Below are 128,332 nucleotides of genomic sequence, written 5' to 3' on the forward strand. Positions count from 1 at the left end.
CTTACACGGAGATGATCCCCGCCGTCCGCAAATCTACACATGCGTACGTGACTAAAAATGTACCATTGATTCGAGGAGAGACACATACTTTTTATCATCTTTGCATCGAGAAATTCTACTAAGGTAATAGGTTGACCTGACCTTTTATCACTTTACCTCGCAAGTGCTCAGCGTACTTAAAGCTATTTCATCACGAAATGAATCTTCATTCAGTACAAGGGCCCGGATCCAGTGGCTTGGGTCATGCAGAGTGAACAGGCTGTTTTCTGTTATTAAAACCAAAGAGCTGATTTTTAATTGTAATTGTGCACATAGTTGATGGTGTTCGAGGGGAATTATGTCATTTTTTTTAAACATCTACTAAGACTACAAGTTGGAAGAGGGCAGAAATCTTCAAAATTGAAATGAGTAACATTACATCCGCCCGTGGGTAGAGAAAACAGTTTCCCTAATCTAGAGGTAGTATCTGCTTTAGTGTCGAACGAGGTGTTTCCCCAAGAGAGTCCAACAACACGCTGAAGACAATTGGCTACGACTCTGCCTGTTGTTTTAATCATTCTTATTAAGTTCTGATGGATTTGGATCTCCCAAGAAAATCAATATTTTTTGTGGATACTCATGATTGTTTGAGCCTCTCCTCCTCCAGAAGCATTCACCCTTGCTAGAATAAAGAGCTAACGCAGGCAAATGAGATACATCACGGATGAATTCAGAACTGATGCTGTGATACAACAAAATTATAGATGCTCACTTAAATGAGTACAAAATGGACTCTCTGAGAGTGCACATCCTTCGTGAGGGTGATCATATGCCCCAGTTTGCTAGGCTAGTCCCAGTTTCCATCTCCACACTCAAAAATGACATGATTTGAATGAAGAAAATAATATAGATCTATGGTCCCCCCCAGCCATGCTTATCCATATGGCACTGACAAGTCACGTAAATATGGACGGTGAGTAATCCCTTTAGGAAACTTAAGTCTCCTTTCCCAGAAGAGTTTAAAATAGTTCTCCTTATTTCTAGGATAGTTTTAGTTGGCATTGAAAGAGATGCCCTTTTTGTCTGTGGATACGTATTTATTGTGAATTGGTGCCATATTGCTTCTGCGTTGCAGAATATCAATCTTGGTCACAAGAATAAATGGTTTGTTTAACTTGGAGTTTCTGTGTATGGACCTAAGTGGCGTATGATTAAACGCCCGCACTTTCAGTTCTAAACATGCCAAATTGCATGAAAGTTTTCCCACTCCAGATTCTTTACTCAGCATTGTCATATTTCTATAACTTGTAAAGTTATTAATAGTTTATGTTTTTCTCTTCAATAGTTTACTCTGTTATGTACGGTGGAAAATTTTAAGCATAAAGGAATGTGGAACCATATGCAGTACGGATATTAAAGGATAATACAACGTATTTGCCTCAGAATTTTCAACACCTTTGAGAAAGTAGCAGATCCTACACGGGGCTTTGAGGAATTAGTATCTACAGTCTCATCCTGCCATCTAGTGTTGAGCATTCTCAAATTGCAAAAAGCTGCTCCCTAGCTGAAAAATGAAATTCTTTTTTTTTTTTCCTCTTTGATTAAAAAAATAAATCCCAACAACTAGGGAAGATTACTAAGAAAATATTCTGGTGCACATACTAACTAGAGTTACACTGGGGAGGGACTTCCTGTGCACTATACATTTAAAGTATCAATTTATAAATAGTGACAAAAGACATCATAAAATAGATGCAAAGGCAAAATCATAATTAAATGTGAAAACATAGTATAAATTTTAAAATATAAATTAAAAAGACCTACCATCAGGACATCTGGGGGGCTCAGCGGTTGAACATCTGCCTTGGGCTCAGGTCATGACCCCTGGGGTCCTGAGATCGAGTCCTACATCAGGCTCCCTGCATGGAGCCTACTTCTCCCTCTGCCTGTGTCTCTGCCTCTCTCTCTCTGTGTTTCCCATGAATAAATAAATAAAATCTTAAAAACAAGCAGGAAAAACGTTGGTCTTGACGATGATTTAAAACAAAAGAGACCTACCATCTTTTGTCTTCCAATGAACATACGTCTCATGTACACATGTAATGTGTATATTTATTTATTTATTTTTTAATGTGTATATTTAAATATCTGAAGTGATCTAAAGCTAGACATCTCTGAGGCCCATGGCTAGGCTACAGGGAATTACCTCCCATGTACCTGACCAGGAATCCAAACCAGACCTTCAAGAGCTTACAACAGAGTGAAGGTGTCTCTGGCCTGTGCTAAATCAGTCCCACAGTGTATCCAAGCATAAAAAACATATATTCCATCACTATCTGTCACACACAAAAAAATCAATCACTAATTGGCCATGATCCTGTTTGGCTTAATACAACTGACATTTGAAGGAGACATTATTTGAGGGCATAATTATTTCCTCTAAGATGTATCTCTATAAACATTTGCATCATAAGAAAGCAAGGTTTCTGAACAATAATCGTCTATTAAACATATATTAATTGATCACCTACCATGTGCCAAACATTTGGAAAGATATTGCAAGTACGAGGTCTGGTGTAGAGACGTGGTCCTTGATCTCAAGGAGTTTACTTTCTATCCCTAGGTAGACATTAAGAAATATACACTTATTTTTTTTGCTTATATTGCTTAGATGCTCTGCTTGCTAAAAAAAAAAAAAAAGAAAGAAAAAAAAGAAAGAAAGAAAAAAAGAAAAAGGCAGAGAGTTCGATGACTGACACAAATCAGGCTGAGTAGGTGGGAGGACAGGGTGGAGGGAGAACACATCTCCTGCAGAAAACCACTGACTCTGAAGGTAATAATGACCCTGGAACCTAGAAGGGAAGAAATACGAGACAGTCCATATATTAGAAAGAAGGATTTGGATGCCAGTGGTTTGCTCCAAGAGTGATCTTCAGGCTTTAGGCAAAAGCATTAGGGGAACAGAGCAGATTTGGGAAAAGGATGAGGTGAGCAAACCTGTGGTCTCGAGTAAAATCTGGATCTGACCCAAACTATCAATTGCTGGACCAGGGGAGGGCTCTGGAGTGGAATTTGCTTGGCAGAATGGGCCTCCCTTGGTGCCAGGGAATCCGTCTTCCGTGTGTGAGGCCCTCGGGGAGTGGGGGACGTGATTTCTAGACGAAGAGTTAGCATCCGCTGAGGACAATTTGGAGAAGGACGCAGCTGAGGGCTCTTAGCAGCCCATTCCCCCAGCAACTGCGGGATGAGGGCGCTTGCTCAGTAAAGGGGGGGTGGAAGGGGGAGCCACACAGGGTTTGCCGGAAAACGATTGTGAGTGAAGGAGATCTGTCCAGGTGCCACGTCTAGACCGTCAGTAGGGTCTGGGCCACAGGCAGAAAGAAGAGAGACCCACGTGGATGCATCAGAACGTAAGCTGTGGGACCAGGTAGATGATGGTGAGGAATTGGGATTTCATCCTGTATGTGACGGGTCTCCCCATCCAGGTCAGGCCCTACGCTTTGTCTCCGTGGGGTTGGGTCTGGCTGCGGTGCTGGGGCTGCTGGGAGGAGGCAAGTACAAAAACTTCTTCTCTCAAGTGTTTCCATGTCTTTCTGCAAAGTTATTCACCGAAGTCAACGTCCACAGTGTTAACCATGGTTCCTTATATATGTGGGATCCTTAAAATTCCCTTCTCATGGTATTTGTGGATATTCAGAAAATAAAAACACTGTAATTGGAAAGGACTCTCTTATTCTGGGTTGATTGTAAAGCACAAAGACAAATTCAATAACGAATAGTGATTAATTAGTATTATCTTTACGTTCTTGACATCCAGTAGTGCCTGTTCTGTTTTAGGGGAACTCGAGGAAGAAAACTAACGTTGATAGCTGGCGTTTTTCCAGAATTATGCTATGGGCTTTAGCTACTTTCTTTGACTCTGTGAGGGTTTTATTCTCACCCTTCAGATGAGGGAATGGAATCTTGGTGAATTTATACAACTGGAAATTGGTAGAACTGGAACTTGAAACCTATGTGATTTAGTTTTTAATCCCGTCCTTCTTTATAACATTATTAGCAAAATATTTTATCTGGCGAACTACTTCAGAAACTTTTGGAAGAAATTTGTATGGAATATAAGTCAACTGATACTGGTTCCTGGGGCTTCAGTTAGATAATTCCGCATAGAAAAAAGGAAAGTGAGTATTTGCAAGATAGGAAAGCATAGCACAGTGTCCAGCAAATTTACATCAAAGCTACTCCACTAGCTTAGCTATTTTCCCATTTAAAACATTTGTATTCCGGTTTCTCTCCAGATCATGCATTTTTCAATATTATTCATATTATGAATGCTGGTGCATTTGAGAGGATGACACCAGGAATAAGGGTGGTCATTTTTTAAACTCAAAATTTCTTAGAAATGTAAGACGTATTTAAATTTTGTGAGGTAAATTTTACATGGGTTCAGTAGAGAAATAAAAAAGAACACTCGCTGATTTATTTTTACCCCCTTTTTACCCACATTATGCAACTTTCCATGTTAAAAATATTTTCATCACCTTGGGCAATTATCTCAGAAGCAGGTTACTAAAAATATTGAATAATGAACAAATTGTGGTATGAGTAGTTGACCATTTTACTAAAGGCTAACAGCTGGCAGACACTGCGCTGAGTACTTTCCACGCGTGCTCTCACCCTCATGGTCCTTTCGCAATAAAGAGACCATTAGGGAAACCAAGGCCTAATAAGTTCGAATCTAAGTTGATTTGGATCCAAATTCTATACTCTTCATTATTTGATTTGATTTTTTTTTTTGCTTTTTTTTTCTTCCATACTCCTTAAAATATTACACAAATATTAAAATATTTGTGTCTGACAGTTTATTGAAACTCTGAAGATTTACTATATTTTAAAGAACTCCCTCCCTGTTTGATTGTGTGCATGTATCATTTGTGAGGGAGAAAAAGAGAGTATACAGAGTAAAATAAAAATTTTCCTAATGTACTTATCTTGACAATTCCAAAGACTTTCTCATTGAATAACATCAGATATTTTGAGTAAAAAAAAAAAAAAAAAAAAAAAGAAAATTGACAGTTGTTTGTTTCTTCTCCAGAGTGGCAATTTCTTGGCGAGATGGATCATTTGGGTAGCTCACAGCTGTTCACATTTAGAAACTCTAGAAATTACCCTAGAGTGATTTGCAAACGTTGCGGATTGTTTGTGGAGAGTAGGGAATATGTCTAAAAAATAGACTCTTGGAAAGTAAAACCTCTTGTTTTTTAATTCCAAAAATTGATGAAGGAAGAAGGAAGTAGCAGATTCCCCTGGCTTCTAACTTGAGAGTATTTGCAGCTTAAGGTATCAGTATGTTGAAGTGACAACCTGTGTGAAAATGCAGATTAAATATAGATCAAGACCCCAACAACGGTCAGGTTCATAATTGATTTAGGTCGATGGTATCTCATAATGAGGAGAACAGCACATCATCAGCAATGTTGACAGAATGAATTAATTTTGGCTACAAACGGCTTTGCTTAAATCTTGTTAGAATAGATTTTAGTGCCAAACTTAGAGATAATTTATTTTCGCTAGTTTTTGCTAGTTCCTTTAAGAACGATTTTTAAAATACGGGGCGCCTCTGTGGCTCCATCAGTGAGGCATCCGACTCTTGGTTTGGGCTCAGGCCGTGATCTCGTGGGTCCGAAGGTGGAACCCTGCACGGAGCGCTGTGCTCAGCTGCAGTCTGCTTGAATATCCTCTCCCTGTGCCCTCCCCAGCTTGTGAGTGTGCACACACATACACACACACACTTTGTGTGTGTGTAAAATAAATATTTTAAAAGAATGATTTAAGAAAGATCAAATTATTTATCATTATTTCAGAACTTTCATGAGCTTGAAATGCCTTGATGGTACGGTGCAAATCAGAAGCACATGTTTTATTTTTCCTAGAATGCATATAATCTTGAGAGAGGAAAAAAAGTGTTTCAGAATTTTTTTAAAAATCTAAGCAAAGCCAAAATGTCCAGGCACTCAGCATCTCCCAAAGTGAATGGAACCCCTGCAGGGCAATACACTGGAAGCGTCTCATAAAAATCTGATGTCTGGAAATCAATCAGGCACTGAAAAGGAAAATCCGCTAGAGACGTGGTCAGCTTGGGTTTGGCAAGCTGCATCAGCACAGGCCGCTCTTGAAGGAATCTAGCCGACCCCTGAAAATGGACCACTTTGGCTTGAGGAGACGTGGTTACTACCAAGAGAAGGGCCTGGCCAGTTGTGGTTTTTTTGTTTTTCCATCTTCCTACCTGGATAGAAGTGCAAACCCTTCTCACTGTAGCTTTCCAGCTGTTCTGTCTTTAAATCTCAGACTGAATTAGTAGGTTTTCAGAATGATTTGAAAGTTTTCTAGGTAAGCTGGTGGGGACAGGTGATTTGGGGACCCTACTCTTCCGCCATCTTGCCCCGCCTCTCCTAGTTGTGGTTTTTGTTTGTCTTTTTGATCGCAGAGCATCTTTGCACTTTTTGGCATGCTGGGTATTGGTTTTGAATGCTTTTAAATAGAGGACATCCCCATAAAAACCCAAGATGGCAAAATTGGAAGAGTTCTTATAGGCCGTCTGGTTCATTTGTTTAAGTATGAGTAAATGTGAGTGAGGCTAAAGAGATTAGGTGACAAAGTCACCGCCAAGTAGTGTCAGCACTGGTGCAAGACACGGTACCTTAGGTCGCACTCCAGATCTTCTCCCCCAAGCCTCTGATGGAAGGTGACAGCATTAAACAACTGTATTTTAATTAACTTTTATTTTCTGGGAAGGCATTCCAGGCACCTAATTGAAAGATCAATTAGCATTAAAGCCTTTTAACGAGTGAACAGCTGTTATCCTCCCTCACACTTGCACATCCAACTTTATTCTGGCTCCCTTCATTCTTGCAATTGAGAGGCACAATTCCACTCTGTTTCCACTTCTCCCTGATTATTCCCCCACATTCTTCTCTGTCCTTTAGGAATTTTCTCTTCATCACTAGTATTTGAAATGTCACGTGTGTATAGGGGGTGTGTGTGCTGGGTGGGTTTTCCTTGGTTGGTTAGGGGACACCACTTCCATAAAGGAAACCTACGCTGTTCACGTCTTTAAAATCTCTCTCCCCACGCTTTTAGCTATTCCATTTTTCTGAACCTTGTTTACTTCAAGGTTGGACTCCTCAACTGATTTCCTAATTTGCTTATTTTTTATTATCCATTTTTCATTTTGTATGTCTTTGGAGCTTAGAGATCTCCCTCATCTATTTCTTAATTTAAAAAACTGCTTGTGTAGGGTGGCGCCTGGATGGCTCATTGCTTAGGCAATCAACTCTTGATTTCAGCTCAGGTCACGAGCTCAGAGCTGTGAGATGGGCCCCCACACGGGGCTCCGCACTTGAGATTCTCTCCCTCTCCCTTTACCCCTCCTCGAGTGCTCCTTCTCTCTCAAAAGCATCAAAAGATGCTTATGTATTTTAACATTTTTTCCTTCATAATCTCATGTCCTCGTGACCTTTTTCTGCACATACTAAGGGCTACAATAAAGACAAGCATATTTAGCTCTTATGTTCCCCAACATATTTGATTTTTCTCTGAAGGATTTAAAAAAATTATGTATACATCTTTTATGGGATTTATTGTTATGTGTATTAGGGTTCTTATTCTGTTGTGGCTGGTACTTATTATTTATTTATTTATTTATTTATTTATTTATTTATTTATTTTGGTAGTAAACAGTGATGTAGTTTTACTGTTAACATTTAGTCATTAACAATGTCGGAAACATGACAGCAGCAATCTTTAAGAGCTCAAATTAATGTAAAAGACAGGACAACAAAACAGTCTGAGTTTTCAGTTGGTGACTAAAGTGCTCCTTTTCTCATGGTAAGTAAAAAGGAAATGAAAGTCATCATCAGTCACTGACAACAATCATGATAAGGGGCCTTTTAGGGCAAAATTTAATAGTACGAAGAAGTTTACAAAAATAGATCGATGCTATTTGGGGGAGTAATACTGGAATTTTTTCTCGATTCAGTTTGATGTACTGTACCTGGTCATACAAAAATTACTTCAAATTCAAACTTGACTCTATAAAAAAGGGAGAGATGAAATGAACTCATCTAGACGACAGATCTGGCAAAATATAGGAATGAAAAAATTCTACCTAGGGCATTTATTTCATGTCCAGATGTCCACACCATTCTCAGTTGGTGGCACAGCTTGTACTCTTCCCATAAGCAATCACAGGTTTGGAGTCAGTCATGCAGTACAAAGTCACATAGTCAGAGTCTTCTTTCTGATGCAACACGACAAAGTTGTTTCTATTTCCTTATTGAAATGCCAACTGGTTGTCTATTTTTCTTTATCTCATTTATCCATATCACAAATTAACGAATAGCGTCAACAATTATTGTAGGTGAAGGAGGGTATTGCTGGATCAAAGGCTCTATAAGACGTCTTTACTGTTGAATCAGAAGGCTTATTGAGTTCAACCCTCACACCTTTTTCACCTGTTAGATATTTTACTTTAGCTCGTGCTCTCTCATCTGCATCAAAATACCAAACAGTTATTGCGTACCTTGTAGACTATGCTGGTTGTACTTCATGAGGGTTGCGACAGTCAGACCAGAAAAACAGCAGTCTATCAAATTTGGGTTCAATGTCAGCAAACTGGGCTTTGCCTTCTGGAAAAATTCCAAGTATACCTCCACTTACCTTGGCATCCCAGTCTTTATTAAAATAATATATTCATGTCACACATCTTCCATCTCCGTTTGGATTATCAACATGACGTACATAACCTGCTCCATTGCCTGGATAACAAGCAACCATGGCTTTCGTCCGGCCATTGATTTTGTAGTTGCCCAGCTTTCCGTTACAGTGGCGGGTCAGGTCGTCCATGCTGCTCATGAGCAGCCCAATGGTTTCGCAGCTCCTTGCCCTCGATCCAGGTGATCTTGTCGCCCCGGATGTCCTTGGAGGAGTTGCTCTTCTGGCTGACCAGCTGGCCGTCCGTGAACTTCTCTCTTTCTATTTAGTGTACAAAAATGCTGTTGATTTCAGGTGTTGAACTTCATTGTAACAATCGTGCTATACTCATATTATTTCTGTTTATGATTTTCCTGGATTTTCACTTACGATAAGCATATGATGCGAAAATAACTGTGATATAATTCGTGCCAAATTTCAGTTTCTCTTTGTTTTGGTGTAAAATGAAGACTACCTGGAAAACCTGTCCCTGAATTTAATGGGAATGTTTCTGAAACTTTACCACGACATATCCTCTTGTATGCTTTAGATAGACATGCTTCATTAGGTAAGGAAGATCTCTATTTGCTCAAAGTTTTAAATCATGAAACAGGTGTTGAATATGGCCAAGTGAACTTTATCTATTAAATGATAATTTGGGTTATTTTTTCTGTCTGTACCTTTTATTACACAAAAAATGGCCAAATGTGGACCATCTTTATATTATTTTTTTCCAGCTTTATATTCTTAACCATCATTGGTATTATTGGTTTTCTCTTCCTTTTGCCTCAGATTCCAATATGGCTATTACTGAACCTGTCCTTTTAATAATTTTGATATTTTCATCATGAATTGCTCTAGTTTTTAAAAATACTGCATTGCAATGTTATTTATCTTGGTTACTGCTTTTTTTTTAATGTCTTCTCGAATTTTGTGCTTGAGGCCTCAGTTTCGACCCAACTCTTCTGGCAGTCAGATCACAAATTTCAGAGAGTACTTATGCCAGTTGGATACCTGGAGTAGCCTTGTGACTCAAACCTGGTTAATCAGAAAGTCACATTTCTCTAAGCATGATATTTGGGTCAAGGCTGGCCATAAGATATTTGGGTCAAAAAGAGTATGGCCAGGATCTTTTTTTCAATAAGAAAAAAAATTTTTAGTTCTATATTCACAGCAAAATTGAAGGAAAGGTCCAGAGTTTTCCTGTGTATCTTCTGTCATGACACATGCATGGCCTCCCCCATTGTCACCACCCCCAGCGCAGTGGTACTTTTCTTACAGTTGATGAACCTGCACTGACACATAATGATCATCCAAAGCCCATAGTTTACACAGGTTCATCCCTGGTGCACAATCTATGGATTTGGACAAATACGCAATGACGTATTTCCATCCTTATGGTACCGGGTATTTTTACTGTTCTGAAAATCCCATGCTCCATCTACTCATCCTTCATTTCCTACTTACCCCCAGTAACCACTGATCTTTTTACCATTTCCATAGTTTTGTCTTTTCCAGGACATCATATTCTGGGGAATCCTACAGCATGTAGACTTTCCAGATTGGCTTTTTTCACTTAGTAACATTCCTTAAAACTCTTCCATGTCTTTTCATGGTTTTGTAGCTCGTTTGTTTTTGATATTGTATAATATTGCCTAGTCTGAATATAACACAGTTTATCCATCCATCTGCTGACATCTTAGTTGCTTCCAAGTTATGGCCATTATGAACCAAGTTGCTACAGATATGTGTGCAGGCTTTTGTGTGGACAAACATTTTCATCTTATTTGGGTAAATAGCAAGGAGTATGATGGCTAAATGGTACATAAGAATATGTTTACTTTTGTAAGAAACTGCCAAATTGTTTTCCAAAGTGGCTATAACCATTTTGCATCCCTACCAATAAAAAACGAATTGCTCTTGCTCTGTCCACATGTTTGCCAGCATCTGGCCATGTCCATGTACCTGATTTTAGCTCTTCTAATAGATGTGTAGTAGGAGCTCACTGTTGTAATGTGTATCTCACTGATGACCTGTGATGTGGGGCACCTTTAATATGCTTATGTCATCTGTAGATCTTCTTTGGTGAGGTGTCTGTTAAGGTCTTTGGCCCACTTTTTAATAAGGTTATTTTTTAATTTTAAATGTTCTTTATATATTTTGAACACACAATCTCTTATCAGATGTATCTTTTGAAATATTTTCTCCCCGTTCATGGCTTGTCTTCTAGTCTCTTGATATTATCTTTTGCAGAACAGAAGTTTTTAATTTTAGTGAAGTCCAGCTTATCAGTTATTTCTTTCATGCTTTGTGACTGAGGCCAGGACTTCAATTCTTTGAGATAAGAGCGTCTAAACTTTTCTAGAAAACATTATCTGAGAGAATGTGGGCCTTAAATTCTAGAAGTCTTCTTGAAACACTGTGAGATTAAAAAATAAAGGCAAAAGATGTTGGGCAGCAGAATCAGGAATAAAGGTTGAGTTTCCTTGACAATATGATGCTGTGAGTCCATCTATACTGAAGTAAGATACCTTTGGCCTTTCTAATTTTGACCAGAATTTTTGGATGAGGAAATCCTATTCATTGCCGTAATGCTCTATTTTATTAGATGACCAAATGCCTGCACATCTCTCTCTTCTCTTTGATGAAATGAATTACCATGTATCACTACTCCCCTAAAAAGTGGTCTGTATACTTCTTGCCAAGACACCAGCTATGTGGTTGTAGTTCAGAGATTGATCCTAAGGGAATAACAAGATCTTCTCTATTCCATAGAGCAGGAAAAGCAATTCAGGTATGTTTATGCTAAAGTTCTTGGCAAAGAACCGAAAGTCAAAAGTTGGAAACTAAATTCAAATAATTCATAAAAGGGAGACAAAAATAGGAGCAGTTGATAAAAGAACTCAAGATTTCTCCTAAGTAGTTGATTAATGTCATTTCCTTCCTTCTGGTACGGCAGTGGGCCAGGACACCTTCAATAGTCAAGATTGGAAGTCACTTATAAAATCTATAGTTACATGATATATAATTATATAAGATGATTAGTAGAAATATGTATGGAATGGAGTATGGATTGTAAAGCATAGTGTATCAATTTTTCGACAAATAAGTCGTATGAATTCACATTTGTAATTGAAAGGAAATCATTAGCAATTTCCAATAAAGGAGGTAAAAGTCAGCTTATGGAACAATTTTTCTCTTTGTCTTAGGACTCAATCTTTGTAATAACTGAAGAGCACTATATTTTTTGAGGTATAAAAAACTTCCCGAGTATAAGTTATACTTTGTTAATCAAGATAATATTTTATTTCTTATAATGTAAAAACTGAAATCATTTGAGCAGTTTTCAACACGGTCTGTTAATTTTGAACATAGAATAAACAAAGTAGGTAAATATACATAAATGTTGTATAATGTAATTCTGTATAAAATTCACAGTTAGATGTATTTGATTATGTAAAACAAGGCAAGACAATACCATCAGAGGGCTTCTTATTTAAAAACACAGTAAAAATAATACTCGTGCATTAAACATTGCAAACTATCTCAATGTGAGTCTTTCTTGATTAAGTAATGAACCCATGAATGGTTGTTGGAGAAAACATTCAACTCAGTAATGTGTTATTTATATGTCATTGGTGTCAACTTATCACTTGACCTAAGGACATGTTACCCTTTATTTAAACGTATTGCTATCCGTGTATAAATGACAACAAACCATATGTCACCGGGATTTGGGTATCTAAAAGTCTCAAATTCCATAGCAAAGATCCAGTTTAAGGCAACTACTTATATATATATATATATATATATATATATATATATATATATATAGTGTATATTTGTATTATACACATACATTATATATATGTATTATATAATCAGGATATAAAATTTCTAAGTGAACAAATTGACACTATTTTATAATGATATAATTTTTAAGCCACAGGATGAAAGTGATTTGTAATGATATCTGAGGACTTCATATTTAGCCTCAAAACAGTGATTTTTATAGCTCACATCAGCTGGACCCTGAATTCATGTAGATAGTCGGGAGGAGATCATATTTTTAGGTTGGAAATCAGCATGAACAAGCTGAGTAATTAAAGATGTATTCAGTGAACAATGTATATACCCTTTTAATTAAATTGAAATAGTCAAGAAAGAAAACAGTAGTTAAGTCAAAATATATATATATCAAAGTGAAATTGTGTGGGATGGGGTAGGGGTAAGTACCAATTAGTGAGTCCTTGGTGAATTTTGAGAGGTGGAGAAATATATTGAATTGATTCTTAGGAATTAAATCAATACTGATGTGAAGAATGCAATAGGGACAAAAGGCCTGGAGCTGAAGCTTATGAAAAAGGAAGCAGCAATGTTGAGAGACTGATCAAATATGTGTCTGAAGAAAACTGAGAAGTCAAGATTGGGTTCAAACTTTCAAGGCTAAGGAACAAGCGGAATTCTAATACTATTGCTAGAGAGAAGTCAGCTAAACTAAGTGCATGAAGTAGTTGTTTCTAGATGAAAAGTTCAAATTTAAATACAAAGTTGGAGATGAACATTATCGAACAGAAATTTCTAGGAGGCTGTTGAAATGCCAGAGGGTACGTGGCTCAGCAGAGAAAGGAAGGAATACAGGAAGGGAAGGTTGGCTCACTGACAGTGAATAAGTACATAGACTTTCTAGTAGAATCTTCCTCTTTTACAGAAATAAAATACCTTTTTATTCCCCCGCCTTACACATGAGTTACTGGGTTATACTATGTGCAAAGCCTAATGATAAATGAATAAGTTTCATTAGATTTAAACATTCTTACTATTTGGCATAAGAGAGATTTTTGTTAAACAATAAAATTAGGAAGTACATGAACAATTTTCTTTTGATTGCCATTAAAAATTTCCCTTCCTACCAAGCTTCCCTTCGCCCCATGATCGGTACTTAACACCCAACTGTTCAACCATTTTTTACTAATATCGTGGATCATAAGCAAGTCAAAAAATAGTTAAATCAATCAAAATCAGGCAGGCACATAATAAAGTTGACTCTTTGTTCTGATAGTAGTTTGGCTCAAGATTGATTTGAGGTACTGGTTTATGCCAAAGGAGACAAAGTATGTGTAGGGAGGGAAGCACATGATGGAATTGTATTAGTATCAGCTCTAGTTAAATGCGTAATAGAGTGATATCCTTACAGAAGGAAGTGGTTGGCAGCACTTTAGATGTGAAATCCAAAACGTGCTTGATCTTCAATAGCTGTATTTTTAAATCTGTGCATAGGTTATAAAGGAGATCATCATATACACGACCATATTCTCAAACGGCTGGTCACCAAAGGAAAAAGTGGACTGATCTGATGTGGCCAGTAATATGATAATTTATAGCCAATGGGAAATAGAAAAGGATTGAGAGAATAAGTAAATTCATAGTAGTCAGCCCTTTATGCACTTTGAATAGACGAAGAAATGACTTCTGATACAAATGTATTAATAGCAGTTAATATGTACATAGAAAACTCATGGAAATATTCAGTAAAAGGATTTCACGAAAGAAAAAAAAATATAGTGAAAAGCTTCATCCAAAATATTTAGAGCTGATGTAATAGTGTAACAAATCTATAGTTTTTTAACAAAATTTTTTTCATATACTATTTTCACGGTCTGCTTCTTTCTTTTTCTTTTGGTCTTAATTAATCCTCCTTTTGATATTCTTTGCATGAAACCTGCAGAAGGAAGAGAAACAATTATGCATAATAAAGTAATAGAGTGATACAATAAAACATTTTATCTAAAATGTTCTCAAATTTATCTTTTAATATTTAAAACAAAAAACTTGGCTTAAAAGCCTTTAATTCGTCTTTGTGCAGAACAACGTATTTCTAAGGAAGTCACTTCACATATATAAGAATTAGCAAAAATGGATAAGCATGTTACTGATTTTTATTATTCATCTTCAGTTAGAAATTCATGCTCATTTTATTAAACCAAACATATGGTTGATGGAATTATAGGGGGTTTCTATTTATATATATTAAGACTCTATAAACATGCATTGTTTTTATATTCAGAAAAAAGTTAGTAACTACATTAATGTTGTGCATTATAAGATAGCCTAAACACATTTTGATATCATCACTTAAAATGAAAGCTTAGTATGTAAATATTAAAAGAATAAAATGTTTTGTTTTAAATAGATTTTTCTGTGAAAGACACATTACAAGGAATTGTAGTTAACATCTGCAGCAATAGCCTCTAAATGTAGTTGAAAGGGGGACATATAGTAGTTAAATTATAATATTTGGTTTCTTATTATAAATAGAATGAATTTCATAATATTTTCTTAAACTTTGTTCATAATTTCCATGCAGTTTGTTATCTTAGACGCTAGTGAATTAATAGGAAAGATGCCCTTGATACCTTTTTTGCAAGCTGTAAGGCATGCTCTTTTAGAAGTGAAATTATTTTCATTCCCTCCACATCCACTGTACTTAAAAGGGCGGCATTTCCCAATGACTGAATTATAGTAGAATCGGCTCTCGTTGGCGTGACACAGCCCTCTGTCTGCTGGGGTCAGACACCAGGAAGGACCGTAGAACTCTAAAAACATCAAGAAAACATGGTAAATCCTACATGGTGGTTACTCTAACACTTTCATATTATTTATGTATTGATTACTGTTGTACATACACCTACTATAAGACAATAAATAATCTGAATGAGTAAAAGTAGGACTCCGTGAAATTCCTGTATTTCAACTCTAGGAGAAGGCTTTCGTGTCCTCCAACTGTCCACCACAGTAAGACCTTTCTCTAGTAAATAAAAAAGTAGGTATATTTGTTAAAGGGCAGTGCTATGGTTTCTCTTGATAATGAAAAATCTAGTTGTACGTAATAAGGGAACCCACTATGCAAAAGTGTACAAAAATGTGTTAACCATATTCACTTTAACAAGTTATCAATGTTTGCCATATCATTTTTGTTCATGACTGTTCAATGGGAGGAAAAAGTCCTGCTGAGGAACCCTTATTCATTGTAGGACGTACACACTGATGCTGAGGAAGAGCTTGGGTTGGGTTGGGTTGGGTTGGGTTGGGTTGGGTTGGGTTTTCTAGATGATGTAACACAATCCCGGTTTCAAACACAGGAATTCAGGTGCAGCAAATTCTAACTTTCTGCTTCAGAGAAGGATCCCTGGAGAGTTGGTTTGATTTAGCAAGAAGGTTTTCTTGTGAATTGAAGCATCAGGTCTCCCTGAGTTAGATATTTTTGCAAAGGAAGGAACACTGCCAAAGCCAGTAAGATGGAACATTTACAGGTTTACTGGGACCAGCCACTTTACAAAAAGAGGAAAGAAAATGCAACCCGGGTGATTAGAAGGATCGCTCATTTTCTGAAGGCAAAGCAGAGAAATAGTTTCCGTACAAGGGGAATTTTCAGCTCTTTCGGGAACTCCTGTCAACGAGGGGAAGCTGGTGCCCTCGCCACAGACCTAAACCACTTGATATTAGTGAACCCAAACTGCAGGCAAGTTGCCCGATGGTGAGAAATCAATATAAGAAGACCTTGGTGGCTTTGCCAACTAGCGGGTGTGGCACAGCAGATGCAGACAAAGAGGGACACTAAGTGTAAAAAACTGGCCGGAAACAGACCTTTGAGGAAGCCGGCGATGAAGACAATGGGCTGGGCAGGAGGCGGTAAGTGCTTTGAGGGCAAGCAAACCCCAGATGAAAAGACTGACAAAGAAGTAGACTGAAACAATTTGAGGGGAAAATTCAGGAATTATTTGATCTGATATGACTTAATGAACAGTAGTATAATCCCAATTAGACTTGGAAAAAAAATAAGAATCTGGATTTACCTCCTTTCTTGATAATTTAAATAGAGATTAGAGTGTCTTGATATAATGGCTCATGTCATAGAGAAATTCCGGAAAAAGGAGTGGGAATACCATAGAAAGAATATAGAAGACATTGTAGAGAGATGAAAAGAAAATTCTGCGTCAAAATTCAAGAACTGTAATCACATAAAGAATACTGTATTATTTAGGTATTTGATTAGGTCTATAAACACTACTTTTAAAAATAAAACCTCCGGATCTGTAAAACTAAAGCATTCAAAATCCTATAGTCTAATTTATCTTTTATGTCCTTTTATTTGGGGGTTATAGTGCATGATCTTCGGCATCATAAATCAAAAGTTGAACACTCTTGGGGGGAAGGCGGGCCTCACTCAGTAGAGGCCGTTGAAGTCCCTGCCCACCCTAACGGCGTCTGTAGGATGGGTTTTCTGACAGTGAGTAGAGCTCTACTGTAGGTGAGCCCTGCTATTGCGCAGACTTTTCCAGTGTCTGGGCTCTGGATTCTCATGAATCCAGAACCTAGAATGTGAGATGGTTATCGGTTGCTACCACTTCTGTCTCCATGAGCTTCCAAAGTCATCACCTGTATCCAGAAACAAAAGAAACACTCCTCAAGCAACTAGCCTAACCCCAGAAGGAGAGAAAGGTGCTATTTTTAAAACTCTCAGCAAGTCCCCACAGATGCTTCCTGGCTGATGATGGGACTTCTACAGCAGTTTCATTTTGCATTTTGTACACACGATTTCTCGGGCCACAGTAAGTTGAAGCTGGAATACATGGAGGCTCCTGCGGGTTGTGCACGTCCTCTTCACAGATGTTGATTATCATGTCTTAATAGCAATGTTCTACCTAAAGTTTCTTATTCCAGGACAGAGAGAAATTTCTGACGACGCAAAGTAAATTCCTCCTTTTTTTCCCTCGACCTGTAGTACACCTGGCCGCACAACAAATCAAGGCTGTTTCAAAATGAGAGCAAGCTAGGCTGGAGCAAGCAATGCCTGGACTGAGGGCAACCGTGGAGGCGGCTCCGAGGCTGCGGAGGCTACACCACAGGTTTGCTGGGGAGAGGTACCCTCGCTTCTGTCTGCTTTGGGTCCCTGAGTCTCCCACCGAGCGTCTGCTGCTCACCAAGTCTACTCAAAAGCCGAGGCAGAGGGTACAATGGAGGTACTGGACAAGCAAGGAGAAGGCTGTTTGAAAGCAGACAGAGAGTTGACCAGCACAGGTGCCATTCGAGAGTGTCACTACCTGTTCATTTGTCCCTGGCATCAAGTCTCCTCTACCTGACACTCTTGGCTTCTGCCCCAGAGGATGTCTGCTACGCGGCTTCCAACTCCTGGGAACCAGTGTATAGACTTGAGCTGTTCCTCTTACCAGATACCGGCTCCTACTCAAAAAGCATCTGTCCATGACCGACCCGATGACAGGTGTTCATCTACCTCACTTTGCCCTGATTTTAATTACCACCTGCACAGATCATCGAATGCAACTCTCCTTTGACCCAGATCAATATTGGGGTTCCTAACACTAAAAATACAGTGGGTTAAAATTTGAAATTAATTGCAAAGAATGTTGTGATATATATATATATATATATATATATATGACACACACACACATATATATATATATAACTTCTAAGTTATAACAAATTAATTACAAAGAATGTGTTTTATCTTTCTATATATTCATATATATTTATATATTTATAAGGCCATTATTCTTCAGAACATGAATTAGACTTCCTGTGTCAACTAATTCATTTCTCTAAAAATCATTTTAAGTCTAAGTAGCTATGATAGTCATTGGATTGGGGCACCTGAGTGGCCCAGTCAGGTAAGCATCTGACTCTGGATTTTGGCTCAGGTCGTGATCTCGGGGCCTTGAGTTTGAGCCCGGTGTTGGGTGCTGCGCTGGGCATGGAGCCTGCTTGCGATTCTCTCTCTTCCTCTCCCTCTCTGCCCCTCCCCACTCCTCTCTAAAAAAGAGAATATCATAAGATTACTTTAGCATAGGCAGTAATATCATTAAAATAATGAAGCAGCTGGTTTCTCAAGGACATTTTAGCCCCAAGCTTTTTTGGGTCCTTGATCATCATCCGTTTTGATCTCCAAAGGTGAGGAAATTGAGGTTCTTGCTCCTTATGAGGAGATACGCTCGACTGTTTTCAATGAACATATTTATCCTAGATAAATACAGACACTCACCTAGTCAAAATCCAAACATGAATATCTAGAATGAAAGAAAATATAAAGGTTTTGAAGTAGTTGCACAATGTAATTTTGGGGTCTAGATTATATTCATTCACAGGTATTTACGATAGAATAAAAAGACACTAACCTGACTTCTCTGTTCATTTTCCAAGGGGGATTTAATGCCCAAACGCATTCTGTCTTGATCTCGCCACTAATAACGAGTTGAATAGCTTCCACTTAGAGGACCTATGATGGGCTTCAGAATTCAGGGTCCACTGCCATGATCTAGTAAGGCTGCTAACCTGTAAGGTGGTGCTCCAAAATCCGTTTTATATTTAAAGTGGCTTATGTGAACTTTCTCTGAAACGTATACTGTGAACTTCATGTGTTACAGTCACTTTGAACCTTTTCCATGGTGTCTTTCTGTCCCCGTTTTACATGCCTAATATTTAGGCTTTCATTTTACCAAACCAATGTAGGATTTATGAATTACTCCATGACTTGCTGACAATTTTTTTTTTGTCTTCTGACATTGTTTTAGGGAATTGAATAATAAATCTTCCCTTTGAATAACACATTTTCCCCATGATTTTCTAGCAAAGAAAAATATAAAGATTTTAGCTTTGCAATTATAATTTACCATTGTAAGACACTGAATTAATACAAAAGTATGTAACAAGTATAAAACAAAGTTTCTCTATAATTTGACTCCTGTCACTTAACCATTATCAGTATTTGGTGTGTATTTTCCTCCAAATTATTTGCATAGGCAAACATAGATTAGCATTCTACTCTGTGCCTTTTTACTTGATAATATTTTGTGAATGTTACCATATTTGTTCATGTATATCTCAGTCTTTTTAATATGAAGAGTGTTCATTTAAAGTATATTTAGTCAACCCATTACTCATGAGGATGTAGGTTGTTTTTTTCAATTCCAGAAATAATGGCTCATGATCATCCTTGTACACTGGTCCAGATATTTCTAAAGTTCTTTCTAAAATTAGAATCGTGCAAAAGCTATACTCAGTTTGTAATCTGGTACATGCCGCTGAATTTTATTATAAATAAATGTTTATATAAATTTATACTTCCACGGTGATGTTTAGAAGACCCTAAACAAACCTGTCACCTGTAAATTTATCATTTACAGATAGTAAATCTATGCTATGGGAAAAGCAGTATCTCCACTCACTACCAAGGGAGGATTGGTGTGAGATGGACAGAGACTGACATTCTGTCTCGAAGACAAAAACGTAGGGAATGGGGAAACGAGTACTGTGGAGCTTTCCCCCCCTGCCTTTTTTTCTTTTGTCTACACGTACAGTAACTTAGCTGAGAGTAAAATGTAAAAAGCAGGCTGCTAGGGCACATGAAACTGAAAGGTCAAGAGGGATAGAGTGTAAGACACCTGCCCCAGGAGGGAAGCTTCCACAGGTTAACAAAGAAAAGTCGTGTAGATATTTATTGGGTTGGATTTCTTTACCTGGATGACTGTCTAATCCCTGTGCAGAGTTCCCGAAGTTATCTTTATCCATGGATTTTTCTAAATAAAGCCATAAAGCAAGCAAACCATGGTAAAATTACAAGTTATGAGGCTGTTATGAATATAATTTATCCTGAGATAATTATGACTTGTAATTAAAGAAATTTTTCCTTAAGACATCTGGAAAATTGAAAACCCTGTAACATTTTAGTAAAGGGTGAAAATACTTTATTTAGTCCCTTGATCAGCTTGTAAGGAAGAATGAAATTTTAACAAGTGGAAGAGATGGGGAGGGGATGGGCGAAGGAAAGCACACAAGTCAGAATGTTCCTAGTTTGGAGTATTTTGTAAACTCCAGGCTTTCTGAAGAAAAGAGTGCATAGAGAGGAGAGCAGGGTGTAGGGCTGGAAGGGTTGATTTAGATCCAATTAAGGTTTTTGATTACTCATATACTTGGAATTTATGATATAAACATTAATGAACAACTGAAAGTACTGAAGGATGAAAAAGACAGTTCTGCTCTTTCTTGATACATCTTCCCTAGACACGCGTAGGTAGAGTCCTGCAGGAGACTTGCAATAAAGGGGAATATAAGACGGGCCTAACTGAAGCAGGGGTAGTGGAAATGAATAACATTAAGCTCCACATTGACTGTGGGTAGGGAGAGAGCTACAGGGAAAACAATTCTGGTATGTTTAGACTGATTGACTTAGAAGATGGAATTTTTAAAATATATGAAATGCAATTATAATATGAAACATAGTCCTAACAGTGTTATGATGTATAATTTTATCATGACTTTCTTTCATTGTAGCTTTACTCAGAAAAATCCCCGGATAAATATAGAATTGTGAGCTATGCCCATGGATTCGCCAGCATCTACACAAATGAATCCAAGATTTTAGGTAGAAGGCAGGACCCAGGTCTAGAAAAAGACAAAATTTTAATTTTGACACCCTTCGATGGAAGCACAAGATCCTGATTCTGTCCCCCACAGCACAGGTGCAGCCTCTGTCTTAGCATAGAGTGTAGGCGTTGAAGTCACCTCTGTTATCTCTCCCCCACCCCATTTCATAGGCATACCTGTAAAAAACAAAACCACCTTTCTGACATGTTATTCACAGACTCCCAGTCCCTGTGACAATCCCCATCCTATAGGGGCCACTCAGTATTGGTTGAGCTGACATTAACAAGTATAATGGATGTGTACCTCAGGTCATAAGATACAGTTGGAAACACAGGTTTACAAGTCCTCTGATTAGAGAATATGATCCAAAGACATAAATATGTGTTGGTGTTTTATTTTGAAATTTTGATTTGCTTTATTTCAGATAATCATAGTATTATGTATATTGAATGAAGATACTTCAGATCAAGGTTACAGGCTTTAGTTATGTCAAAAAAAAAGTATCACTAATAAAATGCATACAAATAACACCCCTGATTATTTTTTCCTGCTATAAATGTTCACTGACCCTAGGTAATTGCCATCAAAACCTTCAAATATTTATACTTTTGAGCCCTTATTGTGTGCTAAACATGGGAATAAGAATTTTATATGTCATCATTAAATCACAAAAATTTATGAGTTTATTACTCTCCACATATAACAAACGAGGAACATGAGGCCAAGAGTTGTGTAATTTGTTCAAGGCCACAAAAAGGAGCTGGCAAATAGCGGGATTAGAATACAAACCCATGTCTTTCTGCCCAATAAAGCCAATCCTCTTAACTACTATGATACATCCTCTGAAAACTGACTAGAAAATAAAAAGAACTGAGCAAAGATAATTTAATAGTTAGCAGATAAAGAGAAAGCTGTCACAACTTGCCCTTTATATCCAATTTCCAAATCGTCTCTGCTTTGAAGCTCAGGTTCAGAATGTCTTACATATTTCCTACCGTAAGTTACATGCGTAAAGTTGAAGTCTTTCAAGTTTGAACAGGAAAAAGATAGTTAATCATAATAGGTCATCAAGTGAAGAAACTGGAAACAAGTCTTACAAGTAACAGAGCTGAGCCAAACAGTGTTCAAAGAGCTCAAATATTTACAGGCAGTTAATTGTCATGTTTGCATATTCAACCTGGACTAATTCTAGAAATAACAAAACAAAGTTCCAGGGTTGTGTGTACTCTGTAATCATATTTGCATTGGCCAGTCAGCTATCCATTTAATAGCAATAAGATGAAACAGAAGACTAGAAACCACATGCCATCATGGCCTAGAAAAGACAGAGTGGGGTTTTCCCAATTAATACCTCTTACAATAATGTTTTTTAAACTTATTCCTTCAAAGATTGGTCATTATTCAAATAGAAGTAGGGTAGTTGGAGAATTACAACATAGAGTAGCACAGGCTTTTCTAACCTTATTCCTCATTCCTAACCTGCTCTGTAGCAGTAAATACCAAAGTCATATAATTATAGGGATGTGCCGTCTAAAGTCAGATACATGTGCCACCTAAAATAGACCACAGAGATCAATAGAATAAAAGAGCCCAGAAATAAACCCAAGCTTATATGGGCAATTTATCTATGACAAAGAAGGCAAGAATATACAGTGAGGAAGAAGACAAGTCTTTTCAATAAATAGTTTTGGGAAAACTGGTCAGCTATACGCAATAGAATAAAACTGGACCACTTCCTTTACTTAAAAATAAACTCAAAATGGATTAAAGACTTAAAGACCTGAAACTATAAACTCCTGAAAGAAAACGTAGACAGTAAACCCATGAACATTGGTCTTACCAATATTGTAGGAATCTGTCTCCTCAGGCAAAAGCATCAAAAGCAAAACTAAACAAGTGGGACGACATCAAATTAAAAAGCTTCTGCGCGGTGAAGGAAGCAATCAACAAAACTAAAAGGCGACATACTGAATGGGAGGAGCTATTGGCAAATGATATATCTGAAAAGTGGTTAATATCCAAAATGTATACAGAGCTTGTACAATTCAACACCCAAATGACAACCATTTGATTAGAAAATGAGCAGATGACCTGAACAGACATGACATGACATGACATGACATGACATGACCTGAACAGACATTTTTCCAGAGAAGAGCGACAGATGGCTAACAAATACACGACAAGAGGCTCAACATGACTAATCCTCCAGGAAATGCAAATCAGAACCCCAATGAGCTATCACCTTATACCTGTGAGACTAGCTAGTAACAAAAAGATAAGAAATAACCAGTGTTCTCAAGAATGTGAAGGAAAAGGAGCCCTCCTGTGCTGTTGATGGGAGTGTATATTGATGCGGCCACTGCAGAAAATAGCATGGAGCCCCCTCAAGAAACTAAAAATAGAAATACCATGTGATCCGATAATTCCACTGCTGGGTTTTCAGAGAAAGCAAACCCACTATTTCGAAAAGAATGTAGGCATCTCTACATTGTCTGCAGTGTTTTTTATCATAGCCAAGAAGTGGAAGCAGCCCAGATGTCCATCAATAGATGAACGGATAAAGATGTGTGTGTAGATACACACACGATGGAATATCATTCAACCATAAAAAAAGAACGAGATCTCTCCATTTGAACCTAGAAGGTATTATGCCGAATGAAGTAAGTCAGAAAAAGTCCAGTCCCATGTGATTTCACTTACACTGGGATCTAAAAAACAAGACAAACTTATAAATACAGAGAACAAACTTGTGGTTGCAAGAGGGCAAGGGGCTAGAGGAGTACTCAAAATACTCAAGAGGGACAAAGTTCCACTTATAGAGTAAGTCATGGGTGTATGATCAATATTGTCATGACTTTGTATGGTGACAGATGGTAACTAGATTTATGGGGATTGTTTTATAATGTAAGTGTCAAATCACCACGAATGTACCCCTAAATCACCACGAATGTACCCCTAAAACTTATATAATATTGTACGTGAACTATACTTCAATGAAAAAGTGCTATCACCGTAGTATTATTAATTCATTCTTGTGTCACTTATATTCACGTGTGAACGAGTTTTGACTTGGAGCTGTAGGACGGTCGGACATATAATGAGACATTTTACTTGTTCGTATACGATTAGTGTCGTACAAGGCAATTTCATTTACGCATTAGAAGTCTGTGTTTCTTTTTCTTTTAAAGGTATCTGTATTCAAATTTCAGAAACACTTCTCTGGAGGAGAAGGGGGTGAAATCTATTCTTGTTAAAAGCAGAGAAGGTCCAGGAAGAAAAGGATTAGCAGCAGTAGTCAGTGGTCACCTAGGGTGACCGTGTCCGGGTGGCAGCGTCTTGGCAGAGGGGAAGCGCTACATTTTTGTTTCTGGCCAGCTGGGCTGCGGGGAAGTAGAAGGTCTTACGGATCCTCTCCATAGGTCACCTATTTTTAGAAAGCTGGTTTGTCAGAAAATCAGCATAAGAGGCATCAGACATAAGTGAGGAGGAAAGTTTCTGTGCGTCTGGGTCTGAGAACACATTATGAAAAACAGGATGCTTATGGGGGGGGTGTCTATTTAAGTGGGTTTTTGATGAAGTGGGGTTTTCAGAGTCATTGACAGTGCTGGTGATTAACCACGACGTGCAACTACACGGGGGCCTCTGTAGATTATACATGGTCATGATGTGTGAGCAAATCTTCAACAAGAGGCCAAATAGGCAAGAGTATTTTCTTGCAAATCTGTAAATTGATTGCATCAGTGATGGTGTCTGACTTTCATTCAGGCAGTTTGTATGACATCTCTTCCAAAAGGCCAATGATAACCAAAAAAATTTTAAAAGGTGTCTGTGTGTGTCTGTATATGTTTATGTTTTATATTTATGTTCTTTTCTCTTGATTTTTTAAATATGTATATGGAATCCGGCCAGTAGGTTATACATCGAATACCATCAGGGGAGACAGAGAGAGAGAGCCTGAGGTACCCAAATGGTTTGCAGAATGATAATCATTTTCCCTTGACCTAGAGGCTGCCATGAAGCAGTAAGGACTAAGTCAAATACCAAGTGTGAGGCTGAGTTGACAGCAGGCTTTTAAGGTCGATCAGAAGATTTTTCCAAAATACCATAGAGCTGATGCAGTCCCAAGGCAGCTATTAAGACTTGATATACAGAAGTAAAGGGCTATGAGAACCATGAAAATAAATCACTTTTTTTTTTTTAAAGATTCATTTATTTTAAAGAGACAGCATAAGAGAGTGAGAGCAGGGGCGGCGGCAGGGGGTGTGGGAGAGAATCTCAAGCAGCGTCCTCACTGAGCCTCATGTGGGGCTCAATCTCACGACCCTGAGATCGTGACCTGAGCAGAAATCAGGAGTTGGATACTTAACCGACTGGGCCACCCAGGTGCCCCAAATCACTTTTTTAATCAATGGGTCAAGTTCCACTCAAAAAGTCCAGAATCATATGCAACTGATGAATCACAAAATTAACCCCTGAAATTAATAATACAGTATATGTTAACTAAATTGAATTTAAATCAAAATTCTAAAAAAAAATCTTAGAATAAAATAAATAATTCCTTTTAAAAAAAGCCCAGAATTGGTATGAACACTTGAGAACATTAATTTTTCTTTTATAAGCATTTACCAATGAGCTCTATTGAGAGGACTCTATTAACTATGTGCACAGAAATATTAAAACTTTATTAATGGTATGCTATCAATGGCATCACACATACAGTATAAATATTAAAGAAATCTCGAAAGCAGAAATACAAATATAAACAAAAGAATGGGAAATAAATACTCCTAGAAAAAGAAGAAAAGGAGTCAACTGGCTAGAGGAATTTAGGTTTTGAGGCAAATATATACAATAAAACAATAAGATAATTCTCTAGACAAAGAAAGGAGGAAGATTTTCCCTAATTTTAAATGCAATTAGTATGAAGAATTAAATGTCTATAGTTTAATTTTTTTAAAAGATTTTATTTCCTTGTGAGACAAGAGTAAGAGAATGAAACAGAGAGAGAAGCAGAGTCCCCACTGAGCAGGGAGCCCAATGCGGGGCTCGAACCCAGGACCCTGGGATCATGACCTGAGCTGAATGTGACACTTAACTGACTGAGCCACCCAGGGGCCCCATAAATGTCTATCATTTTAAATAAAAATCCTCATAATATTATTAATGCTATTAATATTGTTTTCATTTAAATTCATATTGTGAATTTTTACCGTTTCCTTAGTTGATAATCTACTGTTATAACCATTAATTTGATTTTTATACTTCTTCTTGTACAGCTACATAAAAACCTGGGACATTTATCAGACAGTGTTGCAAGTTCATTTTCTTTCTCACCCTTATTTTGTCTCCTCCTTTCTCTTCTGGCAGTGTGCTTGCCCAAAATCACAATTTCTATACTTCACGAAACGTTAAGGCAAAACCATCATCCCCTAACTTACTCCGTTCATTATAATGATAAACGAATGAAGATCTCTACTTGAAATAGTGAAGCAATCCAAGCAAAAAATACCGAAACATACTGAAAACTGATTTCATGCATTTATTTTATTAGTAGATATACTGCATCGCACGTCTCTTTAAGCCCATTACGTCCGTTATTCTAAACTTGCACATATTTCACACAGTGAGATTTTGCGCGCTTTTCAACATGTGATACTGAACTGGATAAAACAAAATGTCATTGAAAGACACAGGGCTGGAAGGACACAAAAAAACAATGCAATGAAATTACTTAATTTTACAGATAACACATCAGAAACTACAAAGATATGTACCGTTATCATTATACACAAACTAAGTAGCGCTTAAAAATTAGACTCCCATTCACCCAGCGTTGACTTCACTGCTCTAATGAAAGAATCTAATCTAAGGACCTAAAGGCATTTGCATATACTGTCTTCAAGCTCTCTCTGAAATTTTACATGCCTTTTGTGACCTCTCCAGGGCTATTGGAACGCACGCGGCTTGAGGGCCTACAACTTGGGGAATTTAATTCATTTGGCGCCCACTTATTTTTTAAGACTTCACCTTAAAAAGTAAACACTTTACAGAAAGAGACTTATACTTTAGATTTCATGAATGAATCCTGGTTCTTAGGCTGGGTTGAGGGAAATGAGGAAGGATGGGGATGTGGGGAGAGGCCTGGGGGAGGCATGTGGGGTTGCCTTCCATAGGATGGTGCTGCAAGTCCTGAGGGCACAGATATATAGCGTTCCCTCCTTAGATCCCCCATCTCCTTACACCTCCCAGCTTTCCTGTAGCCACGTTTCCGTCCTCCTGGTGGCTCCTAAGATCTGGCATTTCAGGCCTGGCGCCAACCCCACAGCCGTGATGGAGGCAGGGGGGCCATGGCCTGGATACTTGATCCCTCAGCTAGGCAGGGAATGGCCAACACCAGCAGCGCGCGTGCACCTGGGCACACGTTCTGTTTGCCGTTGGCTTGCTTGCTGGTGTGTTGGTTGTGAAGACAGTTCCTCAAACACTTCCCAGTGCTGATTCCCATCGGATTCGGATACAGGGCTGGGATGGAGAAGGCCCGCTCCGCTCCGGACGCTTTCTCTTTTTTACCCTAGGGCTGCGATTCTAACAGCTACAGAACTTGGTCAACTCTTGTCAACCTCACATTTGAAATGTTCACACGGTCTGCTTCTAAGGGAAATCTCTGATTCATGAATTGAGCACACGTGGTTTTTGAAGTTTAGGAGGACCTTGTGTTCATCGTGTTAACTTTCAGCTCTCTCTGTTGTTTTTCACTGCCCCGGTATTTGTGGTTTCTGGCTACGTTTTTGCATATTTTTTACTATTGCCCAGCTCTGAATTTTCTGTGAGCATATTTCCTGTATGTTTGTTTACATTTGATAAATATGTTGAGAGGGTATAGCCCAGAAAAGAATTTTGCGGAAATCCAAAAGATAATTCCCCGTGGAGTGGCGTAACCTTTTGGTGATGGTTATTCAACAATTTCCTAATCTGTCCTGTGACTGAACACCTGAGGCCTTGACAGTAGTGCCATGCTCAAAGAGAACTCTATTGCCATGAGGATAATTTACCATCAGACGTTGATGCTGATAATTCCAGCATTAGTTTATAAGATCACTTTGGCATAGAATTAAATATTGTAGGAAAATGTTCATATGATATGTAATCAAAAGCTTCCTTCAAAGCATACCCTAAAATAGAGGAGAATTATCACCCCTATGGGATTGAAAAACAAACATTTTGAATCTCGGTGTTTCAACACACCTATTATTAGATAACAAGACCTATTTTTTTTAAAAGCTAAATTCTAATCTACACTCCACTTCTATTGTTACCATAATATTTTTCTGGGAGGAATTTAAAAAAAAGAGAGACTCTTACCTAAAAAGCTGGAAACCGTGGGAGGCCGGGGAGTGAAAGAGTCATTATTCACAGAAACAAGAGGTGATGTATTATCCCCAGAATCGTGTTGTAATCCACTACTCTCAGAATTGTGATGTAATCCACCACTCTCAGAATCGTGATGTAATCCACCACTCTCAGAATCGTGTTGTGATCCACCACTCTCAGAATCGTGTTGTGATCCACCACTCTCAGAATCGTGTTGTGATCCACCACTCTCAGAATCGTGTTGTGATCCACCACTCTCAGAATCATGTTGTGATCCACCAGTCTCAGAATCAGGTGGCATGCTATCCCCAGAATCAGGTGGTAATAGGCTATCCTCAGAATCAGGTGGTAATAGGCTATCCCCAGAATTAAACAGGGATGTATTATTCATAGACCCAAGCAATCCTGTATTATTCACTGTTTCATCCATCTGCAAATCACTGCCTGAGAAAAAAAAAAAAAAACAGCCAATCAAAATACAACTTGCCTTCAGTTCACAGTTATACGCATAAAGCAGAGCACAGCAGTTGTGTCAAGAAGAGTAGACATCCAGGGCCATGTGGGTGGCCCAGTCGGTGGAGCGGCTGACTCTCCCTTTCCCTGAGGTCAGATGTCATGGGTCATGAGGTCGAGCGCCCTGGGCTCTGTGCTCAACGGGGAGTCCCCCCCGCCCCCCAGCTAACGTGGGCACACATGTGGTCTACCTTGAATAAATCTGAAAGACTAGACTTCTAGAACTTTTATTCGCATGTACGTTAAATTCAGGAACAGTGAATTTTTATATATTAAAGGATTCCTTAAACTTTGTTACCTTTTTTTTTGACCAAGAACTACTATATTTGTAAGATCATATTTCTTGGGTAACTGTAGTTCTTGGTCAAAAAAAAGGTAACAAAGTTTAAGGCAATCCTTTAATAAACGTTATGGTCAGGTAAAGCTGATTTGAGATGATAGGTTCCCAAGAACGATTTGCCGTCAAATCATTATAAACCTAAGGGATTTCAGCAGCCCTCTTCTTATGCTTATGTTACACCAAAATATTCTCAGGAAAGAAAATTAAATAATGTAACCTAAAAAAAATCTATGGAAATAAATTCCCTTAGACATTTCTTAATTTTCTGTTCCTTTTTTTTTTTTAAGTTAACATAGTGACTAATTTATATCAGATTTAGTGGGTGCTAATATATCTTTATCCGTATGGCTGAAACGAAATCTGGGTAAATGTGAGCATCCTTTAAGATGCCTTATTTTTGAGAGAATGCCTCTAAATGAAGTAAAATGAGATGGGAGATAAACTTACTGCCCTCGCAGGTGTCCTTGCATTGTTCCAGCGTTTCAAAGTTGTTTAGATTGCCAAGGCACCCACCGTACTTGAAGCCTTCGCATTTACTTGACACGTTGTTATAATAATACCTAGTGACAAAACCTCGACAGAGTCCGCTGTCTTCGTTCATATGGCAGTAATCTGGCTTTTCTGGAACTGATAAGAACGTCAGAAAGCAATATTCCTTTTTGTGAATGACTTCATCATGCTAAGTGTCTAAAATAACTAAAATGAAGTTATTTAAGGAGTATACATGAAACGTTCAAGTTACAAGGTAGAAATGGAACTTTATCCCCAACCGCACAATATTGCAATTGTCCACTAGGTCTACGATGACATTTAGAATAAGGAAGACGTTATCTGTCGTCACACGTTGTTGCCGCTGGAATTTCAAGTTCTAAATTCCTCATAGTAAATTAATAGGGCAACAGCTATCCACTATTTCATGAATCGAAAGAGTAAGAGAGATTGTTATTTTACCCTTGGTTTGGAAGACATATTCAAAAATTCATAATATTATAAAATATGATGGTAAAATTTCAGTTCAGTTATTCTTTTTTTTTCGGTTCACTTATTCTTACTAGGCTTCATGCATTGGCATTTAGGAAAGATACAGGAATATTTCCTATTTTTTCAGGGGTAGGCTCTCGTTAGGAAAGGGAGTGTAACGTATTGCTTCACTACAATGGTTTCAATTTTTTAAAAAATATTGGAGTAGAAGCCTTAGGCAGATGGAAGCTTTCACGGCTATTCCTGGAGTTTCCTGAATTCTTACACCGGAACCTGTACCAGGTTAGGCATGACATCCTCCACCACTGTGTCTCTTATTTTTCTTCTTCCCAGCATTGGAGTGACTCCAACAGTGCAAAGGCAGAAAGGAAATACATGTGCAGGGATTAGAGAGGCTTTTGAAAAAACCTAATGCCCCTTCTTTGACAGTGCTCCAAACCAGACTGGACATGGCTGTCATGACAGGTGCGTCCCCGTGATCCACGTTACAGGCCTTCTACATAATCCTCCACAAAGAAGAGGATTAACTTCTCAAAATCATGGTCGCAAGAAATATGGGGCTTGAACTTTTTTACAGTAAAGCTCCAATTTCCCCATTTTTCCCCCTGTGACTAAATCATCACAGCGTGACAACGATGAACTATGGTATTCTTTCACATTTTAAAGCAACTGGTTCTTCTATCTCAAGGAAGGAAGCAAGAACTCAGGAGTGTTTTACTGTAAAAAGAGCATATATGTAATCCTGTTAACGATTTCTGCAACAATTGCAAATCTCTGAAACACTGATCTTCTAGGAGGGCGTTGCTTTATTAAGTAAAACATCCTATTGTCATGTAATGTAAACTCTCTGTCTTCTGGAACTTCTCAAGGTATACCAATTTGAAAGTTATTTTGTTTGTTGTTTATTGCCTCTTGTTTCTCAAGGTGAATGTTACTGTTATCCCTATAGTATGAATTTTTGAGGTTAAGTGTAATTTATGGGACAAGGGAAAAACAATTCTTTAGATTTTTATAATACTTTTTTTATAAGAGAATGAGGAAAAATATATTCAATTGTTATCATTTTGATTGGCTTTGGCCTTAGTATGTACTTCTTATGAAATTTCACTTATTTTATTTTTAAAGATTTTATTTATTTTTTTCATGAGAGTCACAGAGAGAGAGGCAGAGACACAGGCAGAGGGAGAAGCAGGCTCCCTGCGGGGAGCCCAATGTGGGACTCGATCCCAGGACCTGGGGTCATGGCCTGACTGAAGGCAGACGCTCAACTGCTGAGTGAGCCAGTTGCCTCTTAGGAAATTTTAAATCATCTTAACAGAGAATATAAGAATTCTATGTTTAAGGAAACGGAGTGGGTAAAATATATTGCATCTAAAGAATAGAAAACAATAAGAAATTAGGCTGAGAAGTATAGCTAAGAAATTACACTACTAGAAGTTGCTATTTATGAGCCCCCGTTCTAGGATATAAATTTATTTTAAGACAGAGTTGAAATTGCACACCTGTGAAATGATTCTCTTGGGCCTACAGTTTAAGGTTACAAATCAAGAAATCCATGCCCCATATTCCTCAGATAAAGAAACATTCTTACAAACCTGCAAATACAATCCTTGCTCTAGACCTAACGCTCAGTTAAAACACAGAGTACAGACTAGCTACAGACGAGCTTCCGCCCACCACCTTGTTTTCACTACTAACTTTTGTCTGAGGCTGCCTACTGGACAATTGTCTTAAGCCAAATTATTTAAAAAAAAGAGGTCGTCTTCATACCTGTCCCAGTGTTGATGCCAGGAAGCATGTCACAAAGTTAGAAGTCCAAATGCACAGAGGTCTTTATTATGGATTGGTTTTGGCATCTGCACCCTTTTTAACACATGTGAATGGTGTTGATAGCTGGGCTTTATTCTCTGGTTTCCACGTATAATATCAATTAAGAATTAAGGGAAGAGGAACTCCTAACTAGGAACCTAAGCACATATCTACCTCACTGCCCTCTGACCGCCTGCTAAGCCAAGCAGCTCTCCAACCTACCTCCCTGACTCTGGACGAACGTATTCATTCAAGTTGCTTCTTCATCTTTGCTCCTCCTTTGACACAGCAAGTCTCTCATCCTTGGGTCTCCTACTTACTGTCGTATTTCCTGTAAATGCTGAAGTCGAACTCTACAGGCTGGGGATCTGGGGGCTTGGTGATCTCACTGAGCAAAGCAGTGTAGTGAACTGAGTGGGATTATACTCAAAATCGAGGAGGCCTTATTTTGCTCTTTTACTACCACCCTTCTAGGATGATCAAGAAATCCATAAACCTACACAGAAAGGGGGACGCTTTTACCTTGTATCTAAGGAAATGTTACATTTTTTTCTTCATCAAGTTAATGCCAATCTGACAAAACTCACAAAAAAAATGTAGATTCAGACTTGCTAAAGGTAAAAGAGCTTTATTTTTCCCTTAACGTGCTCATTTTATAGTCAAGGAAATAGGGGTTCAAACTGCAGAGGTGATTCCTTCAGTTCATAGCAGAGGCATGCTTCTTTGCATATCAGATTCTTTTTCCTTGCTCCTAATAATTTATACTGTGCTTTGTGATTTACGAGGTTGTTTTTCATCCACTTTCAAACACTTTTCATATAGTGGTTTCAGACACTGTGATTTTCAAATCACACAATTTTTGACTGTTTGGGACCAACTGACTTTGGTAAAAATATAATACTACATTTTGGGGAAAATGTCATTAAATATGAATCAGTAAAAAAAAAGAATGAATTCTAAATCATTAAGTATATGTGAAATAACATAATTTTATAAAAGTATATTTTATCTGCGTATCACTTTTTCCTAATTTCACATTTTTGAAAAAAAATACCCTGGTGTGTTGGTATTTCCTTTCACGAAGATATCATCTTTTGCTTGGCGGACAAAACCCTCTATTTGTATATATCCTGTATTCTTTGATACTACAGATAATGAGTCTCATTTAATTGAAACACTGAACATTTCTGTAAGTTCAGTATTTATAGAAAGCTATTTCAAAATTTGTAAATAAGTACATCCATGATGGTGTTTGTATAAATTTTGCCACTGAATTTATTTTATAAATTTTGATTCAAAGTCTAATAAGTCTTAAGTTTATCAGTCACAAAAGTTTTCAGTTCTTTCTCACACAATTAAATCAAAATCAGATAAATTAAAATACACTTTGAATTTTGTAACTCTTTCATGTCCTGAGTTAAATTGATTTCTTTGTTCAATATTTTCCTCATTCAAATTTAAATGACATACAAGGTAATTGGACCAAGTCAGTTTCTAGATCTTTACTGAAAGGAGTGTCTTCCCTGATCTATTGATATATTTTTTCATGTGCTAATATATAAACATGGGGCACATATAATATATTATATATATAAGTAATATATATATAATATATTCATCAGAAGATTATTTTTAGTTAAAACCAATAAATAATTTGAATCATAAAATAAAAAGTATGTACACACGGTAAATAATATTGACAAAAGCAATCACATATTGTTAAATATCTCCATTTACTTCTGCATATAGACTGTTGACAACTCAAAGACACATACGAATTCAGCAAAATACTGGATAAAACTTACTAAAGATACACAGTGCTGAGATTATCGAGGAATTAGAGATCTGAGAACTGCAGTCATGTTAGCAGCATTCTGAATTACTGTTCCGGAGATGTTAAAGTAGCATATGCGTGGCTACGGAATTCAACTGCTTTATTATTAAATATCATATAACATTAGAATGAGAGTAAAAATAGTGTTTGAAGACTTCCCTACCAAATATCATATATGTCATTTTTAATTTTTCACTATATCCACTGAAATAAAACACCATTTCAAAGATCATATGGATTTAAGATGAACTCCGCATCAAAGAGAACTAAGAACTCAATTTCTTAGTGTCTTACCTAAATTCTAATTAGCATATAAGTGAATATTTACCTTTTTCTAATGTCTCCGTCTTAGTCTTTGGAAAAACTGCAAGAAAAATAATATGTGCATCAATCATCACAATTTATATGGGTAAATTATATATAAATTTCAACTTAACAAACTAGGATGATGTATTTATTACCATTAAAATTATTCTTAAACATAATGTCAATAAATACCTTAAATTTCTTATTTTCTCTAAAAATGAAATAATTTTAATTTTTATAAATATGAAGCCATCTACATTTTAATATACTGTCTGAAAACCGGTGTTGAAAGTTTCTAACACATCAGCAAAAATAAGAATTCATGGTGAACTACATTTGCTATTTGAAACACCTCTGATTAAAAATCATTAAGATAATGTGAAATATGAAAGTAATTCAAGCAGCACACTTTGCATGTGAAAACATAATTTCTATAGAAAGTTGACAGTAGAGGTAGGAGAAACCAGAATTATCTCCTTTCCTGATTCCCTCCCCTACTGCATTGTTTCAACCCAATTATAAGTTTTATTATCATTTCCAAGTACAGAAGAGAAATAGAGCAAAACGTATCTGTGACTTTTTTTTTTTTTTGGTTTATCCTCAAAGAATTAATGGAATCAGTCCTCTTAAAAACTAGAATCCTACTTGCCTTTGATCCACTATATTCAAGTATGGATTCTAAGTTTTAATTTAAGTGATAAATTATGAAATTCAAATTGATATACTATGTGAAGTTTTAATTTGCCCATGTAAACATCAGGAAGGCTGAATGGTGTTTGTTGTATGATCACTTGTTTTACAGAGAAAAGCTTTGATCAAGGCAGTTTATAATTAGTTATATGGCCAGAGAAACAGAGGGGGTGTGGGGGAATGAGTTGGCTTATATGCCCTTTTCAGCCAAAAATCAGCAGTTAGGTTATTCTTTAGAGAATAAAACATATTTGAAAGAGAAGTTAATGAGGCCTCTTTTTAAATTTTCCTATGTTTTATTTAATAGTCATTAATATATATATAGTAAAATATATATTTACATATTTTAATATATATTTTTTTCCTAATTGTATTTTAAATATTAAGGAAACCTCAGGAGTCTTTCTTATTGTAAATAACCAACTGTCAATGTGTTTCAATTAGATAGTGGATTGTCGTAATAAGCTTATACTGAAATATTTTAATGTACAATTAACTTGTTACAGTTTTAATTCATGAGAACAAGGAAAGAATACATACAGATAAATATTACGTCAGACTAGATTGCTAATTAATCGTTTTCATGTTTTGCCTGCTGACAATAGCCATTGGATGGGAACATAGAAATGCTTGATTTCAGTGTTCATGCAATATTAAAAGAGATAACTTGTTTGTTTTCTGATTCCATTCCAAGTTGATTAATTTAGCTGGCATACATGTGAACTAACTTAAATGTATGTTTTGGCACACACTACAATTCACATGTATTTGTAATACCACTGATTATCTTTGAGGATTCTGAAAATAACGTGGACACCCTATTTAGCTGATGTTTATGCCAGTTACAATCTGAAGAAACAGTTAAGTTTTACAGCAAATTATCATCTTTTCCTAGATTTATTTAGAACATAACATTTATTAATGTCTTCAGGAGTAATGAGAGTATGTTTTACTAATTCTCATTTTAGTGGTTCCTTGAACCCCAACATATGTGAATTCATACATTAAATATTTTATTATGAATATCATAATATAATTAACATCCAACAAATGAGTTCATAATTACATGACACATCTTAGTCATTGTAATTTCACCCCCATCCTTCATCTTTTTCTCTTGTGTGGGGGCGTAGAGGGTGGGACCCTAAGACGAACTTTTAATGATTCTCATTTGTTGAAATCAGCCTCAAAAATATTCTAACCAGGAGGGAGAATGATTGTAGGGGCAGAAGATTCTCAGAACTAAATAGGTCTTCATGTTTCCAAACAAAACATGAAATGACAAAGTTAAAAATAAAGAGAATGGAAAAAGTATTTACATTCTCTTTAATTCCCTATGGAGAAAATTCTCATCTGAATCTCCATGAAAAGCCGCACATCACAACTAGCTGAACCAGTAAAATAGTAATGAATATAAACAGCATATTCTAGAACCTTTAAACCTGTTTCAGGAATTGATGCAATTCTATGAAATTGAATGTAGATCACTTTTAACCATGTAGATCTCTTTCATCTAATTCTTTCATGTCCCACTTATATTACACCTATTTTTCAAAGTGATAACAACCTAAGATAACGTCATTTAGGCTACAGGGAAAAAAGCAAATAACCCAAAAGGCAAACATTTTGAAAGCCACGTATGTGAAGCTATTTTATAAACTTAATTGTTATTTTTTTTAAAAAAAATTTATTAGCTTTGCTTCCATGTCTCTATTATTATATAGGTAAATACACCAAACAAAATTATACATTGGAAAAAATGAATCAAACAACTTTACATGCAAAAGGAGAGCTGTGCATACATAGCAAACTAAACTCAGTCATAGTTCCTCTTCCCTGAACTATTTGGCTTGCTTTTATCTCAAGCGTGGTAGTTTACAAGAGAGAATTCTCACTGGTTTCCCCCAATCATACAAAACTTCAGCTTTCAAGCCTTAATATATAAAATGTAAATCACATTTTGATTTTCTGTCTCCTATATTTATACTATCTTCCCTTTACTGGGAAAAGCACTTAACAAGTGATATGAATTGCAATAATGAAGCTTTCATAACATTCTGTTCACAATTTACACTGAAGTAATCAACACACATTAAAGCAACCAAAAATCTCTCTAAATAATCACCTTGATCTTTTGGTTAACTCTAAAATAATTAGGTTTTCGGCATAAAGAGGACCACTTTTGAGAGATTTCACTGGCTGCTCCTGTAATAATATTCCTACCTTGTCATGGCAACTAAGCAGCATTTTACCCATGCATAAAGACGTGAACTACAATGAACATAATGATAAAATATATAATTTAGCAGGTAGAGACAAATATTTTATTTGCATGCAGTTTTGCTATTCTGGGACAAACTCAAAGGGACTCTTTTGCAGACTTCTTCACTTTTTCTCTACATATGTCCACTTTCTCTTGCAAATTATGCCTCCAAACCCAGTGACCTCAGTATCCTAATGTCCAATCTCCATATTCTCTACCGGGGAGACCCACGACCCCATGCTTGGGCTCCTCTCCTCTGGCTGTGGTTCTCTGCCTCCATGCAGAGAGCTGTTGAGATTGCTGGGCTCACCTAATAGGTCTCCTTTCCCTCCAAGGCCTCGGTCCTGCGCCACCTCTTGACTAATGTCTGCAAACAGTTGCCTCATATATATTTTGTCCAATTTTCCAGTCGTTTATATTATGTGAGGAAGTTCAGTTCCAGCTACTCTATTAGCTGAAGATGACATTTCCTCCTTAGGTGATTTTTTGAAAGCCTAGCAATACCTTTCCTATATGCCAATTATACTGAGCAGCAGCTCACTACACAAACACCCAGATACTCAAACAATAAGCGGCTGTTGAAAATGTGATAAGGAGGTGGAAGCAAGAGACTCCCATTTATATGCTACGTGGTAACTATGTGTTAGGAGATACTGTAAGCAAAGGGGTCACTGAAGAACCGAATAATTATATTCGATTGATTTCTAAAGTAAAGGGTAACTTTTGAACGATGGTGAAATGAAAGATTTGTGATTTGTACAAAAGAAACAAGCATGTATTTGAGGACAGAGGCCAGTTGATGAAAATGTGTAGGCTGCTAACCGAAAACGTGAGAATTACAGAGAGCGAGGCAGCCAGGCCTCTAGCCAAGGTGCTGAACCTCAGTGCTATCCAACCCAACACAAAAGGGTACTTGGCCCAGTAGGGACGAGAACGAGATACAATGAGTGGAAAATGACCGGGCAATCACCCAAACCGAGGCCCCGCAGAGGCCCCTGAACTGCTTCCTCTGTGTTCACAATATGTCCAGCACTTCCAAAGAGAAGAAAGAAGAGGAAATAGGTGCTCAAGGTCAAAGAAACATATTAACATTGAAATTATCAAATCTATACTTAGATCTAATAACCCTACATTTCTTTTTTAAAGTTAAAGGAGCCTAAAGGCTCGTGGGTGATAAGCGTCCCCAGAAACCTACCTCTTACACATTTTTCTTCGCACTCTTTCAGACTTTCAAATCGATTTTGATTTCCTTCACATCCCCCATATATAAATTCTTCGCACTGTTGAGTGTGAATGTTGAAAAAATAATTCCTAATCATTGCTCTGCATGGGCCATTATCCGCTTTCAAAGCACAAAACGAATGTAAAAGTCTCAGTGGTGGCAACTCATCTACAAGGCAAAAATAGGAGGTAGATAGCACTCACCAACACGGTGATACTGTTCTGTATTTCCTCTTCGTTTCCTCATCAGTACTCTTTTTGTCTTATAAAGTACAAGCGAAATAAGATAGGCCGAAGACACCAGGACAAATTATCCGAAATTTTCAAGAAGGTAAGTAAAGTTTATAAACTTTATTGATAAACGTAGAGAAAAACAGGTTTTATCAACAGTGATAGTATCAACTCTTAAAAGAAGATGTCAAATAATTTTTTCTAGACTCTTGTTAGGGATTTGGCTTAAACATACACTAATTGACCAACATGGAACTGAATAGTCGTTGTGAAGTAACCAGTGTGTTGCCACTGCAAGTATGTAGACACATCGTTTCAAACTCAGCAGTTTCTAAGGACAGACGTTAAGGGACAGCTCTTTGACTTGCTCTCCCTAATCCGTGGTTGTGTCATGTTGTTACACATAAACAACTTTTTAAAAGCAACAGTATATCCATAATCATATATATATATGCACATATCACACTATATTAATCCATTCCCTAATCATGAAAATGTTAGTGTTTGGTATTACAAATACATACACATCATGGTCCATTCTTCTACTTACCAGGGTTGGTTTTTTTAACAATAGTGGGAAAACTTAATGCTGTCCACGGGACGCCTGCGGGCCTCAGTGGTTGACCGTCTGCCTTCGGCCCAGGGCGTGACCCTGGGGTCCTGGGATCGAGTCCCACATCGGGGCCCCCGCAGGGAGCCTGCTTCTCCCTCTGCCTGTGTCTTTGCCCCTCTCTCTCATGAATAAATAAATAAAATCTTTAAAACAAAAACAGTGCTGTCCACATTTTAAAATAGAATGAGGCAATTCTTTTGATCTTGAGTTAGATTTTTTTTTTCCCTCGGTATCCAGTCACTTATTTTAGTCACAGAGGAATTTCATATCTTGGGAAGACACTTGAGAAAACTAAATTTTTAAAATTTTATAGAGTCTAATAATATTGAGAGGCCTAATTTTAAATAAGTTGCATTTGCTTATAGAATCTATCAGTAAGACAGACCCTGAAAATTGTAGTTGCTACTACCAAAATAATAAGACCAATAATGCCATTAATACTCCTTGATTATTGTCTATGATATATTTTCTAAGACTTTCAGTATTTACTATGATCACTTCCGAGAGACTTTGAAACCTTAAAATGACCTAAGCCAGTTTGCCCTTTAGAGGGCAGCAGTATTCTACCAATTAAAACGGAGTTAAATCTAGGTTATCTTCCCAAAGAGGGTTTTATTTAATGCACTATAAAATAATATACTTTGAAAAATATGAATGGATGTCATCATTTAAAATTACATAAAAATTTTTAAAACCATTAAATAAAAGAACAAGTTTGTGAATATATAATCATCTAGAAGGATCATTTTTGATTGTCCTATAGTTTCAAAACTTTTCTGAATATTTTGAAAGAGAAGATACACCCATCATAAAAGGTGGATTAGATCATTTTATCAAATCTTTCCTACCCTCCAGCTATTGTTATCTTAATGATCCATATCAAATTAATGTCCCGTATTAGCCACATTTCAGTAATGTTAAAACTTTATGATAAAATAATTGGAATGTTATTTTATATTTTCTATATAGGTCATAAAACAATAAGTAAGCCCTGAAATCTTAGAAGGATTAAAAACATATCCTTCTACACACAAGTTATTATGAAGTTGTTTCACACTCATTTGACAGTAATTATTTATGAACATGTGAGTTTTATCTCAATCACTCATGCAACTTTTAAACATAAAAAAAAAATCCAAGTTTAGTTTACAAAATACCAGATCACAGTTTTGATTTCTTTGATAACTGAATTGATATTTTTTTCGATTGAAATAATAGAACCGACAAAAATGATAGAATGGTAAATTTTCAGACCCCAAATCTGATAAGGTGGAGCAACATAAAACAGAGATTTATTACGACACATAGACCTTCATCTACAAAAGACATGGGTATTTTCAGCACCAAACACAATTTTCATGAATTGATTAATTAGCAAGTTATCTAGTTAATACTGGTCAAATCTTTAAGTAACGTTGAGTTGTATGCACCTGTGCACTTGACTGTTTTCAGCTTCCTGCGAGGTTGTGTGCAATCGAAAATGTAAAATTTGGGTGTTTATATAATTTTTTAAAAATAATTTTCACACCAACTATATAGTACCCATAAATCCAATCTCTAAAATACATATGTAAACAGTTTACCAAAATGAGTAAATAACTATTGATTGACGTATATAAATTTTTTGTTATTTTTCTTTTAAATGATGTACCTAATATTTTCTGCCAATTAACTTATTTGAATGCGATCGACTTTATTTATTTATTTATTTATTTATTTATTTATTTATTTATTTATTTTTAAAGATTTCATTTATTTTTTCATGAGAGGCACAGAGAGAGAGGCAGAGACACAAGCAGAGGGAGAAGCAGGCTCCATGCAGGGAGCCCAACAGGGGACTTGATCCTGGGACCTCAGGCTCATGCCCTGGGTCAAAGACGTTGCTAAACCTCTGAGCCACCCTGACTGCCCAGTTGGGGTTTTTTTTTGACAAATTGCATCTAAGACATTTCCCAAGAAAAATGTCACTTCCATAAGTGACTATTTTTTCCACACAATGGAGAAAAATATATTAAATTTTTGGATTAAAATTGAGAGCTTTCAATAGCTGAAGAAGATGAATGTTTCTAACGCTTTACCTGTAATGCCGGGGTATTCTTCACTTTCATCAAGGACGGCATTAAGAGGGGCAGAGGCACAATTAAGCAGCAGATATGCAGACACCCAAAAAATCTGTTCTTTCTTCATTGTATAAATCATCTCTGAAATACAGAACCCAGATATATTTAATGAAGAGTTAATGTCGAGTTATCTGTAGACCACCAGGAGCCTTATGCACACCTCCAGATGTGAATTTTTATGATACTTAACACGTATTGTCATACACCTCTGTCCACAAATTCCATGAGTCATAAGTAAAACATGTATATGTAGCATTTAATATTGTAGACATGCCTATGTTCAGTGCATATGTCTAACATGTCTAATTTCAAGTATGCAACTCCTACTTCACCCTCGAAAATAAAATTAAAATGGCAATAATTGAGAGACATCCGTTAATACCGATCAACGTGGCTAAATATGGACTAAGATCCATTTGCAATTCTATTTGCCATATCTTTCTCACGGCTCTTCTTCTTTCTCTGTCAGAATTAATTATCTTTTAATATTTCTGGCATTTTTCTGTTATTTCATTAGTACAACTTTGAATTCCTGATTTCTCTTTCCCTTGACTTCAGTCTTTCTCTTCAAAAAGAAAAGACGTTTTCCAAATTTTTGTCTTTGTTCCCTTTGAAATATATGTATGCTTTTACAACCAAGTTCCCAGCCAGATTTTCCATGAGATGGCAGACAGAGCTGCTGAAAACAGAAACGTTTAGCATTCTAGCAAGTCCTTTACCCCAGTCTTGCACCCTCGATTTAGGCAGTTAACTGATTCAAAAGAGTTTCACAGAAAAGCGACTTTAAGTGATAAACCAACACATTTGCACTCTAAGGGAAACAGATTTCATCAGGAAAGTGAGACTTCCTCCTTCAAAATGATCTAGAGATCCACGGTGAAAAATAATGGAAAACCACAGTGAAATTTTGTTAAGGCTCTTTCTACTTTGGATTCAGGGGTGGAAGGAAATGTGCTCATATAGCGTAGGAAGCGAAAACCAAGGGATGTATGCACAGGTTCAGCCACTGATGTTATCAGAGTCAGGAAGGAAAGAGAAATGTTATCAGTAAAGCTCTCAGGAGTCTCTGTTTACTCTTCGAGCGAATGGCAGTGAGTAAGGGACAGGCAGGCTTAGGTAGGGACACACGGGCAGGGGCCACGGGAGCCGCCTCACACAGCGGTCCCCAAAATGCTGAGATGGAAGGAAACCAGAGATAAGGGAGCAGACCCCACCTGGTCCCAGACCTTCGGGAGTCTTTTTCTTTCGTGGCTGCGGTGCAATCGCAGAAGATGACCAGGCCGCAAGGAAGTCAGTCGCGAAGGTGTTACCAATAGGCCTTGCTCCAAGGAAAGGGGCACAGCAACATCAAGGCCAAGGCTCCCTGGTCAAGTGTCCAGTAAAACCTCCAGTGGCCACCGGGTCGGGAGCCCTCTCACCCCCAGAGCCTCAATCAACGTCCATCCCTTTGCTCACTGTCCTGTGTCCCCAAGATTCATTCTTCGGCTCCGGGAGACAAGAACCCTGCTCTCACGCTTCAATAGCTGCAGTGTCCACCGTGAAGGTGTCTGTAGCTTTATAATGAATAATAAGGTAATGCCGTTTCGGTTTAAGCTTCATGAAAATCGCTAGTGAATGTACAACCTATCCTTTCACCCACTTTGTGCATATTAACATATATTTGATTTCCAGTCAGTAGCCACGTTGTGTACCTTCCATGTCACAACCTATTTGAATCCACAGATATACATGTGTCTATGCGTGCATATAGACACACACACACACATATATATAATTTTGGAGAGTCTATCAGCTTAACTTCTAGCTTTTATCTTATTTCTGAAAATGCATTTTTTCAAGGACTCTTCTATTTCCAGAGCTATACAACCCTATTCGATTTTGAGTGTAAAATATAGCACGTTTTTCTATCCCTTAGCTTGGGGAGCAGGCCACGGTTGCGTGCCTGAAGACCTTGATGAGAATTTGGGTTCTAAGCCCAAGTGGCTTTCTTTAAAACTATCAGCCTTGAACGTTGCCTAATTGTAGACATTTTAGACTTTCCTCGGTTGCAAGGATCAGAAGCCAGGTCCAACAGGTTGGGTCAAAAGGCCACCAGCTCATTCATTCTAGAGAAGGTGGGACAATCTAGGAGTAGAAAGGAAAGTTTGGGGTTGGAGCCGAGGGTCAGGGAGCCGAATGCCTCCAGGAGTCTCTCCGAGCACTTGCATTCCTTAGATGAGCCTTAGTCTGGTTCAGCATAGCCCAGCGTGCCCTAGGTAGAGGGGTGCACAGCCCCGATATTTCCAGGGTCTTAAACCTTGAAAGTCTTCCATTCAAAGAGTGTGACTGTGTGACTGCTTCTTTTGACGGACGTGTGTCAAACAGCTTGAGTACAGCACTGATGGTTTCAGTTTGGAGGAAGTGCCCCCTCACCTCTGGCCAGGTGTGTCTAAGGTGAAAAGCTGTCAGGAGACTAGCATAGATCTGGAGGAGCCGAAAAGGACTTGCTCTGGGGTTGCGGAGTAGGATGGGGTAACATTGCAAATCCCAGCCCAAGTATGCAGTTTGAGGATGGAACGGACAAGGGCAGCCCCGGGAGGAGTGGACTGCTGCTTCCAGGAGAAGGGAAGGGAGGCGGACAGATAACCCTGAGAGCGTGCACCGTAGCAAGCCGGAGCTGACTCCGGGCTGATCCAGAAGTTGAATTCAATTAGCCGAGCGCCAGTTCAGTGCTCTTTCTTCTCCACAATGTTGCCTCTGAAGAGTGACCAAGAGCACTGAGTAGCTCAGCCTCCCGGGGCAAAAGATTGACTTGGGCACACCACTGGAAAAACCAGTACAGCTTCTTCTGACCCTGATAAAACTATAATTTGTAGAGATCAATTAGAGTGAGCCGACCTCATTACAGATCGTTGTATTTAATTTCCTTTCTAAAATTTCCAAGTACATCACTAAGTTACGTTGCAAAGTGGCAAACAAGACAGCAGACCACCGAGCCTTTCTGCCCTCTACTTTCCCGAATAGCTGGCGCCATTAAAAATAGCTACTCCCCTACCTGGTATCATACAGAAAAACTGAAGCAAAGGAGTTCAAAGATCGGAATGGGAAAGATAAAACATTAAACCTCATAAAAGAAACATAGGGGAATATGTTCGTGATGAGGTTGGTGAAGATTCCTGAATCAGGATACAGACAGCACCAATTATAAAGTAAAATACCGCTAATTGGATTTCATTAAAATCAAAAACTTCTGCTCATCAAGATGAGCACCACTAAGACACCAAAAAGGCAAGTTGTAAGAAAGTGTTTGAAATCATGTATCTGGAGATTATGCATTAAAAAATCTACAAGGAATTACAAATAAACATCCAATTAAAATGGGGTAAAGATTGGCCGGGCACTTCTCAGATGATAGGCCAATGGCAAATAAGCATATTAAAAGATACTCAACATAATCAGTCATCATGAAAACTAAGATTAACACTACTGTGAGATAGTACAACGGAAATTAATAAAAATTGACCTCCTAAAGTGTTGATGATTTGAGCCTTCACCATTGCTGGTGGGATTATGCTATCACCTGAATTATTTTGTGTTCCCCAAATTCTTATATGGAATCCCAACTCCCAACTATGCTGGTGTTAGGAGGTAGGGCCTTTCAGAGATGATTAGGTCTTAGGGGGGAAGATTCCTGTTCTTATAAAAAAGACCCCACAAAGATCCCTCATCCCTTCCACTATGTGAGGACACGAGCCAGGAGGAGGACTCTCCCTCTTGCTAATCCCCTTTAAATTCGAATTCAATATCAGAAGTTTTTTAAGCAAGAAAATATTATAAAAATGTGTTATGTTGGTGACTAGTTGTGTATAATAATACGTTAGACGCTAAGAGAGATTTAAAAATCGAGAGAAACCCTTGGCCCTTAGGAAAGTACACGTAACCAAGTGTGTTAAGTAAAAATGCAATGTTAAATGCCTAAATTCTCAGGATGTCTTTGTATACACCAGGCACATAGTAGTGGACAATAAATACGTGTTCAATTATTTACCTTGAATAAGAATAGTATTTACATTTTGGGGCAACAAACTAGCTGCTCTGCCAGCAGCCTGTTAAGTAATCTTTGGAAATAAATTTAAATTTCTAAACCTGATTTATAAAACTCATGACTTTGGCTACATTGTCCTTAAGTTCCATCCCAGTTCTAAAAATCTATTCATCTTAATTAACATATTTTATACACTCTACAGAATAATTTATGATTCTGTTGTATAACTTACATTTTCTATTCACTTTAATGCTAATCTGCAGTGTCAGTTTTATCCTTTTAGGTCAAGATGTGTTCTCAGAATACAAGTTCAGCAAGATGTTATTAGCTGTTACATTAAAAGAGTGTTCTCATAAATTACTAAATAAAATCTTTATAAAAAAAGTGTTGATACGTTAATATATATGTATATCTGATTTAAAAACATATAGGTTTCTCAACTGTAGGACTTTTATAGGATCTTTATTATGGTAACATGCAACTGTATCTTCTATGGGAGAATATAGTTAATGTATTTCCAAACTTATATGACAAAGGGCTATTTGCCCACAAAACATTTTTGGAAAATACCTTGGCAAATAATGTGACATTTAAGGAGAAGTCAGTAGATTTTTCTGAACCAGAAAAATGTTAGAAAGTGTGATGTGATCTGTGCTTCAATAAAATCCAGCATGCATGGAAAGATGTTGGGAGGGCAAAATTTAAGTGGGATTGACCGCTCGAATGATGCAGAGGATCAGATTGAAATTATGAACAGGGACTATCCGTGGAACTACAGAGAGACAGCAGGTCTGAGACACTTTTTGAATTAAGTATTGATAAAATTGAGTAATTGATTAAATACAAGATATGAAGGACAGAGAATTCAAGTATATCCTGAGAGAATTGTTGTGCTAGCCATACAAATAGGGAAATTAATGTTACTGTTTTATTGATTGGGGTGCACATTAGTGATGAATTTAATCTGGACAGATTGTATTTGAGGTCATGTTTTCTAAGCGGACCCATAGAAAAGCAGTTACAGATGTGAGGTAGGAGCTGGGAAATGTTTTGTTGTATCATCAGCATCATGAAGCAGGGCCATTTCGCCAAGGGAAGGGGCGCCCAGAAGTCATTTCCTGCTGCCTCTTCCCTTTATTTCCTCTCCATCTTTCTTGTAATTACTTGGCTTTGTGGATACTGCCTACTAATCCCTTGGTTTCAATGAAACTACTAATTATTGAACAAAAGGTTTAGTACTTTGAACTTACTACTTCTTGTCATGGGAATACTCTTCTATAAAATACTGGAACAGCAGTGTCCTTCTATTAGTTAGGACCCTTTGCAGATATCCTTTCCTTGGATCCTTGGAGCACCATATTTAAAAAGTAACCACCACCAGTTCCTCATCATTCTCTATCTCAGTAAACCGTTTTTTTTTTTTTTTAAGATTCTCTGCCTCTTTATTACTGAATTACAGAAATTCTTTGTCGATTAATGGATATAAATTCTTTGCCAAACATATACATTATTTTATCTCGGTTTATGGCTTATTTTTTTCATTTTCATCTACGTGTCTTGATGAGCACAAATTTTTACTTTAAGTAAATTTGATTTTTCAAAACAATTCTGTAGTTCAGTAGCTACTCATATATCTTCAGAATTGTACAAACATTGCCCCAGTTTTAGAATATTTTCATTATCCTATAAGGAAACTCCTTACCCTTTAGCCATTACCTCCTTGCTTCCCAATTTCTCCATTCTACACCCCTAGGTGACCATTAATCTAATTTCTGTCTCTAAATATCACGTAATTCTAGATATTTCATATGAAATAATCCACTATATGGCTTTTTGTATCTGGCTTCTTTCATTTGGCATAATGTTTTCAAGGTTCATCCGTGCTATAGCATATATCAGGATGTCATTTATTTTTCTTGCTGAAAATATTCCATTGTGTAGAGCTACATGATTCATCCACTTATCAGTTAATGGGCATTTGTGCTTCTTCCACTTTTGGGGTATTATGAATCATGTTATGAACATTTGTGCACAAGTTTTTGAGCAGCCATATGTTTTCATTTCTCTTGGGCATATAACTAAGAGTGGAATTATTGGATCACATGGCAATTCCGCTTAATCTTTTAAGGAGCTGCAAGATTGTTTTTCAGAGCAGCTGCACCATATCCCATTCCTACTAGTAATGTTTTGCTTTGTTTTCAGAACAGCACTTATCACCACTTACATATTTATTTGTGTACATGTTCACTGTCTCCATCACTAAAGCATTTTCCATTCTTAACATAGACACTTTATATAACATTCACGATTCTATGTTCAGTACCCAAAATGATGACTAAGTAGTACTTGATGAATAAATGAATTAATTAGGATATACTTTGTGAGCTAAAATTAGGTTACGGTATGAATCTTCGGATACAGCCATGCAGTTTTATTTATTTCTTCCAATATCGTCAAAAAATAAAGAGATTAGGAACAGTTGTGATGGAGTCCATCACATGGTCATCCATCCATATTTCTTTTTCAAGCTGTGGGGTTTTTTTTTTATGTTGCTTATTTCATCTTTCTGGTAGTATGAAATAATTCAATTAAAAATTTTGTTTAAAGGGAAACTTTTAAAAGAAAAGGTAAATAGAGTAGACTTTATGTTTATTAAATTTTGCTTAAGTGGTATTTTCCAAATCAAAAGAGGAGCAAGAGCAATTGCTAAAATCCAATGCATTGAGATGGCAGTTGCCAAAAGGTATACTTAGAAAAGAGGTAATTAGGTGAAAGAGAAATGTATTATCTGTTATTTCACTATTTATTTATTTATGATATTAATATTCTTGAGAGAGTATGTGAAAGGAAGGGAAGTGGTATGTATGAATCTAGGAAGAGAGGAGCCAAAAATGGAAAGGAAAAGGGAAGAACCTTGAGATTTTTTTTTTACTTATTAAGCATATAAGCTTATCTATGTACTTCACATCAACAATAATCCTCTTAAAAATCTTATCCTATATGAAATATTATACCCATATTAAGAAAACTGAGGGACGTCTGGGTGGCTCGGTGGTTGAGCGTCTGCCTTCAGCCCAGGGCATGATCCAGGAGTCCTGGGATCGAGTCCCACATCGGGCTCCCTGCATGGAGCCTGCTTCTCCCTCTGCCTGTGACTCTGCCTCTCTCTCTCTCTGTCTCTCTCTGTCTCTCTCTGTGTGTCTCTCATGAATAAATAAATAAAATCTTAAAAAAATAAAATAAAATTGAGGCTCAGAAAAAGAATATAACTTTCCCAAATAGAATGAGCCAGAGCTAAGGTTGCACTCACATCTCTGTAACTCCAGAGCCCGTGGTCATATCACCATACGAGGCTGCCTTCCCGAGAACTGGCCAATCGGTCCTCAGCAATGTCTACAAAGTCCCCAGCCTCTAGCTGCCTACAAGGTTACTCTGGTTTGCTTGGCAAGTATATCACCACAGTAGAAATAGCTTTGTTCCTTATGGAAACCAAGAACCACCAAATGCATCCAAGTAATGTTCCATTGCTGTAATCCTAAGTAATTATCTCTCCTTTTTCCTTTCCTCCTTTTTTTTCTTTCTCTTCTGTTTTTCCTTCCTTCCTTTCTTCCTTGTCCCCTCCCCACACTGTCCCCATTCCCTCCCTTCTTTTCTCTTTTTTAGGTTTGTTTAGTGGTTAACAGAAGGAGTCTGGAGTGAGACTGTGTTATGGGCTCAGTTGTGTCCCCCTACAAATTCCTATGTTGAAATCTTAACCCCCGGTACTCCAGATTGTGCTGTATTTGGTGATAAGGGCTTTAAAGAGAATTGCTGGGCTACAAGTTATAAGGTGAATAGTAAAGGTCTTAAGATAAAGGGAATAGTTTTCTAAGGATCACAGTCAGTTGGAGCTAGAAATATGTTGGCAATTTGGCTTTGGTGACAGGAAGAGCACTCAAGGGAGTGGCGGTGGATATCGATGTGGACGGGAACTTATGACCAGATTCAAAGGGCAAAAAGCCCACGGAGAGTGGAAGACACCAATAGTAGGCTGGAATTACAGCATTAAATTTCTAGTACATCGTTTTGGGGAAGACATAAAACGGCTCAGACGGTCACTGATCTATCATTAATAACACCTGTTATTTTACCATCTTTAAGTGAATCTGGAAAAATTACATATTGTGTTTACTTATATATCATCAGCATTGTGCTTCCTAGTTGAAATTTGAGCTTCCTAGTTAAAATTTTCTTTTTCACAGATTGTTGAACTTTTTTTTTTTAAGTCATACTATTAATTTCTGAGATCAATGCATACTTTGCCATGTCTAAAAGAAAGAAATTTCATTTTGGCTGCTTCTTTGTGGTGCACCAATGAAAGAACAGGAGAGACAAAACCCAACAACCAGAAAAGAGGGGAAAAATAGCTTAAAGAATAATTCCAATTTTCTGCTCAGCAGTGGCTAATGTTGTTATCCTCTTGGTGTTTATTACTGCCATCCACTCAATTTGGCTGATCCCTGGGGGAGCTACGCATCTGCCCACTAAAACCTGGAGTCTGTTTTTATCTTTAACCTATGTGCTTGCTTCCTTGGCTGCTTCTCATCTTGGCTGAGTTTGCTGCACAATAACACCAAGGATAATGAATGAAGAAGGAAAAAATTAGAATAAAACTTATAGTAGGAGAGGGGAAAGATAAAAACCCTCCAGGGATTCTAATAGTGTTCTTTTTTCTCTTTATGTTTTGAAGTTCATTTTTTTTATAAGTAGTATTTTCAATGGAAAATTTCCAAATATTCATAATGACTAGAGACCAGAAATGGATTTTTCTTAAAAACTCTCCTTAATCGGTTTCCAACTCTTGCTACTGATTGCAGAATTTCTGAACTTGCATAATCTTGGTGAGAAGTTTGAGAGCCGGACTTTCTTCAGGAAAAGAGTATTTTTTGAATAAATACATTGTGAGAATGCAAATGTGTGAGCAGTTTCCCAAGAGAGGTCTCAGGCACTTTTGCCACATACCAAATTCTAACAAGTCCATACAGAGCCTTCTTTATCTCTTTTTTACCTTCCCCTTAAGGCCCACATTCTTGGGACACTGAGTCATCATTATAAGCATTATTTTGGCATCAGGATTATTTATCTATGAAATAAGATTGAGATTAAGATAAAATGTCATGAGGCTCTGACTATATGGAATACATACCACATTTATTTTAAGAAACGATATTAAAAGTACAGAGATACATCATTATAAAACGTCACTTTTTGTAAATGTTTTAACATTTTTTGGTTTCTTCTTTTTAGGATTTTTTAAAGTATATTTGTGTGAGAGAGAGTGGAAGAGAGAGAGCATGCACGGAGGGAGAGGGAGAAGCAGACTCCCCACTGAGCCTAATGCGGGGCTCCAACACCAGGTCCTGATGACCTGAGGTGAAGGCACTTGCTTAACTGACTGAGCCACCCAGGGGCCCCAAAATGGTTTCTTATCTATTAGATTACTGTATCTTGACAATAATGCTGTACAGCCAATAGGTATATTGAATTTGTGTTAGAGATACTGATCTATTTTCCAACATCATATGGCTAAGATGTCTAGTAAGCAACAGAGGCAAGACTTGGTCCTGGACTTCCCCACAGCTTCCTTAAAATAAGCAAGACTTATGGTATAGAGACTAAATCCACTTCAGGAAAATATAATTCAATATATTTTAATTACTTAACATCTGTCTGTATTTATTTGTCTTTGAAATATTACCTTATTGTGAATTCAAGACCATAAGTAGACTGTATCACCAAAGGAACTACAGGATAAAAGTCGATTTCTCTGGTTTGTTAATCCTACAAGTACAATTCATTAACCCAAATAAGTTTTTACTGTGGTCATTATTATAATTATTATAATTTTTGATTTAGTGAGTTGCCTAAATGCCTTCTGTTCCTGGTTTAAAGTCTATACTTCATTAGCGGTTATATTTATTATTGTATAAATATTTCTACATCACTCTATCCAAATATATGGGAAGTTGGTTTTTGACCCAAGCCTTAGCTAATCACATTTGAGAGGGGCATAGATCAAAGCCTTAAAAAACCCGGGGTGGGTGGGGGGTTGTCGCTTACACTTGAGAAAAAGACACAGAAGTTCACTCAGCAAAGACTGAATGAATAGATTAGAACAAGTCTACACAAAGGAACATCTAGAAAAGGTGCCTTTTTTCTCCAAATTTTAGTGGAAATAGAAGCCATATCTACAAACATTAAAAAAATTTTTTTGATTAAAGAACAAAGTTGAAGGAGCACATGGATGGCTCAGTCAGTTGAGCATTTGTCTCTTGGTTTTGGCTCAAGTCGTGATCCCATGCTGGGCTCTGTTGCTCAAGGAGGAATCTACTTGTCCCTCTCCCTCTGTTCCCCTACATCTCCGGTCTCTCTCTCTCTCTCTCTTAAATAAATAAATAAAAACTTAAAAAGAGAGGTGTGTGTGATATATAATACTATTAGAAGGGGAGGTGGGGAGAAGTGTCCTGATTTGTGAGGAAATTAAAAAATAAATTCAAGATAATTTGATAATTTAAATGACATGGAAGGTGAGAAAGAGAGAAGAATCAAGGACAGCTACAGTTCCCGATTTAGCAAAGGGATCAACAGAGAGTTCCAGGCAATGAGTTGAGAAGCCTAAGGCAAGGAGCTTGTTACCTTAGGAGGGTGATGAATTCAATGTGAGGTGGTTTGAAGTATTTGTAAGACTTTCATTGGAGCCATAACATAAGAAGCTCAACATGTAGATGTGGAGCTCAGAGCAGACATCTCTACTAGAGTAAGAAATATGAGAATCCAACTAGAAATGATAATTACATGTGTAAAGTGGATGAAATTGATTTGACAAGTACTTGCATAGCGTTTGCTAGGGAACAGGCATTCTTTTAAGTGTTTTTACAAACTTAAGGTTATGTAACCTGTGACTGTGTGAGGTGAGTGTGAAGATTAGAAAGGAACACCCCAGAACTAAAGTCCCAAGAATGAGGATGAGGAAAAGAGATCTGAGAAGACAACTAAGAAATAGCCCAGGGAAGCGGGAGGAAACGTAAAACTGCAGTGGCACGAACGATAAGGGAAGTGGGCACTCCGAGAAATTGTTGCAAGTTGACAACGTCTAAAGCACAGAGCGTTCAAAGTAAAACAGGAGCTTAAAAAAAAAAAAAAAAAAAAAGAGCATGGGGTTTAGTGACATTGTCCACATCCTGCAAAATTACAAAGGATTTGGCCCAGTGGTGTGGGCAGCAGCGGGGGAGCTACCGAAGGAAGTGGAACAGAAGCTGTGACAACAGCGAGTGAGGCTATCATTGTATAGGTGCACCCTGAAATATAAGAGAGCATTTTAGGGGAAATTTTTGTGGAGGGAATAGTTTTATATGTTACTGCCATTAAAGAGAGGGAGACAAAAGCTGAAACAAACAAAAAATAAAATGAATAGAGGAGTGGTTGGGTGGCTCAGTGGGTTGAGCACCCGACTCTTGATTTCAGCTCAGGCCCTGATCTCACAGCCCTGGGGTTAAGCCTCTACTCAGGCTCCCTGCTCCTCGGGGAGTCTGCTTGGGATTCTCTCTCTCCCTCTCCCTCTACCGCCCCCCCACATGCATTCTCTGTCTTTCTAAAATAAATAAATAAATAGATTTTTTTTAAAAAACTAAAATGAATAGATGATCCTCTAAAATGAATAGAGGATCCCAGGCAACAGGTGAAGAGGGTCTAACTTTGCCCTGAAGAAAAGAATATATTTCATAAAACAAGAGATTTTCTTACTTTAGGCAGTAGGGAAATACGATACATTTTCAGGTATAGTCATATGCATGTGTGTTTTGCGAGGGAGGTGTTGAAGAGAAAAATAGAAAGTAGATTTTCCTGCTGTGATTCAATTCTCTACGTGAATAAGAGGTTGAGATTGTTCAAAATTTTGAGAAGTAGTGGACTTTTAAAAATGTGAGGGTTTGATATTTTCTCTAGATGAAATGAAGGGAGATACTAAAAATATTCTTATTAATTTATGGGCTCCTGGGATTCGAAATTATAAATTCATAATAATTTGTGCCTTCAAAAATCAGTGCTCCTTCTCTCCAGATATAAAAATTGAACTTCTGAAGGATCCAGAGTTGGATTTTAACAATTGGACAGACATAAAAGACAAAGAGAGCAAGACTATGAGGAGTGTTGGCAAGAGCAAGAGGAAATATATAAGTAACATTATTTAATAATCAATTTTTCCTGCATGTGTACATTCTTTGTTCAAAATTATAGATGATATCTTAAGCTAGCAATATCACACACTTGTAAATTTAAATATATGAAAATGGCTAAATGCAAACCCATGTTTATTTTATCATAAAAATGTTTTGCTTTTAATATAGATATGCAACCTTATGACAACTATTGGGGCAGCACATCCATCCACCGAATGTAATATTACACAAAGTTAAATTGTTAATGAGTAAAAGATAAAGTAGGGAATAATCATGGAAATATGAATTTTAAAACCTGAATACAAAAATATATGCCTTTTTAAAGATAATCTAAGGAAAATTGATGTCCATGCAGAAAAGTATGTTTTTATAAGGGAATATACATTAGACCAGTGCAGTTATTTTGAATTTTGAACTTTTTAATAAGATTTATTTATTTTAGAGACAGAGAGAGAGAGAGAGAGAACTCTCATGAGCAGGGGGAGGGTCAGTGGGAGAGGGAGTAAAGCAGACAGAGCCCTACTCGGGGCTGGATCTCACGACCCCCAGAATCATGACCTGAGTTGAAGAGTGGGATGCTCAACCAACTGAGCCACCCAGGTCCCCCTCTATTCATTTTATTTTTTATTTCAGCTGTATTTTTTAACTTATTAAACTGTTGTTTCAGTTATCTTGTTTATTGAACCACCATTCTTTACCACTTTTTGTTGATATTAGTGAGCTGAATATGTTCATAAATCCAGTTCTCAGAGAAAGGTAGATAGCCTATGTCTGCTCCAGAAGCAAATTTATAAATAATAAACTCTTCATTGATCCACATTAATCGGGGATTCCACTTCTCTCACAGTGAATGGTTTAATTGTTTCTCTATGATAAATCTGTGGCCAATGATATGAGCACAGTGTGCTATTTTCCAGGGCTGAGAATGGGGTACTTTTGAAAAAGGTCCTTGCTCTAAATGGAGCCACATGGGCAAGGCCACATGACGACTCTGCTCACTTGTCTTTATGCAATGCCTGAGGCTGAAGCAACCATCTGTGAAAGTGAGATTCTCGGGGATAACACCTACTTGCTAGGGGTTCCTGGGGGGCTCAGGGGTTGAGCGTCTGCCTTCAGCTCAGGTCACGATCCCGGGGTCCTGGGATGGAGCCCCACATCAGGCTCCCTGCTCACTGTCCACCCCCAGCCCCAGCGTGTGCCCTCTTTCTCTCTCTCTCTTTCTCAAATAAATAAAATCTTAAAAAAAAAAAACCTCTACCTGCTATAAATAATGGAAATAAAATGACAGATTTGCTAACCAGTCTTGAAGCATATCACCTCTGTGCTCTGTATAATAAGACAATATAATGAGGTAAGTAGCCTCATGATTTAAGCTGGTGGTGCTGTGACTTTGTCTCAGCAGCAGACACATAACCTAACCGGCAATCATTCTGCTGTTTTTACTCTCACAAACTGGTTATTAATCAATTTGTTTCAACTGTTTTTGATTGGAAAGTGCTTGGAGGAGGGGAAAATAATATCAGTACTACCAAGCCCAGGTCAGAATCCTCTTTTTTTTTTTTCTTTTTTTATCATTACAGCTGTGTTGACATTAAAATAATGCCTGATCTTTTGGCTATAATAGAGTCAAATTTTAAAAGTTTTTTAAAAAACTATTTTAGTGTGTTTTATTTATTTTTTTAAAGTAATCTCTCCACCCAATATGGGACTTGAACTCACCACTGTGAGATGGAGAATTGCATGGTCTCCTCAGTCTCCTGACTAAACCAACCAGGCATCTCTAAAAGAGCCGAATATTTAGATTGTTCTAGAAGTATACAGAGAGTAAAGATAAAATATGGAAAATAAGCAAAACATTCTGATTTGGTAAGTAAATTAATACTAGAAACACAGAGTGGTTCAAAAATAAAACAAAATCAGAACAACAAAAGAAACCTCTTGAAATAATTGCAAACTGTTGACTCTACCTATGTTTACTTAAAGATTGGCCAATCCACTAGGAAAATGCCTCTTGGGTCTGGCTCTTATTACAGGAAGTCATGTTTCTGGAGAATTGTGTAATGTGAAATTCCCTGATGTTCATTCATCAGTCAAATCGTGACACGTATCTGTATTTTAGATTGTGACAATCTCACTGATAGAAAGTTTTGTTATTCTTTCTTTCCGACAACAAGCAGTTGTCGGATGTGATTTTATAAAGTTTCTTCTAAGAGCGATACATTAAAAGCTGTTCACTGTGGAGGCCTAACTTCTTGTCATTTATAATGTAAGAAGAAGAAAAAAAAAAGTAAAGGAAAATCCCGTAGAAAGGAAGTGGTGACACCAGGGAGAAAGAGTGAATATCTCCATGTTATAAACAAATAGCATACATGTGTAAACTATTTATTTTTTAAAAAATCAACAAAAACAGAAGTGGAGAGCATGGTGATACAATTATATACACTTAGAGATGAAAGAAACCATAGGGATAAGCATTTTTTAATGAGAACACAGAATCCCAGAAACAGATTTTTCCCCCCAAAGTCTAACATTTGCAAATTGGCAGAACTTCAATTCAAACATGGGAATTGTGACCATTCAAGGAAAAGGCAACTGCACTTCCTATTCTCTCAAGAAAAATCCACTATTCTTGGAAACACCTTCCTCTTTTTTTTCCCCTAAAGTGAATTTCAGATTTTTTATCATCTCTTAAAACTAAATTTCGTCAAATTGTAACTAGGGGATTTTTATTCTGTTTTGAGCCTAAGTCCTATAAGCAAAACAAGTCAAGAGGAATTTCATCAATTAAAACAATTTAAAGAAATAATTTGTATGTATATTTTTAAAAAGGAAAAACAATCTAAACAATAATAAGAAATATTAATTCTTATTTCTAGTTAAGAGAGAACAGAGACCTGTGAAGTAGAGAAGGAAAATTGAGAAGTGATGGGAGGGAAGGAGAGAATAAAGAGATAATTGTAAGTCATGAATAGGGAAAATGTAAATATGTAAAAATATTTCTAAAATTCTTTAAGTCTGAAGTGAATGTGATACAGATCTGTTAGTACTAAAACTACAATGGACAAAGGGAAGCCAAGTAGAAATGCATAATAAAAGAAATAATGCCAAAGATCAAAGATTCTTCATGACATATTTAGCCATAATAACTAAAAGTTTTTTAGAAAAATATGTGTGGAATTATTTTCTCTAGGTTTTACAGTTAAATCTGTAAGACTTCTTTTTTTTTTTTTTTTCAAAAAAGAGGTGGCATTCATTTTTTTTGAGCTCACTTTTCCTCATTATAGTGACTCTGATTCCTATACCAACCCAGTTTAGTTAAAAGCAAAACTTGTCATAGCATACTGCCCCCATTTTTATTCTTTAAGGGGGAAAAAACAAATAAAAGTTGGTATTCTATATCTAAGCCAAAATGGAGGTTTCTGAGAATTCAATTCTGTTCATCTACTAATTCTAATAGCTCCAAATAAAAGTAGATGGAAAAAATACAAATGAATACAGTAAATTTAGGTGTGAGGAGAAAGAAAAGAACTAAATATATTAAATGTGGCTTTCTTTTTTGAAATTACTTAAATTCAATTAATTAACATATAATGCATTATTGAGTTCAGAGGCAGAGGTCAGTGATGCATCCGCCTTATATAACACTCAGTGCTCATCACATCACGTGCCCTCCTTAACATCCATCCCCCAGTTACCCCATCCTCCCACTCCCTCAGCAACGCTCCATTTGTTTCCTATGATTAAGTCCTATGATTTGTCTTCCTCTCTGATTTTATCTTGTCTTATTTTTTTCCTCTTTTCCTCTATGATCCTGTTTTGTTTTTTAAATTCCACATATGAGTGAGATCATACTATAATTGTCTTTCTCTGACTGACTTATTTTGCTTTGCATAATACCTTTTAGTTTCATCCATGTCATTGCAAATGGCAAGATTTCTTTTTTTTTTCTTTTTTTTTTTTTTTTGATTGCTGAAAAGGAACAGAGAGCCCCAGCAGATCTGAGTCATGAACCTCCAGGAACCCTTAGCACGTTGGTCTACAGCTACTTCCATTTAAGACTGTAAATAAAATGCCAGACCCATAAAAGAATGAGAACTATGAGCCCAAAGAATGAAAGGCAATGGTGTCACTTCCTTTTTCATTCAGAGCATCCAACAAATAGTTTTATTTTTCTCTTGGTTCCTTACAATAAATGCTCATTATTTTACATTTTTATAAAGATGAGTTAGTTTGTCCAAATTGTCATCTTTTTCTCCTATCCAAATTTAATCTAATACATACTCATATAATTAGGAATTGGATAACATCTTCTCGTAAAATGCCCTACTTAATTCCTTTGATTTTAATTTTCTGAGGATGGAGAACAGAGTTTTGATTTTTTGGTAAGCTACTTTAAATCTTAATAATTAAGTTAACTTATACATTATTAAAATGTATGACATTGCATACTTTTTGTATCATGCAAAGGATCTAATGTATAAAAAGCAAATAGGTAATGTTCAGCTTTGAAGATATTAAAAACTGAATCTGCTTATTCAATTGTAATGAAAGAACTGAAAGTGATCTTAAAATGACTTATTCTCTTCTTTGGCTTCTCAAAAACATCTTTTCTCAAAGATTTTATTTTTCATGGATAACTTTATGGCTTACCTCACACCAAAGACTTTATAAAGAGGGGGCACCTGGCTGTCTCCGTTGGTAGTACATGCCAATCTTGATATCAGGGTTTTGAGTTTGACCCCATGTTGGGTGTAGAGATTGATTAAAATTTTTTTAAAAAATTAAATATTTTATTTACTTGAGAGAGAGAGCAAGCGAGAGAGAACATGAGTAAAGAGGAGGGGCAGAGGGAGCGGGAGAAGAAGACCCCTACCCCTGCTGAGCAGGGAGTTGGACTGGGGATAGATCCCAGGACCCCAGGATCATAGCCTGAGCTGAAGGTAGATGCTTAAGCCTCTGAGCCACCCAGGCACTCCTAAAAATCTTAAAAAAAAATCTTTATAAAGATAACTTCCTTATCTTGCCTTCTCCAGACATATTACTACTTGATACTCTTTTTGATCCTAACTCTATATACTGTTTTCTTTAAATATTTAAACATGTCTCTGATATATCCTTAACGGTGATATGGACGCTCCTGAGAGATCTGAGGGAAACAACAGACACTTTTCTAAAATGCGGATACACATATGCACAGATATTTTTTTTCATACACATTTCTGAAGACCTCATGGATGCCCACTCATTTATGTGTTTTTAAGTGAGGCATCCTATTACAAGGATAGATGGCCACTTCTATCTCTCTGGCTTCTGAATATGAAGATAATAATATGGAAGTAAGTGGCAGTAAGTGGCAGTAGGAAAAGTAAAGTTGGTATGACAATGTAATGGCAAACAATGGTGTCTCAAGAACCTTTACTTTTTTAGGGACTTTATTTAAATGATGAATGCAAATCTAAAATGGCTTTAAAGGAGCTGACCACATACAGGAAAAAAAAAAAAATCTCTCCTGCCATGTGAATTGAGGCTAATCTAAAATTCTCCTTAATTAAACATCTTTCCTCAGTTGATATTCATCGGGATTTTCTTAAGAGAAAAAACACACAACATACAAAAAGAAGTTAATCCTGGGAAGTTTGGAATCAGATGGAATAAAATTATTAGCACCAAAAGAAGAACCTAGGCATTTCTAGGATAAATTGTTTATCTCACAATTTTTTGATAAACCACATTAACATTAGGATGTAGATGTAAAATGATTTCTCATTGTGTACCTGTTTCCTTTCCTCATACACTGAACAACTATGCTAAATGTGATTAAAACCACAGAACTCAACTAAGATGTGTAGAAACTTGAATAATGTGCACAGTCTCGTACATGATTATAAAATCAAATTCTAATACTAAATATAAATTTTGTCTACAATATTTATCATTTGGGATTATGTTTGCTTCAACTGATATAAATAATTGAGCGGTGAGGTAAACATCCCAATTAATATACATGTAACTGCAGTCCTGGAAAGAGAGGAGTGTGCCTACCAAGGAAAATGGCATCAGATGGAAATATGGATCTATACAAAGTGAAGATGCCACAGCACGTAACTACATGGTCAAATATAAAAGATTTTTTTTAACATTTAAATCTGTTTGAAAGATAATTAGCTCATCAATTTTGACAAATGTGTCATACCAATATACGACGTTAGTAAAAGGAGTTGGGAGCATATGGCTACTCCTTCTAGCTTCATAAGTTTTCTGTAAGTCTAAAGGTCTTTAATTAAGTTTATTTTAACCAACTGAAACCAGAATAATGACATTGTAGTATGTTACTAATAACGTATATGGAAACAAATTGTGTGACAGCCAGAGCACAAAGGCCAGGGAAGGAAAAGTAGAAAAATACTGTTTGAAGTTTCTTATACTAGAAGAGAAATGGCTTAATATCTCTTGAAAGTAAAACTGGGATAAATCAAAGCTGTATATTCTAAGCCCCAAAACAACCACTAAAATAAAAAGAATGATGGCAAATAAACCAACATAGGAGATAAAACATTATCATACATGATACTAAATTTAAAAGAAGACCCCCAAATAAGTAAAAAAGAAAACAAAAATAGATAGGACCAGTAAAACAATAGCTTAAAGAGGGACTTAAATTCAAACCTATCAATTATCACATCAAATGTAAATGTTCTAATTTAAAGGCAAATATTGTCTGGGGTGCCTGGGTAACTCAGTCAGTTAAACATCCAACTCTTGATTTTGACTCAGTTCAGTCAGTCTCAGGGTCATGAGATTGAGCCCTGCCCTGGGCTCTACACTGGGGGAGTCTACTTCTCTCCCTTTCTCTCCCTCTACCCTTCCCCACACTCCAGTGGATGTACACACACACACACACACTCAAATAAAATCTTTAAAAAATAAAAGGCAAATATTGCCTGATTGAACAAAACATCAAGACCAAATTATATGTTGCCTAAAAGCCCATTTTGTTTTTTTGAATTAAATTCAATTAGCCAACATATAGTACATCATTAGTTTCAGATGTAGAGTCCAATAATTCATCAAGTTGTGAATAATACCCAGTGCCCTCCTTAATGCTCATCAGCCAATTACCATTTTATAAACAAACACACAAGTTAAAAGTGCAAAGACCTTGTTATAGACTGATAAAAGAAGAGAGAAGGTACAAATTACTAATGTCAGGAAGTAGAGGTTTCACATCATTATAGATTCTAGTATAAGGAAATATTATAAACGATTTTATGCCTATAAATTTGACAACTTAGGTAAATAGACCAATTTCTTGAAAGACAGAAACTACCAAGGCTCACTCAAGAAGAAATAGAGAACCTGAATAGTCCTATAATTATTTTTTTTTAATTGAATTTTGTAATTACATACCTTTCCACAAAGAAAATTTCAGTCCCAGATGGTTTCACTGGCAAATTCCACCAAACATTTAAAGAAAAAAAAAATGCTACAAATTTTATATTAACCACTCCAGAAAATTTACCGAAAGGGACGTAACACTTGCCAACTCATTCTGTGAGGCCTGAATTACCCTGGTATCAAAACCAAAGAAGACAATATGACTGAAAAACATTAGCCTCCAGTACAGCAATATTAGGTAAAAATATGTTCCAATTTTCATCAGGAAACAAAACAGGAAGACCTGTTTTGATTTTTAAAAATTCAGGTATCTAACATTATAATATTTGTACTTCGAGTCTATTAATTGAGAAAATGTAAAGGGAATATCATTAGGAATCTAGAATTCTTCAAACTGAAGTCTTATTAATAGTTTTACTATTTTTATTGTAGTGAAGTAGATACACCATGAAATATGCTATTTTAACCATTTTTAAGTGCACAACCCTGTGTCATTAATTATATTCACAATGCTGTACAATCATCACCACTATCAATGTCTGAAATTTCTCATCACCTCAAACAGAAACTCTGTATGCAGTAAGCAATAACTCACCATTCATCCCATCCTCTAGAGGTGGTAACCTCTGATCTACTCTCTGGCTCTGTGACTTTGTCTATTCTGGATATACACATGGAATTATACACTAAATCTTCTACTGTGTCTGGTTTATTTTACTTAGCATAATGTTCTCAGGGTTCATTCATATCGCATGAATCAGAAATGCATTCATTCTGTATTCATGCGTATTTGAAAATAGTTGGTACAAAAAGAGCAAGAGTAGGCATATGACAGTTCGAAATAATCATTTTGATTCATTTTCTGAGATACTTTGAAGTTTCCTAAATGAGCCTTAAAAAACATGATCAAAATTTTACAACAAACACTATTATTCTTAAGACTCAACCAATTACTGAGATTCACTCCATTATTAAGCCTTGTGGAATGAGGTGATGCTTAGAGATGGGTTATTATGGGATTCAAGGATAGGTTAGCATTGATAAGAATCATGAATAGAGAGAGAAACTGAGCCTGGCAGCAGAGTGGTGGTGGTGGTGCTGAAGCTGTGTTACAGCTGAAGGGTGTCCATGGCACATTATGCTTGGTGATAAAAACACTACATTTTATTAGTGCCGTATTGACTGATACTTTCACATTTCTGATGTCAAAATAGCCTAATCAACAACATATAATATGTATTCAATCTAGAGAGAATGCTACCATTACATTTTGATTTGGGAATTCCTTGCAATAAGTCCATGATACCTCAGGAAACTGTGGCCCAGCAGATGAAACTATTGGGATAGAAGTATTGCATCACTGGGACTTCATTATGGACCATAGTGTCCCTTTACTCTTTTGTTTTTAAAATAAATTTCAAATGTGTTTGAAAACACACTTGTTCCAAGTGAGAGAGAACATAGAATTCCAAAGAAGGTGGGATCTCCGGGTGGCTCAGTGGTTTGGCATCTGCCTTCGGCCCAGGGTCTGACCCCAGAGTCCCGGGATTGGGGATCGATTCCCACGTCGGGCTCCCTGCATGGAGCCTGCTTCTCCCTCTCTCTCTCTCTCTCTCTCTCTCTCTGTCTCTGTCTCTCTCTCTGTGTGTGTGTGTCTCTCATGAATAAATAAAAGGAATCTTTAATTAAAAAGAAAAAAAAAGAACGAATCCCAAAGGAGGGCCTGAAGAGAGATGAACAGAGCAGATTAGACATGGGTCCAGTGTTTTTTGTCATCGGTTCTGGAGAAGAGATGTGGAAAAGACTAAATCGCCCTCAACCTTTTGGTAGTTGAATCTTAAGCTCTGATTCTAGGAGATAACTGCCACTTAGAGAAGAAGTGAAAACAAGGAGAGAGGAGTAATGAGAAGACTGGGCTCCTGGAAATGACACATCACACCCAGAAACCAGTCATTGAAGATCCCAGAGACCCAGTAGAGATGGTCTAGCATGAAAGAACTTTTTGAAAGAACTTGCACCCTTTCTTCATTTTGGTGAGATTTGATATTCAGAAACAAGGACTTCAATAGTTACTCTTGAATTCAGATTTCTCCAAAGGACAAAAAAATCAGAAAGAATTATAGTATTGTATATTTCTATAAAAGGTATAAATGTTTTTAAGAAGACAGCTCTGTAAATTAATTTCCCACGTTAAATATTTTAGATGGAAAACAAAAAAGGGAGGGGGCTGGAGATAACCTCAATTGAAATAGGTGAATTACATTATAGTATATTTCCTTAATCACGTCTACATAGCAAAAATAAATTGGCAATACAATTAACTTATTTTAACCAATATCAACATTCAACTTCTCTAAAGTATACTAATAAATATTTTTCAGAATCCTAGTCTAATATTCCCTTCCCTTTTCATCTTGCCTTTCCTGCCCTTTACTTTTTTTTTTTTTTTTTTGCAAGAATGTTTACTTGGCTTGCTTTATTTATTTATTTATTTACTTACTTACTTTTTGCTAAAAGGGTAATGACATGAGGTGAAATCTCATAAATTAAAAGTTTGTACACACTGAATTTAAACCAACCATTTCCAAAGGATAAATAACACATTTACTATTTGGTTAGTTGCTATGTATTCTGGGAATAAGTTAAGCCCTTTGAACTTGGTCTTTTCTTCCCGTAGTTAGCCGTCTTGTCCAATTATTTGAATTTGAATAATATAGATAACAAAGATCAGGAAATTAATTCTGAAGAAAAGAGTAAGTTAATATCACGAAAACTATGAATTAATTCAAAACCAATTTCCCACTTCATAGATTATTTTATTTTTAAATTTGGCAGAAATGTTTTTCATAGAAGGTTCTAGTCAAAATAGTTCTATGACCAACAAGTAAGTGAAGCCCAGAGTTACAATCAGGCCGGCAAGCACAATGAGGGCATACTTCATTTGGACACAAACCACATTTCCCAGAGCAATTTTGATCTAATCCTTGGAGATAAAACAAATTCTTAAAGACATCAGACTACACCTCTAAAAAAACACAAACAAAACAAAATTTGTGCCGCTCAGCAAACCTTATAGAAAGAGGAACCGAATAGTAACGTCATTGGTAATGTCATTAAAGTTCTCCAGCAAGACGCTGTCTACGGTCACTCACCTAAAAACAAATTTGGTTTCCTAGTGCAACTATTCAAATTGTTAGAAGTAAAAAAAAAAAAAAGTTAGAAGTATTATAAAGTTTTACTTCTATAATGTTAATTATCTGTGTTTACATTAATAGTTTTAATCTCTGTTGATCCCTATGAATATTTTATATCATTTTACTGACCTGTAGGCTCTAAATTAAATTGCAGGCTCCAACCCATTTTCGGACATGATTGACTTTTTTGCTTAAAGATTAGATGAGACACAGATAACAATGTTTTGAAATGATCATCTCTAGAATGATGAACGACAAAAAAAAAAAAAAAAATTCTGAAAATGTTTTAGGAAAGGATTTGGTTCGGTTTAAAGACTTTGCAATGCATCAGAATTGCCACCTTTCCCTGCCGGCGTCACTGTGGGGCCCTTGGGCGTCAGCTCTCAGGCCGCTGTAGGTTTCCTGCCGGCTTGTGCCCTTTGTGTTTATCACCCAATTTCCCAAGTCATTTTGTGACTAATTTCCAGAGCGCTGTGACTCAGTGTGGCTCTTGCTTATCTTTTCCTCTTCTCCTCCTACAGGGCGCTGCTCCTGGCTTTCATTTTTTGGTGATACTCAACACCAGTGAGCGTCTCCCTAGTTAAGTGGCCTCGTCCCACTCCCGTTCTGCGCCCGTGGACCTCGGGACTACGCGCTTCTGCTCACTACCAGGAGCGAATTTTAATGTCATTGCACAGCCAGCGTGAAGGCGACAGCACGTCATGTGGGTGCGTGATCTGTGGCTCTAACTAACTTAAAGGAATCCTTGCATGTTCTTATTCAGCATCTTGGAACAGGAGCCTCGGTCCCTGCAGGCTTGCAGCTGTGTCCTTAGAGATCAGGTACCGGAGACATAAAATACCTCCTTTTGATGACAAGGATCCTAATGTCCGTGCTGCATTGTGACTATCAACAATTAAAAGCAATAACCAGAAGGTTCTCTAGACATGCCGGCCAGGGTCTTTATCACACGCCCTTATGTGTTAATAAACGGTATTTGAAAAGGAAAGCAAGTCCTCAGGAAATTCCAACAAAACAGACACAATTAGCCAAGAACTGCTGAAAAGCATAAGAAAGGCCGCCCCGGGCCACCCTCTGACAACGGGGTCAGGGCACGTGTATTTGCCTAAGACAGTGCTGAGCACCTCGTTTGCATAGAAATAGAGGTTCCCTGTGTTTAGCCCCCGGCCAGGTCGGGCCTCCCCCAGCCGGGCCCCCAGCGCCCTCCTCCCTGGAAGAAGCAGGCCCGAGGGCAGGCTGCCACCTACTCACCAGCAGAGCCTCGCAGAAAGTTCCTGGAAAGGCTGCTTTCCCGGCGGCTTGGGGATACTGTTCCTTGGCAGGCAGGCGCGGGAGGGGGATTATCTCCTCTGCGTCTTCCCCTGGGCGGCTCCAGGATCTGATCCCGGGGCTGCTGGCCTGCAGCCAGAGGCTCCTGCGTGGAGGCCGGAGGCCGGCCTTCCTGCCGAGGCCACCCTGGCCGCCTGCAGGCCGCGCCAGGCCCTCTGCGAGGCTCTGCTCCCCTGGGCCCGACAAGGGCAACAGCCCCGGACCACCCTGGAACAGCTCTTAGCTCTTGCCTGCATTTCCTGGGGTTCCTGCTGCAATCAGTCCAAGACACAGGAACACCCCCACCCCCAGTCAGGGATTTCCTAAGCAGCCCCTATTTATCACCGCATTGTTCCTCAGCAAAATGCACGTTCCCCCCCAGTTTGTCCTTCAAATTATTCTCTCCACGTTATCTCTACAGCAATGAAAAAACCTGAGGCCCGCTGCACCCTCCTGTGGTCAGAGAGGCCGCCCGTGGCGCGGCCACCGCTGGGCCCTGAGCCCTGCACTGGGGGTTGCCAGGCGCGCAGCCCGAGCCCACTCCGTGGACTCCCTGCGCCTCTGTCTCTTCCTTAAGGTAATCAAAGTCCTGGGTTTGATAGGAGGAGCCAGGGGATCGACCCGGACGCGCAGGTGTGGCAGGTGTGGACACAGAAGCTGTTCCCACAGCCTCGCACACGCGGCCAAGTCCCCACGGACGTTGACTGCTGTGTGCGACCATGGAGTGTGCGGGACTGACAGCTTCCACGACTGGCACGGCCGCAGGTACGTCCTCTGCCCTGCTGAGGTGCTGTCACCGAGGCCAACCCTGAGTCTGCTCCTGGGGCAATGACGGCCGGACCGGCCGGACGGCTCCTGGGCCTGGAGGCCTATAGCTCATCTGACCGGAAAACCCATCACTTTCTTGTGTTTCCCATTTCACATGGTCTTTGTGCCTTCGCCTTCCCTTGCCTCACTCCTGTCGTCTCTGGGTAAGGGCCAACCTGTCCTCTCGGTTTCTAATATGAACATCACTCCTGTGTATTGAATGACTATGAGGTATCTAGAGGAAATTACTTCGTCTGGGTCCCTCATCCAGCTTGTGAGGAAGGTCCTTTCTCTGTAGGTGGGTGCCCAGGGCCGGCCACCCCAAGACCAGCCCCTGCGGCAAGAAGACCGCTATAAGAGGTCAAGTTAAAAGCAACCAAAACCCAGCAGATTCAAAAAAGCCTACTCCCCTCCCCATAATCGCCTGCAAGAACGGAGACAGAAGACCTGCTCCAGGCCTGGAGCTAGCGCTGGCCGTAAGCACAATGGGACCTGAACCGGCAGCGCAGGGAGAGAGGAACCCGGCTGTCCTGTGGGAGCAGTCTACGAGGTCTCATCGTTTCTGAAGGTCCTGCAAACGTTTGCTTACAAAACATTTGCTCTTTTTTTCCATCTTCCAGTGAGTTGCAATCCTTTCTTTTGAAGTCCTAGACCCTTACTCCCTTCCCCTTAGTTCAGAATAACACATACCTTATTTGGCCTTTCTTTAGAATGTCCGTGCCTGTGGATTAGCCAGATGCAGAAAGTTAACGTGCTTTTCTCCCATTAATCTGTCTCGTGTCAATTTAATTCTTATAGCAGCTAGAAGGACCCCGAAGGACCGATAAAATTCTTCCTTCCTGACTACGGTGGAGGAGAGAAAAAGTAATTTTCCCTGTACCTTTCTAGGTTCTTGGCTGAGACCAATGTGCAGTGAAAGATTGACGGAGAAAAACAAACTGAAGTCTAATAACACGTATATCTCCTGTACACATGGGAGATACCGAGGAAAACTGAGTAAGTCCTTGTAGTGGCCCAAACCACCGCCTTAAACATCTCTAAAGACAAAAACTAATGCTGGAGGATGGGTGATCCAGTTATGGGCGCCTCTGGGGAGAAGACAGTACCCAAGATTGGGTTGCTGTGCAAATTGAAGTCTTTGCCTTCCCCATTGTTATTTCTAGAGATTTAGATGTTTTCTTCTTCCTGCTGCAGAGAAGGGGACACCTGTACAGATGGAGATCTCTCTTGGAAACACGAATGTCCCTTAGAAAAGGGTAACTGCTCCACGGCCGAAGCTTTTCCTGCGTCTGTCACTTTTCACAAAATAATCACGCTAAGTAGGAAATTCAGACGTCGAGTTACGGGATGAATAAGTCTCGGGGAATCAAAGGTTCGGCGCAGGGAATATAGTTAATGGTGTCGTAATGCTGCTGTGTGGTGACAGACGGTGGGTGGCGACACGTGTGGAGAGCGTGACGATCGATCGCTCTGTTGTACGTCTGAAACTAAGCTAACAGTGTCAGCTATACGTCAATTAAAGAAATTTAAATAAAGCCATAAATCAAGCCAATGAAATATTACATAAAACATGTTCTATCTTTCTACTTTGGCAAAAAAAAAAAAAAAAAAAAAAAAAGGAACAAAAACAAAAGCCCAAAGCCGAACCAAAAAAATCCAGCCTAAAACAATCCTGGATGCCAAAGAGGCATATTTTGGGGTGACAAATTCCACTCCCTCTCAATGGCCATTTCACAGGTTTGGGAAGAGTGAGTACAGCGTGTGGGACTCTGATTCAAATCACGCGGTCTGACTTCAAAGCACAGATGTTTATTCTTTTGTGCTCCTTTCCACAAAGTCTGTATTTCACACCAAAATAAAGCTTCGCTGTGTGCTAAAACCTCAGGTTTAACAAGGAACTTCTGCGACATAGTCACCATCCCTTACTACCTCATATCCCGCCCGTCAAGCACATTCAACGTTCCCTTCTTACCCTGACAGGTGAGGAGAGTTGGCTGTTGGGGATTAGGGTAGACACAGGCTCTGCCCAGGTCGAGGTAGGCTCAGCCGGTCAGATTCCTTCTTTAGCCCTTGAACTAAGAGCTCTAGGAACAGTATACAGTAAGTGCCCACGTCTTCACTAACACGCGGATGGAGCAAGGGCAGGCAGCTCGTGGCGCGTGCAAGGGGAAGGTGTCGGGACAGCCAGGTGACAGGACGGTGGTGAGCGAGAGCGTGCGGCCCCCAGGAGCCAGGGCGGGAAGGAAGCAAGAGCAAGGCCGGGGGGCGGGGGGTGTGAGATGAGGGATGCCCCAGCTCTAGGGCAAAGGCCTTCTTCGCGGCTGGTTCACAGTCTTCTAAGTACTCAGAACATGCAAGCTCGTGTTCAATCCCTTTTCCCTTGTTAAGGGAAACCGCAGGCCCCAAATGGCATCCCTTAGGCCAAGTCACCAAACTGGGCTTCACACCAGCTACCTGTAATCCCCACTTCCCCGACGTGGGAGTCTTAACTGGTTCCTCAGGAAATTCCTGGGAAGCGCCCGTGAGGTGACCTGTCGCTGGGCCCTCCGCGTTCCCCAGAGGCAGCTAATCCACCTAATAATGCCTCATGCCCTTAACCCTAAGGAAGAGCGGCCCTACCTGGAACAGTCCTTTCTTTCCATTCACTGACGTCCTTCTTGTCCCATCCTCCTTCCTATAAAAACCTCGCATTTTGTACGATTCCTTGGCGCCCTGCTCCCTCTTCCAGATGGGAGGCTGCCACATTTAGGAATTGGTTAATAAAGCCCGTCAGATCTTCATATCTCCTGGGCTCAGCTCTTGTTCCTTAACACCCTAACGTCATTGAAGAAATCTGCTCTTTATGACGTGGGCAACTCTACCTGAAGGAGCAACAGCCTAGCGGGAATCAATTTCCCAGAGATCATCAATTTCATATTTGTGTTGTGCTTAGCATCGGTGAGACCTTTTCACTATTTTGTTTCCATGCACTTGCACAAACTGGCATATTCTTGTCCCAAAGACCATAAATGACTGATACGATAGGACAGCCGGTCACAGCCGGCTCCGTGGACCCCGCTTTTCTCTTTCCCGAGCTTTGCGTGAGCTCCTTCTTGTGGCTTTACCACCAGTTTGCATTCCACTGTGGACGAGTCTAAGTTACTTGGATAAAAATGTTTCTCACCAACAGTTTGACTATTTGCCATTGTATCTTCAAGTTCTTCGTACCCAACCAGTCACCTGGGTGTCTCAAGCCCCCACCTAAGACTACGTCCTCTCCTTTTCATTCCTTACCATTCTCTGTTCATTGTTTCCTTCCAGCTCTCACACGATTCAAGTAACATTCCAGGCTCCTACTGTGAGTCTGTGCATTTCTTATCCAAAGTATAAAACCGTCTCTTTCCCCCCTTTATTTGTCCTATGTATTGGGAAACATTTCCTAATTTTATTCCTTAAGAATCTCGTCCGTTAAAATATATTGACTATTTCAGCAAGCTCAGGTAACTCTATACGAGTGAGACAAATCCGGAAGGAGGTTAGCTCCTTAAAGGGATTGTGAGAACAGTCTGCATTGTTCCAAGATAGAGAACGGTGGAATTTGACAGGATGTCACAAATCGAAGAATACAGAAGTTTTCATGAACATCTTGAACAAAATTGAGTGTCATCACATCCAACACTCATCTCATGCATTCCTGTCTACTCTCAACTGTGATGAAACATTAGACATTCTATTACTTTATATTTCAGCTAATTACTCATCACACAGAGTGTGACTACTCAGGTCTTTGATGGATTAGGTGGGGGATGCGTGCTTGAGTGCCATCCTTGTCTCAGCCCTCCACCTTCACCCAGAACCTAAACCCTGTACTGCTTGTAGTTCACTTTCCCGAAAGAGGATTATGGAAGACTCATCGACAATTGGAAGCTGTCTACGTTTTCAGATCTCAAATGCAAAAAAAGAATGGTTTCTAAATTTCATCCAACTGTATTCATAGAAACCCTGTGTGATGGATCTGGCACAGAGAAACATGGGTGCAAAGTTGCCTCTATTAATTTCATTATTAACAAGTTGAGCTATGAGGCCCCTATTTTTACTAATGTAAAAAAATAATATTGTTTTAACCATTAAGTACCTTAATTTTCTTAGTCTCCAAAAAGAGATTTCCCCCCCAAAAAAGCAATTCTTCTCATAGGGAAACAGGGAATTAGACGCATGCCAGAGAGAAAGGGAACACTTAGATTATTTTTCTGCTTCCCTCTGCAGTGGATTACATTATTTGTTCACACATATTTACTTCTCCTCCCTTAGGGTCCCAGTTTGATAACCGGGGTTAAGAGTATATTTTGCGTCCACGTCGACATCAAGTTTTCTATATTGTGAGTTTCGGCTAATAGAACGAGTGGATAAAAAAAAAAAAAAAAACAAATAAGCAGCAGCTAAACAGATTTTTATGAGCTTTACGGGAAGCTTATGAATTCTATGGTTCTATACTTTTTTTTTCTTTTTTTCTTTTTTCATTTTCTCTGACAAATGACTCTCCTGTCCCACAGGAGGGTCATTCACTTAAACTGGATTCACAATAAAGAAGAAATGGGGCACCCACACGGATGAGCCACAAAGGTGACTGAAAATAAGCCATTTCTTGGTAAAAGCCCCGTAGAGTTTTGGGTAGTTTGCTATCAAGCATAACTTAGGCAGAAATAAATAATATACTCTCTACCTATATACCTTCTTCCCTCAAAGATGTATTATCTTGTCTGCATCCATATTATTGATTTATGTAACCCTGCGTACTAGACTAAATTGGACCCTTGAGCCCCATTCCTTCTGTCTCTCTGAAGCCCTATTCTTTCTTTTTTTCTTTCCTATGCACTTCATTGCAGGATATGAAGTAATTTTGGGGAAATGCTTTCCAGAAATTTACTGATGGTCAACACCAGTATAAACAAAATTAAACACCAATCAATTTGAAGCATGTTTCAAAGTAAATTCTTACGAAGCAAGATAGTAATAACAAAAGGGTCTTTAGGAATTTTATGGTCACAAGCTGACTCCAATTATAGAAAAATAAGTTCTTCTCTAATGAGGCTGAATTTTCACATGGAAATCAAAATGAGTGCTTACATGTAAACCTGAGAACCAGAATCCTGATGTAGCTTTTGCTTCATCTAGTTCATATTTTTATTAATAGTAAAATTCTTTCTTTTTTATGAGAATGATTATTGAGACGTGGTGGTATCAGTGGGACCTTGAACGTCTTAGTCACGGTTGAGGGTTATTTCGCCTTCTCAGGAGATTCTCCTCCGGACGCTCAGTCATAACTTGTGTTATTAACAGGCAGACACCTTGAGCAAATGATTTTCCTTATTAGATAAAATTTCATATTAACTAGGAAAACAGGGAAAGCTACATTTTTGTGTCATCGGTGCTTAGGCATGGCATTTCACAGTTATTGCTACTTATTGATATTTTTAAAATGTGATGTCTCAGAGGAAAAATAAAACAAGCTGAATTCCTGGCTTTTTCTTTCCAGAAATCTAGAGTCACATGTCCTATTAGACAACATGGTGAGATAACTTAGAACCTTCACCTTCATTAATGTGTTTTTTTTTTTCCCCTCATCTTATTTGGTTTAACTCCGGTCACAATCTAGAATGTATATCTGTGTCTCTAAAACATGAATAAAGAGGTGCATTTTTGTGCTTTTCATTGATGAGTATAGGATTTGCTATACACCTACCTCTGTGAGGTGAGTCATATGGAAGGACATGTCTGTTTAAAAAGTATCATACAATCTCGGGTCACAACAACCTCGGGTACTTGATCCATATCAAGACATATGTCTTGTCAAGACATATGACAAACTTCATATGTCTTTTTTTTCTCTCTCTTTGAAAACTTTTTATTTTTTAAGGATCCTGAGTGGCTCAGATGGTTTAGCATCTGCCTTCACTTCAGGCTCTGGTCCTGGAGCCTTGGGATCAAGCCCCACATCGGACTCCCTGCTCAGTAGGGAACCTGATTCTCCCTCTACCCTTCCCCACTGCCTGTGCTCTATCTCTCTCTTTCTATCTCTGAAATAAAGTCTTTCTAAAAATCTATATAAGAAAAGAAAACTTTTTTAGTCCATCTATGTGTTAGACACTATACAAAGTATTGAGGTTACAACGTTACTCAGGCTGCTTTGTTCTCAAGAGGCAGGATGATAGCCACGTTCCAGGTGACAGACAGGTGGCAAAGCCTGAATCAGAGTAATCGGCAGGGTGATGAAGATGAGGAGACAGAGACCAGGAACTAATGATAACATGGTGAGGCAAGAACAGGTAGATCCAATGGGGTCTTGTCTATAAGGAGTAAGAGGAGAGGACATGGTGCCGGGCATCCAAGCCAGGGGTCCTCCAGAGGACAGCTGCCATGCCTTCTAGTGCCAAGCCTTTTACATATTTCTAATCACCGTCACAACTCTTCAAAGAAGGCCTCAAATACTGCACTCTTCACTTTACAGTATTTTCCTCTCCTATCTGGACCGACTTTTAGAGAGCACTATTAAGGCAGAGTGGGTTCAGGGTAGTGAGATAAAACTTAGTTTTTTTTAAGGCATACACATCTGTGTATCTTATGTCTAAAAAATACTGATGTAAGCTAGGATTTTTAATTTTAAGAAGAGAAACTCAAAGTGTGGGAAGTCATAGTATGTGTTATCTTAAAGTATTCAGGAGATGATTGTGTAGAAATGACAGGAAATTTAGGCTATTGTGCTCCAGAGAGAAGAGTTAGGTGGATGAAGATATTGGGGACACATAGTTTTAGCTTAAAACTAGGATAACTTTCCTACCAATTATAGTTTAAAAAGATAAGCCATCCTATGGTAAGGAGTGTGCCCATTCCTAAAAGTAAGAAAGGAGGGAAAGTGACATGTGGGAGGCATGACGTCCTAAAGACATCCCGATGTCGGGTGAAAGAACTGGACTAACTGGAAAATCACGTCCAGTCTTCAAAACCCCTGAGCCCTTCTTACTCTCTGATGAAGGATAACGTAGCTACACATATAAAAACAATAATATAAGTAGCAGACATAGTAACAATCCTTGACATTTACTTAAGGCTTACCTGGTGCCAGACATTATTCTCCATGCGTCGTATTTAAGAGACCATCATGGAATGGGTGATACTATTCTCCCATTTGGAGATAAAGATAAATGGTTCCTTCATGTGGGCAAATTCACACAGCTAATCAATCAAAGTGGGATCTGAATCCAGATAGTCTGAATTCTGAACATACAGCCTTAACCATTAGGCTGCACTCCCTCTCTGTTTTAAATGTTTTGTTACCTTTCTAGTAATTTCTAAATTATGTAAAGTCTAGAAATAGAGAAATTCCACCTCTATTATGCTAAAAGAATTTACACACTGCTTTGTGAACCGGTGGATATTGACGGTGATATTGAGTGCAGTATTTTTATAAAAATGTAAAATTAAAGACAAAAAAAAAAAATCAGTCCACATGGAATAGATAAATATGTTGTGGCAATCATTTGATAGAATATTATCTGGAAAAGTAGGTATTCATGAGTATCTGTGAACATGTCCAGGACTCAAAAATAAATCAGTAAGTAAACAACCTTGGGGGACGCTTGCGGGGCTCAGTGGTTGAGCATCTGCCTTCGGCCCAGGGCGTGACCCCGGGGTCCTGGGATCGAGTCCCACATTGGGCTCCCTCCATGGAGCCTGCTTCTCCCTCTGCCTGTGTCTCCGCCCCTCTCTGTATCTCTCCTGAATAAATAATATCTTAAAAACAAAACACAAAAAACTTGGGGTACCCAGCTGGCTCAGTCAGTAGACCATGTGACTCTTGGTCTTGGTGTTGTGAGTTCAAGTTCCACATTGGGTATAGAAATTACTTAAAAATAAAATCTTAAAAAAAAATAAGAAAAATGAAGAATATCATTTCCCTAACTTTGGAAACATAGTAATACCATATGTTAATATCATATATTACGTAAATACCATATATTAATACCATATATTAAGTAAAGATGTATGTGTAATGAAAGGAGATGCATTTATGTTAGTTGGTTGTTCTGGAAAGGAAAGGAGAGGAATACAACTGGGACAGGCTATAAAAAATAGTGCAATCTTCAACTGCATTTGTAATATTTTTATGTCTTTTATATAAAAATACTGCATAATACTATATTTTATATAAAACACTGCAGCAAAATGTCAATACTTTTACATAAAATACATAGAAAATACGAAAATGTTAGCATTTATCAATTGTACACGATCATTACTTGGATTCTTGGCATTTTATTTCTGATACCTTTCCTTGTTTATGAATATTCAAGCTAAAAATCAACCAGAACATATAACAATGAGAGACTAGATAGAGAACGTTTCCACTGTCCATTGTCTCCAAAATGTTTAATTTTTGAAATTCTAAAACCTGCCAAAATGAAGGCAGAAAATATGGCATCAAGGCGACATTAAAAAAAAAAAAAGAGTAAGTTCTGGAAACATTAGTTGACCATTTTTATCCCCATGTGTCTAAAAGAGTGGGGAGTCTTTTACTTTTATGAAATGAGGCTGTTCTTTTCTGTGATTTTCAGAGTCAATACACACGAAAGGCCTAAGCGTTTCCTGGGCGGCTTCACTACCCGTTTCGCAGAATCGACAACCAGTTAGTGCTGGTGCAACAAGTGTGTGGAACCAATGAAAGTGTCCCCTCTAAGGGCACTGATTGCCTTCCCAGTGGCCTATCACAAAGCCGGTGAGCGGCCCTGGCAGGCTGCGTGGACTGGGGTGCAGCACTGTCCTGGGCTGACTGCCCGGACATGTAGGGCGACAAATACCTTCAGAATCTTACTCTCAAAGGGGGCTAATTTTTGCCTCCGTTTCCTTTGTATCGTGAGAATAATGAATAAATAAGGTTCTTCTGGGGGAGGCCACGTCACTCTTTAGAGGCAAAGGCGTCAACTTCGTTGACTGAACCGTGTGCCTAATAACGTGGAGGCTGTAAGAGCATCCTCGGTGTGCTATGGAGGCGCGGTGGGAGCAGGATGGAGGCCCTGTTGGCTATAAGCCACGGAGTCCCCATCCTACTCGGTCGTGGGCAAGAAAGGATGCTTGGGTGGGGCTTCAGGGTCACAGCTGGCAGGGAAACTAATGTGACTTGTGTACGGGGCCCTTCGGGCTGACCCAGTATGCTTTTTGTTGTGTCTACATCTGACTGGAAGAACTGTGGGCTGTTTCCACATCTTGGCTATTGTCAATAATGTTGCAATAAACATAAGGGCACATTAAAAAAAAAAATGTAGTCTCGACGTCACTTTACACCTTGTGGCATCGCGTTTCGATCTTGGAACACATCTGATGTGGCGCCAGGAAAGCCCCCCCTTCATAGGCCCTCCCCTTTGAGCCCGGCGGACCCGGCGATGTGACTTGTGACCTTGCCCTGAGCTTCAGTGCACGGGAGAACAGCCAGTCAGCCTTGTCCTCTCTGTGACCCTAACCTCAGCTCCCCACAAACATCAACTAACTTGAGGGAGACCCAGGCCCGTACACTCTTCGCTCATCCTTCCAGATAAGAACAGAATTCAATTTTGGGTAGCTGTGGGCTTCTGCAGAGCGGGTAGTAGCACAGCTGACTCAACTCGCTACAACCTCCTCCAATCTGCTGGCCTCCCCAGCAGCTTAACTTTATATTTATTCCAGATTTCTCGACCTTTCCACTATTGACATTTGGGGACAGATGATTCCTTGGTGCAGTGGGCTTTCCTGGGCCCCGTGAAACTCGGCCGGCCTTTCTATATCAGATGCCAGGGGCAAATCTCCCCTGAGGGCAACAACTAAAAATGTCTCCGATAATCTTTTTTTTAAAAGGCTGAGGGGTGTGAGGGCAAGGGAGAGGGACACGGAGAATCTTAAGCAGGGTCCATGCCCAATGTGGAGCCCAACCCGGGGCTTGACCACATGACCTGAGCCGAAACCAAGATTTATTTCAGGCACTGAGCCTGCCAAGTGCCCCTTTAGCATATCTAACACCCCCTAGGGGACAACATCTACTTCCAGTTAGAAGCTTTGTTGAACCCTGAGCCCAATTCTGGCAAACCTCGAGGTATCAGGGTCTTGTAGCTTCGGGGCCTACACTGACCCATGCCCTGTCCCACGTTATTCCTCTGAAATTCTACTCCGCGAGCTTTGGGCCTATGACGACGTGGCTCCTCTGCAAAGCTCATCTAGATATAGGAAGTGGGCATCCCTTCAGCTGATTTGCATTTCAGATAAGATAAAATAGCACTCGATAAAATAGCCGATTAAATAAGAGTAACTGCTAAGTCTTAAAAATAGGGAAAGTATAGAAAAGACCAAACTCGAATAAACCATTACTCCTATACATCGCCTGACTGGAGGCATCACAAAAATGATATATTCTCAGCAGTCAGAGAGCTCTATGCGCATGCATGTCTGTCATATGTCTGCTTTTATGTCTGTTTTCAAAATGGCACCGTGTCTATCCATACGCAGTCTGTTTTTAATCATTTAACATCTTTTTTCCCCACAGTACATAGTCCTCGAATACACTATTTTAGCAGTTCCGTGCTATTTCATTGCAAACGTTTCATTGTTTGGTACGTCAGCATCCTGTTGTTAGAAAGCTTCGACTTTTAACTGAAAGGAAAGGATCTAAATTTTACAGGAAATGTGTTCTAGAAAGTCTGTAGTCCTGCCACCACATGGGTATCGATGATCTATTTTATGTCACAGGAACTAGGCCTGTTTTCTTCACAGTCAGCCAGGTTGATGCCACGGATCCGTGGATCTCTGTATCCCATGAGGCCCGTGGCGACGTCCTCCAGTCGTACCGTGACACCAGCAGAAGATTCACCTCCCAGGAGCTAAGACTCCTCGTGGGATGGGACAGGGTGGGGCTGAAAACTATGGAGATGCTCACTGATAAGGTTTCCTCTGGTTATTACAGAATCGGAGAAAGTCAGGCAGGAACAGCAGGGTTGTTGAGCTTTAGGAAGAGGAGAACATGCGCCAAGTGTGGTGTGTCTACTTAAAAAGAAGACTTAGGGACACCGGGGGGGCTCGGCAGTTGAGCGTCTGCCTTGGGCCCAGGGCATGACCCTGGGGTCCTGGGATCGAGTCCCACGTGGGGCTCCCTGCATGAAGCCTGCTTCTCCCTCTGTCTGTGACTCTGCCTCTCTCTCTCTCTCTCTCTCTGTGTGTGTCCCTCATGAATAAGTAAATAAAATCTTAAAAAAAAATAAAAAAAAAAAAAGGAAAAGAGAGAGAAGACTTAGCCCAGTGTTCAAGTTTGTTTTTGTTTTTGTTTTTGTTTTTCCCCCAGGGTTCAAATTTGTGAGTAAAAGTCTAACTGCTGTCCGCAATGTGTGCTTGGCTGCATTAGGATGAATCTGTACAGTGTTAGGGTCTAAAAATTATGTTTACGAAAAAAAGAGAGAAGACTTAGCCCAGGGTTCAAGGTTTTGTTTTGTTTTGTTTTGTTTTTTTCCTCAGGGTTCAAGTTTGTGAGTAAAAGTCTAACTGCTGTCTGCAATGTGTGCTTGGCTGCATTAGGATGAATCTGTACAGTGTTAGGGTCTAAAAATTATGTTTACGACAATTTATCTCAAAGAAGTTTTAAGTGGAGCAGGTAATAGTTTAAAAAGAAATGGAGTATTCCTTGTCATTTTTACTTGACCCTGATTACTTGGTTTCTAAGTATCTGATATGAAATAACTACTTGGGTAATAATTCTTCATTCAATATATTTATTTTATTCAAAACAAAAGTGTTTTTATTTTTGTCTCTTAAGTATTTGTGTTTTCACTCGTCTTTTCTAAAAGAAACCCTCCTTCCCCAAAATGCTGCTCACCGCCAATTGGAATTCTGAAGAAAAAGGACTCACTTAATGTGGATTTATGCTCATCTGTCTCCCTTTGTCTAATGACACAAGACACTGCTACAAAAGCGAGAGTGGTTGGCAGGCATAATTTGAGTAGGATTTTTTTAGGAATCATAAAAATATTGCAAAGAGATAAACTTTGTTTTAGAGATTTAATTTTTTTTTTTTTTTTTTTTTTTTTTTTTTTTTTTTTTTTTTTTTTTTTTATGATAGTCACACAGAGAGAGAGAGAGAGGCAGAGACAGAAACAGGCTCCATGCACCGGGAGCCCGAGTGGGACTTGATCCCAGGTCTCCAGGATCGTGCCCTGGGCCAAAGGCAGGCGCTAAACCCCTGCGCCACCCAGGGATCCCTGTTTTAGAGATTTAAAAAGGTATTTCTCATAACTTTATATGTTTTTATTGAAATATTTTTGCCGACAAATTTCTTAGGAAAAATCTCAAAGTGTAAAATAAAACAGCATATAAATACCCAACATGGACATATTTACTATTAACTATATAACAAACTCTGATCTAGGACCTAAGGAAACACTGAGGAATGACACAAGTAAAACTCTTGTCTCCTTGAAACCTTCATTTTAGAGCAATAAACCGAATGTCACTAATGACGTAATGATTACAGCAAACGAAAGAGAATCTCACCTTATAAAATATCTCCTTTTAAAGCTGCTTAGAAAAAAGTTATTCCAAGAGCTTCACATAAAATTCTATTTCCTTAATTTATACGGAATTGTGTTAATTTATCTTGTAGAGGTTTTCACTAATTTCAATATCTGAAATGTAAAAACAAACGTTTATTCATTTCACGTCTTGATTAATTTCTTAAAACTTTTAGAAAGTTTCAAATCAGTGTTTAACAAACTATCATAAATCAGCTTATGATATTACCCATATACCAACTCCTTCAAAGACACTTTTAAAAAAGTTTTCTTAGTTTTACAGGCAAAACATAACAAAAATTTCAAATTGCAGTCCATTGAGTAATGATGAAGTCAAATGTTCATTTTCTTATTAAACGTTTTCATTTTTTTCTTTTGTGAAGTGTTATTTATATTCTTTGTTGGTTCTTTCTTTTCTTTTTTTTTTTTTTTTTTCATTTCTGGTGTGCTTTTTTTTTTATGATTTATAAGAGTTCTCATTTAATACCCCAGATTTTCTCTCTTAAAAAGCTTAAAATTGAGGTAGAAGGTACACTGATATTTATCTTTGAGTATTAAAACATGTGTGAAATTTCCAAAATTTGGCTCAAGAAAACAAAATGTCATTATTTGTTAAAGGAATAAAATACACATTGTGTGTATGTATGTATATACATTTATATATACATTTATATATACATACATATACATGTTTAAGGGTAAAATGTGGGGCGCCTGGGTGTCTGCCTTCAGCTCAGATCAGGATCCCAGGTTCCTGGGACCGAGCCCTGCATTGGGCTTGCTGCTCATCGGGGGGCCTGCTTCTCCCTCTCCCTCTGCTGCTCCGCTCCCCCTGCTTGTGTTCTCTCTCCCTCTCTGTCTGTCAAATAAATACATAAAATCTTTAAAATCTTTTATAAGAAAAGAGAAATGCAATATTTCCTCTATTATTAGGTCATTGTATTGAAGCAAGGAAATCTGTATGATACAATATGATAATAACAGTAATAATAATGATGATGGTATTAATGGAAATTATTGAGCATCTCTATATATACCTAGTAGTCTGCTCTACCTTTTACAAATAATTATTTTAATCCTTAATCCTCTAAAGTAGTGATTGTTATGATTTTTAATTTGAAGAAATTTGAACATTGGAAAGCTTAATTCAACTGGCCAGAGTTTAGCACTTACAGGCAGTAAGTAGACAGGCGTAGTTTAAAAACCACACTGGGTCTTATATGTTGGCCAATTGAATTTAAATAAAAATTTTAAAAACTTAAAAAAAAAAAAAAAACAGGGGCGCCTGGGTGGCTCAGTGGGTGTCTGCCTTGGACTCAGGACATGACCCTGGGGTCCCGGGATCGAGTCCCACGTCGGGCTCCCCGCACGGAGCCTGCTTCTCCCTCGGCCTGTGTCTCTGCCTCTCTCTGGGTCACTCGTGAATAAATAAATTTTAAAATAAAAATTTTAAATAATAATAAAACGGTGGCAATCCCTGTTCTGTGATCTCTGCAGTGGGCACTACGGTCTCGACACCCACCACGAAAGCGTAGGTAAACCACATTCTGATTCCCGTCAAAGAGGCCTGGCCTTGTCATCACAAAACTCACTTTCTATTCTTCCTTCTTTTATGTCTCATCTTTCTAATGCAAAGACTGAAGTTCTTTAAGAACAAGCAGTTCTTGGGTGGAGTATTTGAATGGGAGAAATTTGGAATAGTGTCAAAATCTTCAGAAATAGTAAGGAAAACTGTGATACTCTGAATACTGTCTTCCTTCAAATTCTATGAAAATGATTGCTTTCTTGCTCATGGCGAATATGGGGCTATTTGTGGTTAATTACCGCCCTCTGTTGACAACATGTTAAATGTCTTAATTTATGTTTCAGAGTATTTAAGGTCAGAATCATAAAAAATTTCACCTGTAAATCTCACCTATAAAGATGAGTAATTAAATCTAAAAGGATGCAGCGCCTTGCCTACCAGCATGGCTGGCTAAGGATTAAGGACAGAAAGACACCAGGTCTGTGATCAGTATCATGATCAATCTTGTGTTGACTAGATTTAAAATAGTGTTTTTATCCCTGATAATATTTTCCTTTTCCTGAGACTCAAAAACAAAATTTGCAATAGTTAAGAAAAAATTTAAAGATATTAAATTAAAAAAAAAATAATAATGGCACTTGGGGGTGCTCAGTGGTTGAGCCTCTGCCTTGGGCTCAGGTCATGACCCCAGAGTCCTGGGATCGAGTCCCGCGTCCGGCTCCCTGCATGGGGCCTGCTTCTCCCTCTGCCTGTGTCTCTGCCTCTCTCTGTGTCTCTCATGAATAAATAAATAAAAATCTTCAAAAAAGAAGAAGAAGAAAGAAGAAGAAGACGACTTAAAGGGAAGGCCTGGCCTGGCCGTGGGGAAATGTTGGAGCAAAAGGAAGCAGAAGAACAGTACAAAATGTCAAGGCAGCTAATCATATTCCCAAAATTGAATGAGTAGAATGAAAAGAAGGAACAAAGAAAATACAAATTTAAACTGAGTGTTGTTTCAGGCTACACAGGCGTTGTGGACAGTCAGCGGAGTGAGGGGGATTCCCTGGTGCCCCAACACGGGCTCAGCAGTCAGCAGAGCCATCGTCTACACCCGCTGGAACTGTGGTGGGTCGCAGGTGCCCCGGGTCGCACACACGGGGGGGCCAGGGGGAGGCCTCGGGGGGAGGAGCAGGTGCGGGGGGGGCGGGAGGCCTCGGGGGATGCGACAGGTGCACGGGGGGCGGGCAGGGCCCAGGCGGGAGGCCTGGGGGGGCGCGGCAGGTGCGGGGGGGCGGGGCCAGATGGGAGGCCTGGGGAGGGCGGCAGGTGCTGGGGGGCGGGGCCCAGGTGGGAGGCCTGGGGGGGCGCGACAGGTGCGGGGGGGCGGGGCCAGATGGGAGGCCTGGGGGGGCGTGCCCAGGTGGGAGGCCTGGGGGGGGCGGCAGGTGCTGGGGGGCGGGGCCCAGATGGGAGGCCTGGGGGGGCGCGGCAGGTGCTGGGGGGCGGGGCCCCGATGGGAGGCCTCGGGGGGGGGCGCGACAGGTGCATGGGGGGCGGGGCCCAGGCAGGAACCCTGGGGGGGGCGGCAGGTGCGGAGGGGGGCGGGCCCAGGTGGGAGGCCTGGGGGGGCGGCAGGTGCGGGGGGGCGGGGCCAGATGGGAGGCCTGGGGGGGCGTGCCCAGGTGGGAGGCCTGGGGGGGGCGGCAGGTGCTGGGGGGCGGGGCCCAGATGGGAGGCCTGGGTGGGCGCGGCAGGTGCTGGGGGGCGGGGCCCAGATGGGAGGCCTCGGGGGGGCGCGACAGGTGCATGGGGGGCGGGGCCCAGGCAGGAACCCTGGGGGGGGGGCGGCAGGTGCGGAGGGGGGCGGCGGCAGGTGCGGAGGGGGGCGGGCCCAGGTGGGAGGCCTGGGGGGGCGGCAGGTGCGGGGGGGCGGGGCCAGGCGGGAGGCCTGGAGGGGCGTGGCCAAATGGGAAGCCTGGGGGGGGCGGCAGGTGCTGGGGGGTGGGGCCCAGGTGGGAGGCCTGGGGGGCGCGACAGGTGCATGGGGGGCGGGGCCCAGGCAGGAACCCTGGGGGGGGGCAGGTGCTGGGGGGCGGGGCCCAGGCGGGAACCCTGTGGGGCGCGACAGGTGTATGGGGGGCGGGGCCCAGGCGAGAGGCCTGGGGGGGGGCGCGGCAGGTGCAGGGGAGGTGCGGGGCTCACCTGGGCCGCCTGGGCTCCCAGGGGTCCGCGGCCTCCGCCCCTCGCGGCCTGCTGAGGGGCCCCCACTCAGCCCCCCATGCGGCAGGTGCTGTGGGGAACGCGGCTCGGAAGCCACAGCAGGGGCCCAGGGTGCTCCCTCCCGGGAAGGAGGGGGTCAGGGTGCAGCCCGGCGCTTGTGCCCCGAGTCCCCCCAGTTCCCGGCTCTGCGCCTAACCCGCTGTTGGCCCGACTCCCTAAAGGTTCTGGCTGCCGCGCTTACATTCTAATTTTTGAAGTTCTCTATGATCTTTCAACTCCACCTTTTCTCATGATTTCATTAATTTTTTTAATATGCTTTTAGTTGCTTGTTTTTTATTTAATGATTTTAGACATACTTTTAGATATACTTATAGTCCGGCCTTTTTATTGTTTTGCATTTTTTCCCGCCTCCCTAAGTTTGGGGGAGCCTGGCGACCTGGCAACGCCCGGGTGGCTTTGGGTGCTAATCACTGTGAAGATGCTTTCGGCTCCACAGCGAGACCCTTTGTGAGAATCCAGCCCTGGGCTGCGAGTCCTCTTGGCGCGTGTGCATGTGCCTTTGCCACGAACCCCCAGTGACAGTGACCATCCTACCCGGGAACTTTCCAGCACCCTTGCTACAGGCATTTTATTTCACAGAATGGTCGATTGCGCTGACTTCCTTACCAGCACATAATTTACTGCAGTTGCAGGCGAACCGATGCTGCAATATCCAAGCAGACACGGGCTGGATGTACTAGCAGGTGTATTTAGGAGAGAAGCATTAAAAACAGAAAAAAATTGGGGGGGATTCGTACACATACTATGGACTTGGTAGCAAGTGTAGGAGGGTGATGACCGAGATGAGAAGACATATATGCAAACTGGGGAAGAAGCGGCCCCCAGGGAGGACCAAGGAGGAACATGCCCAAAGCTGACCCGCAGGGCCGCGGCCCTAAGTCCATCCCGGCACCCGGGACATTTCCCCGACTCCTGTCCTGTGTCAGGTCCTGTGCATGAGCCCCCCAAGGCCTTTGGTTCGCTCCCACCTCTTCCACCCCAGAGCTTCCCCAGTCGCTCTTCATTCATTTCTTATTCGACTCCGGCCACGTTAGTGTCACCGAGGACAGGGCTGACTCTGGCCAGGTTAGTGTCACCGAGGACAGGGCCGACTCCGGCCACATTAGTCACCGAGGACAGGGCCGACTCTGGCCAGGTTAGCGTCACCGAGGACAGGGCCAACTCTGGCCAGGTTAGTGTCACCGAGGACAGGGCCGACTCCGGCCACATTAGTCACCGAGGACAGGGCTGACTCTGGCCAGGTTAGTGTCACCGAGGACAGGGCCGACTCCGGCCACATTAGTCACCGAGGACAGGGCTGACTCTGGCCAGGTTAGTGTCACCGAGGACAGGGCCGACTCCGGCCACATTAGCGTCAAGGAGGACAGGGCAGGTTGGGTACAGCTGTGATCCTTCACAAAGCAAACTGCCACCAGCCCACTCCCTAGGTACACGCTTGGTGCAGTGTAGACTTCACAAGTGTCTATTCAACACCTGCCGTGGTGCGAGTACACTACAAGGTTTCATGATCTAAAATCATCATTCCAGAGGCGTCCCGAGTGGACTATTTTTTTAACATCTCCTTCTCTATATGACAAAAAAAAAATTTTGCAGGAATAAACTTAATGTTTCTAGAGCAGTTTAGGCTCATAGCGAAAAACAGGACAAAATTATGTTTTTCAGTGACCGTGAAGCTAAATTGCACAACGTTGGAGACATTCGATGTTCAAACAACAAGCCGTTGGCTCCTGGTGCTGGGCTTTTTGGTTTTGTCTTAAATCTTTCCTTGGTGAGCCCTCCTGGGTTGCAAAGGGGGGACAGCCAGCGGGGAGGGACAGAAGGATCTGCGAGGAGGCTGCACTGGACCCCAGCTCTCCCAGCCAGGAGGACTGGGAAGGGAGGACTGGGCTCTTCAGACTTAATCTAGGGGGGACAAGAAAAGGAGCTTTCAGCTCACGGACTTTCAGCTCGCTAATTTTTATTTTACCTACAATTGGAGCTTCCCTGCTTATCTCGGGTAAGACGCTGGTTAGAAATGAAACATTTCAAGTAAAAGCCCATTTTAATTGTTTCATGTTGGCATAGGCGTCACATTCAACTTTCTTTCTGAAATTTAGGGTCAATATGAAGCAGTTGCTGATTACGCAAAAATATTCCGAATGATTACAAGTTTCTCCAGATTTTTATAGAAGAAAAAAATATTTTTACAATATTTTTATATTTACTTGAGTTTGATCTGTCATCCTTTGTTACATTGTTACAGTCTTATAAAATAAGTTTTACGGAAACAGGTGCCCGTAAATGAGTTTTAATGCAATTCACTTTAATACAACTGCAAAATTGAGTTTTTGCAATTCACTTTAATACAACTGCAAAATTTGCAAAAGAATTTAACTACTACGTGGTAACTCTGGCGTAATGTTTTATTTTCTTGATCTGTTCTTTAATTTCTTAATAATCAAAAGTCAAGAAGAGGAAAATATTTTAGTTTTAAAGATATTTAAATTTATTTTTTTAATATCTATTTATTTTATAGAAAGAGAGAGAGAGCTTGAGCAGGAGGGGAGAGAGAGAGCGAGAGAGAACTTGAAGCCGACTCTGGGCTCAGTGCAGAGCCTGACACTGGGCTGGATCCCAGAACCCTGAGATCACAACCTGAGCCCAAACCAAGAGTCAAATGTTTGCACCACCCAGGTGCCCCATTATTTAAATTTAGTAAAAACTTTCATGAATGAAATAAAATTTTCAATCACTAAAAAATACTATTCTTCCTAGTTCATAATGTATTTGTCTTTTTTTAATCACACATGCAAAAACAAGTTTCTTATGGTTTACTAACAGCTCTGTTTAAACATTAAAGCTTTATGACAAAAGCCTTAAAACTTTATGTAATATGAAATGCTGTATAGCATAGAAAAATGCAATGTTTCTTGTCGTTTTATACATTTGTCATAACTTCAATATTATAACACATTAAGAAGCTCTAGAATAATTCACTTAGCACTATTATTTTTTTTAGGTTTTTAAAATTAATTAATTAATTAATTAATTAATTAATTAATTAATTTTTGAGAGAGAGACAGAGATAACGGCAGAGATTACCAGCAGGGAGCAGAGGGAGAAGCAGGCTCCCCGCTGAACAGGGAACCCGATGCAGGGCTCCATCCCGGGACCCTGGTGTCATGACCTGAGCTGAAGCAGACGCTTAACCGACTGAGCCACCTGGGTGCCCCAGCACTATTGTTTTTCTAAATACATTGATTAGAAATATAATTTCCCATAGTGTGAAAAGAATAACATCAGAAACAGAAGGATTTAGACAGAAATATAAGTCTTGTTCACAATTAGGGCACCAATCTTAAGCAATTACACATACTCATATTTTTTACACATACACATTAAAGGAGAAAAACCAAATGCCAAAAAATATTTACTTAACTTCTGTATCCAATTTGAATTACATTTCCAAACATTAATAAGGAAAGAGGGATGGACAGAAACTGCTTAAAAACAATTAAGAATATTTATACACACACAAATACACAAAAAAACCAGCAAACAACACATAAAATAACGAAATGCTGATATAATTAAAAATAATTAAAAAGGCAGGGATGTCCATTATCATGATATTTTTCAATATTCGTTTTGGCACTTTAGATGTGCACTGTCCAACGCAGTAGCCATTGTTCATATGTGAACATTTAATTTAAATGGTTTACAATTAAATGGAGTTTAGAAGGCAATTCCACAGCTGCACTAGCCATGTGGGCCTAGAGCCTACCCCATTAGTTAGTGAAGATTTAACACATTTCTATTATCACAGAAAGTTCTGTTGGACAGTGCTGTTCTATATAATGCAAAAAGACAATAAAAAAAACCAATTTGTATATGCATTAAAATAGAGAAACTTACTCTTAGATATAGATAACTGGAGTGAAATGCCTAGAAAACTGAAGAAACTGCAAGTACATCAACAAGGAGATTTGTTGATTGTTTAGGTTAATATACACATACAAAAATCAGTGTAGCATTTATCTCTATTCATAATCACCATTGAGAAATGGTGATTTGAGAAAATGGAAGTAAAAATACCCTGTTATGGCAGTAAATACTAATCATATAAATAGTAAATTATAGAATAACAATAAATAAAATTTAATGGCAAAAATGGAATATCTATATAGTTTTTTCAGTGTCTTATTGAGGGGCATTAAACAAGCCCTGCACAAGATGGAGAAACCATGTAGCTACGTAGAAGTGATTGCAAAATTAGTGAATAATTTTAAGCAATTCCATAACAATTTGATTCTACCTTAGATTTTAAATGGGATTTTATGGTTCAGAAGAACTACATCTAGTAAAATTGTGAAGAAGATTTGACAGAGATTCTGTGCTTGCTCTATGAGATAAACAAAGTGAGTATGAAACATCGTGTGCAAAAAGAAGTGTATTGTCTCACTGAGGTGCACAATAACTAGTAGAAAATACAAAAAGCCAGGAAAGGAATCAATGCAGTGTTATGAAAAAAATATTTTAATTCAGTGGGAAATTGTTTACTTAGCAAATGTTGCTGTGCATTGATTAATCATCTGACCGAAGAAAAGCCATATTCTTACTTCATTATTTAAAAATCAATGTCAATGAAGTAAATATTCAAATGTGAAGAAAATGAATAGATATTCTACAAAAGCAATAGAAAAATGATCTGCTACAGGTCTTACTGAACACAGAAGGTATTCAGGAAATACAAAGGGCCTGAAAAATATAAAAGGGATATATTTAAATCTACGTTTTTATTGTATGGCAAAAGGTGGCACAAAGTAGCTGACAATAATTATAATAAAGGCTAAGCAAATGTATCTTTATAATGCAAATTATGCAAAATTAATATCTCCTCCAAATATTTCTGATAAATTCATTTAGGAAAAGACAAATATTAAGCTAGAAAACAGGCAGTTGTTGCAGACATGGTTAGTGGCCATCAAATATTCAGCAAATATAGCTCATCTGGGTTTCCCAGACTTACTAGTAGGTTGGTACCATGAGACTAGTTAGCGTAAGAGGTCACAGATACTGTTGGAGGCGTTGATATGTCTCCTCCACGGCCCTTGGAATTGTTGGAGACTCTTTGGGGGCAAATACAACAGGTGGCTCGGATACATCGCCAAAGAGCCCTTTTCAGTCTGAGTCCCTACGTGACTGTGGATCTAGGTTTGCTGCTAATCCACTTCGGGTGTGTAACATGATTGAGAGAGAAAATTCTCCTGCATTAAGCCATCGAAGTTTCTGGGTTAATGTATCATCAGCTCATATCCTGGATAACCCTATTACAGTAGGCACTTCATAGAAGAAATAAAACAATGACAAGATCTTCTAGGAATATTTTCAACCTCGCAGGAATGCAAGTTAAAGCAATAATTAATATTTTTGTCTTCAACTTTGCCACACCTGGTAATACCCAACGCTATGACACCCCAGGGAAAATGGGACTCTCTTTCGTTGTTCATGATCTGCTTCGACTTTTTTGAAAAGTAATTTGTAACATCTATTAAGCTACCAGAACAATACACTCTTTAGCCCAGCATTTCCATTTTAAAAAATGTTTCTGCATAATATCATGGAAAAATAAAGGCGATGGTAATGAAATACACACACGTACAAAGATGAATGGTTGCAGGCAGCATGATTTCAGTATAAAACGAAAAAACTCGAACAATGAGAGAGAAGAAAGGTTGAATAAGGCTTCTGATCTGAGGAATGGCCAGTAGGTTGGGGAAGAGGATTTCTTTCAAAGTTTAAGTGTCCTATTTGTGATCCATATTTTAGCAAAAGAAAAGAATGGCCTCTACACGTGCGTGTATTTAATATGTTCAGATGAATGTAGAGAAGTTTGGAAGAACATACAAAAGACTTGAAATTAAGTCAACAATCGTGGGAAAGGGGATGGATGAGTGGAGATGACGAAAGTTTTCTTCCTACATCTCTGCATGTTTCACTTGAGACAATATGCACATATAATTGAGTGATGAAAGGAGTCCTTTTTAAATATTACAAGGAGAAATTACGCACTTCTGAGCCTTTCATGTGGAGAGCCATTGACATAATCCATCTATAATTTCATAATAGACAATTAGTGGCAAAACCTGTATATTTTTCCCTCAAGATTTCTATCATTCTATTTTACAGATGTTTCATAAGAATAGATGGGTTCTAATTATGTTGAAAATAAAATACATCAATAAATGTCTTTGTGTTATGTTAATATAGTCAAGTTCTGTGTGAACAACTTATGTTCTCCTAAGTGAAATTCAATGAAATAAAATGGGTTTCCCTGTAATTTTCACCTGTTGCTTCTAGTTTCCCTGTAAAGCTAAAAAAATAAAAATAAAATTAAAAAAAAATGTTATTTCCACAGGGAGATGTCAAGTATTTAAAGGTAACTATTATCGGTTATTTATGCCTTTTTGGCTTAAACATTCTCATTTTTTCAGCTCTCATATTACAAATTTCAAGACCTTACCTCTTCTGAAGATGCTTTAACTTGTCAATGGCTCTCTTAAAATGAGGCAGCAAAAGCTGAGCAGGATACTCCAGATGCAGTCTAACCAGCTGGTGTGGAGTTCACAGTTGGCTTATTTCCTCTCTTTGTTTTTGAAAACAAAACAAAACAAAACAAAACAAAAAACAAAAAACAAAAAGAAAAATAGAAATTAAAAAAAATTAAGGCAGATTAAACACAACCCCTTGTTAGGGATAGACTGTATTGCACCTGCGTTCAGCTAAGAATCTCTTATTGTTTGCTTTTCAGTGTGAACTACTAGCAGATTAGATCTTCCCTATATTTTTGCCAGAGATGTGACATTCTGTATGTACCCCTATTAGTTTCATAGTTGGCCCTTCTGTTCTTTTCATCCTGTCATGATTGCATTAAATTGTGATATTTAAAAAAAAAATCCATTGTATTAACTTTTCCTGCTATGCTTTTAGAAATGACAAATTACGATAAACATATTGTATTACTCAAGGACGTGGACAGAACAGAGTAGCATGGTTGGGAAGTCCTCCCTGTCCCAAATACATGCAACAACAACTTAATTTTTGCGATTTTGCAGTATACCTATGCATTCACCATTTCAGTCAATATTCACTGTTCCATATATTCAATCAGAATTATAAATAATGCCACGAACCATCTTGGCGATGATCTACTTCTCAGTGAAAGGCATTAATTCAGCATTAAAGACATGAATATTGTAAATGATCATTGTTTGATTGACTGTTTTTTAATTAACCCACGCACTACTTTTTAGGAGAGTTTAGTTTTACACTAAAACTTAAAAGATAGCACAGAGGTCCCTACCACACCTCACAAACCGTTTCCATTATTCTTAACCTCATGCATTAGTGTGGCGCATTTGTTACAATTGATGAATCAATACTGATAGGTTAGTGCTAAGGTCTGTAGTTGACACTGAGGCTGACGATTGTATGGGCAGCTCGGCAGGTCTGCCAGACCCTAGCGTCATATATTCGACCTTTATGGTATCACACAGAACAGTCTCACTGCCCTAAAAACCGTCTGTGTTCCATCTGTCATTCCTCTCTTCCAATGACCACCAAACATTCTAATCTCTCTACAGTTTTGTCTTTTTAAAAAAATGTCAAAAAAAATAAAAATAAAAATAAAGTCATATAATTAGAATCTTACGCTACATAGTCTTTTTAGACAAGCTTCCTTTTCTTGGAAATACGCATTTAACTTTGCTCCATGCCTTTTTGTGGTTTAATACTCATTTCCTTTTGGGGCTAGTGAGCTCTGGGGTGTGACTGTACCACCACGGGGCACCCACTCACCTACCGAGAGGCATTTTGCTGCTTCCAGTTTGGGGCAATCATGACTAGAGCCGCTATAAATATTTGTGGGTAGGGTTTTGTGTGGACATAAGATTTCAGTTTATATCAGTAAATACCAAGGAGCGCAACTGCTGGATCAAATGATTAAGACTGCTGCTCACTTTGTAAGAACCTGCCAAACATTGGCAGCAGGCGGCTGTACCGCTTTGTGTTCCCACCAGCAATGAATGAGAATTCCTGTTGCTCAGTATACTTACCAGCCCTTGGTATAACCTGTGGTGTGTTTGGGCCATTCTAAGAGATGAGTTGTGATATATTGTTGCTTGAATTTGCAATTCCCTTGTGACATAGGACATTGCGTTTTAAGAGTTCTTTGTATATTTTGGGTACTAGTCCTTTATCAGCCGTGCTTTGCAAATATTTTATTCCAGTATGTGGCTTATTTTTTCACTCTCTAAATGGTTGATTCGTTTTTATTGTTACCCAATGATTGGTTGGTTGATTGATTGATTATATACTTATTAATATGTATTATATATGGATTATATATGGATATATTCTTAGCACATTTATTTATTATTTTTATTTTTAAAAAAATATTTTATTTATTCATGAGAGACACAGAGAGAGAGGCAGAGACACAGGCAGAGGGAGAAGCAGGCTCCATGCAGGGAGTCTGATGTGGGACTCGATCCCGGGTCTCCAGGGTCATGCCCCTGGCTGAAGGCGGTGCTAGATCTCTGAGCCACCCGGGCTGCCCAAATAATTTCTTGATTATTCCCTGGACTGAGGACATAACTGATACTCTGTTACATAGCTGTCCCTAAGTCTGCAATGGAGGGCACTCCAGTGTTTTATATTAGTCACATAACATAACACCTCTGAGTCTTGTTAATTATTTATGCAAGTTATATTGCTAGGTGCCTAACTGGATCTACATAACAATGAATTTTGCATTTTCTCTATGCTCATTTTTCTCAGCTTCATATGTTTTGTAGGCACAAAAGAAGAAACAGTTTGCAGGGGAGACTACAGGACTCTCAATACAATTAATTCTGGGGTTCACAGGACTTTCCTAGGGAAACAAAATTGTTTTAGGTATTTGCATTCGTGTGGGCATTGGAGCACAACTTTAGATCCCTGTATTGAATGGAAATGCAATCGGACAAAAATACTCTGGGATTTCCAGCTCAGAATTAGGATATAGGATTTCTAAACACCTAAACTTGACATACTGAATCAAAAAAAGCAGACAGACAAAGTCACTCCCCAAAATAAATCCGCCAAGATTCAGTATTGCTTCAGTAATGCTTTCTTATGTATGATCCTTTCTAATTAAAAAGATACTTTATATAATAAGCAATTATCTAGCTGTGAGCCTCATTCTCAGTTGAGTGCTCTGTAGAGGGAACATGTATAGCAGCGGTATTGTCCTCTCTGTACAAAGCAGTATCTATCAGTAGCATTCATTGTTGGTCCTGGGGAAGATGCTTTTGAACGAAAGTCTTCAAAAATCTAGACTGACAAAAACGATTTTTTGTTTCCCAAGTCCCATTTAGGAAAACATATATGAAATAGCAAACTTATGCACAGTGAATCAGAAATCTCATGACCCATGATATTTTGGTGAGTCAGTTGTTTGCTAGTAAATGACTGAAAGTCATAGTACATGATCAACTTTATATGACAGAGGTGTATGAAAAATTGTAGTTCACTTTATACAAGTGAACTTTATACAATACATAAATATTTTGGAAGGAACAAGAAGGAAAATAATCATGTGAATCACTGTGTTGGTAACTTAAGTAATATATATTCAAAAGCAGTTGAGAAATTCTTTTTGTAATGAAGCCTACACATAAAAATCTTTTTTTTTTAGATTTTATTATTTATTTATTTATTAGAGAAAGAGAGACAGAGACAGAGGCAGAGGGAGAAGCAGGGTCCAAGCAGGGAGCCCGACGTGGGACTCAACCCTGGGTCTCCAGGATCACCCCGGGCTGAAGGCAGCGCTAAACCACTGAGCCACCGGGGCTGCCCCATAAAAATCTTCCTTACACACTAATAAAATCCTTGGCTTTTTTAAAGGATAGGTTGTGTTTAATATGAATACAGAGTGACTCGTGCAACCATCCATCATGGCATTCTGTTGATTTCTAAAGCGTTGCATACCAAATCCTCATTTGCCATGGTAAAATCTGAGTGAATGCATTTCTGTGATGTTAATAAGAGACATGGTAATGAGAGTTTTTATCCTGCAACTATCTATAATTAGTTTATTATCAATGGAAAGAATATTTCCATCAGTATAAATGATCTGATAGTCATGTGGAACAAATAAAGTAGGAGCAAATTAGAATTATAATAATAGATGAAGAAAAGAAGTTGACTTTATGTCTGAGAAACAAGGGAAATATAAATATAGGTAATGAAGAAAGACAATTGGCAATTGAAACTGCTTACCATGGTAAGTAGTTCTAAGTCTAAGATGTATTGATACTGGTAGTAAGGAGAGCATTTTTAAATATAATACTGTCTGCAGGGGAGATTGCTACTTTTCCTCTAATATTAGGGAAACCATATAATTTATTTTCCAACTTGGAAGTCATCTGACAGTGAAGGGGCTTAAATCTGAAGGGATTCTAGAAGAGCAGGTATATTTTTACCTGCACTTACCCAGCAAACTGGGGTACATGTTCAGTCTACTCAAGATCCACTTTCCACGTCTCTTATAATAATGACATTTTAAAACTGAACTTATGGCCTCCCAAATAAAAGTAATTTTTTCTGACCTCCCTTGAAGCTACTTTTGGGAATGCCACTGGTGGTGAACCACCTGACATCCCGTAAATAAGGGCGTCAGCTAAGCATGGCGGAGTAGGATAGCATGATACCATACTCACCATTCCTGACTTTTATAGAACAGAGACATTAGAACATATTAATGTGCATAACAGAATCTGTATAGCAAATATTGCATAGAAAAATGTTTGTTTCGTAATATTGGAAATATTTATATAATATGCATTTCTTCAGATAAATGATGTTTAAGGCCTTTAGGTAACAACTCAGGGCAACATAATTATGTTGCATAAAAGCTTATGCCTGGGAATCCAAGCAGGTAATAGTAACTTAAGGAGTATATTAGTTTTATGAAAATGATGGTAACCAAAGAACAACTAAATTTATCTATCATCATCTATCTTAAAAAAAATCATGTAAGGCTAAAATTATGTTAATAGAAAAGTTGCATACTCATCCAACATTAGCTAGACTAAATTAAGCAAAATTAATATGATTCAACATGTATGTCTATGTAGCTGATATAAGCAATTATTGCTTTAATTAATTCTTGACTCAAAAAAAAAACTAAAAAATAAAAATAAAAAAATAAAAAAAATTCTTGACTCTACATTAAAAAAATAGGAAATCAGTGGAAAATATATAAAGCATGAAAATGTGTCTAAAAATGAAGTTTATGTTTTTCTTGGCAGATTTATTTTCTCATGTTTTGATAAGGCTAATAAGTTACTTTGGAAAGTACCTTTGCTATACAGTCCACCATGATGCGGAAGCTAGTGATCATTTGACTCTCTATTCTCAAAATCGATCATCACACCTTATAGTTTATAGTATCTTATAATTTACAAAACGTTTTTATACACATACGTGATCTTGGTAGTTTCATTATAAGTAATATATATGAGTATTCATGGATGCAGTTTGAGTGAGAAGGAATAAAATCCCCTTCAGTGTACATTGATTTTCTTTCAAATTTAGTTCTACCAAAGAGCCACTTTGGTTCTTTTGACAAGTAAGTTTCAAGCTTTGACATGGATTTTATACATTTCTGCATACAAACAACTTAAACATAGTGACTTAAAAAAGTGTAAAAGGCGAGATGGTAAATATTTTACACTACGTGGACCACACGCAGTTGCTTTTGCATGTTACTATTATTGTTGTCTCTTAAAATGTAAAAATGATTCTTAGGTAGAAGTCCCATACCCAAATAACTTGAAAGCTGGATTTGGCTTGAGGGTTGTGCTTTTCTTTTCTTTTCTTTCTTTTCTTTTCTTTTCTTTTCTTTTCTTTTCTTTTCTTTTCTTTTCTTTTCTTTTTTTCTTTTCTTTTCTTTCTTTTCTTTTCTTTTCTTTTTTCCTTTTCTTTTCTTTTTTCTTTCTTTCTTTTTTTTTTTTTTTAGGGTTGTGGTTTTCCAAGCCTGGCTTAACACCAACCATTTTAGTTACTCTAATTCTGTGGATCAGAAATTTGGGTGTATTTTGGTAGGTGATCCTCTCTGGTCTCACCGGGATCATGGCTTTGGTCAACGGAGAGCTCACTGGAGCTGTATGGCCTACGACAGCCCAGCTCACACTTCTGAGGTTGGTGCTGATTGTAAGCTGTGTTGGCATCTCTCTCATCCTTCAGGAGGCTGGCCTCGGCCTCTTCAAATAACTACCTGAGGTTTCTAAGATCATACTGGAAGCCGCAAGTTAGAAGGCAAGCCCCGATTCAAAGGAATGGGAGATAACCCGGCAATGGAGAGTGTGATGCCGCCTTAAAGGAGTATGTTACATCGACGACAGTAATTAGGGCAGCTGTCCATACAAGCAATAGATCTCATTATTTTAAGATATAGAAACTTAGTGTTTTTATAATGTCTAATGATAAAAGTTTCTCTGGAAAGAAGTCATATGACAAACTAACATAGAATACTAATTAATTTGCAGTAGGCTTTGACTGCCAAGAAGTCCAGAATGCTTTGTGCCAGGCAAAAAATACATATATTTTTCTCTATAAGCAATCAACATGGAAGGCAAAATATTTTCCTAAAATTCGCTTCATAAGGAGGAAATTGGAGAGTGTTTAGGGTGGGAGCCATGAGATAGGGATAGGAGTAGATTTTTTTAATGCTTACTATTCTTGGGACGGATGCTCTGAACTGGGACTCTCTACATAAATACCAGCTTCTCTAGCCCATCTTCTATAAAACATAGAATTTCTTGGACTCTCCTAAGCTAGATACGACCTATGTTCTACCTTGCAGTTGTTCTATCATCAAATTTAGAAGAAAAAAAAATAAGCATGAATCACCTGTGAAGATATTAGCTTCTCTTCTGAACATCATGGTGATGGTGTTTGTATATAAACCGCAGAAAGCTTCTGGCATTCAAGCTCATGCATAAATTCAATATAATTTAAATGAACATTCCAAAAAAAATTTTGTAGAATCTTATTGCTTGATTTAAATTTTTTCATGTAGGAGTTATTGCCCTCAGATAGCGAAGAGAGTTCTAAACACAAAGGTTATCTCTTTTATCAGATATTAAGACAGAATGTAAAAATATACAATCAAAACCTCATATATGTGCACGTGACAAAAACCAAAACACTAGGACCACGTAACAGATAGTTGAGAAACCAATGTTCCATGAATACGAGGGAACTTGGTGTATGGTTGTTGTGGTTGAACAAATTTGTGGGACAAGGACAGATTGTATAGGGAGTAGAACTGTGAAAGTGGCTTATATCTGTAGGAAAATAAGGCTTCCCGGGAAATCAACCTAACACAGACGTGTGTATTAGGTGGATCAAAGGCCTCAATGGGAAAGGTAAGATACAGAGTTCACACTAAAAATAACAGAGACTTTTTGTTACTTTGATGTGAAATCTTATTAAAATCTCCAAAGGATAGAAATATGTTTACTTCCATTTCCCTTCAGTGAAGGAAACAATAGAGAGTGCAAGACGGTGAATTACAGCCTGGAAGAAGATCGCAGCTCGTACCAAGGGATTAGAACTATAGAGGAAACTCTGCCCACTAGTGAGAAAAAGACAGGAAACTAGGAGAAAAACATTCAGAGGAGACAAGTATTTGTTAGAAGAATTATCTGCCGGCTAAGGTGTTTGTGAGAAGATGTACGACTTTACAAATAATCAAATAATACAAATATTTAAAACATCCGTGTTATAGACTGAGCCCTGGCCTGCCTAGCAGGGCCTGTTTATGATTTATATCTTTGCATTATCATTATATCCTCTTAACTATTAACAATGCTCTGGTTTGGAAAGATGGGATTATATATTTTCCTACTAGCTATCATGTTATATGCATCAGAAATGAAATAAATAACAAGTCAGATAATACCAAGTGTTGGAAAGAATATAGACAATTAAGAGCGGGTTTATCTTGCTGATGAGAGTCAGCTGGAAGGGCTGCTATGGAAGGCTAACTACCAATCTTACTGGAACTGGAACTGTGTGTTTCCTCTGACGCTGCAATCCCACTACTGAGGGTTCCCTCGAATCACACTGTCATTATCCATTATTGCGTGACTGTGGTAGCAGGAAACTGGGGACACTTACATGTCCATGAACAGAAAAATTACAAGTGATTTGAAATGGAATACTGTGTGGAATTTAGGATCTACAACTAGATGAACATAAAGCAAAGGTCTTCTTTTTTTAAATTTTTTATTTTTTTTAAAGCAAAGGTCTTCAACTACGAGGTTGAATGACAAAAAATTGGAGAAATTACATTGTAGGGAAATATCATTAGTCCAAGCTAAAAACACATGCATCAAATAACATCATTAAAAAAATAAGGGTACAGACATATTAAAGACCCAGGGCAAGTACATTAGAGTGGACAGCAATGGGCAGAGGCAATGGGGGCAATAACCAATGGTGAAGGAAAAATCAAGAAATGTAAATTGAGGAAGAGGGGTTCCTGGGTGGCTCAGTCCGACTCTTGATTTCAGCTCAGGTCATGGTCTCACGGTCATGAGATCAAGCCCCACATTGTGCAGAGTCTGCTTGGGATTCTCTCGCTCTCTCTTCCTCTGACTCTCTCCCTGCCCACTCTAATAAATAAAATATTTTTAAAAAATGGAGGAAAAGTCCATGTGTAGCTGATAATATTGTCGGTTTGGAGGAGGATTCAATGAACTCAGTTCTGTCCCTTACGTGATCATAGCTCATGTACACATAGTGCACAGATGTATATGCAGGTGGCATTCAGCTATGTGTGTGTGCATGTTTACACTCTTCAATATTACGCTGTATACAATGATCTCCTATGCATTTATTTACTTCCTGCATAACTTAGCAAGTGGCCTTTATTTTTCATTTTCGTGACCCTTTGTCTTTGGAAAAGAAGACTACATAAACAGCCATCTATTTATTTTCCTTCGACTATCGGAAGTATTTCCATAGTCTATAATTCTTATTGGATGCAAGGAAGAGCCAAACAAAGCTACTTTAAATATGCGCATTTAAATATGCGTTGGAAACAATTCCAGGTTTTATTTTTTTTAATTTTTTTTTCAATTCCAGGTTTTAAAGAAAAATATTAGTACCTGTATACACAGTAAAATCAACGAATCACAGTGAAGCAACATTGATCAGTTACAAGAATAAACCACTTTTCAATTTATCTTTTGACAACCTAAATCAATTACGGACACAACCAGCAACGACCTATCCAGCCTGATTCTTCGGGCTTCAATTGGCTTGGCTATATGTTTGCATTAGGCTTTTGTGGAAACAAAGAACATAATAAAGAGAAGCAAAATCACACAAGTCAAAAGTAAAAATAACTTATTGACGCTGGGACATTAACTCAAAGTTCTGGCAAAACATACAGGGAATCTTAGATCTTGCTTCCACGATAAAAGAGATACGGTCATACAAATAAAATATCTTCACCAGGAGATGTCTCTACTAACGTATCGAACATTTACTGATGGCCAAGCCCTGAACTCTGAACTGCTTTATATTCATCACCCACACCTTAACCCGCGTGATGGTTCCATGCATTCATGTTGAGTATGGGCTCAGGTGGGGCTAAGGGTGATCTTCCTATCCAAGCAAGGAGAGATGCACTACGGGGAACGGTACTCACACAGTTAGGGGAAGGCTGGAGGATCAGTCAATACGCTGGACTCCTAAGAATCACTTCTAACAGAACCTACAGAACCAGCGCCCTGAAGGTTTCGTCTGTGACAAACACAATCTGAGGAATTTGGTCACTGATTCTAGAACCCGCAGCTTTGTCAGCCTTGGAGCAGAATTGATGACAATTGAATTGATGACTCTCGGAACCCACTGCCTTGGCTGGAGGGAGGAGTCAGAAAAGGGCTGTCACTGGTTGGCTTCAACTTGTTCTACTTAAACCTTAGCCGTGTTGCTCTTTTCTAGTGATTTTCTTCTTGAGACTAAGTCTCCAACAAATGCACCTCTTTAGAAGGATCTAAATCGTGATCGGAGCCAGAGTTGCGAGGAATCCGGGAAATGTGACTTTTTAAGTTTCCTGCCTAGATAGACAGGACATTAGACATGTTGAGTAAGCCGAAGCAGAGGTCACATACAGAGGGGTTAAGCCAGTTGTCAAGGCCACTTATTTAATTAATCCTTTGCAGTTTAAACATAGGTTCTAATTATAGTAATTTTCACAAAGGATTCTTTTCAATGGGAGAAAACTTCAATGCAAACCATCAGTTTTCTGAGAGAAGGGAGAAGTTCTAAGACAAAAATAATTACAAACAACTCAGTTCTTCATATGTACAGGATTAATTTATATGAAGCTGATAATATAGCTTCTTACTGTCTACACTAGACAACATCTGCAAATCCCATGTTCTCAAAATGCTGCAATGTCGCAGCAGTTATGTATTAATTACTTAGATTTAAAAATACTGGTAAAATGAGATTTTAGAAACTAATTTTAGGCATGGGATACCTCACTGTTTCCTAGTAGTCAAACCCCTCAGGATAAATGCCTTACCTCCCTCTCAGACTCCTCCTGAGAAAGGCCTCTGAAGTCTGGTGCCCCTAACTTGGTTGTTTGCTCCCTCTAGTATGCTCTTAAAGTATTTTCAATTTAAATATCAAACTATAATATGATTTTGATTTGGAAACTTGAATTGTGCATTTTACTTAATAACTAATTTATCAATGCATCTGTAAAACTCACTGACTAAAGAGCATCTGGATGGCACAGCTGGTTAAGCATCCGACTCTTAGTTTTTGCTCAGGTCATGATCTCAGGGTGGTGGGATCAAGCCCAGGTTGGGCTCCGCGCTGGGCGTGGAATATGCCTGGGGTTTCTTCTCCCTTTCCCTGTGCCCTTCCACACCCTCTCCCTCTGCTCTCTCTCTAAAATAAATAAATAAATCTTAAAAAAAACGTGATTGACTAAAAAGTGAGATATTTCTTTTATTAACTTGTTGACAAAATTGATATTGTCTATTTTAGTTTGACTTTTCAAGTCAATATTATTCATTTTTAGAAGTTTATCCTATAGCAATAGTTTTACTTTTATTTTACATTAAAAATTAAAATTTTCTTTGTCTCTATCTCTATCATATCCATATTTATGTCCATATTTTATATGTTTTTTCTATCATCAGTTTCACTAATATTCAGTTCGCCCCACACTTTGCATTTTTAATGCCAAAATTTTTATTTTCCTCTCTTATAAATTATGAGGTTTGCCGAGAACATAACATAATGGATGGAGCTATTGTACGGCTTAATCATTTTTTAGAGAGTTTGCTCAATTTTTAAAAAATAAACCTATCACATAATATAGCTGACTTCAAAACTTCTTGCTTTAAGAGAAGAAAGTCTGTATTTCAGAGACATGATAGAAAACATTTGGTTCAAGATAAAAAATTCACAAAGCACTAGTTTCAAGGGGATAAATGAAAGGGAAAGTAAATATGCTTTGTCTAAAAACTACAAGACATCACACTAATAAGTAAAATTATATAACTTGTTTAATTTTGTTTCATATATACAGAAAGGTAAAAAATGAAGTGCCATAGGAAATGAACACGATCAGAAACTCTTGGAGAAATGTGAGTTTTCAATATTAGATTATCATTCAATGAAGGTAGCTTGTTTTTCCCATAAATAATATTTTTCATTTATGAATGACTCGCAGCATACCTAGAGAGCTGTAAAAACTCTTAAGAAAATATATTTTTCATACTGGTGCAATCATTTCACTCTCCAACTTAATTCTAGAACAGTGTCTTAAGATACAACGCAATATGGCCAGGAACACCCAGTTCAGGTCATAACCCTGTTAACCTATACACTATTTACATTATTTGCATCTACTTACTCTGCCTGTCACAATATCTGCTTGCTCCCAAAGTTTTTTTTTTTTAATTTAGAAACTTATGAACACAAACTTAAAAACAAAAAAAGGTGTAAATCACAGAAGAGTCAATAATGTTTAATTGAGAATCCATGTTATACAAAAGAACACAAAACTATTCACTTACAGTTTTGTCCACATTACGAGACGGAAATCCCCCTGGATGGGTATAAACGTGAGTGGTCTCGTACCGTCCCCATGGGCTGTCCTTTGCTGATGGTGGTAATCAAGTGTTGCTGATTCCTCTTTGTCATGTGTTATTCCTTAGACGTGCTGATTTGAGTTGCAACGTCTCTTTTACACGAATCATTATTTTCAGCAGAAAGTTCCTACCATAGATTTATGTGACATCTATTTATTTTTAAAAGAATGTTAATCTATTGTTCCAATATATTATATAGAGTGTCTGCTACAACTTCTATGCTATACAACACACACACACACACACACACACACAAGTTGCTTTCTACTGGTGAAGTACTGCATGTTGTGGATTTGCCTCTCTGCCCTCATTTCCCCGTTCCTTCCTGTACATTCTGCTTGCTGATTTTTCTGTGACCCGAATCTCCTCTATCTTCAGTGTGTTCTACTCTTAGGGTGAAATGAAAATAGACGGTCAGAGTTCCTACAGGAAACAGATGGCTCACATACATTTAGATAATTCAAAAAGAGTTTATTCCCAAAAGCACTAATTACAAACTTTGGAGGGAAACAAGAATACTGTGGGATCGAGGCCTACTAGCAGCTTGCTGTCACTTCCCTTATGCCTCAAGTGTCCAAGGGAGGGAGGAAACTAGAATTCAGGAGAAAAAAAAAAGAGTCATGCTAGAACAGACCACTTGGTGAGGAGCCACCTTGATGATGTGACCTTTATGTGACCCTTTTACGTGCTCAGGGGAATTTCACAAAGAGAAAGCCAAGGAGATGCATATCTTGCGATTTCTCTCCTCTCTCTCCCTGTCTCTCTTAGTCTCTCTCTGTATTTCTGTCTATTTCTTACTTCCTGCCAGGACTCCCCAAAGACTGAATTCAACCCCAAGCCAGTGTGAATGGTGGTCTTATTGATGTAGTCCACGAGGATCAGCCTTCTGAAGAAATTAGGGCAGAATGGAGAAAGGAGGTGAATCTCAGATATCTCAAAGATATCTCGGACAGTCTACTCTTGGCTTCTCAGTGCCCACTCCAATTTTCTTTCTAAAGTTTGCCTCTGCATTAGAAAGCATGAAGTCTGATCAGCTATCCTAGCATAAAAAGGTGCCATTAATTTGTTCTTATTCCTACCTAAAATCGAAAACTTTAAATACTCATCTGTCCTCCATATAGAGTGTTAGAGGGAAAAAAAGGGATGTTGTAGAAAATAACTTACTTATTTTTGTATTACTAAAAATATAGCTACCATAGTTCCTTTCTCTCATCATCAGTGAGGCCAAAGTTGACCAAAATAGGTGCTTTCTGCCATCGTTCAATGTTTCTCTTACCCTCTGCCTCAATCAAAAGAGACTCTTTACCGGTGGATGAGCCAAGGCTTCATTTCTGCCGAAACTTAGTCCTAACTGGTCTTCTATCAACCATGTTCTTAGAATTTTCTGAGAAGGAACGCTACTGGGCAGGAGAACGCCCAAGCCAAAGCGTCTTATAAACATAGTTCTCACTGGCCCCATTGAGTAGGAGTAACCCAGTTTTCCCCTAGTCATGGGCGTCAAGCACTCCACACAGTATAGTGGCCTTTTCTCTTCTTTTTGGTTCAGCCGCATAGAAGATCAAAATAGCTAGGGAGAGTCTCAATTTCTCGTTCTTCAGAACCACAACCAAGTCCGGGGAAACATCCTTTCATTGGGAAATGGCACCTCTAAATCTATGGAACCAAAGGTCCTGTTGACGGAAGATAAATACATTTAGTAGCGTATCAAAGAGAAGGTCATTGCCTTGGAATCACAGATCTGTGCCTACTGCCAGCGCTGAATTTGGCACAATATGTTGGCCACTTGTTTAGGGCATATTTAGCAATCTGTAGGACAGATGCTGGCAGGGTTTAACCACTCAGGAATCATTTTAATTGAATCTTCAGCTTACCATTCCCTATCAAGCATGTTGTTCCTAGGATATGCGACATATGGCAAGCCCAGGACACTTGATGGGCACGAGCTCGTTGCTACGCCCCCTTTGTCCAGAAATATGCCCTTGGGCTGTGAGGATTTTGTGTAGCAGGACATAACCATAAACAAAGAGTTCTATAAATCTACCAACGGGTGGTACTTGCAGAAGTGCTACAGTTCAAGAAGCCAAATCCATATCCACGTAGGTGTCAATCCATAGGAAGATACACAAAAGAGAAAACAGAGGATATCTGGCACTGGTTATTTTAGTTGAGGAGGATTTTAAGATGCATATATATTCCTTTAACTGAAAATATATGTCATAAAATTTCTAGGTAATACTGATTCTTGTATTTTTAGATTTGTATAGTCAAATAACATTTTATTTAAATGGGTGCTTTGCAGAAAATACTGATTTTTAATTTTTCCAAGGCAAATGAAAAATAACCCTCCCATTTACTTTCTGAAAGAAAGGCTATTTTAACATCTCAAAAGAAGGAAAAATACAATATCAGAGTTAAAGGTGATTATTTGAAAAATATAATGAAAAACTTTCAATAGTGTCATTATTTTTCCGTGAATATTTTAAAAAATCACAGACCGATACCTGACTGAAATATTAGAACCACTGATCTGTAACATTACTTAAGATCATTATGCTGTCCTAGCATCCCATCCCGGCTCCTGCTTGGCCCAAGGTAAAATCAGTGAATTCCATAGGCGTGAGCTCATTGCTGTACTTCCTTTATCATAAAAGTGACTTCTTGGGAACTAACAGTTCAAGGATGTCACTGATTAACATTATACCTTAAATATAGTGTGTATTTGTATTGAGTGATGTGAGAGAAAACGAGAATTCTTGAAAGGATTACTAAGACCTGTTGAAGAACCCAAGTGGTAAGGCTACTGTTTCGCATCAATAGAATTGATGGATAACTGATGATTCTCAAGTCCCCTATTTGCCCGATGCACACCCTGATGACACAAGAACATAAAGGAACACCAGACTACCATCATGCTTTCCTCTAGTCTGTCAAGTCACATAAAATTTTAAATTCCTGTACGCACCATGAGAAATAAGTTTAGTGGAACTCTTCAGATTTCCCACCAACTTTATTCTGGTCTCTTATTATATCAAGATACATCAGGCATGAATTCACTTTTTAATTTTTGTTCTCAAGGGGAGAACCATCAATTTACCTAATTTACATTTGCAATACGATGCACGGGGAAAGGTGGTTCTATGGAGACTTAGAGTAATGAAACAATTTCTTGAATTCTAAAATTAGAACAAAGCTTGTCTATATCTCTAAAGAATATAATATTTATTTAATGGTGGATTTTTTTAAATTTAAAACTTGTAAAGCCTTAGGATGAAAATATGGAATTTTTTTTTTGTTTAGGAATCTCAAATATTCTATGACATAATAGATGACTGGTATATGCGAAACTGTGTTGCAAATAGAAATATAGTGATACCTAATAGAAAAACACATCAAAATAACTTCTGCTATGTGCCCACAGAAGGTAGCCATTCATCTTTGAAATTAGTCTTATTTCCTTCAGGGTACGGAAGTAAGGCTTATTCTTTTAGTTCTTTGATCAAAAGCATGAAAAGCTGAAAAAAATATTCAATATCCTGTGCTAGAATTCTTCATGAGTTGGCATCAAAAGCTTAGTGTAGAGAGTATGAACTTTAGAATTCCGGGTTTCAATCTTGCCTCTGTCGCCCAGTAAATCTGGAATCTCTGACAAGCTATAGAAACTCATGAGGATTGGGATTTCTCATCTGTAAAATGAAAGCACAATATCAGCTTCAATGCCCATCTCTAACATTCACCAGCTGGGTGACTTTCCGTCATCTATCTCAGTGCTCGGTGGCCTCATGTTTCTTATCATGAAATTATGATAAATAGTACCTCCTTCTAAAGGCAGACTAGTCAAATGGCTGGTAAAGAATCCTTCCAAGATCCTGCAACTAATTATATATTCATAATTTTATATTAGCTTTTAACTTCTCTATATTAAAATCTTCAGGTCCTAGAAGATCTGGATCTCCTTCTGCCCACTTCCTTGGGAAGTGTTATTTTTCCTAATTACCATTATCTTTCAGAATTAGAAGGCATTATGGATTGTGTCTGGATCAAATTAGGTGCTCGTGGAAACATAGTTTTAATAATAATATCAGCAGTATTATTATTGTTAATTCTAAAAAAGCAAAGTGATCCCATTCACCCTAATTGTACAATTTTTGTGTACACATTGCATGTGTAACTTATAATACTTAAATTTTTATTTAACTCAAGAAAGTTCCTAGTCCAATTCATTCTCATTTACAAAAAACACCCATTTGTATATATTTTGTTGGTTAATTAAATAATAGTGGTTATTTTTACTGTTCTTAAAGTTGGTGCTTCTTAAGTGCTTGCTTGGCGCCAAGTACTCTGTAAACGCAACCTATATCAATGGTAGATAATACTAGTAAGTACTTGGTCCTGACTAATTAGCTGACTACACTTGGAATTACATAGTTTTTTAATCTTCATGATGACTTCTATGAAATAAGTGACAGGGACGCCTGGGTGGCTCAGTGGTTGAGCATCTGCCTTCAGCCCAGGGCATGACCCTGGGGTCCTGGGATCGAGTCCGGCATCGGGCTCCCAGCATGGAGCCTGCTTCTCCCTCTGCCTGTGTCTCTGCTTCTCTCCATGTCTCTCATGAATAAATAAATTAAATATTTTTAAAAAGTTAGTGACAGAGCACAATAAGACTCAGGTAAATTATGAAATGTGCCAAAGTTTACAACTTGAAATGGCAGAGCTAGGAAGTGAGGCATATCTGTCAGACTCTAGGGTCTCTACTATTAAAATACTATTGTGTAATGGCCCTTTGTATTTATGAAGAACCTAAAAGTATAACCATGTCGGACAGAAGCATTGATTTACTCTAATTAGGAAATGTCCATTTTTTTTGCGAGTTTGGCCGTTTGGCAGTCATTTCCCCCTTCCTTGGCAGCCCTAATTTCCCGTTCGGGTGTGACTTCATCAGCTTTTTGGATGGTCTTAGTAGAATGTCCATCGACGTGTTTTGTCCTCCTCTAGGGTCCATGTGAGAACTTAGTAAGGCTGAAGGAACTTTCTCATGGGAAGGAATTTCTAACTGGTTGAGTCTAAACCTTGGCCTTTAGCCTCTAGTGAGCAGCTTTGCCCTGCTTTCAAAACTCAGGACTGACTGGATATTTGACAATCATAAAGCAATTCTTTATAACAGCTTTCAATATGGGTGAATAATAATAATAACTATAAAAGACACTCTGTAGAGATAAATTATGCATGGTAGTAAAGGCAGGGCAAAATGAGACTCCTACGACAACTATTTCTGTTAAAATATTATTGCTTAAAAATGTTAATAATCAAAAAAAGTAAATAATCCATCTTGGTTGGATGAAAAATATCATGGCTTTCCCTTATGGTAAAATAAAAAAAATCATAAAACTAAGACTCCAGAATGATTTCCAGCCAGAAAGGGAAAAGCCGTGTCACACTGAAGTGAAGGTTGTCTTCTCTGAGGCCACGTGGCTCATGACCTCATTCCTGAACGTCGCCGCGTTTGGTGTTTAGAACACCCAAGTTCCTTTCAGTCCCCACTTAATATAGGATACAGTCCCCAAACCATAAAATATGCTGACAAATTGCATAATCCACTGGAAACATTTAGAATAAAAATTAAAATTCCTCTGAGCAATCCTAGAGAATTCCTATGTCATGTCTGGCTGATGTTAATGAGCAGTGAAAGGATCTTTAATGAAACTGTGTGATGTGGGAGCTTGGTAATTGCTGTGGCCAAATGCTTTAAATCCCAGCAAGGCCTCTAAAGGGAGCTCCAAATATTCTTGATCGAAGGAGGCATCCTTCAGCAGGGCTCCGAGGGGCATTCAGCTGTGTGGCATTCGAGAGCCACTCATGAGTTGGCTTGCAGCACGTTGTGTAAAGAACGTATTATGAGGGTTTTATTTTAAAATTTGTCTAAAATAAGTCCCACCATATATCTGTTCACCTTATTTGTGCCTTTTCTCTATGACATATGAGTAGATAAGTCATATGCCTACTGGGCATGTAATTAATTTTGATTTGCATGATGAATTAATGGATCAGATTTGCAGGTTATCCATGTTAGTATATTTTTGAACATGATATGATAATAACTGATAGGAAAACATGAATTCCCCAAAGAAGCACTATGTGTTTCTCTATCAATAGATATATTCAAATCAAGATCTATATTATTATCAACACTGTACTAATATTTCTCTAAAAATATTGCAACAAAAAAGAATCCATGCTTGCAATTTGAAAATGACAGTTTTGTTTTTAATAATCCCTTAGCTAAGGGTGTGTGAGCCGTACTAAGTACACGGAGACACACCTTTTTGTATATATCATGTTCCTGATACGTCCAGTTGCTCTGGTGTCCTACGTATAAGACGGCGCTTAGACTGGTGGATGAACCCTACACCTCTGTCACAGATCCTTGAAGACTCTTCCTTCTATGCATATCGTTAAGCATTCTCCGTATATAAATGGCCTAAAAAGAAAAATAAAGAAAATCTTGTAACTCCTCTGAGAGGATAACTACAGTCTGAATGGAACATTATAAAAGAAAAGATTAAGTTGTTTTCCGAAAAATCACAGGTATGAGCTGAGAGGACTAAGTTATAAAATTGTGTTAGAGATTTATTTTTTATCTAGTCAGTAAATTCTAGCCAAGTTCTGGTGTCCACAACTTACATGATTCAGGGTTTTATTCTTTAATCCTATAGACAAATTCCAGGGTTACAAAAGAGGTTAAATAAAGCAAAGCCTATTTACACAGACAGACAACCAATTTAATTCTTTAATGCTTAATTGTCTGAAAGAAACCTGGTTTATTTATATCTCACTAGCCAGGAAGCCATCGATTTCTCAAAAAAATAAGATAAAAAAAAAAAGGCTAGGAGCATTTTATGAGTGATTGTTATACCCAGGTGAGAGCTGAAATTTCTGAATATTATTAGGGACAGCAGCCAGAGCTGAAAGGTTTCAGCCGCCTTCATCACACACAACATCACAGAACTTACTTACATGCAATATCTGCAATACTTAGTTGGAGAGTAAGAACTTTTATGGGTAAGAAGCCTGTAGCTTCTTGATGCAAATTACCAGATTAGGTGAATTATCTCCCAGTTTTGAATCGCGGCAAGCACGAATCGTATCAGTGAGAATAATGACTGTTGGGAGACTAATAGCACCAGCCCATGAAGTACCTGTAAGAGCGAAAGAGTCAACAGTAGCTCTGGTGTTAATATCGAACGGCTACTACTTCCATTTTTCTTCTCCTTTGTCAGGTATTCCCAACTTAGGACATTGTTTTCATTCCTTTCCAAACACATAAATGTGTAATTTAGAAAAGTACCTCTATGCCTATTTGGGAATTATCCTTAAGTTAAAATGGCAACACTTGGTCTTCAAAGCTTTAGCAGGTATTTTGGAAAAAGCCAACCACACATTGTACTTTGGGAAACGGTGAGCTTGAAAACTGAGCGGGGTAGGCCGACGACCTGTTGGGTTGCCCTGTGTACCCCGATCTGGGGTCATCCGCTGAGACCGCTCTAGGGGTTTGTAAGGACGTGAGGTCGTTGAGTCCAGAGACTGCCTCTCTCTCTCCTACTCGGTAACTCAGCATTTTCCAGAGTCACCCAGAGTCACCCACCCAGCGTGTTGTTTTGTCGTTACTCTCCACAAGTATAAAAATCATAAACAATTTCCATGGCTTCCAGGTTACTTTTATGCAGCGAGAGCGTGTCCCTCTTCAACCTGTGCAACTACCTTGGAGTGCCCTGACAGACACCGCAGAAGCAGCTCGGTCATTCTCCTGTTGCCCGGCATCATACTCTTGCCTGGAACTGCTGGGCAGCTGGGGGAGAGAGTGGTCACTGTCTGGGGTCACCCCCCAGACTCTCCAGTGGCCCAGGCCAGCCGCAGCCTCACACAGGGCAAGGCCCCGGGGGGCCTGGAGATGAGGCCTCCCAACTCTGAGCAGAGGGAACACTGTGTTTTTTGAGCGAGCAAGTCTCTTTTTGCCTGAAGAGTGAAATTATTGACTTTGGAGTTCAGTTGAAAACACACAGTATTGGGGAAGGTTCTTCTATGGCGACAACCCCTGGGAATGCCACATTTCACAGGAACTGCTGTGACAAAATTAAAATGTCCATATTGCAGTGTTTGGGATTTGGGAACCTCCCGCCACAAAGTCCATGATGCGGTCAGGGGAAGGCGGCACATGGAAACTTAACAAAAGCAAAAGTTTTACAAGTTGAAGACGTGAGCAGCTACAGTGTCTCTAGTCTTAGGTAGGGACGGATTGATTCCGGCTCCCTCGGGGACTGATGCTCTGGGGGTCTCGGGATACTCTGTTGTCTACCCCACACTGCACTTGGCCATTAACAGTGTTGGGGCGGGGGATGGCCAGTGGCCCCTGCACCTGGAGGCTGAAGGAAAAGCCTGGGGAGTCGGGGTTTAAGCAGGAGGCAAGGTGCCCTTGGAAGGGAGGGTCACAGGGGTGACCTCCCCGTGTCCCTGGAAGGGGCGCATTAGGGCGTCGGCCGGTGAACACAGGCTGGTGTGGATCCTTGACCCCGGGCTGTCGGAGGTGGGGTCCTCTGCTCCTGAGCTGGGATCTCAGCCCCGGGGGGTGGGACTGCCGTGCACGAGCCTCGGGGAGCAGCCTGGGGGGTGGGACTGCCGTGCACGAGCCTCGGGGAGCAGCCTGGGGGGTGGGACTGCCGTGCACGAGCCTCGGGGAGCAGCCTGGGGGTGGGACTGCCATGCACGAGCCTTGGAAGCAGCCCCGGGGGGTAGGACTGCCGTGCACGAGCCTTGGAAGTAGCCTGGGGGGTAGGACTGACGTGCACCAGCCTCGGGAGCAGCCCGGGGGGGTGGGACTGCCGTGCACGAGCCTTGGGGAGCAGCCTGGGGGGTGGGACTGCCGTGCACGAGCCTTGGAAGCAGCCCCGGGGGGTAGGACTGCGGTGCACGAGCCTTGGAAGCAGCCTGGGGGTAGGACTGCCGTGCACGAGCCTCAGGGAGCCGCAGTCCGTCGTCTGCGGATGTGATGCTCCCTGGTCTGGCACCACTGGCCAGTCGCCATCCCTGATTTTAGTCTTGGGTGTGATTCCTTTCGCGCCCTTTAGCATCCCTCTGGGACCATGTATTTTCAACTATCTTCCACCAGTTAATGAGTCATAGGGCTCCTAATTAACGGCCAAGGGTAATATCTGAGTCGCCCAAGCATTCCAATTTTTAAACTTAGGCATCACGAGGAAGTAAACAATTCTTATTTTTATTTATTTTTATTTTTTTATTTTATTTTATTTTTTTTAATTTTTACTTATTTATGATAGTCACAGAGAGAGAGAGAGAGAGAGAGAGGCAGAGACACAGGCAGAGGGAGAAGCAGGCTCCATGCAGGGAGCCCGATGTGGGATTCGATTCCGGGTCTCCAGGATCGCGCCCTGGGCCAAAGGCAGGCGCCAAACCGCTGCGCCACCCAGGGATCCCCCGAAGTAAATAATTCTTAATACATCACAATATTTTTAAAGAAATGGAACTGTGGGAGGTGCCCGGGTGGCTCAGGCAGTTCAGCATCTGCCCTCAGCTTGGGTCAGGGTCTCAGGGCCCTGGGATCCAGCCACAGGGCCTTGCTCCCTGCTCAGCCGGAGTCTGCTTCTCCCTCTCCCTGCTCCTCCTACCATCCTCTTCAATTTAAAAAAAAAAAAAATCTTAAAAAAAAATAGAGTTATGGAATATGTTTAATTTCTTGAAGTTGTATAATCAAAAATATTCATAGAAACAGCCTAAAGCAATGTCAGAGAAAATTAAGTGGCCAAGTTTTAAGAGATTGTATGGTATGGTTTAGTTTTATGGCTCTCTGCTTACTAAAATATGAAGAACTATGTATTTCATTAATAATACCTGGTGTCTATGAATGTTATAAATTTCTCTTAAAAATGTGACTTAAGGGGCTCCTGGGCAGCTCAGTCTGGTAAACATCCAAGTCTGGATTTCAGCTCAGGTCACGGCTCAGGTCATGATTGCAGGGTCCTGGGAGGCAGCCTGTGCTGGGTCCTTCTCCCTCTGCCCCTGCCCCTGCTCACGCGTGTACATGCGCTCTCCCTCAAATATATAAATAAATCTTCTTAAAAATGGTACTTTTAAGTCATGGTGGACAATATGTGGAAGACGCAGCATGTAAGAGGGCTCTGGAAGTACCTTCATGAGGAGTATGTGCTAAAAACAAGTTACAAAGAATAAACCTAACAGAACGTGTGCACCTGAAAACAGCAAAGAGCTGCGGAGAGAGCTTTAGAAGACCTAAGTGAATGGAGAGATACTTCGAGTTCACGGATTAGACAGCGTCTCAATATTATTAAGATGTTAATTTTTTCCAAATTGACATGTAGATTCAAAGCAATTCCACTAAAAATCCCATCAGGAGTTTTATGGAAAAGCTAAGAACCTATAAGAGCAAAAACAGCTTTGAAAAATAGCAAAGCAAAAAAAAAAAAAAAAAAAAAGAAAGAAAGAAAGAAAGAAAGAAAGAAAGAAAGAAAGAAAGAAAGAAAGGAAAAAAAAGCAAAGCCAGAGGACTTGTGCTACCACATCGGGGACTTCCTCAACGTTACAGTAATGAAGCCTGCTAGGAACTGGCAAGGAAAAGCCAACAGAAGAGGATAGACTCCAGAGACAGACCTACATATACCATCAGTGGATAAACGATAAAGGTGCTGAGAACGTTTAATGGAAAAAGAAAACTCCTTTCACAGGTGATGGGAAGGTGGGATAGCGCCTGCCTTTCAGAGCCGTTGGGTTGTATTATCCGTGGTTGCGTAACAAATGCAACAATAAAATCTAGCAGCTTAAGTACAAAAGCATATTATCTTGCACCACTGCTGAGGGATGGGAATTCAGGAGCGGGTTAGCGGGGTCCCCAGCTCAGGGCCACTGCAGAAGTCATAGGGCTGCCATCACCTCACGGTTCAAGCCGGGCAGGAGGACCCCTGCCAGTGTAACTTATGGCTCTGGGAAGGTCCCCACCTCTGGCTTCCGACTGGAGGTCTCCGTTCTTTCCCATACAGCCTTTCCATAGGGTCGCTCACACCGCTGAAGCTTGCTTACCTCATAGTGAGTGATGAGAGAGAACGAGAGCCCCCAGGGTGGAAGCTTTGCCTGTGGATAAGCCAACCACCATCAGACCGTCGTCACCACACCATCGTTTCCTCTGGATGCTGCTGGTCAGACAGAACAGACCCAGCACAATGTGGGACGGCAGTGGACAAACGGAGGAGTGAGTTCCAGGCAGGGGCACCCCGAGAGCCCTCTCGGGGACTGGCTGTCACATGGGGAGGAAGGACGTCTAATGCATAAGGCGCTCAGATCAGGCCCTGACCCCGCGGAAGCACTACACAAACATTCCCTTCTCCTATTGTGGCTGCACCAATTATTTTGTTTATGTAATGACAATAATATAACATCATATTCAGGGTATTACTTCTTTAAGATGTATTTATTTATTTGAAGGAGAGTGTGTGCTCGCACAAGCTGCCCGGGGGTGGGGAGCAAAGAGAGGAAGAGGGAATCCCAAGCAGACTCTGCGCTCATCTGGGAGCCCAGCATGACCCTGAGATCATGACCTGAGCTGAAACCAAGAGTCAGATGCCTAACCGACTGCACTACCCGGGCGCCCCTACATTCGGGGTATTATAATCGTGTTTATGACATATTTATAAATACAACTTTCCTTTTATTCCAGGTGAAGTTTAATTAGCAGTGAGCTGTGACTCCAGGATCTTAAGTTCACTAAACTGATGTTAATGCAGAGAGATTATTTTAGTATTTGCTATAAAGTTCTTATATTATTATATAAATATGGGGACTATCATTTCAGCATCAATGAGGATTCAGGGAATGGTCTTCATAACTACGGGCTGGCCCCGATTGCATTGCATCCCGGATTGCATCTTTATCCTTCTAGACTTTGACAGATGATGCCAAGTGGCCGTTTCCAGTTTCAGCGTCAGCAAGTAGAGCCAATGTGCCAGGTGCAAGCTGAGATGACGTTTCCGTACAAGACCATTTGGATGCCAGTGGCAGCTCTTCACCCCCCCGGGGTCAGCTCACCTCTCCGACATTGAGCTCTTACCGGCTCAGCGCGCTCAGGCCGTGAGGTCCTAATAAATGACAGTCATCGCGGGTGCTCCTTGCTGCCCATATATCCTCGTGCGAAAGGCTGTTCGTTTTATTGCTCCTTAATATCTTCCTTTTCAAAGTCAGAATCATGACCTCTTGGAGTTTTCATGGGTCAAATGTGTGGATTTACAGCCTCTCTGAATGTAATAGATCTACTTAAAAAGTGAGGCATCATGAGACTTCAGATTTGAAATAAATTGATCCAAAGTTAAGTGAAGTGTGTCTCAGACTTTATTTCTATAGGATGTAAATAGACGTTACGTGGTGTCACGGGCATCTGTAATCCCTTCACCATCTGTAAGTGATGCTCCTCCCACTGTGACCTCTTAAATTCTTTTCAGTAAATCCCTTTTCTCCCAGGAGGCCGTAGCGCAGCTACCTGGGAAGTAGGGCCTGAGGCCGACTTCCAGGCTAATGTTTGGTGAACGCTTTTCAAATAAAGAGAATGTAGGAGAAAAGGAAACGAGGCAGAGAAGGAGGAAAAGCAAGTGCAGGCGTTTCCCAAGAAAACCCAGGTGTTGGCTGGTCATGAGGCCCAGCTCCAGGAGCTCCAGGGCCGTACACAACGGGGTTGGGGGGGGTTTTCTGCTGGAGTCCAAGGACCAATCATCCCATCAGGAAGACTAAAAACACCAAGTACTCGTTCAGCCAGAAATAAGAAAATGGAGTATTTGTGTATGTATCAGGATTTGCAAGAGTTTTAAAAAAATTGCGTTTGCAGCCCTTGGCTTCTTGTCCACGTGAGGATATAAAAGCAACGTTGAAAGGATTTTCAAGGTAAAGTTGTCGGTTTGCTGTGAGGAGATCATGCTTCCCCCTTACCTCTGCCGTAACGATCAAGACTTAAGGCTACTGGGGGCATTCGATAGGCGGCTGGAGTTTAGAAGTTTGGGGGACAAAGGAACTCCTACCTCCTGTTTAGGAAAAATACGAGTTTGTGGCGGCCAAGCCTGGGGTGGTTTGGAAAAGGCATCCCACGAATGACTGGCCCGAGGGCTGGGTCTATCATGGACCGTGAGAGAAGGCGAGAAAATGAGAGAGGGAAGGGCCCCGTGAGGGTTTGGCTGAGGGGGGAGTCCTGAGGGTCCAGGGAGGTCCTCTATTTCCTGCACGTTGGACTCTAGATTAGAGAAGCTCGCCAAAGAAGGACCAGGCTATCACTTCCCCCTTGTCCCTCGGATCTCTCCACCCCGGAGGTGCCAGATGGAGTAGGAGAAGCTGGTCTGGCTAGACTATGGAAGGATTTTAACTCCGAATTTGAGGGTTTTGTTACACCTGTTTGTGTACATTAAGTATAGAGCGGGACTGTTTGGGCACCGAAACGATCAGGTGCTTTCGTTAACCAAGAGTGAATAGCAGTGGGGCTGCCAGGGCTTAATTCTGGAACAGAGATGGGAAGGTCTCAGGTATTGAGTTTTCAGGGGAAGACTTTAAAAAAAAAAAAAAAGATTGTTTTATATTGTTTTATGATTGCCCCGGGACTCTTGCTCTCTCAATTTGCTGCGTACTGGAAGACTCGATTTCTTCTTTCCTGTTTGTAAAAATGAGTTAAGGAGCTTCCTTCTCTGTTATCCTTTAGTAGTAAGTGACTATTCTCACCATGGGCTACTTTTTTATGCTTTTCTACTCCACTGTTTCCATTAAAATATTTTTTTAAATATTTATTTTTGATTACAAAACGTATTGACTGTAAAGCAAGTCTAAAAATACAGGAGGTCAGAGGCACCTGGTGGCACAGGGGGTTAAGCTTCCCGCTCTTGGTTTTGGGTCAGGTCCTGACCTCGGGGGCGTGAGATTGAGCCCCGCGTTGGGCTCCGTGCTTAGGTGGACTCTGTTTAAGCTTCTCTCTCCCTCTGCCTCTGCCCCTCCCGCTCATGCTCGCTTGCTCTCTCTCTCTCTCTCTCTCTCTCTCTCAAATGAGTAAATAAATCTTAAAAAAAAAAAAATACAGAAAGTCTCTGAAAAGCATGTAAAAAATAACTCACAAATGCATTACCCTAGGATAATAGCTATTATCTTGTTTTATCTTTCAATAGATATGTTTTACAACAATAAATGAATATTTCATACACTCTATATTTTTAAACACCACTTTGGTCATTTCCCCCATCAATTTTAAAGGTTCTGTTGTATTTCAGTGTAGGGACATCTTGGTTTATTTAATATTCCTGTATTTGAGGGCATTTTATTTGGTTCTATTTTTATTTTATGAAAATATTCTTGAAGAGAAGTTTACTTTGATTGATGTAGTAATGCTTTTCCAAAATTCACAGATATTTATTTGCCTCTTGTATTGATGCTCATATTTTTTGTTCTATCCTTTGTTCATATCTTGTGTCATATTTTTTTACTTCACCATTAGTTCAGTTTTTTGTTTTTTTTTCCTTACCCATTCTTGGATAAGGAGAATTTTATCAGATGTGGTTAGAGCCGTGCTGGGCACTATAAACCATTTACTTGAATGCTTGGAAATCATTTTAGGTCTTAAGCTTTAGGTTCTGCTCTTTTCCCAGTGACCCAGCAAGAATAGCTTCAAGGAGAAGGCTGGATCTAGAGTATTTCTAGAAAGAAAAGTTGATTTATTTTTTGTCTCTGAACTTTAGTATCACCGGCAAAGGTGTATAACTTGGCTTTGCCTCTCCTCAAGGCACATGCTTTGGTCTCTTATTCTACTATTAATAGAGGAAAAAATCAGTTCAGCGGCACCTGGGTGGCTCAGTCGGTTAAGCATCTGACTCTGGATCTCAGCTCAGGTCTGGATCTCAGGGTCATGAGCTAAAGCCCTGCACTGGGCTCCCCACTGGGCCTGGAGCCTCCTTAAAAATAATAATAATAAAATAAAAGGAAAAAAAAACCCCACAACTAAATCAATTCAATATTCTAGCAATCTATTCAGAATTAACAACATGTGTCAAATAGTGATTCAGCTGCTTGTTGGCCTGATATCAAACATTTGAATATCTAGAGAGAATATTTTAAGATTATTAAATTAAATCTTTAAATTTTTTCCTTCTTGTTAGTGAATATTATGTCCAAACATGCTACTTCAAACTAGCATCTATTTTTAAACTAATAAAATACCTTAAATAATTTTAATAAATGCTTCTTATATTAGAAAAAAACAATAATGTAATTACTCACATTCACTGCATCATAATCTGGCTTTGTTTCTGATTTTTACCTTCCCTGAAGATATTCCTTTACTAATACATTATAAATTATACTGTTGTCCTTCCGAATCTTAATAACCATGTCATTCTGGGTTAAGATGCTTGCCAGTCATTGATCTCAATTTCACATCTAATGTCTGAATTCAGTTTATCATGTTTGCAAATTGCTTATTGATGGAGGCCATTTTGATCTCGCTTCATACACAAATACTATATATGAATCATGCGTCATGATTCATCGACTAAATTTGGCTTAAATTAATCATTTCTATTATATTTATAACATAAATTTACAAGTATAATCTATTTAATCAATATTTTCTAAAATGAGGCTTTGTTGAAAGCAGAAATAACACATTTCAGCAACTTGTTTAGATGGGAATAAATGAAAATGTACCAAAAAAAAATGCATTAGGATAAAATATTATTGTTAACTTAGGGATCACACATAAAGACATATTCCTTACTGGAATTCTACAGACTCAATATTTAGTTATTTGCCTTATAAGGTGTAACTGGTATTATCATCTGGACAATTCACATGATAAAAAACTAATGAATACATTTTAAATATCAATCATTCAATCATGTTCCTGTAAACTTTATCTCTTCCTGACGGAAGATAGAAGGAATTTTAACCCTGAAAAAAATTAATATTCAAGAATAAAGTTTAGTTATATTTTAATAAAGAAATTCATAGAGATCTTTCAGAGAGTTTTAGCAATGGAAATTTTATCTTTAATAAATATAAGATGTAAACAAAACATCGATGGCTTCACTGAAGCAAATGATAGATGATTTAATGGAATATAATGAACTAAATAAACCATAAAAGATGCAAAAAATTTTTAATGTGATTATCTAGATTTTGAAAAAAATTACATTCTGTCTTTGCAATGAACTGATTATATAAAGTACACTATTTAATGTAAAATGAAACAATATGGAAAATATATGTGGAGCTAAAATAGAACCAATCAATAATACAGTTATTTATCGAGGTATGTACTAATTTTAAACAATGTTCAACTTTGATTTGTAGATAAGCAGAATTGAGAGTAGAGTTGAACAATTCATATAGAAAAATTTGTGTTTTGCCATTTTTTGCATACTATATAGATTGCCTATTCCTATTTCATAAATGAAACATACCTTTCAAAAGCCAGGAAGGAGCCTCGGTGTCCATCGAAAGATGAATGGATAAAGAAGATGTGGTTTATGTATACAATGGAATATTACTCAGCCATTAGAAACGACAAATACCCACCATTTGCTTCAACGTGGATGGAACTGGAGGGTATTATGCTGAGTGAAATAAGTCAATCGGAGAAGGACAAACAGTGTATGTTCTCATTCATTTGGGGAATATGAATAATAGTGAAAGGGAATATAAAGGAAGGGAGAAGAAATGTTGGGAAATATCAGGAAGGGAGACAGAACATAAAGACTCCTAACTCGGGGAAACGAACTAGGGGTGGTGGAGGGGGAGGAGGGCGGGTGTTGGAGGGGAATGGGTGGCGGGCACTGAGGTGGACACTTGACGGGATGAGCACTGGGTGTTTTTTTGTATGTTAGTAAATTGAACACCAATAAAAATTAATTTAAAAAAAAAAAAAAGGAAATTCACCATTAATGTTGCAGGGCATCAGTGTATGATAGACTGTGATTCAGAAGAATTGGGTGTTTTTTTTTTTTTAAGATTTTATTTATTCATGAGAGACACACACAGAGAGAGAGAGAGAGAGAGAGAGTGAGGCAGAGACACAGGCAGAGGGAGAAGCAGGCTCCATGCAGGGAGCCCGGTGTGGGATTCGATCCCAGGACCCCAAAGGCAGATGCTCAACCACTGACCCACCCAGTTGCCCCCAGAAGAATTGAGTTTTATTGCTGATTTTATGACTAACTCACTATGAGAAACAAAAGAAAAAAGGAGAAGAAGAAGAAAACAAAACAAAACAAAAAAACCTAAGCAATTCAAACACTCTTACTTTGGGGGCCAAATATATAAAATTACATAGTTTAGGCTTGATAAATCATATCTAAGATAAATTCTATTTCTACCAATCTGAGTTGAAAGATGGGAGGAGGAAAGTTAGCTCATTATATATAGTGTCTATGCTGCCACTTGATCAGATGAAACCAATACAACTGGGAAGAATTTTAGGATAGAACTTTACTAAAAGCAAAACATGAAGAGCAACAAAGTAAAGTATAATTCTGACTATTGCTTGCTGCTAACCTGGTAGGTTATTGAAAGCAGGCCTATCCAGTTATTTAAAATATGCTTTATTTTATAATACATTTTCATTTTAATTTTTTGTATACACACATACAACACATTACTTTAAATATGGAATATTTGATATGATGCAAAAATTATATAAGCTGTACTTTCTAGATGAGAAGATACATTTAATAATCTTGGAAATTTTTCAATAATGAAGGAATTGTAAGAAATCTAATTTAAAAAATCTAATGTTGAAGCAGATTTCTCAGAGAAGTGTTTTTCTCTGCAAAGACATATTTAGCAATACTGTCATTATGTTCTGACTGTTGAAGGAAATGCTTATCCCCCCCAACCTCATTTTTCAGATGGGAAAGAGGACTTGCTGCTACAAAGTGGGAAATGTTGGAGACTATGATGAAAATCTCCATCCTCTTTCTCCACATCCTCACACTTACTCTTCATAAAGTCATGTCTTAATTTGAGTAGTAATCCTGGCTTAAGAGTAGGCATCGAGAAATTAACTCTCCTGGATTTTTTCTTGGGAAATCCCTATTTTCAGAAGCACTTGTTCTTGCTCATATACGTGAAAAATGATACTGGACAACCTCTATCTCTGCGGGGTGGGGAGCACAATTTCAGGGTTTATTTGGGAAGAAGAACATTCCCAGCCCATTTGGCCTGGGAATAACATTTCTGCCACTAATCACTCTCTGCATTTTTCTCTCTGATTATCTGACCTCCTACTTTCATATTTCAGATGGTTTCAATTTTTTACACTTATCTCTGACTACGACAAATATACTTGAATGTTCTATACCTTATTGTGGTGTCCTGAAGTCTCTTGTGTTTAACACCCGCCTATAAAATTGTTCATACTCTGACTCTTGGGAACACAGGCTCTGAAGGGGGAATAATTTAAGGAAGTTTGGGTAAGGAACTTAATGTAAGATTGCGAATCACTTTCATATTTGGTTGTTCCCTTCCCTAGTCCCTGAGTAGTTTGTCCTTATGCCCTGCTTCAAAGCCTGTACCTAATATCCTGCGAGTTCTATAATGGTTTTTCCCCCTATACTTAGTCCTTGAAATATTTCCCCCCACTGTTTGTGTCTTTGTCTCTGTAAGCTGGGTTTTTGTCACCTATCATAAGTGTTCTCTAGGGTTGCCTGACTGGCTCCATTGGTGGAGCATGGGACTCTTGGTCTGCGGGTCAAGAGTTAGAGCACCATGTTGGAGATAGCATTTATTTAAAAATCAAAAAACAAAACACTTTTTAAAAAAGAGTTCCCTATTTTTGATGTCCTATTATCTACCTATTTTTACTAGTACAATACGGGTTTTTTATATATATATGTATATATATATTATGTATATATATAAATATACAAAATATATTATGTATATATATGTACATGCATAATACATATATATGTATTATGAGCATGATAATGCTGGTATTGATTATAATAAATATATGAGATACATCTCAGTTAAAGGTGAATTGGAAACACTAATTTTCAGTATTCCTGAATGTTTGGTCTTTGGTTCTTTGCTAAAATAAGGGTAGTGGGATTTGTGATTTATTCAGATTTCTAAATGTATTCTAGAAATCCTCCAAACTCAGTTTCTTTACTGATGGTTTGCAGCCAACCTAACCAGCTCAGTCAGCCTAGCAGATTATGTAGCCAGAGAGGCACGAAAGCCATGCTTGGGACTTCTTATTTGAGGTCTCCCAAGCTAAAATTGTTTGCATAGATCTTGTTGATTTAAGCTGGAGACAGAGCAAGGTCAGGGTGTGTGAATAAAGAGTCCTGGGAAGCTCGCTCAAGGATATTTCTTGGGGGCCTGCTTACTACCTATATTCTCTCTCTCATTTGTCTTTTTTTTTTTTTTTTTTTTAAGTAAGCTCTCTGCCCAATGTGGGTTTGACCTTGAGATCAAGAGCTGCATGCTCTTGATTGACATGATTGAGCCAGTGAGGTGCCCCATCTCTGTCATTTGTCTTTAATAAAAGTAAAAAAAAAAAAAAAGTTGTGTGGAATATAGTGAATCTTTTCTAATATCTGAATTTGAGAAGTCTTTGCAATATATACTGGGAGCTTGAATTAAAGCCCCCTCAGGGTATTATCCTCATGGGGGACAGCTGGCCTGAAGAAGTCTTAGACTTGATTAATGATAGATTGTTTTCTTAACCACTCAGTAGATGTGTACATAGCAAAAGCTCTATGATGGGGGGGTGGGGCAAAAATTATAGTTAGTACAAAAATATGAGAAAGTTCATGCTGGTATTAGATGGTGTAGCTGCTCTGTTTAATTCCATACCAGACCCAAACATTTGGGTATGACAAGTGTTTAGAATCCGTATATAGCTTTAATTATCTATCTTACTATGGAAAGCTATAAGGCAAATACTATTGGCAAACTAAAAATTCTGAGCGTTTTGTCCTAAGGAGGCCTTGGCTATCAGATGGCAGGTTGATTGTATTGAGAGGATTTAAGGAGGTCTGGGATCAGCCTTAGCTCTCCTTAGCTGAAGTAAGAAATACACATTTATGACCCTGCTCTGTGGTGGAGACATGAAACCTACGGATTAACGGTGTTGCTTTGTGACCACGCGTCTGAGGAGATCCGTGGGAGTTTGCACCAGCTTGTTAGCAGCGTGTATTGATGACAGTGAGACTGATAATTTGAATTTGGGCATAGTGAGATCCCTGGAGGGCTCTGTTCTGCAGGCTGGAGTAGCCCACAGAATCAGCACTTGCTTCGTATTTCTTAGGCTTCCTGGTTTTGGGGTATTTTGTGTGTATCTGCATCTGATGATGCTTTCCTTCCACTGTTACGCTCTTTTGACATGAAGCATGTATCTATCGTCTATTATAGTGCTTCCTGCAGGCCAAATATAGTGCTTCCTACCCGCCTGGACCTCTTTATTTGCCTTTTCTAAACCTGTGGATTCATCTAATCTCGAGATCTTAACTGTAACGAGAACAACTGCACTAGGTTCATCCTATGGAAAATAAGATCACGTATCTTATAAACCCAATAGTAAAAAAAAATAAAACTATAAACAAAAAAAATGTTGCTCTTCTAAATCCACTACTATGCAACACATAGCTTCTTAAAGGGGCCTAGAATTAATCATCTTTGTTATGCTAAGGCATCTGTATTAATATCAGAAACAAGAATATATAGATTTCTGATTGGCGAACCATGTTAATTTGGAATTTTGGATTACAAAACTTAAAACTGGAAGAGACAGTTGTATTGATGATTCCTAAAATAAGTCCTATAGTGAATTATTTAGGTCAATCTGCAGGAAGTCAATCTGAAAGTTTATACCTTTGAATTGCCACTTGAGAAGAAAATAGGGACTTCACAAAACCTTATCAAAGCTCTAATTGGTTTATTAATGAATTCAAGAGGGAATATATTTTGTGCTGTAAAATTAGTTCAGATCTGCTAAATTTAACTTTATTCTAAATTTGTATTTATATTTAATTTAAATAGGCCTATGCAAACTTGTATATATTTTCACTTCATGCAAAAAAAAAAATCCTAAAGTAGTTTTCATGTCTTCAAAATATATTAAATTTAAATTCATCAATTTAAATTTAGGTTGATTCATAGTCAATGAAATTTCATTGATAATGAATTTATGAGAGTAAGGATATCTAAAAATAATTTTGGGAGTAAATTAATGTAAATTTATTCAGAACAAAGAACAGATGTTTAAGTTATCACAAACATTCTTAAACAGAATAAAATAAGAGAAATATGTTCAATGTTAAGCAGTTAATTTAAAACATTCCTAAAATTCACCCATAAATGATTTATTTCCTTTGAAATCATTTTTCCTTTACAGTGGCTAAATTTTTTATTATTTTGATTAAAAAAGCAAAGCAATCAATCATATTCTTTTTTAAATTGCATAACCTAAAATGCATTTTCTTTGGCTAAATCTAGAGATTCCTGTCAAATATAAAAGGCTCTTACAGAAATTTTCAAAGGGAATTCACTCAGGGAATGAGATTACAAAATGGTTTAGCTTTAGTTCATGTCGTTCTTAAGAACTAAATTATGTTTTTGAAATTTCCATGTTGTCCTGCATTCCTCAGGCTCTTTTAGTTTCCTAATTCTTAGCAAAACAAGACTTTTTAGGGCAAATATTTTTATAGTTCTGTGAACTTTTCTTAAAAACTTACTTCAAAGCATATAAATCATGGTTTCCAAGCTGATATTTCAAACTGTATAAACAAAGCACATAAAGTACTTTTTAAAGAAACAGAAGAAGAAACGGAAAAAGAGAAAACAAGTAAACCTAAGTAAAACTAAGGTCATAAGAGAATTTTTGAAATTAGAGATGACGATATAGGCAATTCCATTTCAAAATAACATAATTCTGCTATATTTGAATGTCAACTTTATTTCTACTAAAAATTCCAATTTATTTCTCCCACAAAACCCAAGTAGTCTGAATTTCCTATTGTACAAGAGAGACCAAGAATCTTCTTTTAAAAAGGCAATCTTTTTTTTTCCCCTTTTTTGGTCACAAACTGAGCACTGTGGATTGAACTTCTATTTGATTCCCTGGTCCTGAATAGCTTGGTCCTGATGACACTCGCAAACTAAGGGGAGATCCTCTCACCCATAGCAGACAAGCAGAATCCCGAATAACAATGAACTCGTTCCTCTTTTTCCTGTCTACTCTGCTAATGTGTCTAGGGGAGGAATAACGATGTTTACTTCTCTTCCTTTATCCCACTTAAATTACTATGCCTTTTACTACCTTCTCTCTGGTATTTTTTTTAGTGATTGCTTGCCTTAAAGCATGCAATCATATCCTATTACAAATTTACACGTCACCTCTCCATTGAAGATACCTATGGGTCCTGTTGCTCCTAGAAGTACAAAACTTCTTCATACGGCCTACAAAGCCCCACAGAATCCAATCCCTACTTCTGTGTCTAATCTTATATTTCAGCCTGTATGTACCTTCATTTCAGCCATTCTGCCTTTCTTTCTTGCTACGCCTGACATGAGGAATCCTTTTTTTTCTTTTTTTAAATTTTTTTTTAAAATTTATTTATGATAGTCACAGAGAGAGAGAGAGAGAGAGGCAGAGACACAGGCGGAGGGAGAAGCAGGCTCCATGCACCGGGAGCCTGATGTGGGATTCGATCCCGGGTCTCCAGGATCACGCCCTGGGCCAAAGGCAGGCACCAAACCGCAGCGCCACCCAGGGATCCCCTGACATGAGGAATCCTTAATGTACCCTCACACAGAATAAAATGTTTGCCCGGTTACTCTCCCATCAGATCTTCATCTTCGTCATCCTAATCCTTCATACTCAAATTTAACTAATTCTGGAGCCATCATTTTATTTTATTTTATTTTTATTTATTTATTATTCTTTGGAGCCATCATTTTAATATTTGACTTGTTTTGTTGTATCTGTTGAACACCTTTACTATTTGTTACTTTAAATATGCCTTTTAATTTAAATTTCAATAACCCATAAAAACCAATTGAACAAAAGAAAAATCACTTTCCATAAATAGATATTTTTAAAAATATTTTTTTAGATACTACTTGGGCATAAAACACTATAGGAAAGTCCATGGAATAGGCTGAGAAGGAAATAGCATCAACAATGCTCCCACAGATTTAGAAACAAAACCCTAGTAAGTTACCCTAGCTCCCTGCCCACAAATTTATTCAACAACCTATATCTCCTTTATGATCTATCCCTTATCGGATGTTATGCTGATTTTCTTTGCTTCATCCTTATAAGAATTATCACATGTAAATTTTATTGTGCTTTATTTTTCCCCTATTTCATTATACTCTATAAATCTGATGCTACACTGTCTTTCTATCTCATACAGTAGTGAAAAACTGTAGATAGACAATAGATACCTAACTATTTTAAGTTAAAAAATTAAAATTGCTTTTAGTTCCAATTCTTTTGAAAGATAATTTTTTTAAGATCATAAGAACATACTCATATCTTACTGAATTTGACTGCAGAAACCAATATTGCACTGTGTCAACTAACAAAATTCAAAAAAAAGAAAATACCCATATCTTAACTGCATTTTTATTTCAATCTAAATCCCCTTCATGTATCATGTGTGGAAAATAATAAGCATTTGATGAAGACATCCTTAATGAATTAATGGAAATGATAGCTCATTTAAATAGGAAATTTGTGCAATGATCGTTCAGATGGCCAAAACAATTTCATGGTAATCATAAGTCATGTCATTCACACAAAGTGCATATTAAAAGGAGAAATGGTATTTTGTGGAAGTAATTATAATACTGACAATACAGATCCTACTGACCATTCGCAGTTCAACTATGTAGGTTTCTTCACCTTAATAGCCTCATTATTCCACTGAAAAATGAGCTTCCATTTCACATAGTGTATGCACAGCTTTATTGGTCGGGCCTAATTTTCCTTAATAAAATAAATATATCACTAGAATACAACTTAGGAAAATTTCACAATAGATTGTTTTGTGAAAATTACTGGTCTGTTTGTAAGTCTGATACATATAAATACCTTTCTTATCAGAAAAAAAAATATTTTAGCAATATACACCCACTTTTCTACTCAATTTAGCAATAAAAAATATAAAATCCACCCCGGAAACCATAAATCATATCAAATGTAGCTCTTTAAGACCCACAAATGGGCGGGTGGCTCAGCCAGTTAAGCATCTGCCTTCTGCTGGGGTCATGATCCCAGGGTCCTGGGATTTGGGCTCCCCTCAGCAGGGAGTCTGCTTCTCCCTCTCCCTCTGCTACTCCCCCTGCTGTGCACTCTCTCACTCCTTCAAAAAGTAAATAAAATCTTGCACAAAACCTCCATATAGTTGATGTTGAAATATTGGGGTTTGGAGCAAATGGTCAAGGACGAATGCTTTAGACATTGTTAGTGCAAAAGGTACTTTTATTAAAGCAGGAACCGTGGGCAGAAAGAGCTGCGCTGGGGTGTGACAGGTGACTGATTATATACATTCAAGTTAGGAGGGGGTTAGGGACAGCACAAGCCTCCAAGATATTTAGGAAAGGAAGTTCCCTAAAAACTTGAGGGGGCTAGCTATTGTTGGGGAAAGGGCCGTGCATTACTGTTTAGTAAAACCTGAGTCATGAGACCCGTCAGATGTAGGTCGGTGGGCCGTGTGCTTGGGGGCTGATTGCCAACATACATCTGGAGGGGTGGGTAGAGATAAAGGAAGTTTCCAAAGGAATTTCCATATGTTTAAAGTAGACTCACAGGATCCTAGGGTGTCAGGACAATGTTAAGCCAAGATTGCCTTCTGCCCCCAGCAAAGTGTCCACACTGAGGCCGCTGAGCTCCAGAGGAAGTCCCTCTGCCTATTTCAAGGACTTGTCAATGGGCTGTAGGTAGTAAGGAAATTTATTTTTTTTCTTTTGCGTTTGTTTCCCACAGCAGTAGTCATTAAATTAGGATCCATCTTCAGAAACATAGTTTTTGAAAAGACAGCATAGTCTTTCAGGCTCTGTTTGTATTTTTTTCTCTTGCATCATACCGAGTTATATTGTTATACTGATACAGATTCATGTGTATATTTAATAAATATAATGAGTCTTTAGAACATAGAGCAAAAGACTGAAACTACATATTCATGCTTAGTAATCAGATTGAGAAGTACAATTAAAAAGTAAACAATGATTATTTCAATTATGCCTGAAAAACAGCTGATTCTGAAACACTGATTTCACCCAGTTGTGACTCTGGAAGGGATCATCTGTGTGAACTCTGATTCCTTAAAAAAAAAAAAAAAAAAAGCCAAATTTGAAATCAATAATTTACTTAAATGATTAAAACGGTAAAATGACCTTAACAGTATAGGTGTCCCCTATAAATTCTAGGATTTTAAAAAATAATGTCAAATTTACAGAAAAGTTGCACAAGGAGTATAAGGGACTTTTCTTCCCCTTTAACGATTTGAGACTAAATTATAGAGCTGAAGCCCTATCAGCTTGGAATATTTTCTTGCAAACAAGGACGGTCTCACAAATAACCATATTACAACCATCGGAAGCAGGAAATTAATATTGACGCATCACCATGGCCTAAAAATCATCCCATTCGATTTTCACCAAATGCCACAATAATGTCTTTTATAGCAAAAACTCCACTTCAGAATCACAAATTGATTTTAATTGTCCCTTTAATTTTTCTCAGTCTCTTCATTCTTCAATCCTGGATTCCTTCCTTTGCAGAGTTGTGAGGTTTTTGGCTCACGGGGTTGAAGAATGAATCTCGCAGACACAAAAGGGGGAAGTGAGAGTTTATTAAGTGAAGGTGAGAACAGAAAGCAAGCTCTCTAGAGTGAGAGAGGTCCCTTCACGGTCACCGAATGATGTTGGTTTGGAATGTTGGTAAGGTCCAGAGCCGATGGCCAAGGAAATATTTTTGAGATGTGTTTGGTGCAGAACGGTGATTCTGTTAAAGCACAGGGACAGGACCCCAGGGCAGAAAGAGCTGAACGGGGGCCGTGAGGAGGGACCCACTATAGGGGCCCATTATATAAACAGATTTATCTCTTCCCACGGGGCAGAGTGCCAGTCTTCCATGGTTCTTCTGGGCCCATTTTCCTGAGGGAAACTTAGAAGGAATCTCTAACACTGTAGTTGATCTTTGGAGTTACAACAGGTATTCATGTTGTCTCACTTCCAGCAGTTATTATAATTTCCCTCACCCTCAGCTATTACCTCATCAGGTCTTGGACGCTTACCGGTGGGTTTGATGTAGGAAAGACGCTAGGGTTCAGGGTTGGTGGCCAAGATAGAATTCTTGAGACATCTTTGATGCGAAAAGTTGGTTTCATTAATGCACGGGGACAGGATCCATGGGTAGAAAGAGCTGCACTGAGGTCATGGGGAGTGGCGATGATCTATTTTCAAGTTGGGAGGGGTTCAGGGATAGCATAAGTCTCTAAGGAGTTTTGGAAGCAAAATTTCCAGGACCTTGAGGAGGCTAGCTATTGCTGGGAAGAGGTCATTTTATTTTCGTCTAATAAAACTTCAGCCTTGAGACCCTTCAGATGTATATGGGTGGCTCATATGGGGGGATGATTGCCAACATATATCTTGGGGGGCAGAGATAAAAAGGAAGTTTCTAAAGGAATTTTTACATGTTAAAGTAGGCTTACAGGATCCTGGGGGTCAGGCCAAGATTGCTTTTTGACTTTAGCAAAGTATGAACATTGAGACAGTTAAGTCCCTGGAGGAAGATCCCTCTGCCTGTTTCAACGACTTGTGAATGGGCTGTAGGTAGTAAGGAAATTTAATTGATTTTTCTTCTGCCTTTGTTTCCCACAGGACTGTGACCTTGACACATTTGAAGATCACAAGGTACTTCCTTCTTAGAAGATCCCTCTGTTGGTGTTTTCCTGATGTATCCTCATATTAGATTACATTATTTATCTTGGCAGGATTGTTACAGGAATAATCCTATGTTCCCATTACATTCTATCAGTTTGCACATGACTTTAATTTTTCCTATTATTAATGAGTCTGTTTTAATGAGAAGAGGCATTCTTGCTTATTTCCAAGTTTACAGGAAAAGTTTTCAACATATCATCATTAATTATGGTATGTGCTCTAGTCTATGAGGATATAAGCTGAAACATTTGTAAAATTATAGAATTTTTATTCAATTTATAGTATGCTGGGCATGAAAGGATATTGGATTTTTCAAATACTTATCTTGCATGTATTGAATTCATTGTATGATTTTTTCCACGCCATTAACATGGTGAGTAATATTAA

At 38.7% G+C, this 128,332-nt stretch overlaps 1 protein-coding gene and 1 pseudogene across 2 annotated transcripts; both read right to left on the minus strand.

The window, feature by feature from the left end:
• Positions 1–7,919: 7,919 nt before the first annotated feature.
• On the minus strand, positions 7,920–10,222 carry LOC140598050 (egl nine homolog 1 pseudogene; annotated as a pseudogene).
• Positions 10,223–12,007: 1,785 nt separating this feature from the next.
• On the minus strand, positions 12,008–65,774 carry TFPI (tissue factor pathway inhibitor). Of its 2 annotated transcripts, XM_072752128.1 has the most exons (9): positions 65,544–65,774; positions 41,422–41,544; positions 38,474–38,668; positions 34,348–34,383; positions 29,843–30,022; positions 28,534–28,986; positions 15,144–15,323; positions 12,587–14,449; positions 12,008–12,515 (listed from the first exon to the last, which is right to left on the minus strand). In XM_072752128.1, exons 2-8 carry the CDS (start codon positions 41,540–41,542, stop codon positions 14,343–14,345), a joined length of 1,272 nt encoding a protein of 423 aa, XP_072608229.1. In that variant the 5' UTR covers positions 41,543–41,544; positions 65,544–65,774; the 3' UTR covers positions 12,008–12,515; positions 12,587–14,342. The 2 variants fall into 2 exon arrangements, with proteins under 2 accessions (XP_072608229.1, XP_025869363.1); XM_026013578.2 differs by lacking the exons at positions 12,008–12,515; positions 12,587–14,449; positions 15,144–15,323 and adding an exon at positions 26,701–26,869.
• Positions 65,775–128,332: the final 62,558 nt, after the last annotated feature.

Source organism: Vulpes vulpes, chromosome 3 (genome assembly GCF_048418805.1).
Source record: "Vulpes vulpes isolate BD-2025 chromosome 3, VulVul3, whole genome shotgun sequence".
Lineage (NCBI taxonomy): Eukaryota > Metazoa > Chordata > Mammalia > Carnivora > Canidae > Vulpes > Vulpes vulpes.

What these genes read in the sequence shown, in the direction of transcription:
- TFPI (XM_072752128.1), bottom strand. Translation starts at nt 41,542, where the DNA reads ATGATTTATACAATGAAGAAAGAACAGATTTTTTGGGTGTCTGCATAT. An exon ending in GACGGAGACATTAGAAAAAG is followed by an intron (nt 30,023 to 34,347) that starts GTAAATATTCAC and finishes CGTTCTTATCAG; the next exon opens with TTCCAGAAAAGCCAGATTAC. An exon ending in CAAGGACACCTGCGAGGGCA is followed by an intron (nt 28,987 to 29,842) that starts GTAAGTTTATCT and finishes TTTTTTTCTCAG; the next exon opens with GCAGTGATTTGCAGATGGAT.